The sequence below is a fragment of the Grampus griseus genome (assembly GCF_964374135.1).
Source record: "Grampus griseus genome assembly, chromosome: 9".
In the NCBI taxonomy this organism is placed as follows: domain Eukaryota; kingdom Metazoa; phylum Chordata; class Mammalia; order Artiodactyla; family Delphinidae; genus Grampus; species Grampus griseus.
In genome coordinates this window covers 53,725,802-53,869,321 of record NC_139003.1, presented here as the reverse complement: position 1 = coordinate 53,869,321, position 143,520 = coordinate 53,725,802, and the positions used below count along the sequence as shown (strand labels likewise).

Genomic DNA, 143,520 nt, shown 5'->3' with positions numbered 1-143,520 from the left:
GCATTTAACTTGAGTTACATCTTTTCCCCTCTCTCAGCTATTGCTGGATTTAGTTGCCAGCTTGCTAACCTTGGCTTTAGACCTTTCCAGGTTTGGTTGGAGCATGAAAGGGAGAAAGAAAAAGATAATAAGAAAATCCTTACTTGAACTTTGTTTGGTGGGCTAGGTATGAGGTCCTGGGATCAAGAAATATTTAGGGTTGACTCTCTCATAGGTGCTTTTGTGGGTACTTGGAAGAGTCCCATCACTGGAGCCTCTCACCTCTGGTTTCCTAATGGATAGATCTCTATTTGAGTGGTAGATTTAGACTCTCCTTGCCCTTGCTACCTCCAGAAATCGGGGTCCACATAAATCTTATCCTTGTGGATCACGCCCCTTGATCCCTTTCTGTAGCCCTGTTCGACTGAATCCAAGGTGAGCTCTTCCTCATATACTACCCACCTCCAGGCCATGGGAAACCCTCATGTAGACTTTACCTGGGCAAATTCGATAGTGCAGGCCAATCCCCAAACAAAAGAAACTCTCCGCCATTACCATCAAAGCAGTTGGTAAGCCAAGCTCTTGGCTGCTTGACTTCTCTGGACAGGAGTCAAGACTACAGTCATTTTGCCTCACCACTGCAGAGGCAAGGCAGTAAGTTCTCTCGGTAGGCTTCTCGGAGGCACATCCAAATGAGTATGAGGAAAGGGAACAGGCACGCTCTAATCCCTGCCCATCGGGGATGGAGGACCTGAGAGGTCCAGGAATTTTGTGAACGTTTCCTTTAAAAATCTGAATTTGGGTCTGTCACCTTACTTCGGTAAGAAGTATCTCCGTTCCCTTGATGTGTCAGCTGTAACTTGTCATTCAATATCCTAAGATATTCCCTTTTTGAAAAATAAGAAATTGGGGGCTGGAATTGAGTTTGACTAAAACATTAACACATTATTTTCTATTCTTTCTTGCTTCTCTGAGTGATCCAAAAGTTGTCATTTCTCTTCTTAGTTAATTAATAATTTAGTTACGGGGAGCTGGAGAAGGAATTAATATGAATTTTTCTCTTTACAACTTTTGTATTATAATAACTGATATATATTTGGGGGATGATATTTCCCACCTCTTTTATTATTTTTCCCTTTCTGATATGTAAAAGAGATAATAATAATCCTTCAAGTAAACCTCTGAGGGCTGATCTTGGACTGTGAAAACTGCTCTCTTGTGTGCCATTCATTTCAAATTTGGACTTCTCTTTAGCTACTGTGTAAATTGTCTTTCCAACAGATAGGAATGATTGCATAACTTCATTAAGGAAATCATCTCACATGAAATGTCATCTTAGAAAATAATGTTAATATTATCAATCTTGCCATATAATATTTTTGACAGAAAATTCTCTCACAGATGAAAGGTAGTATTTTTTAATCAAAGGAAAATGGTGTCTTATTAGCTGATAAATACTCTTTTTGTTAAAAGAAGATGAGATCTATGATGTATAGAAATTACAGTTCACAGAGTAGAAAAACCAATAACTACATCAATTTTGTATTACTTCCTCCTAAGATATTAAAGTGTTGGGACAAGAAAGCAAACAAAGATTACTTATAAAACATTACTGTGAGGCTAGATATAATAGGCTGTAGCAGAATTAGGTAGGATATAAAATTGAGTAATCTTGACCCATTTTATTTATATAGGCACATAGGAATTACCACTGTGGTCCATCCAGCCCTGCATTTTGCTAACAACTGTAGCCCAAGTTCATAAAAACTGCTATCTTAGTGCTAGTCATAATGTCTGAGAACTTCAGATGGAATTGTTGGGTTGTTGGAACCAGAAAGTTGAGTTCATTGAGTTATTTTGTCCCATCACACTCCATATACTTAAATACATCCAACCTCATTTCATGTCTTTTTTTTTTTTTTTTTTTGCGGTACTCAAGCCTGTCACTGTTGTGGCCTCTCCCATTGCAGAACACAGGCTCCGGACGCGCAGGCTCAGTGACCATGGCTCACGGGCCCAGCTGCTCCGCGGCATGTGGGATCTTCCCAGACCGGGGCACGAACCCGCGTCCCCTGCATCGGCAGGTGGACTCTCAACCACTGTACCACCAGGGAAGACACTTCATGTCTTTTTAAGTAGGGCCATAATTGGGGTCAAAGTGAATCACTGCCTTCTTTCTCATGGTATGTTTGGTGAAGAACATGACTGTGGTAATTTAGTACTGTGTCAATTCATCAGGAACTATGGCTCCCAGAATTCCCTTCCCTTTAGTAGTTTCAGTTTAGAGTTGGCCATTAGAGAAATTTGCATGAGATTTGGAAGGGAGAAGCAGCAGTCGTTACTCAGGAGGTTACTGCAGGGTCCCAGGCATTGCTCAACACATGCTTGCATATGTGCACACACACCTGAGTGTGTGTGTGTATGTGTGGTTCCTGATGTTCTGGCTCACCTTGTTCACATGGAGCAGCACCCAGGCCCATAGCTTCTCTTATTCCTATGAGATCTCCTCCTTCAGCTTTTCCAGTTCCTGGGCAAGTAGCATGTGTAGCAAGGCCGTCAAAAGCACCAACTTTTTCTGCAGGTGGCCTGCATCCTTGGAGTTTGACATAATGAGTGACCAGTGTAGGTTCCAGTTTGTCCTTGTGGAAGAAAAATGTGCCCGTGCTCTACCCAACTGTCTGTCCAACTTTTCTTCCTGACTCTCTGACTTACTAACTTATGGTGACTTCAGGCCCACTGCCAGATGCAGGGGCAACAGCCTTCCACAGCTCTCTTTATGGGCCCTTGTTATTGGCTTTTCTCTAATCCTCCAGGTATTCACATTCACACCTGTATTTCCTCAGCTTCTCACACAATCGTGTAAGTTCTAATACCCATATTAGTCCCTTACTCCATTCTATTCATAGTGTTGTTTCCTTGGCTGAACCTCATCTGATAAAATGCCTATTTATAGAAAGGAGTGCAAGAGTTACCCTTAGCTGTACCTCAGTGGGAGAGCTCAAAACACCCAAGGTATAAGATGTCCCTTGGACATGGCAAAGAAGGAGAAGATATGTGTTTGGCCTAGTAGGAGAGCCCAGGAATGCTACAGACTAGCCTACACCTAGGACTGCCAACGGATCTTAAATGTAGCAAGGAAATTAAAATGGAATCCAGAAATCTTTTCAAGTCTACCCTGTATATGTACTTATATTCTCAATGAAGTAAAATTAAAAAGAGAGCTAACTTTCAAAATGTGTCCTTTTCTTTACATATATTTTTCTTTACTAACAATTCAGTCTCTACTCTCTTTTCTGCTTTTATATAATTATAAACAGAAAAGAAAGGAAGAAGAAAAAGAAAATCCAGAGGGTAATATGTTAGGAATTGCCTAACTTTGCTTTCTGGAGATGACTTTTCAAATTCTCTTAAGAATTTGATGAAACTTGTGTATGCTCCCAACCTGAAGTCCCTGTGAATGTATACCAAAAATTTTCATTCCACTTAAGGGCATTCAAGGCTCCTGCAAAACTCATCCATGTAAGCATAGGTAGTTTATGGACCCCAACTCCCACCACTTCCATAACATCATCTTTCCCCAGTTATCCCCATCTTAGTTATTAGAATCATCATAACTAATTGATGAAGCCCAAACCCTCAGAATCAACCTCAGTTCCACTCTTCCTGATTTCTCATATCCAATCCTGATTTCTCATATCCAATCCATCAAGAATCTAGTTGGCCAAACCTCCTAAATATTGCCCAGTTCCAATACCCTCTTACCATCTTCACTCTTACCTTTATTTATCCTCTGCCTGGACTGTAGTAAAAACCTCTCAATTGATTCCTGCTTACACCCTTGACCTCTTTGGTTCATACTCCACAGAGTAGCCTGTGGGATCCTTTGAAAACATAAATCAGATTATTTTCTTTTGTAGCTTAAAATTCACCAATATCTACTCCTTGCTATTAGAGTAAAATCCAGAGCTATAAAGCCTCACATGACTTGGTCCCTGAAAATTTTTTCATGACGTTCTCTTGACACACTAAACATGTACCGAATTTAAGGCCTTTCTGCTAGCTGTTCCCTCTGCCTGACATCTTCTTATCTTCTTGGCCAACTCTTTCATATCGTTTTAGTCCCTGCTGAAATGTCATCTCTTCAGAGGTGTCTTCCGGACCACTACGTCTAAGATAGTAGCCACCTCTTGGTCATCTTCTATTTTATTATTTTCATAACACTTGCCACTATCTGAAACAATCCCTTTTCTTTATGTATCTGTTTACTTATTTACTGTCTGTCTCCCACCTCTAGGGCCTTGTCTACTTGTTTTCCACTGCAACTCCAAACCTAGCTCAGCACCTGGCAAGCAGTGAGTGCTCAACAGATACTTGTTGAATGAAGCATGTGATGGCTTTATTTTGTAAAAACATTATGAAATTAGTTGATGTCACAATTATACTCCTAGTTTTTATAACATATACTTATAGAAACATTTACTGTGAAGACGTATATTGCATGCCTGAATTGTACATGAATCTGGATTACTTGGATCGCAGTGATTATAAATAACAATAATCCATAATGCCCTTTTCCAACTGCTCTCTCAATGCCTGCCATACCAGCATACCATTCTTTCTGTAACTGTCCCCTTCAGGAAGCTGGTCCCTCATTATGGTAAATATCTAACCCCCTGAGCCCTAAAACTTTCCTTTGGCTTCTCTACCCTTAAATTCTCCATGGTGTTGCCTGGCCCACAGTAATCCCCAATTAGTCATATGTTATTTTTATTGGCTGTGTTTTTGATGATGTCCAGTTTACCTCGGGTCTTCTAAATGGTGTAAATAACACCCCCCAAGCTAGATGTAGGAGGCCAAATGTGCTGTGATTCTAGCTAAAAATTAACAATAAGATACAGATTTAAAAACATATTTCCTCTAATCTCAAAAGGACTAAGCATCAAATTGTCCTATATCTCTGTAGAATTTAGAGGAATAATAGTCTACAAAGCAGTTCCAGAAAGCTTCTCTATATCTATTATTTCAGAATTCACAGGTGGATCTACACCACAGTTACCCCTAGGAAAATCCTCCACATCTAATAGGGAAACTCCAATATAAAGCACACTATTCTTATTAATGTAACAGAGATAAAATTATTAACTAATTGTGTAAGGAAGTCATAATTACTAATTTACAGACATTCATAGCCTCCCTCTTCTCCTTGACAGTCCACCTACACTTAAAAGAAAGGATTCTGTCTTTTTGGCCTCTTGGGGCTATTGTTTGCTATCCAAAATTCAATTATAAGTCTAAACAAATAAACAAAATAAATGAAACCAGAAAGGCTACATGCAGCTACATAATAATAAGCTACAGAAGAAGGAAAGAGAGAAGATAGAGAGGAAAGGCATATGGGGAAGCTGTCAGAGAAGTTTTGGAGGGCAGGGAACTCTGAAAAGTTAGAGCTTCTGGGAATAGCTATGGTGCTGGAGAATATTAAGAGGAATGATTATGGTCTGAGAAGATTTTAAAGATGTGCTGTTTATTAAGAATGCACCAAGACCCCGAATAGACAAAGCAATCTTGAGAAAGAAAAATGGAGCTGGAGGAATCAGGCTCCCTGACTTCAAACTATACTACAAAGCTACAGTAATCAACACAGTATGGTACTGGCACAAAAACAGAAATACAGATCAATGGAACAAGATAGAAAGCCCAGAGATAAACCCACCCACATATGGTCACCTAATTTATGACAAAGGAGGCAAGAACATACAATGGAGAAAAGGCAGCCTCTTCAACAAGTGGTGCTGGGAAAACTGGACAACTACATGTAAAAGAATGAAATTTGAACACTACCTAACACCATATACAAAAATAAACTCAAAATGGATTAAAGACCTAAACATAAGTCCAGACACTATAAAACTCTTAGAGGAAAACATAGGAAAAACACTCTTTGACATAAACCACAGCAAGATCTTTTTTGATCCACCTCCTAGAGTAATGGAAACAAAAACAAAAATAAACAAATGGGACCTAATGAAACTTCAAAGCTTTTGCACAGCAAAGGAAACCATAAACAAGACGAAAAGACAGCCCTCAGGATGAGAGAAAATATTTGCAAATGAAACAACGGACAAAGGATTAATCTCCAAAATATACAAACAGCACATGGAGCTCAATATCAAAAAAACAAACAATTCAATTAAAAAATGGGCAGAAAACCTAAATAGACATTTCACCTAAGAAGACATCCAGATGGCCAAGAAGCACATGAAAAGATGCTCAACATGACTAATTATTAGAGAAATGCAAATCAAAACTACAATGAGGTATCACCTCACACTGGTCAGAATGGCCATTATCAAAAAAATCTAGAAACAATAAATGCTGGAAAAGGTGTGGTGAAAAAGGAACCCTCCTGCACTGTTGGTGGGAATGTAAATTGATACAGCCACTATGGAGAACAGTATGGAGGTTCCTTAAAAACTAAAAATAGAACTACCATATTACCCAGCAATCCCACTACTGGGCATATACACTGAGAAAACCATAATTCAAAAAGAGTCATGTACCACAGTGTTCATTGCAGCTGTTTTTACGATAGTCAGGTCATGAAGCAACCTAAGAGTCCATTGACAGATGAATGGTTAAAGAAGATGTGGTACATATATACAATGGAATATTACTCAGCCATAAAAAGAAACAAAATTGAGTTATTTGTAGTGAGGTGGATGTACCTAGAGTCTGTCATACAGAGTGCAGTGAGTCAGAAAGAGAAAAACAAATACCGTATGCTAACACATATATATGGAATCTAAAAAAAAACAAAAAATGGTACTGATGAACCTAGGGGCAGGGCAGGAATAAAGACGTAGACGTAGAGAAAAGACTTGAGGACATAGCGGGGCAGGGAAGCTGGGGTGAAATGAGAGTAGCATCGACATATATACATTACCAAATGTAAAATAGTTGGCTGGTGGGAAACAGCAGCATAGCACAGGGAGATAGGCTTGGTGCTTTGCCATGTCCTAGAGGGGTGGGATAGGGAGGGTGAGTGGGAGGGAGGCTCAAGAGGGAGGGGATATGGAGATACATGTATGCATATGGCTGATTCACTTTGTTGTACAACACAAACTAACACAGTATTGTGAAGCAATTATACTCCAATGAAGATTTATTAAAAAAAAAAAAGAATGCACCCTCCCCTCTCCCTTTGACATTCCTGTCAGAAGACCTATAATACTTCTAATTATTTTTTGGTTACTGAATGTGTATCTGTTCTGAGTCATGTGGAGTACCGATGACCTAATCCAACCAAAATAAAGGTGGTCTTCATGTTGTTAGTTTGCCTTTTGATTTTGCAGAATAGGTCTTTGTGCCTGGCATATTTTTCTGTTGCTGGACCTTGTTCTTTAGTATTTTGCACTGTTTTTCATTCTCTCTATGGTTCCTGCTGTACAGCATTCTCTTGCTCCTGCACCATGGGCTTACTCAGAGGGTGTATGAAGGGAGCTGCATCCCTCAGGGTATAGAGGCTTCCCTCTCCAGAGTACTGGTTGGTACATTCTATTTTCAATCCTTATAGTTCTAAACAGATTTAGCAGCAAAGGAAGGTTCTAGGAGATTATTTTATTCTTATACAATATTTGCAGTTTTTTAGACATTTCCCCAGAAAATACCATCTACTTCTCATTAGTTCTCTCCCGTTTAATTCAAATAATTATGTTTTAACTACCTTTTATAAATGGGTCATTTACTGCCCTGAATTCTCTACCTCATCATGCTGGAAAATAATCCAGATCTCCAATGTTTATTAAATATGGACATAAAGATTTACTTGTTTCAATAAAATGAGAAAAGAGGCACAAATAAAGGCCCCTGGAACCAATATTCATCTTTGTATCTCTCCGGTTCAGTGTGTGGCTGAACTCAGAGCAGGTGCTGGATACCAGTTTGAAGGAGAGAGAATTGGAAGGAAAGCTAGATGGAAGGAAACGTAGAAAGAAAGACAAAAGGGAAGGAGAAAATCGAGGAGGCTGTGAGGGGCACCTGGTGGGTGTACTTTTAAAAATGTGAAGAGTGTCTGAAAATGGAGTGAAAAGGCTGTCACACCTGGGAAATGTGGCCTGACTGACATTCGCCTGAGTACTGGCTTCTGCAGGCCCACAATTGAGTGAGTGTTATTTGTAAATTTCACCTTGCCCACCTTGCCACAACATGGGATTCTCTTGGTCATACCCATTTATAGGACATAGTTATTAATTATTGTGCAGGACAAAGTGAGGTATAATGTTATGTCTTTATATTTGTATTTAATAATAATTAAAATAAAATCAATAAAATATGTATATATTTGTATTAAAAAAAGATTTGTTTCTTACTGAACATTGAATTGAGTTGGATTTTCCAGTAGAAAGGAAAGTTCGATTGTGGTAAATATGGAGATGTAACACCAAGATCCCCCTTCAAGGAAAGACTTAGCTCACCTGCTGGAATTGATGTTAACAAGCAGCTTTTAGCAGTAGGCTCCTTCAAGAATTGTCTCAGCTGCAAGAAGCCGCACCCTTCTGGGGGTGGTCCTCCATTGACTAACAGAGGAGAGAATACAGGGCCGACCAGCTTGACACAATGTGAACAAATCTGACAGACCTTTCCAGCTTCAGCACTCCCTGTGGGGTTCTCTGAGGACTTCACTGGAAATTCATCACAGCTCAGCTTCTCTCTCTGCTTAATCCTGCTTCCTTCCCCTCCCTTCTGCAGGTATGGATCCCAGATTCTTATTTCTCTAAGAAATATCGTGCCCCCTAAATGCTATCACAGAACCTGCTTCCTGGAGAAGCCAGCCTATGGTAATGATCCTTAAAGCTTAAAAAATATTCTACTAGTTGGAAAGAAATGTAAAGCCTGAAGTTTTCTTCAAAATCTAGAAGTTATTGTTAACTTTTGAGTACAACTAGAAGGTTAAAAGGTTAATAATAGAGATCTTTGCTTTCAGAACATCTGCTTATTTACTTTTACATTATTCTCCATATTTTTCTTACATATAACATTTTTCCTATAAAAACTAAGCATCTTAATCCTTTCACTGTTTAAAGATTTTATGGTATAAGGACATAATTAACTGCAAATAGCTCAGATGTTTGCTTTTATTTTAGTAGTATTTTCAAAACCCATAGTAATTTAGAATTTCTAGTGATTTGGATGGAGCATTAAATGCACAACCTATGAGAAAAGCAGGATAAAATTTTTAAATGCTTTAACGGGAATAAAATTTTTTATGATTTATTTTATTTTTAAATCACTCTTTTCCTTATTGCAAAGCAATACAGGCTGAAAGTTGCAAACAAAGGGAAAAAAAAACACCCTAAATTCTATCATCCAAAGAAGTAATTATTGTTTGTTTTTGTGTGTATTATTTTAGCGTTTTTTTTAAACATCTTTATTGGAGTATAATTGCTTTACAATGGTGTGTTAGTTTCTGCTTTATAACAAAGTGAATCAGCTATACATATACATATATCCCCATATCTCCTCCCTCTTGGGTCTCCCTTCCACCCTCCCTATCCCACCCCTCTAGGTGGTCACAAAGCACCAAGCTGATCTCCCTGTGCTATGCGGCTGCTTCCCATTAGCTATCTATTTTACACTTGGTAGTGTATATATGTCCATGCCACTCTCTCACTTCATCCCAGCTTTCCCTTCCCCCTCCCCGTGTCCTCAAGTCCATTATTCATGTCTGTGTCTTTATTCCTGTCCTGCCCCTAGGTTCTTCAGAAGCATTTTTTTCTCTTTTTTTAGATTCCATATATATGTGTTGGCATACGGTATTTGTTTTTCTCTTTCTGACTTACTTCACTCTGTATGACAGACTCTAGGTCCATCCCCCTCACTACAAATAACTCAATTTCATTTCTTTTTATGGCTGAGTAATATTCCCTTGTATGTATGTGCCACATGTTCTTTCTCCATTCATCTGTCGATGGAAACTTAGGTTGCTTCCATGTCCTGGCTATTGTAAATAGTGCTGCAATGAACATTGTGCTACATGACTCGTTTTGAATTATGGCTTTCTCAGGGTATATGCTCAGTTCTGGGATTGCTGGGTCATATACTAGTGCTCTTTTTAGTTTTTTAAGGGACTTCCATACTGTTCTCCATAGTGGTTGTATCAATTTACATTCCCACCAACAGTGCAAGAGGGTTCCTTCTTCTCAACACCCTCTCCAGCATTTACAGTTTGTAGATTTTTTGATGATGTCCATTTTGCCTGGTGTGAGGTGATACCTCATTGTAGTTTTGATTTGCATTTCTCTAATTATTAGTGATGTGGAGCGTTCTTTCATGTGTTTGTTGGCAATCTGTATATATTCTTTGGAGAAATGTCTATTTAGGTCTTCTGCCCATTTCTGTATTGGGTTGGGGTTTTTTTGATATTTAGTTGCGTGAGCTGCTTGTAAATTTTGAAGCTTAATCCTTTGTCAGTTGCTTCACTTGCAAATGTTTTCTCCCATACTGAGGGTTGTCTTTTCATCTTGTTTATGGTTTCCTTTGCTGTGCAAAAGCTTTTAAGTTTCGTTACGTCCCATTTGTTTATTTTTGTTTTTATTTCCATTTCTCTAGGAGGTGGGTCAAAAAGGACCTTGCTGAGATTTATGTCATAGAGTGTTGGGCTTATGTTTTCCTCTAAGAGTTTTAGAGTGTCTAGCCTTACATTTAGGTCTTGAATCCATTTTGAGTTTTTTTTTTTTTCTTTTGTGGTACGCGGGCCGTTCACTGTTGTGGCCACTCCCATTGCGGAGCACAGGCTCCGGACGCACAGGCTCAGCAGCCATGGCTCACGGGTCCAGCTGCTCCGTGGCATGTGGGATCTTCCCAGACCGGGGCACGAACACATGTCCCCTGCATTGGCATGCAGACTCTCAACCACTGCGCCACCAGGGAAGCCCTTGAGTTTATTTTTGTATATGGTGTTAGGTAGTGTTCAAATTTCATTCTTTTACATATAGCTGTCCAGTTTTCCCAGCACCACTTATTAAAGAGGCTGTCTTTTCTCCATTGTATATTCTTGCCTCCTTTATCAAAGATAAGGTAACCATATGTGCGTGGGTTTATCTCTGGGCTTTCTATGCTGTTCCATTGATCTGTATTTCTGTTTTTGTGCCAGTACCATATTGTGTTAATTATTGTAGCTTTGTAGTAGTCTGAAGTCCAGGAGCCTGATTCCTCCAGCTCTGTTTTTCTTTTTCAAGGTTGCTTTGGCTATTCAGGATTTTTTGTGTTTCCATACAAATTGTGAAATTTTTTCTTCTAGTTTTGTGAAAAATGCCAGTGGTAGTTTGACAGGGATTTCACTGAATCTGTAGATTGCTTTGGGTAGTAGAGTCATTTTCACAATGTTGCTTCTTCCAATCCAAGAACATGGTATATCTCTCCATCTGTTTGTATCCTCTTTAATTTCTTTCATCTGTGTCTTATAGTTTTCTGCATACAGGTCTTTTTTCTCCTTAGGTAGGTTTATTCCTAGGTGCTTTATTCTTTTTGTTGCAGTGGTAAATGGGAGTGTTTCCTGAATTACTCTTTCAGATTTCTCATTATTAGTGTATAGGAATGCAAGAGATTTCTGTGAATTAATTTTGTACCCTGCTACTTTACCAAATTCATTGATTAGCTCTAGTAGTTTTCTAGTAGCATCTTTAGGATTCTCTGTGTATAGTATCATGTCATCTGCAAACAGTGACAGCTTTACTTCTTCTTTTCCAATTTGGATTCCTTTTCTTTCTTTTTCTTCTCTGATTGCTGTGGCTAAAACTTCCAAAACTATGTTGAATAATAGTGGTGAGAGTGGACAACCTTGTCATGTTCCTGATCTTAGTGGAAATGGTTTCAGTTTTTCACCATTGAGAACGATGTTGCTGTGGTTTTGTCATATATGGCCTTTATTATGTTGAGGTAAGTTCCTCTATGCCTACTTTCTGGATGGTTTTTATCATAAATGGGTGTTGAACTTTGTCAAAAGCTTTTTCTGCATCTATTGAGATGATCATATGGTTTTTCTCCTTCAATTTGTTAATATGGTGTATCACATTGATTGATTTGCATATATTGAAGAATCCTTGCATTCCTGGGATAAACCCCACTTGATCATGGTGTATGATCCTTTTAATGTGCTGTTGGATTCTGTTTGCTAGTATTCTGTTGAGGATATTTGCATCTATATTCATCAGTGATATTGGCCTGTAGTTTTCTTTCTTTGTGACATCTGTGTCTGGTTTTGGTATCAGTGTGATAGTGGCCTCGTAGAATGAGTTTGGGAGTGTTCCTACCTCTGCTGTATTTTGGAAGAGTCTGAGAAGGATAGGTGTTAGCTCTTCTCTAAATGTTTGATACAATTTGCCTGTGAAGCCGTCTGGTCCTGGGCTTTTGTTTGTTGGAAGATTTTTAATCACAGTCTCAAATTCAGTGCTTATGATTGGTCTGTTTATATTTTTTATTTCTTCTTGGTTCAGTCTTAGAAGGTTGTGCTTTTCTAAGAATTTGTCCATTTCTTCCGGGTTGTCCTTTTTATTGGCATATAGTTGCTTGTAGTAATCTCTCATGAACCTTTGTATTTCTGCAGAGTCAGGTGTTACTCCTTTTTCATTTCTAATTCTATTGATTTGAGTCTTCTCCCTTTTTTTCTTGATGAGTCTGGCTAATGGTTTATCAATTTTGTTTATCTTTTCAAAGAACCAGCTTTTAGTTTTATTGATCTTTGCTATTGTTTCCTTCATTTCTTTTTCATTTATTTCTGATCTGATCTTTATGATTTCTTTCCTTCTGCTAACTTTGGGGGGATTTTTTTTTGTTCTCCTTTCTCTAATTGCTTTAGTTGTAAGGTTATGTTGTTTATTTGAGATGTTTCTTGTTTCTTGAGGTGGGAATATATTGCTATAAACTCCCCTCTTAGAACTCTGCTTTTGCTGCATCCCATAGGTTTTGGGTTGTCGTGTTTTCATTGTAATTTGTTTCTATGTATTTTATTATTTCCTCTTTGATTTCTTCAGTGATCTCTTGTTTATTAAGTAGCATATTGTTTAGCCTCCATGTATTTGTATTTCTTACAGATTATCTCCTGTAATTGATATGTAGTCTCATAGTGTTGTGGTTGGAAAGATACTTGATACGATTTCAATTTTCTTAAATTTACCAAGGCTTGATTTGTGACCCAAGATATGATCTATCCTGGAGAATGTACCATGAACACTTGAGAAGAAAGTGTATTCTGTTGTTTTTGGATGGAATGTTCTATAAATATCAATTAAGTCCATCTTGTTTAACATATCATTTAAAGCTTGTGTTTCCTTATTTATTTTCATTTTAGATGATCTGTCCATTTGTGAAAGTGGGGTGTTAAAGTGCCCTACTATGAATGTGTTACTGTCAGTTTCCCCTTTTATGGCTGTTAGCATTTGCCTTATGTATTGAGGTGCTCCTATTTTGGGTGCATATATATTTACAATTGTTATATCTTCTTGGATCGATCCCTTGATCATTATGTAGTGTCCTTCTTTGTCTCTTGTAATAGTCTTTATTTTAAAGTCTATTTTGTCTGATATGAGAATTGCTACTCCAGCTTTCTTTTGATTGCCATTTGTATGGAATATCTTTTTCCATCCCCTCACTTTCAGTCTGTATGTGTCCCTAGGTCTGAAGTAGGTCTTTTGTAGACAGCATATATATGAGTCTTGTTTTTGTATCCATTCAGGCAGTCTGTGTCTTTTGGTGGGACATTTAATCCATTTACATTTAAGGTAATTATCAATATGTATGTTCCTATTACCATTTTCTTAATTGTTTTGGTTTTGTTATTGTAGGTCTTTTCCTTCTCTTGTTTCCTGCGTAGAGAAGTTCCTTTAGCATTTGTTGTAAAGCTGGTTTGATGGTGCTGAATTCTCTTAGCTTTTGCTTGTCTGTAAAGGTTTTAATTTCTCCATCAAATCTGAATGAGATCCTTGCTGGGTAGAGTAATCTTGGGTGTAGGTTTTTCCCTTTCAGGACCTTAAGTATGTCCCGTCTGGCTTGCAGAGTTTCTGCTGAAAGATCAGCTGTTAACCTTATGGGGATTCCCTTGTGTGTTATTTGTTGTTTTTCCCTTGCTGGTTTTAATATTTTTTCTTTGTATTTAATTTTTGATAGTTTGATTAATATGTGTCTTGGCGTGTTTCTCCTTGGATTTATCTTGTATGGGACTCTCTGCTCTTCCTTGACTTGATTGACTATTTCCTTTCACATATTTTCTCAGTCCCTTTCTTTTTCTCCTCTTCTTCTGGGACCCCTAGAATTCGACTGTTGGTGCATTTAATGTTGTCCCAGAGGTCTCTGAGACTGTCCTCAATTGTTTTCCTTCTTTATTCTGCTCTGCGGTAGTTATTTCCACTATTTTATCTTCCAGGTCACTTATCCATTCTACTGCCTCAGTTATTCTGCTATTGATTCCTCTAGAGAAGTTTTAATATCATTTATTGTGTTGTCCATCATTGTTTGTTTGCTCTTTAGTTCTTCTAGGTCCTTGTTAAATGTTTCTTGTATTTTCTCCATTCTATTTCCCAGATTTTGGATCATCTTTACTATCATTACTCTGAATTCTTTTTCAGGTAGACTGCCTATTTCCTCTTCATTTGTTTGGTCTGGTGGGTTTTTACCTTGCTCCATCATCTGCTGTGTGTTTCTTTGTCTTCTCATTTTGCTTCACTTACTGTGTTTGGTGTCTCCTTTTCACAGGCTGCAGGTTCATAGTTCCCGTTGTTTTTGGTGTCTGCCCCCAGTGGCTAAGGTTGGTTCAGTGTGTTGTGTAGGCTTCCTGGTGGAGGCCACTAGTGCCTGTGTTCTGGTGGGTGAGGCTGGATCTTGTCTTTCTGGTGGGCAGGACCACATCCGGTGGTGTGTTTTGTGGTGTCTGTGACCTTATTATGATTTTAGGTAGCCTCTCTGCTAATGGGTAGGGCTGTGTTCCTGTCTTGCTAGTTGTTTGGCATAGGGTGTCCAGCACTGTAGCTTGCTGGTCATTGAGTGGAGCTGGGTCTTTGCGTTGAGATGGAGATCTCTGGGAGAGTTTTTGCCGTTTCATATTACATGGAGCCAGGAGATCTCTGGTAGACCAATATCCTGGACTCGGCTCTCCCACCTCAGAGGCACAGGCCTGACACCCAGCCACAGCACCAAGACCCTGTCAGCCATACGGCTCAGAAGAAAAGGGAGAAATAAAGAAAGAAGAGAGCAGCCAAACCAAAAAATAAATCCATCAATGATAACAAGTGCTAAAAACTATACTGAAAAAACAAGAAAAAAAAAAAAAAAAAACAGACAGAACCCTAGGACAAATGGTAAAAGCAAAGCTATACAGACAAAATCACACAAAGAAGCATACGCATACACACTCACAAAAAGAGAAAAAGGAAATATATATATATATATATATTTTAAAAAAAAAGGAGGAAGAGAGCAACCAAATCAATAAACAAATCTACCAATGATAATAAACTCTAAATACTAAACCAAGATAAACATAAAGCCAGGGATAAATTAGATGCAGAAAGCAAACCCCAAGTCTACAGTTACTCCTAAAGTCCACCACCTTAGTTTTGGGATGATTCGTTGTCTATTCAGGTATTCCACAGATGCAGGGTACATCAAGTTGATTGTGGAGGTTTAATCCGCTCCTCCTGAGGCTGCTGGGATAGATTTCCCTTTCTCTTTGTTCGCACAGCTCCTGGGATTCAGCTTTGGATTTGGCCCCGCCTCTGCGTGTAGGTCACCTGAGGGCATCTGTTCTTCGCTCAGACAGGATGGGGTTAAGTAGTAGCTGATTCGGGGGCTCTGGCTCACTTAGGCCTGGGGGGAGGGAGAGGGCAGGGTAAGGAATGCGGGCTGAGCCTGTGATGTTGCAACAGCCTGAGGCACACCGTGTGTTCTTCCGGGGGAGTTGTCCCTGGATCACGGGACCCTGGCAGTGGCGGGCTGCACAGACTCCCGGGAGGGGAGGTGTGGATAGTGACCTGTGCTTGCACACAGGCTTCTTGGTAGCAACAGCAGCAGCCTTAGCGTTTCATGCTCGTCTCTGGGGTCCACACTGATAGCCGCGGCTCGCACCCGTCTCTGGACCTCGTTTAGGCAGTGCTCTGTATCCCCTCTCCTCGCGCACCGCACAGTGGTCTCTTGCCTCTTTGGCAGCTCCAGACCTTTTCCTGGACTCCCTCTCTGCTAGCTGTGGTGCACTCGCCCCCTTCCAGCTGTGTTCACGCAGCCAACCCCAGTCCTCTCCCTGAGATCTGACCTCTGAAGCCCAAGCCTCAGCTCCCAGCCCTCACCTGTCCCGGCGGGTGAGCAGACAAGCCTCTCGGGCTGGTGATTGCTGGTCAGCACCAATCCTCTGTGCGGGAATCTCTCCGCTTTGCCCTCCGCACCCCTGTTGCTGCGCTCTCCTCCACGGCTGCGAAGCTCCCCGCCTCCGCCAGCCGCAGTCTCCACCTGCGAAGGGGCTTCTAGTATGTGGAAACCTTTCCTCCTTCACGGCTCCCTCCCACTGGTGCAGGTCCTGTCCCTATTCTTTTGTCTCTGTTTATTCTTTTTTCTTTTACCCTACCCAGGTACGTGGGGAGTTTCTTGCCTTTTGGGAGTTCTGAGGTCTTCTGCCAGCTTTCAGTAGGTGTTCTGTAGGAGTTGTTCCACACGTAGATGTATTTCTGATGTATCTGTGGGGAGGAAAGCATTCTCTGTGTCTTACTCCTCCTCCACCTTGAAGGTCTCCTTTTATTTTAGCTTTTGAAATAAACATTTATGTTAGATTTTTTTGTTTGCATAGGTGTATATACTAGTTTCAAACAGTTTTTAGATCCTCAATAAAACATATCTTTTAGGAACTTTTACTTTTAGCACTTTGCTAGCCAAGTCCTTTAAAAATAATAAAAAGTTATAACATTTCTTTTATAATATTTTAAAATATAGAATTTTGATTAACATTGACTGGGTGTAATGCCAATGAATTCAAACTAGTGATGTTTATTAAAATTAAGGAAATTGCCCGATAACATCTATCTTACTACAACAACTCAGCTCTCATGGTGGCAAGCCCCAATTCCAATAAATTCCTTATGAACCGGGAAACACCTCCTTAGGACTTAGTTTTCTTAACCTACAAAATGAGGGTGATGGAGGAATTCTGACATGAGTTGCTCTTGTCAGATGATCCTTCTACATATAACAATGATAAACTGTAAGTTTATCCTTAGAATGACCAAAAGTAAGCAGATTCTGGAGGGCAGTTGGCTGTTTGTAAGAAGGGAGATACTCAGATCCCTGTTTTCACAGTTTCTAGCCTAAGAACTGGCCTCAGTCTGCTCCCTGCAGGTTGGCTAAAATTCTGCTGCAAAACGCTGGGTATTTTGGCTTGAAGAATGAGAGGTATGAGTTTGGGATAAGTATAGTTGCTGGAAAGTAAGTGGAAGATCCAAGGTAGGAGGGATCCAGAGAAGGGAATTCTAAAATCTTTTTAATAAATCTTCTGCTGATGCCTGAACCATGCCTGCTCAGGACAAACTTTAAGCAACCAAGCCCAAAAGATATAGTCCAATTAAGTCAATTGCATGCTAAACCAAACCAACCAAACATACAAAAAAGCTAACTTTCTTTGGGAAAGTATTACAGACTCCAAGATGTCTGGAAAATAACATTTACAATGTTAAGGATACAACCTAAAATTACTTAATAAATCAAGAAATACGGGAATGTGACTCATTTTTGAGACAAAAGACAATCAACAAAGCTCAACCCGGGGATGCCCCAGATGTTGAAGCTAGCAGACAAAGATTTAAAGCAGTTACTATAAAACAGCAGTCTCCAACCTTTTTGGCAACAGGGACCGGTTTCATGGAAGACAGTTTTTCCTCAGGGGGGTGGGGGTGGATGGTTCCGGGATGATTCAAGCACATTACATTTATTGTGCACTTTATTTCTGTTATTATTACACTGTAATATATAATGAAATAATTATACAACTCACTATAATGCAGAATCAATGGGAGCCCTCAGCTTGTTTTTCTGCAACTAGATGGTCCCATCTGGGGGTGATGGGAGACAGTGACACCCGAAGTGTGTTGCTTATATCCAGTCTACTCTGTAATCTTGTTTTGGTGGCTGTTACTGCAGAAAACCCTGCTTCACAAAGATAAGATGTTGGAAATGGAAGCACACTTTTCAGTGCTTTTGTGGCAGTCTCAGGATATTCCATCTTGACTTTAATCCAGAACATATGGAGATTTGAAGTTGTCTCAAACATACTTTTAAGGCCACCATCATTTGCAATCTCAAGCAGTTGATTCTCTTCTAGCACGGACAAAGTCGATTCACCTGGCTTATTTACAAATGGGTTGCGGATCCATTCCTTCCCAGTTCGGGGGTCTTTGTAGTTGGGAAGTAATGCTCAAACTCTTTTGAAAGCTGAGATAGGTGATCATGCACCAGCTGGGAGAAAGAAGGCCCTGGTTGAGTCCCTTTCAAAATCTCTGCTAATGTTTGAAACATGTCAAAAATCCCAGTGTTCACTCGTCACCCACATAATTTCAGTTTGGCTTTGAATGGAGCCACTTTATCTGCAGACTTGAACACAGTTGTTGTTCTCCCTTGAAGTGACAGATTGAGTTCCTTCAGCAGGTTGAATATGTCACACAAATAAGCAAGTTTTGCAACCCATTCAGTATCACTGAAATGTGTTGCCAGTGGTGACTGTTTTTCTAAAAGAAATCTCTGGAGTGGCTCTTATAACTCAGATACTCTGGCCAGTGATCTACCTTTAGAAAGCCACCTCACTTCTGTGTATAAGAGAAGATGTGTGCGCTCTGCGTCCATCTCCTCACAGAATTGCGTGAACAGATGTGAGTTAAGGGCATGTAGTTTAATGTGGTTGATAATTTTAATCACCTCCTGCAAAACGTTGTTAAGTTCAGGTGACATTTTTCAGCTGGCCAGCATTTCTCTATGGATGACACAGTGCATAGACTCACGTTCAGAAGCAACCTCTTTGATCCAAGTAGTGAAACCAGAAAACCGTCCAGTCATGGCAGCCGCTCCATCCGTGCATATACCAACACAAAATGACCAATTCAGTTTTCCTGATATGTAATCATTCAAAGACTTGAATAGTTCTGCAGCTGTGGTGTTGCTTGGCAACAAAAGTGCACATAACATATCCTCCTGCACATCCTCCTGAAAAATATATCACACAAATACAAGCATTGTTGCCTTGTTGTCAACATTGGTAGACTCGTCAACCTGGACTTCATACCACGGTGACTCATTAATCCTCTCTAACAATTGTGCCTCAATATCCTCTGCTATTTCATCAATTCGTCTAGTTATGGTGCTAGCTGAAAGAGGAACATGTGCCACCTTTTGAACTGCAGCCTCTCCTAAAAGTTGTCCTTAGCAGCAGGCAGGATCAACTCTTCACCAGTAGTGAAGGGCTTCTTAGCTTTAGCAATGCAGTTAGCCACTAAGAATGATGCTCTCAGGGCAGACACATTTGAAGAAGTGGTGGCCTTCAATAATTGCTTCTGTTCTTTGTGTGCACGTTTTTTTCTTTTGAAAAACTCCAAAGGCTTGTCTTTTAATGCAAGGTGCTTGGTCTCCATGTGGCAAAGCAGTTTTGAAGGTTTCATGTCTTCGTTGGATAGCTGGTTGCCACATATTATACAAAGCAGGCTTGGAGAATGTGAATCACCTGTTGCAATGAACCCATAATTGAAGTAGGACTCTTGGTATTTTCTTTCAAATTCAGCTTTCTTTTTGTTGGCAGTCTTAGAGTCTTCTGTCTCATCACTGGGTCTTTCCCCCTTTCAAAGAAGCTCTCCAGAGATGTTTGTTTTTTACTCATTTTGGCTAGGGTTAACTTATGGGCTTACCAAAACTGTGAGTGAGACAAGTGCACAGTGTGGGGAAAGAGGCACAGATGGAAGTGATAAATAAAATAATGGGCGGGCCCTGCATGGACTAAAATAAGTGTCAGATTCTGACTTAAAGACTGCCTCCAGATGTAGCTTAATTGTCATTTGCCACTCACTGATAGGGTTTTGATATGAGTCTGCAAGCAATTGATTTATTATGGTCTCTCTGCAGTCAAACCTCTCTGCTAATGATAATGTGTATTTGTAGCCACTCCTCAGCACTAGCTAGCCTCACCACCTCAGTTCCACTTCAGATCATCAGGCATTAGATTCTCATAAGGATTGCACAACCTAGATCTCTCACATGCACAGTTCACAGTAGGATCGCACTCCTATGAGAATCTAATGCAGCTGCTGATCTGACAGGAGGTGGAGCTCAAGTGGTAATGCGAGTGATGGGGAGCGGCTATAAATACAGATGAAGCTTCACTCACTCACCCACCGCTCACCTCCTGCTGTGCAACCCGGTTCCTAACAGGCCACGGACCAGTAGCAGTCTATGGCCTGGGGGTTGGGGACCCCTGCTATAAAACATATCCAAGGATGTAAAAGAAAATATGTGCATTATGAATGAAATATAGGATATTTAACAGAGAAAGAGAAACTATAAAAAAGAAACAAATGGAAATTCCAGAACTAAAAAATGTACTATCTGAAATAAAAACTTACCAGATGTATTTAACAGGAGAATGCAAACGAAGAAAGAGTCAGCAAAGCTGAAGATATATTAATAGAAATTATTGGGACTTCCCTGGCAGTCCAGTGGTTAGGACTCCACGCTTCCAATGCAGGGGACAAGAGTTCGATCCCTGGTCAGGGAACTAAGATCCCGTATGCTGCACAGTGAGGCCAAAAAAAGGAAAAATTAATTAATTAATAGAAATTATCTAACCTGAAGAACACAAAGAAAAAATATTGAAGTAAAAATGAACAAGCCTCAGGGACCATATTGAAAGCTCTAAGAATGTGTAATTAGAGTCCCAGAAGGAGATGAGAGAAAGGAATAATGGGCAGAAATAATATCTAAGGAAAACATGGCTGAATATTTTCCATATTTGGTGAAAGATGTAACTGTATATTTTCAAGAAGCTTAACAAACCTTAAATGAGATAAAAACAAAGAAAACCACACTGTTGTGTAATAAAGAATTTGACTGGTCTTTGTCCCTAGTTCCTGGGAAATAACCTCTAAATCTCTGGAATTTCTTGGAGTGATAGAAATGTCTTTGTTACTAATGGTGAGCCTCTAGACCCACACCTGAGTTTATGCTAATGAGATGACTCAAAATGGGGGCTAGCCACACCAGAAAGACCAACCAGGTAATTACAGGGTTGGGGCTTTTTAGTCATGTGATATGAGCCCAGCCTCTGAAGAGGGCAGAATTGGCTGGAGATTGAGCTCAAGCACATGGCCAATGATTCAATCAACAAAGTCTATGTAATGAAACTCCAGTAAAAACTCTGGGCACTGAGATGAGAGAGGCTGATTGGTATTTATACCTTAATGTGCCTGGAAGTTGAGGCATTCTGAGGACACAAAAGCTTTGTGTGTGGGACCCCCAGACCTCACTCTATGGGTCTTTTCACTTGGCTGCTCCTGATTTACATTCTTTATAATAAAACTATAATTATAAATGTAGTACTTTCCTGAGTTCTGTGAGTCATACTAGTGAATTATAATACTTCAGGGAGTACTTGGAACCCCTGAGTATGTAGCCAGTTGATCAGAAGAATGGTGACCTGAGAACTCTGGAATTTACATCTGGCTTCTGAAGTGAGGATAGAATTATGCTCCTAACTTCTGAAATTTGACCTAATTCTAGCTGGTTAACATCAGAATTGCATTGCACACACCTAGGCACATTATCATCAAATTTGAGAAAACTAAAGGTGTTTTGAAAGCTGTCGGAGAAAAATGACACATTGCATACGAGGGAACTATGATTTGAATTATTGACGACCAGAACACAGTGGAACAACATCTTTAAAGTGCTGGAGGGGAAGGGAGAACAAGCCCACATCAAATCAGAATTCTACATCCAGTGAAAATGATCTTCCAAGAATGAAATGCATTTTCAGAAAAAGAAAGCTAAAAGGATATATTGACAGTGGGCATGTACTATAAGAAATACTAAGGGGCTTCCCTGGTGGTGCAGTGGTTGAGAGTCCGCCTGCTGATGCAGGGGACATGGGTTCGTGCCCCAGTCTGGGAAGATCCCACATGCCGCGGAGCGGCTGGGCCCGTGAGCCATGGCTGCTGAGCCTGTGCATCCGGAGCCTGTGCTCCGCAATGGGAGAGGCCACAACAGAGAGAGGCCCGCGTACCGCAAAAAAAAAAAAAGAAATACTAAGGAAGTTCTACACACTAAAGAGAAATAAAAACAGATGAAAATTCAGATCTTGACTGTGGGGGGGATGAGAACACTGGAAATTATAACATTGTATCATAGAGTTTTAATGTATGTAGATGTTATACATTTGACAACTTTAGCAAAAACAGGCAAGGGTGAGTAAATGAACTCCTACCTTGCAAGATTTCTGTATTTGACATGAATTGATTCAATATTAACCCTAAGTAGGCTGTTAAAAGTATATATATTGTGATCCTTAAAGCAACCACTAAAAAATAATGCAAAGAGGTAAGGTAAGGATCCTGGAATACATAATGTTTATACATATGCTATGTTTCAGCTAAACTAAAGGTAAACAAACCTAAGCTAAACTTTTTATTTCTTGTTCTTCTTAAATGATGACAACAAACTATTTCTATTAATGGTCTTTTTTGTCAGGGGTAAGGATTATATGATATTTTTTCGACTTCTCTCTTGAACACTTTTTCTCCTGTCTCAGAGTCACTATTTTGTTCTTCTTTGTCTCCTATGTTCCTGAAAAATATAATGTCTACTTTCCCTTCAATTACTCAGCAGTCAACTAGTGCTTGTTTTCTCTGCAGGGTACTTGTTTGTTTCAACTTCATTTCCTGCCCTCTTTCTCCCCAAGGTCATTGAATCACACTTTGATAAATACATTGTTATTAAGGATTACTAGAGGCAATTGCAATCATAGATTTTTTAAATTAATGTCTTTCATTATAATGAGTCAGAAAGTCAGTGAATTGAAAAATTATTCTTTTTGTGGGTATTCAGCATTAGTCAACATGTCCTTGCTGTCTGTGGAGTGCTCTTCTGAATTCTCTGGGGGTGTGATTATGGCAGTATTTCCTGGAGAAACAAGAAGAAATGGGATAAATAGATAGCTAGTGGGAAGCAGCCGCATAGCACAGGGAAATCAGCTCTGTGCTTTGTGACCACCTAGAGGGGTGGGTTAGGGAGGGTGGGAAGGAGATGGAAGAGGGAGGAGATAAGGGGATATATGTATATGTATAGCTGATTCACTTTGTTATACAGCAGAAACTAACACACCATTGTAAAGCAATTATACTCCAATAAAGATGTTAAAAAATAAAAAAAATAGAAAAGAAACGGGGTAAACAAAAGTGTGACAGAACTTCAGCTAAGTGACTGGAAGGTAGGAAGAATGGGGGCAAATGAATAGGCCACTGGCCTGACTAACCCAGGAAGTCTTCACAGGGAGCACTAGAGTTCTGAAAGACTTGGGTTTGCCTTGTGTAAAGCTGACAAAACTCCCTAAGTGGAGGGAATATCATGGATATGAAGTAGAAATCAGCTAAAGATATTTATTGAGTGCCGATTGTGTCATATGCCAGTCACTAGAAGAACAGGAAGTAAAGATAGTAATATTATAAACTAGTAGGGAAGATTACATGTTCTCATAGAAAGAAAAAAAAAGACAACCAATGTAGTAATAGATGCCAAATATTGTAGTGAAAACGAATACCTAATTGCAGAAGAAAGGCTGAATTAAATAGAAGGGACTTAGAAGTGGGATGAGTGCCTAAATCGACAGAGAAAAAAGGAGAGATATGATATAACTCAGAGATGAAATCTGGGGACAATGGGAATATTCTGGGAACAGAAGGATCATGATAGGGTGGTGATGAATATGTTGCTGCTGGTGAAGATTATTTTATTTATTTATTTTTAAAAATACTTATTGGTCATCCATTTTATACACATCAGTGTATACATGTCAATCCCAATCTCCCAAATCATCACACCACCACCCACAGCCCCGCCACTTTCCCCCCTTGGTGTCCAGACGTTTGTTCTCTACATCTGTGTCTCAATTTCTGCCCTGCAAACCAGTTCATCTGTACCATTTTTCTAGGTTCCACATATATACATTAAGATACGATACTTGTTTTTCTCTTTCTGACTTACTTCACTCTGTATGACAATCTCTAGATCCATCCACATCTCTACAAATGACCCAATTTTGTTCCTTTTTATGGAGCCTTTTATGGCTGCGTAATATTCCATTGTCTATATGTACCACATTTCTTTATCCATTCGTCTGTTGATGGGCATTTAGGTTGCTTCCATAACCTGACTACTGGAAATAATGCTGCAATAAACATTAGGGTGCATGTGTCTTTTTGAATAATGATTTTCTCTGGGTATGTGGCATTGCTGGGTCATATGGTGATTCTATTGGAAATAATGCTGCAATAAACATTAGGGTGCATGTGTCTTTTTGAATAATGATTTTCTCTGGGTAGTGGCATTGCTGGGTCATATGGTAATTCTATTTTTAATTTTTTAAGGAACCTCCATACTGTTCTCCATAGTGGCTCTATCAATTTACATTCCCACCAGCAGTGCAGGAGGGTTACCTTTTCACCACACCCTCTGCAGCATTTGTTGTTTATAGATTTTCTGATGATGCCCATTCTAACTGGTGTGAGGTGATACCTCATTTTAGTTTTGATTTGCATTTCTCTAATAATTAGTGATGTTGAGCAGCTTTTCATGTGCCTCTTGGCCATCTGTATGTCTTCTTTGGAGAAATGTCTATTTAGGTCTTCTGCCCGTTTTTGGATTGGGTTCTTTGTTTTTTTAATATTGAGCTGCATGAGCTGTTTATATATTTTGGAGACTAATCCTTTCTTCATTGATTCATTTACAAATATTTTCTCCCATTCTGAGAAGTGTCTTTTCATCTTGGTTTATGGTTTCCTTTGCTGTGCAAAAGCTTTGAAGTTTCATTAGGTCGCATTTGTTTATTTTTGTTTTTATTTCCATTACTCTAGGAGGTGGATCAAAAAATATCTTGCTGTGATTTATGTCAAAGAGTGTTCTTCCTATGTTTTCCCCTAAGGATTTTATAGTGTCCGGTCTTACATTTAGGTCTCGAATCCATTTTGAGTTTATTTTTGTGTATGGTGTTAGGGAGTGTTCTAATTTCATTCTTTTACATGTAGCTGTCCAGTTTTCCCAGCACCACTTATTGAAGAGACTGTCTTTTCTGCATTTTATATCCTTGCCTCCTTTGTCATAGATTAGTTGACCATAGGTGCGTGGGTTTATCTCTGAGCTTTCTGTCTTTTTCCATTGATCTATGTGTCTGTTTTTGTGCCAGTACCATATTGTCTTGGTTACTGTAGCTTTGTAGTACAGTCTGAAGTCAGGGACTCTGATTCCTCCAGCTCCGTTGTTTTCTCTCAAGACTGCTTTGGCTATTCGGGGTCTTTTGTGTCTCCATATAAATTTTAAGATTTTTTGTTCTGGTTCTGTAAAAAATGCCATTGGTAATTTGATAGGGATTGCATTGAATCTGTAGATTGCTTTGGGGAGTATAGTCATTTTCACAGTATTGATTCTTCCAATCCAAGAACATGGTATATCTCTCCATCTGTTTGTATCATCTTTAATTTCTTTCATCAGTGTCTTATAGTTTTCTGTATACAGGTCTTTTGTCTCCCTAGGTAGGTTTATTTCTAGGTATTTTATTCTTTTTGTTGCAATGGTAAATGGGAGTGTTTCCTTAATTTCTCTTTCAGATTTTTCATCATTAGTATATAGGAATGCAAGAGATTTCTGTGAATTAATTTTGTGTCCTGCAACTTTACCAAATACATTGATTAGCTCTAGTAGTTTTCTGGTGGCATCTTTAGTATTCTCTATGTATAGTATCATGTCATCTGCAAACAGTGACAGTTTTACTTCTTCTTTTCCAATTTGGATTCCTTTTCTTTCTTTTTCTTCTCTGTTTGCTGTGGTTAGGACTTCCAAAACTATGTTGAATAATAGTGGTGAGAGTGGACATCCTTGTCTTGTTCCTGATCTTAGAGGAAAAGCTTTCAGTTTTTCACCACTGAGAATGATGTTTGCTATGGGTTTGTTGTATATGGCCTTTATTGTGTTGAGGTGGGTTCCCTCTATGCCCACTTTCTGGAGAGTTTTTATCATAAAAGGGTGTTGAATATTGTCAAAAGCTTTTTCTGCATCTATTGAGATGATCATATGGTTTCTATTCTTCAATTTGTTAATATGGTGTATCACATTGATGGATTTGCGTATATTGAAGAATTCTTGCATCCCTGGGATAAATCCCACTTGATCATGGTGTATGATCCTTTTAATGCGTTGTTCGATTCTGTTTGCTAGTATTTTGTTGAGGAGTTTTGCATCTATATTCATCAGTGATATTGGTCTGTAATTTTCTTTATTGTAGTATCTTTGTCTGGTTTTGGTATCAGGGTGATGGTGGCCTCATACTGTGAGTTTGGGAGTGTTCCTTCCTCTGCAATTTTTTGTAAGAGTTTGAGAAGGATGGGTGTTAGCTATTCTCTAAATGTTTGATAGACTTCACCTGTGAAGCCATCTGGTCCTGGACTTCTAATCTAATCCTGGATTTCTAATCTCATAGCATTGTGGTCAGAAAAGATGCTTGATATGATTTCAATTTTCTTAAATTTACTGAGGCTTGATTGGTGACCCAGAATGTGGTTTATCCTCTAGAATGTTCCATGCACACTTGAGAAGAAAGTGTAATCTGCTATTTTAGGACGGGATGTCCTATAAATATCAATTAAATCTATCTGGTCTATTGTGTCATTTATAGCTTCTGTTTCCTTATGAATTTTCTGTGTGGATGATCTGTTGATTGGTGTATGTTAGGTGTTAACGTCCCCCACTATTATTGTGTTACTGTCGATTTCCTCTTTTATAGCTGTTAGCAGTTGCCTTATGTATTGAGGTGCTCCTATGTTGGGTGAATATATATTTATAATTGTTTTATCTTCTTCTTGGATTGATCCCTTGATCATTATGTAGTATTCTTCCTTGTGTCTTGTAACATTCTTTATTTTAAAGTCTATTTTATCTTATATGAGTATCGCTACTCCAACTTTCTTTTGATTTCCATTTACATGGAATATCTTTTTCCATCCTCTCACTTTCAGTCTGTATGTGTCCCTAGGTCTGAAGTGGGTCTCTTGTAGACAGCATATATATGAGTCTTGTTTTTGTATCCATTCAGCAAGCCTTTCCATTTTGGTTGAAACATTTAATCCATTCACGTTTTAGGTAACTATTGAGATGTATGTTCCTATTACCATTTTCTTAATTGTTTTGGGTTTGTTTTTGTAGATCCTTTTCTTCTCTTGTGTTTCCCACTTAGAAAAGTTCCTATAGCATTTGTTGTAGAGCTGGTTTGGTGGTGCTGAATTCTCTTATCTTTTGCTTGTCTGTAAGGCTTTTGACTTCTCCATCGAATCTGAATGAGATCCTTGCTCCGTAGAGTAATCTTGATTGTAGGTTCTTTCCTTTCATCACTTTAAGTATATCATTGCCACTCCCTTGTGGCTTGTACAGTTTCTGCTGAGAAATCAGCTGTTCACCTTATGGGAGTTCCCTTGTATGTTATTTGTCGTTTTTCCCTTGCTGCTTTCGATAATTTTTCTGTATCTTTAATTTTTGCTAATTTGATTACTGTGTGTCTCCGCATGTTTCTCCTTTGGTTTATCCTGTATGGGACTGTCTGTACTCCCTGGACTTGGGTGTCTGTTTCCTTTCCCATGTTAGGGAAGTTTTCGACTATAATCTCTTCAAATATTTTCTCAGGTCCTTTCTCTCTCTCTTCTCCTTCTGGGACCCCGATAATGCGAATGTTGTTGTGTTTAATGTTGTCCCAGAGATCTCTTAGGCTGTCTTCATTTCTTTGCATTCTTTTTTCTTTATTCTGTTCTGCAGCAGTGAATTCCACCATTCTGTCTTCCAGGTCACTTATCTGTTCTTTTACCTCAGTTATTTTGCTATTGATTCCTTCTAGTATAGTTTTCATTTCAGTTATTGTATTGTTCATCTCTGTTTGTTTGTTCTTTAATTCTTCTAGGTCTTTGTTGTACATTTCTTGCATCTTCTCGATCTTTGTCTGCATTCTTTTCCCAAGGTCCTGGATCATCTTCACTATCATTATTCTGAATTCTTTTTCTGGATGATTGCCTATCTCCACTTCATTTAGTTGTTTTTCTGGGGTTTTATCTTGTTCCTTCATCTGGTACATAGCCCTCTGCCTTTTCATCTTGTCTATCTATCTGTGAATGTGGTTTTTGTTCCACAGGCTGCAGGATTGTAGTTCTTGCTTCTGCTGTCTGCCCTCTGGTGGATGAGGCTATCTAAGAGGCTTGTACAAGTTTCCTGATGGAAGGGACTGGTGGTGGGTAGAGGTGATTGTTGCTCTGGTGGGCAGAGCTCAGTAAAACTTTAATCCGCTTGACTGCAGATGGGTGGGCTGGGTTCCCTCCCTGTTGGTTGTTTGTCCTAAGGCGATCCAACACTGGAGCCTATGCAGGCTCTTTGTGGGACTAATGGCAGACTCTGGGAGAGGTCACGCCAAGGAGTACTTCCCAGAACTTCTGCTGCCAGTGTCCTTGTCCTCATGGTGAGACAGAGCCACCCCCCACCTTTGTAGGAGACCCTCCAACACTAGCAGGTCAGTCTGGTTCAGTGTTCCCTGGGGTCACTGCTCCTTCCCCTGGGTCCCGATGCACACGCTACTTTGTGTGTGCCCTCCAAAGAGTGGAGTCTCTGTTTCCCCCAGTCCTGTCAAAGTCCTGCAATCAAATCCCAGTAACCTTCAAAGTCTGTTTCTCTCGGAATTCCTCCTCCCATTTCCGGACCCCCAGGTTTCAAAGCTTGACGTGGGGCTCAGAACCTTCACTCCAGTGGGTGAATTTTTGTGGTATAAGTGTTCTCCAGTTTGTGAGTCACCCACACAGCAGTTATGGGATTTGATTTTATTGTGATTGCACCCCTTGTACTGTCTCATTGTGGCCTCTCCTTTGTCTTTGGATGTGGGGTGTCTTTTCTGGTGAATTCCAGTGTCTTCCTGTCAATGATTATTCAACAGTTAGTTGTGATTCTGGTGTTCTCGCAAGAGGGAGTGAGAGCATGTCCTTCTACTCCACCATCTTCGAAGATGATTTTAATAAAAATGGTACATAGCGTGGAAAACATAGTTGCTTATTACTTAGGGATTGTTTTAGATATAATGATAATTAGATGGATTAGTTAACTTGACCTTAACCACCTGTTAAATCTAAGCTTCCACATGAATTTATCATGGCTATTTTTAAAGGTACTATGTACTTTTGAGTTTCACCACTACACCTTCTTTTTGCCAAATGAAAAATATTATTTCAAGGCCAATTCTCCAAGTGTTTGACCTATAGCAGTCTTCGGATTCTTCAGCTGTATCTTCTGTCTTAGTCTATTCAGGATAACATAACAAAATACCAGAGACTGGGTAGCTTATAAACAAGAGAAATTTATTTTTCACTGTTCTAAAGTCTAGAAGTCCAAGATCAGGGTGCCTGCATGGCTGGGTTTTAGTGAAGGCCCTTTTCTGGATTGCAGACTACCTACTTCTTGCTGTGTCCTCACCTGGTAAAAGGGTCTGGGGATCCCTCTGGAACCTCTTTTATAAAGCACTGATTGCATTCAGGAGGGTTCCACCTGCATGACTTAAACACTTCCCACAGGCTCTACCTCCTAATACCATCACCTTTGGGGATTAGAATTTCAACATATAAATTTTTTGGAGGACACAAACATTCAGACCATAGCATCCTCCCTTTAGTTCTGTGACATCATACCACCCTGGAGCTTGTATAGGCTGATTGTTCTATCTCTTCTTCCTTCACTGATTCTATCTACAGTTCATGGACCCCTAAATTTGGACATAGTCTTCCATCTTCATCTCAACTTTCTTTGATCAATGTATACTCTCATAGCAAAAGTAATTTTCTATTAAAACAGAGACCTTTCAACTTAAATTTCTAGCTAAATTTTAGATACTTCAGAAGATCCAGAATCAAATCTAATGCAACACATCCTGAATCAAATTTATCCTCCCTACTAATCTTCCTTTCCGTTTTTCATATTGTCACTGTCACCCCCATAAGGATGCATGCCAGAAATGTTAGTTCTCTTTTCTTTCCATCTCATATCAATATGACCAGTCACCAAGCTTTGTCTTTATGTATTTGAAATATGTCTTGCCACTATCCTAGAAGTTTTGACATGCATTATTTGACAGTAGAAAAGAATATACCTAACACATATTTGTTGGCAACTGTAATCATAAAGACTAGTAAATTTCCCATCCATAGAAGCTCTCTGCGCATTCTTCTACATCTCATTCCCTCAAACGTAACCACTCTCCTGAATTCTGTGTTAATCACTTCCTTACCATTAAAATTACATTATCATATATATGTATTTATAGAGAACATGTGGTTTCATTTTGCTTGTCTTTGAAATTTATAAAAATGGTATCTTCTGCAATTTGCTTTTTCCATCTATAATGCATATTGCTGCAGTCTATTCATTTTCACTGCTGAATTACATCCCATTTTGTGAATGTACCATGGTTAATTTATCTATTCTCCTGTTAACCATTAGGTCATTATGATTGTTTCCATGTTTCTGGCTTTTATGAAGAGTGCTACTATGAACATTCCATTATAGTGTATGTCTCTTGGTGCCCATATACAAGAGTTTCTTCAAGATCTTTCCTGGGAGTAAAAAGATTTATTGCAGATTGTGTGCTTGTTCAGACTCACAAGATAGTGCCAATTTGTGCTCTAGACTAATTGAACTAATTTACACTCCTCCTAGCACTGTGTAAGAAGAGTCCCTGTTGTTTCATGTGATGGTTAAGTATATATGTCACCTTGACTGGGCCATGGAGTGCCCAAATATTTGGTTAAATAGTATTTCTGGGTATGTCTGTGATGGTACTTTTGGATGAGATTAGCATTTGAATTAGCAGACCGAACGAAGATGGCCCTCCCTTGCTCTCTCTGCCTGACTGTTGATCTGGGACGTTGGTCTTCTCTTTAACTTGGACTATGATTTACATCATTGGCTCTCCTGGTTCTCAGGCCTTGGACTTAGACTGGAACTACACCACCAGATTTCCTGGGTCACGCGCTTGCAGACAGCTGATCATGGGACTTCCCAGCCTCCATAATCATGTGAGCTAATTCCTTATACTAAATCAGTCTCTCTCTGTCTCTCTCTGTTTATTTCGCCCATGTTTCTCTAGATAACCCTGACTAATACCCTTCATATGCTCACCAACACTTGATTTTGCTAGACTTCTTAATTTTTGACGACCTGATGGGTGTGAGTTCATATCTTATTATGGTCTTTCACTATTTGAACTTCCTTGCTTGCAATGAGGTTATGAATATACTTATTCAATCATTCATTATTTATGTTTCCTTATTTATGAAATGGCCCTCTAAGCCTTTTGCCTAGTTTTCTGTTGTGGTATTTGTCTTTTTCTTGTTGATTCCTTGGAAGATTCTTATATCTTGGATCCTAATTCTAATCCATTTGTGGTTATATGTGCTGTAAATGTCTTCTCCCAGATTATACTTATCTTTTATCTTTATTTATGGTGTCTTGTGATTAACAGATTTAATTTTAATGTAGTCAAATGTATTAATTTTTCTTTTATGCTTAGCACTACTTGTATTTTGTGTAATGCTTGCCAACCTCAAGATCAGAAAGATATTCTGAATTTCTTCTTAAAGTTGTATGCTTTGCTTTTCACATTGAAATTCTTAATCTACTTGGGATTGATTTTTGCGATTGTATGAGGTAGGAATCTACTTTTTTTTGGCCACACTGCAGGACTTGCAGGATCATCGTTCCCCAACCAGGGATCGAATCTGAGCCCTTGGCAGTGAAAGCAGAGTCCTAACCACTGGACCTCCAGGGGATTCCCAGGAATCCACTTTTTTTTTTTTTCTCTGTATGGATAACCAATCGTCTTAGCCTCAGTTAGTGAAAAAGACACTGCTGCCTTACAGATCTGCAATGCTGGTTCTGTCACATGTAAGTCTATAAATGTATATGTCTGTTTTTAGGCTCTCTAATCTACTCAGTTGGTTAATTTCTCTTTTCCTGAGCCAATGACATCTTGTTTAATCACCAGTGAGTCCCCTTTCCTTATTGTTGTTCTTTAGGAAAAGCTTAGCTATTTTGGATCTTTTCTCTACCATATACCTTTTAGAATAACTTTTCATTAACCCTGGTATGATTTTGGTTGAAAATTTGTGTATTATTTTGGGAAGATAGATATCTTTAGACCACATATTAGCATTCTTTTTGTTGAAATTTTTTTTAATGCCTTTCAAGAAAAAAAATTCTCCATAAAGGAGTTAATGTCCTTGTTGCATTTATTTCTAGATATCTTATATTTTTTTCTTATTATAAATAACATCTCTTTTCTAATTTATATTGTTCGTTTCTCAGGTATAGAGATGCAGTGGATATTTTAGATTGAGCTTATATTCAGACACCTTACAAAACCTTACAAAACTCTTGTAAAATAGTTTGTGGATATAATTTATTATTTAAAAAAACAAACACATACATAGCATTCTTACTATGTGTAGGCACTATTCCATACACTTCACAAATATTTATTTAATTATCTCAACATCCCTATGAAACAGGTTTATTTATTATTTATTTATTTATTTCTTTTGCGGTATGCGGGCCTCTCACTGTTGTGGCCTCTCCCATTGCGGAGCACAAGCTCCAGACGCGCAGGCTCAGTGGCCATGGCTCACGGACCTAGCCGCTCCGCAGCATGTGGGATCTTCCCAGACTAGGGCACGAACCTGTGTCCCCTGCATCGGCAGGCGGACTCTCAACCACTGTGCCACCAGGGAAGCCCCAGGTTTATTTTTTAATCCCCATTTTACCGATAAGGAAACTAAGTCACAAAGAGATTAAGTAACTGCCCAAAGTCACAAAGTTTCATTTGAACCTAGAAGGTGGGATTTAAATCCAGGCAGTTGATCTCTAAGCTCCATGCTAAACCAATAGCTTTGCTGCCTCCCCACTAGACTGAAAAGTTCTGTTTCTTCCTTTCTAATCCTTATTTTCCCTCCTTTTTCTTTTTTAACCTTTCTTTGAGGCTATTGTTTTGAATGTTAACAAAGATAATCCTTGTCTTGTTATTAATTTAAAAGAGAATACTTTTATTTACTTATTTATTTTTAACATCTTTATTGGAGTATAATTGCTTTTACAATGGTGTGTTAGTTTCTGCTTTACAACAAAGTGAATCAGTTATACATATACATATGTCCCCATATCTCTTCCCTCTTGCATCTCCCTCCCTCCCACCCTCCCTATCCCACCACTCCAGGTGGTCACAAAGCACAGAGCTGATCTCCCTGTGCTATGTGGCTGCTTCCCACTAGCTCTCTATTTTATGTTTGGTAGTGTATATATGTCCATGCCACTCTCTCACTTTGTCACAGCTTACCCTTCCCCCTCCCCATATCCTCAAGTCCATTCTTTGGTAGGTCTGTGTCTTTATTCCCGTCTTGCCCCTAGGTTCTTCAGCACCTTTTTTTTTTTTTTTTTAGATTCCATATATATGTGTTGGCATACGGTATTTGTTTTTCTCTTTCTGACTTACTTCACTCTGTATGACAGACTCTAGGTCCATCCACCTCACTACAAGTAACTCAGCTTTCGTTTCTTTTTATGGCTGAGTAATATTCCATTGTATATATGTGCCGCATCTTCTTTATCCATTCATCTGTTGATGGACACTTAGGTTGCTTCCATGTCCTGGCTATTCTAAATAGAGCTGCAATGAACATTTTGGTACCTGACTCTAAAAGAGAATACTTTTAATGATTTACCATAGAAAGATGCTTGCTGTAGGGTTTTGGTGGATAACATTTGAGAGGTTAAGGAAATTCACTTCTATTCTTAGTTTACTAAGAGGTTTTTTATTGTTTTTTATCTTGAATGGGTGTTGCATTTAATCAAGTGGTTTCTCTCTTCAATTTGTTTTTGTGGTGAATCCACTAATTGATTTTCATATGTTGATCTTTGCATCCCTGGGATAATCCCAGCTTGATACTGATGTGTATTTTCCTAAATCCTGCTGAATTTGGTTTGATAATATTTTGTTTAGGATCTTTCATCTATCATCATTAGTGAGATACTCTTGTGACTTTACTCTTTTTCACACTGTCCTTGTTCCTGGGTCTCGGGACTGGGGAGGTGGGCAAGGTGAGGGCGGGGCCTTGAGAGCAGCCACACACTCTGCCCCCTCACTCAGTCTCTGGAAGGGGAGCGTGGTTCGGGCTGCAGGGCTGACTTCGAGCCCCCAGCGGCTGCAGCAGATTCCTCAGCGGCGGCAGCACATTCCGCAGCGCCGCTCCCGGGGAGCCTGAGCCGCTTGGCTCCGGAGCGCGGTGCGGCCGAGACGGTTCCCTAGGTCGAGTTCAGGGCGCCCGGGGTGCGCTGGCGGCAGGTCGCAGAGCACCGCTTCCACCTGTCACCAGCCTGTAGGGGTGGGTTCGGCTGGGCAGGGGGTGGGAGTCCGCTCAGAGACCTCTTGTCCCTTCCAGTCAAGAGCCGCCCTCATCCCTCGAGGGAGCGCAGCGCACGCACGACATTGCACCCGGACGCTCGCCTCCGCCGCCTAAGAGAGGTACCATTCCCCGCGGGCTCCCTGTCTGCGTCCAGGTGACCCGACCCGGCAGGAGAGCACTGATCCGGAGGGTAACCTGAAATTCTTGAGGAATAAAATTCTCTGGTCCCACTCAGTCCTTTGTATTATAAACTGGCCACTGTCAGCTCTGTTTGGGAAACCTGCACAATTTTCCACAACGTGAAACGACCCGACTAACCTAAGTTTAAATTTGTTTCGTTGAATTTGTCTCTTTAACCTAACTTCCTTTTTTGTGGGGGGGGGTGGTGGTTAGGGGGGAGTGGAGGACGGCGGTTTACGGGGAAGAAGGTGAGTACTGTCTTCCGGATCTGTCCTCGCCGCTCCACTCCTCCGACCTGGCTGTCAAGGTTGTGTCAGGGACATTTCCAATGCCAGCCTGGAATGGTAGGGCCATTCAAAGCGAATTTAGACCTTGACTTCACCTATAGGCTTCAGGCCGATTTACTGAGCAATCAGTTTTCAGGGAAACTTGTGCAAAGAATCGTGAGAAAATACCTAGATTTTGCTGAATGTTATTGGTGCTGCACCATGTCATATTGGCTTGTATCACTTTTCTTGTCTTCGTGCTCCTTTGTGTATGTATGTTAATCTTCTCTAACCAGCTCCTGAACAACCTGAGAAAAGTCAGGGATCCACCAGATATCAGTGCATAACAAATATTTTTTCAATGAATAAATTTCATCAGTAACTTTGAAACCTAAAATGGTGCTTGAGCATCCAACACTTGATAGATTGGAAAGCGTCAATTTAAAGAAAACCACACACACCATTTTTTATGGTTACCTGTAGAAAGGGCTGCATTTTGATCTTCTTGGTTGAAATGTATTGTGGTAGGAGTCTTGGATAGAGAGACAGGAGACCTGAGAACTTGCTGAATCATATCACTGAGAATTTTTCTGATCTGTAAAAGTAGAAGGTTGGAACACATGCTTTTTAGAGTTTCTTTCAGCTCCAAAGGTCTTTGATGAAATGAATGTATCACAACTTCATAAACATGTGTTGGATTTCAGTGGCTCCTGAAGACTGTTTATCAGAATGTTGGTAAAGCTGTTGTTATATCCTTTCGAAGGAAAGTCTGAGAGTCAGCAACTTAGAGGAAAACCAATAAATACATAGTAGGCAAATTTGACTTGATCAAAACCAAATACATAAGTATTTATAATTTTTTAGGTTTGATAAAAACCAAATACATAAGTAGTTATAACTTTTTAGGTTTAAACAGATCATCAAGTAATTGAATAATTTTAAGTTAAAAATATATCTTCATTTTTTTTTCTGTATAGAATATGAATTTTGCCACAAGAAGATGGTTCTACCTACCTCTGGGCTGCATGATGCTGATGAATCTGATTAACGCGGGTTTTGAATTTCAAAAGGGGGTGCTTGCCAGCAACAGCCCAGGGATCATGGAAGACATTGATCTCCAGTGCTGGAATGCTTGCTCCTTGACACTGATAGATCTCAAGGAAATCAAGATAGAGCACACTGTGGATTCTTTCTGGAATTTCATGTTGTTCCTGCAAAAATCCCAGCAGCCTAGACATTATAATGTCTTCTTAAGCATAGCTCAGGATTTCTGGGACATGTATGTAGACTGCTTGCTTTCAAGATCCCATGGAATGGGCAGAAGACAGGTGATGCCTCCCAAGTATAATTTTCCACAGAAGATAACAGGAGGTAATTTAAATGTGTACTTAAGAGAATAGCAGTTTAGTTTTCTTAAAAATTCAATATTTAATCTTTCTGATTTTTAAAGTTTATCTAATAAGCTAACAAATTTGCCATATTTTTTCCTAATATGATCAGCTTTGATTTTCATTTTTACTGATTTTATATTATTTAGAAACCAGAGGAGCTCTGATGTGCAAATACTAGATTCTAAATGATCTTGGAATGATATATTTTTGTAGATCATTAGATTATCATCTTATTTTTTCCCCATGAGTAGTTCATAAGAAAGCCATTTAGCCATGTAATTATTCATATTACATTTGTTGAAAAAAATTTTAAACATCCACATGTATTTAGGCTTTTGAAATTAATTGTTTCAATAGGGTTGTTTAAAGGGAGGGAATCTTAAGAGTTCATATTAGAACAAATGTTAACAATTTTTCTTCTCTAACCTTATAGGACTGGATTTTACAAAACATGAGTTTTACATTTAAGAGAACACAGAAAATACCTCAAGCAAGATGACACCAACTTGAAAATTTAACCCTGTGTCAGTATTTATGAGCTCGAATATTTCCTGTCGCATTTATCAAAATTATTTCTAATTCTTTAATATTGATGAAGATTGTATTTTTGTTGATATGTAATTGTTTTATGGCTATTGAATTATCATTTCCATATTTTGGGGTATTTTGTCAATAATTTTTAATTTAGAAGGCATCTTTGTAAAGCCTTTTTTTTTTTTAAAGAAAAAACCACTTAAAATGCAAATACAACATATTTTTTAATACAACAATCAGTGCAGTAAAATTGTAACCAGTTTTATCAGGTATCTTCTACATAATTTTGACTTCAAAACTGTGCCAAAACTAATGCCAGTATTATCCTAAAAAGTAATATTTAATCTTGATGTAGTGTACTGTGTGGCTTCTGATATATGTATCCCATCACCAAGCTATATATTATTTTTCTATGCATTAAGGCCTAAAATTTTGTTTTATGTTCTCATTTTTATAGTCCTCATTTAAAAAAAGGAATAGCAAGCAGAAAAGCAGTTAATTTTATTTATTTATAAATTTATTTATTTATTTATTTTTGGCTGTGTTGGGTCTTCGTTGCCGCATGCGTGCTTTCTCTAGTTGCAGCGAGCAGGGGCTACTCTTTGTTGCAGTGCGAGGGCTTCTCATTGTGGTGGCTTCTCTTGTTGCGGAGCTCAGGCTCTAGGCACGCGGGCTTCAGTAGTGGTGGCACGAGGGCTCTAGAGTGCAGGCTCAGTAGTTGTGGCGCACGGGATCAGTTGCTCCGTGGCATGTGGGATCTTCGCAGACCGGGCTCGAACCCACGTCCCCTGCATAGGCAGGTGGATTCTTAACCACTGCGCCACCAGGGAAGTCCCCATCTTAAACCTTTTTGATGGTACTTAGATATAATGTTCTGTTAAATCCCCCCAGTTTTGGGCACAAATCATGTCATTTGTATATAGAAAATTTTATTCTTTTTTCATCATTTATTCATTCAAAAAAATTCATTGAGCTTGGAGGTACACTGCTGAGCAATCCACACACAATCCTTGACTCCCAGAGTTGTCATTGCTGTGGGACAAAGATGCAGCAGGAAATAATATAATTCAAAAGCACTTTTATGATGTCAAAATATGTTTTTTTTCCAAGAAAGAGGAATTGTAGCCAACATAGGGTTGAGTGGGGAACAATATGTATTTCTCTTTTGCCCTATTCAAAATCATCAGACTAGATCAGACAGATCATCCAAAAAAAATAAAACCCCCAAACCCACCAATTCTTGCAGTGCTATTATGGTAAAGACTCAGTCAGTTTCTCAGTTTGGGGTTTATGCTGAACTCATATAGCTTAACTCATAACCAGTTATTTTCCAGAGCACTGAAAGCTGAAAAAAGACAGCAAATCATCTAATATTGCTCCCAAAATATTTCTTCATGAGGTGATAAAATGGATAAAAATTGAGCATCTGTGCTTAAAGTTCCTCTGCTCTTCCTATAGAATTTTTTTTTCTTTAAATAAAATTTTTACTTTAGAATAGTTTTAAGTTTGCAGAAAAGTTGCAAGGCTAGTGCAAAGACTTCTTGTATATGCCTCACCCATTTTTTCTTATTGTTCACATCTTACGTTAGTCATATGTTTGTCATAACTAATGAACCAATACTAATACATTTTAAATTAAACTTCATATTTTATTTGAATTTCACTAGTTTTCCCCTAATGTCCTTTTTCTGTTCCAGGATCCTATCCAGGACACCACTTACAATGAGTTAGGCTCTAAGAAGATGTTTTTGATGACCTTGACACTTCCCGATGCTGGTCAGTTGTATTGCAGAACGTCCCTCAATTTGGGTTTGCCTAATGTTTTTCTCATGGTTAGACTGGGGTCATAGGATTTTTGGGGAAAACTACAGGAGTAAAGCACTGTTCTCAGCACTTCCTATCAAGGGTACATGCTGTCAACATGACATAACACAGATGGCGTTTAACCCTGGCTGAGGTAGTATCTGCCAGGTTTATTGGCTGTAAAGTTACTTTCCCTTCTCTTTCTATGTTGTATTCTTTGGAAGCGAGGCGCTAAGCATTACCCACACTTTAGGGAATGGGGAGTTATGTTCCACCTCCTTGAAAAGGAAATATCTACATAAATTAAAATAAATACAAGCGATTATGAAACATGGTTGCCAATGAAACTAATGTAAGCCCAGGCTATGTTGGCAGGTGTGTAAAAATGAGAGGGACTAGTTTCATTATACCCTCCATGTGTCCTGTTACACCTGTAAATTGTTGCTCGGTTCTGTTGGTCTCAGTATAGAGGAATAATCACAAACTGTAGCACTTCAGAAAGGGCTGGCCAGGTTCATAGTCTGGAATGACTAAATAAACTGGATATTTGACCCAGAAAGACTGAGGGTGAACATTATAGTTTTTTCCTGTGATATGAAATGTACCCTGTGTTTCAGAAGGCAGACTGAGGACCAGATGAACAAAAGTTGTTCACCTAATTATTCACTGGTTTTCATCCAATATGAGCAAGCACTGGCTAACAGGGTCTAATCATGGAATGAACTCCTCCCTCATGTGTTAAAAATCTCATTACCGAAGAGTGTTGAAGCCACTTTCATCTGTGCTCACTCAACTCCGTTTTTATTTTCTTGACTTTCTTTTCATTTAGTTTATTAGCAGAAGTCTGGGAGCTGAAATTTTGTTATCAGTTGACTCATGGAAGGAAATATACTGTCCACCTTTCAGCCAGGCTGGATGGGAGAGGCACAAATCCCCTAGGGCTTAGAAGTGGTATGGTGGGAGCACAGGATGTGAGGAGAGATGGAGACGTGTTAGAATTAGTGACCCTGTCAGACAGAGGGACTGATTTCACTGGCTCGCTGCCAGGTGGCTGGAATTGTAATATGCGAACTTGGGTATCGTCTGTCTACCAAGTGCAAGTGTCTGGATGAAGCAACCTTACTACCCTCCATCTGTGTACATTTCTTCCTCTGTTAAATGGCTGCTAGGTAATAACCTGCCCTATTTTACCTTTCCTCTTCCTGATGGGTAAGATCTACAACAGGGAGAAGTTCTACAGAACTCACAGATTATTTTGACTGCAGTCAGTCCTAATCAATCTGGAGATATCAAGTTGTACTACATACAAAAAATAATGTTCAGCCAAGAAATATCAATTCTGTTTCTACCCACTGGTTATATTAATGTAATAGTATTTATGCCTCATTTTAGAGAAAGTCTATCACTGTTACGAAGCACATACATTTGAACTACTTTAACATGTCCATGTTTAGCATTCCCGGTATAGTATTTTGTTGGCTGAACCTTCCCTTTGAGCTCAGGACTTTGCTGCCTTTGCAGAAGTTGAGGGGAAGGTTGCCAGGAGCTGAGGCCACCATCACACTTATTCAATAATTTATTTACTGAGGTGTTGGTTACAATAATGAATGAGATGTGGTTTCTATCTTGTCTTTAGGGAGCTTAGAATCTGAGGAAGGAACTTATAGTCTACAAATTGGAGTAAACATTCATTGCTTTTAGCCATGGACACTTCATCTCGATTCTATGTGTATCTCAGATGTAACTGAACGTGTATCTGGTGCTTTTTGTGTGGGCATCTCATCGTTGCATGTTCCTACCCACATCCATTCTTGTGTCTCAGTAACTCCCCTTTACATGGAACCTTTGTGCTTAGGGCTGCCTGTGAAGAAGAGGAACAAATTATGCTGTCTACTATCTTCTTGGGGGTGGTGGTAATAGAGAAAGGGATTCAAGAGAGCACAAAGCTCACTGATAAGCTGATGCACATTATGTACTCCTGTGAGCCACAAGGAGAATGGGCAGCTGGGCCAGGGTGAGAGGCCGCTGGTAACTCATTCTAATTAGAACAATAACAACAATTGCAATTTCTCCTCTCATGGCAGATGCTACTATCCTCACAGACAGAATAATGAAAAATTCCTGGAGGAATGTGAATTGGGGGAGGAGGGGTGAGGGGAAGAGGGAGGAGAAAGTAAGAGAAGGTGGGCCCAGTGGGGTGTTGGAGCCGTCTTTTATCTGATAATGAAAGTGGATTCTATGCATGTCTTCCCAACTCTGCATTCAGTAGCACCATGTTGGTAGCTTGAAATTGGTCATAGTGGGATTGGCAAACACTACAAATAAGGTTTTTTTCCCCTTGCAGAGCTGGTTGTTATACATTTAACCAGTACACTGCTGTGTGCACACTATGGGCCTAGAGTCTAGACTCAAATTCCAGTATATTTTCCTTTCTGAGAAAACAGATTCTTGTCTCTCCCAGCCCTGGACGTGAACTCAATTTTGCAGCTTCCTGAGTGGAGAAGGGGGTTGACGGAAATGGATACAGGCTGTGGAAACCGCATAATGCCATACAGGGACACAGACACTTTGCTCTACATCTAGCATTAAGGCATCTACCTCCTATTTGGCAAGATACCTCCACCACCAAAAGAGTTTCTCCCTACTCCCCCTTTTCCTTCCCCATTAAGGAAGAGAAGTAGCATTAGAATTTATTTATATATTAAGAGTTAAAACATGTTTATTTTAGTTTTATTGTTTAGCTTATGAATAACATTTGCTTTTTATAGGAGAGAGAACTTATTTTACTTTGACCAACACATTTGTTGCAAATGTTTTTGCTGCCCAGTATTTGTATATACTTATAATAACATATATTAATAATATCCTGATTCCCTACTCCATCCATATGCTTTGGATGGGATTGGCTTCCTTCTGTCTCTGAGTGTAGGCAGTTCTCAGATCTGGCCAAAGTCATGATGAATGGTTCAGGAGTGGGCATATGGCCAATCAGGGGTCCCAAGATGCAGAGACAGTTGCAGAGATTGTTGAGAGATAGGCATGCACTCTTTTCTACTGGATATCAACCTGGGAGAATATAATTCAGGAGCTGCTAGGGAAGGAGAAGAGCCTACTCACAGAGTTTCAGTTCCTAGATCCAACAATGCCTGTAGTTTTAATCAGTCCTAGATTTGATAGCCCCAGAGCCTGTAAAAGTTGGTTTTTTTTGTTTTTGTTTTGTTTTGTTTTTTGGCTTAAACCAGTTGGAGTAGTTCACATCAACTGAAAGAGTCAACTGATACAACATGTTTTACAATTTTCAGTTAAGAGAATTGTAATCTTTAGAAAGAAATTGATGATAACTCTTCTCACAGTATGTGTTGATATTTTCAATAAAAATACATTATATGTGCTTTTATTTTAATAGTATTTTACTAAAATATTTATTCTAAAACATTTGCTTTACATTCATATATACAGATATTTAACTAAAAAATTATAAGCAGAATTTATTTCAAAAAGTCTCCAGAGTATTTTATGCGGGAACGCTCTTCTCTGGCTCATTCACAGTTTTTACTGCTTTTACTCTCTGTAAGGCTCCTCCTCGAATAGGAAGTTTTTTAAGAGCAATATCTGTATCAGCCAGAGGTCCTCCCACTAATCGGGCAGGAGTGCTTTCCACTGTTACTACACCACCAGAGGGCACCTAAAAAAAGCAAAAGTAAATATTTACGAGTCCATTTACAAAATTTTTCACTAAGAGGAAAACCCACTCATCCTTCAGCTAACTTTGGAAGAGACACAAAATGTACATAGTAACTAGGAGACAGCATGGACTAATGGAAAAATAAGGGCTTTGGAGCCTTTGCAATCAGGGCCGAATTATGTCCAGAATAGGACACCAGGAACACTGGAATATGGCCTGGATCTATTTGCCAGGCAAAGGAGGCACTGCACACTTTCTGTCAAAGAGATGTAGAGATATATTTTGACTAGTGTTTATAGCAGTTTCTTTGGAATCCTGGAGGGCTGGGTCTGGTCTAAACCAGAACTAGGCAAGGGTAGAGATAAATATGCCTTAACTATTTGATATTTGAACAGCAAAAAGAAAAAATATGAGACAAAACCCCATAGAAATAACACTCTTTGGGGATTAAATTTAATATCTACTAAGAAAAGTTATGGAGAAAAAAAATCTTACTGTTGTGTGAAGGCCTTTAATATCTGTCGGGTGAAATACTGCATTTGGTGGATGCTCACTGTATCTAGAGGACTCTATACCTTTCTCCTGAAGTCTTTTTGCTTTCTGAAGATTTTTAAATTAGAAAGAAATTAATTGCTATTAAAGCATTAACTATGGTACTTACAATGAAGTATACAAAATATATTTAATTGTGTCTGTTTTATGCTTTATTAGTTAGCACTAGCATTTACTCATTTAGGCTAAGAAAATAGTTATTAACAAGTTATATCCTTTGTACATTGCAGAAAACACCTGAAAATGTTACTGAGATTTCCATAGGTACTGGTAATATATGACCAAGGGATAAAGCAGGTCCTAAGGAAATCAGGTTCAATTTTTTGTACATAATTGAATAAGCTACTAAATTTACAATAGATGATACATGTTTTCAAATTATTTTGCATAAATTAAATACTAATTCAGTACACTTAAATGTTTCAAGCATTCAGAATAATGCAAACTATATAATTTGCTGCAGTTACAGTCAAGCTCAATAGTTGAGGCACTAGAACAGGCTAAATTCGAGGTAACAAATTATCTGCATGGTGGGGGCTGATTTTAAAGTTGGGAAGAACTTTTAGTGACAAAGGGGAGACATGGTACCTTGAATAAGCTTGTTCTTAATTTTGTTTTTGCTATTTTAATGATTCCACTATTTTCGTGTGCTAATATAACATTTAACAATTTCACATCTAGAGGAAGAATTGTAACATTATATAAAAGTGTATCCCAAGTATTAATGAAAAAGTTGGGAAAAAAGTAATGAGATTTTGGAAATCTATGCTGCTTCTTACATATTTCAAGTGAACAATTAGCATTATAAACTGTTTAGATTAGTTTCCAGTTTATTGCTGAAGCAGGTTATCACATTTTCCCAAAGGGGTGTTTATCCCAAATTCCCACGTAAGCTTTAATACAATGTTTCTTTTGGTGGTCACAGAGGGGAAGCATCCTTGAAGGAGAGAGTAGTATGGACAGTTGTTTTTTGTGTCCTTCACTCTGCTTCTTACAGAAAGGATCAGTAAATAAGAAGGCTCAGAATGGAAAGTAGGAGCACATTTCTCCTGCTTATTCCTGGCTAACTCTCATCTCTTTTATGGAAACCAGGAACACCATCCTTGCTTCACTCCCTCCCACTGCTAAGCCAAATGAAACTCAGAGTGGTATCTTCTGTAACTGTGAAAAATGCAGTTTCAGTTAACGCCCTAAACTGGAAATGAGGATCAATAGTGTTGGTATTACACGGAAAGATCAACAGAAAAAGGTGAATGAATAGTTATCCCTGAAAAAGTCTGTCAGAGTTGACTGTTTGTTGTGGATATTGTAATATTTTAAAAATCCTACCTTTAAAGTTTTAACATTTGATGTTCTAGCCAAGAAATTTTCCCATGATTTATTAGCCAATTCTCTTTGCTTGTGTGTGGCTTGTACCTGAAATAAGAAAGATAATTAAGAGTTCCAGTTTCTATGAAAGGATACCAAAGCGCTTGAATACTTGTATTTTGAAGGAAGACCTAGTTTTTGCCAACGTAAATTTTAAGGTCAACTAGCAAAAGGGTTAGAGTTTAACAACTTAAAAAACCAAAGTCTTAAAATGGAAAAAAACTCCTTCCCTCACTATGTGGCCAAGGTTTGAACTGCTTCCCATGAAACGTAATGCAAAACTGTTGCTATAAAAATACAAAATATGAAAATAACAATAATCCTTCTGAGCAAGACTGATTGTTTCATGTGATTATCACTTGTGAAGACAGATTATAACCCAGAACAAGCTACATAAATGACCCAAGAGCAAATTCACAGGAGAAAATAAAGAGTTTTCTGCTGCCACTGATAATAGTTTAGGCAAGATTATATTGGTAAAAGTGCTTCTAATTTACACCTTCAGCAAGACAGCAATTTTGTGAGTGCTGAGTTTGTTGTCGTGATGCAGTCTAGGGAGGTAACTACTGACAAAGGACAAAGACTATGGTTCCCAACAGGCTCTCCACTAAATATATATATAATCCGAGGACACATGCCCTTGGTTGGTATATAATAGACTATTAAGTTTAAATTATGAACCTAAGAGTATTTAATTAAACAACTGCTAAAAAATAAACTGGGTCAGAGCCATGATAACAAATCAACGATAACCAACAAATCAGCAATAGCTAGCCCACACAGCAGAATCCTGCCAATTCAATAGAACTAATGAGGAGCAAGAACTTCTAACGGGGTACTCCACTTAAAAGCAAATGAATGGGTTAAACGGCAGCATCCTTGCAATAAAAACTCTTCACAAACAAAACTTTTAAGCAGGGAGTTATCTAAGAATTTATAGGTGGATGCTAAGTTCCACTGAAGATGTAGACATTTAATAGTAGATATAAAAAGATCAGGCAATAGAAAACACTTTGGAAATCACCTTAAAGTGTTTTAAATACTTAAGTTTAATCATAAAAGATCACCAAGCAGAAGTGGAGAATCTACATCATCTTTGTATCTGTGGACAAGTTCACTTAAATAGTCACTTAACCTATTTGCTCAAAAACTTCTGATGTGTTGTTTCTTACCTGTGTAAAGCTTTGGGAAAATGGCTTATATTTTCCTGACAGGCTTTTTCTGATTAGCTAAAGTCAGAGACCAGATTTGTAGAGTGCTCACAGTATATGTTTTGGCACTGACGTGAGGAGAGGCTTGTCGGTGTGCCTATGATTGGCATGCTAGTAAGGGCCTATCACAGAGTGAGGGACGAGGGCCAACTTTCTCAATGAGGTTATACATACAGTCACAGAGAAACACCATTTGTCAGAATTTGCTAAGTGTATACATTTAAATAGACCACAATTTTTGGAACTCTGTTTGACCTTTCAAAAAATGGAAATGTCTCAGGTGTCTCTACCTTTTAAAATGTAAGCCTGTAGAAATCAAATTATAATGCCATAAAGCAGCACTGAGTATAGTAATTGAATTTCAAGCTATTAACTCCATGTTTTCTTTAAAAACTATACAAAGACACTGAAAGTAACTATAAAAGAAAATTACAAGGTAACTAAGAGCTGAAGCATTCACAAGTAAGGCAAATACAACTTATGGATAACTTCAACTAGTTTATACATTGAAATTATTTTCTTGTGCCTCAATGGCATCTGTGGCTTACTTTTGTATATACTTTTTGTTCATTTTGCACATCTTGGCATGCTTGGCTTTCAATCATCTCGCTTTGCAGAGAAGCAACCATCTTTCCAATATTTTCTGATGCTGTTATAATAGATTCCAAAATTTTTTTGTCTGTAGTGACTGGTCTTAACTTTTCTAATTTTATTTCTTCATATATTTCATTCCATATTTCTCCAATCTGTTATAGCAAAGTTTAAAAGAGTTTTAAAAAGTTAAATTAACCAAAAATAAATAATATAATTTTACGTAACCTAAAATTTATTTGGGTGATCATTCCAAAGTTAACACTTAACTGAACCAGCTTCTCCTAACTTACTCCTTGGGAATAAGTTAAATGCATTGAGAATGATTTGGGGCAGTTACATTTGAGTATTCAGAAGTAATTTACCTAGTGTTTTTCAATGATAGGTACTCACGGGTAAGGTTCCACTACCTAAGTGTAGTTTATTGCTATCATCACTGCCCTCTCCTTTATAGACACTGTTTTCACAGCTGCACAAGTTGTTGCTTTAGTCTCATCCTCCTGAAGTACAGATGCTTTCCTTCTTAAAGCCCTGTTTGAAGGCTAGGTCAAGCTGAATTTGTAGAACAATGAACATGGGGATTCCCGGGACTCTAGTACCCAGCCACCCTGAGAAATAGGGCCTTGTCCCTCACTTTCCAGCTAAGGTAATACTTGAATCTAAAACTCTTAACATGTTGGTTTCATCATGCTGTAGCTCCATCTCATATTCTGGGTTATCTGGAAATTACTGTGCTTGAGTATGTTTAAATTTAGAGAAAAAACATACATCCAGAATACGGATAAAATTCAGCCTTGTTTTCCTTTTTTATAGAGGTTTATTCATTTACAGCATTCAAATACATAGTACTAATACTAGTAGAAGAGAATGTTTACTTGGAAAGACTTTCCTAAAATTTCAAAGGCATTTATTTACCAAAAAGTATATAACCAGCAAAGTAAGCAACTCCTTAACTGATATTTGATCATCATACAATGTAATGATAAAATAATACTTTAATAAGTATAAATCATTTATTTTAATAAGTAATAATTCATTCAATTCTAGCTCTTAATACCCTAGCTCTTAATACCCTCTAAAGAGAAGAAATTATATTTTAAAGATTCTGTTAGGCTTCTATGGTAAGTAACTTCCATCTTCTTTTATAAACTAATAGTTGGATGAAATCTTATCCCATGGAAAATACCCAATCAGTTAATTGTATGTTCTTTGAATAGTATCAGATGTAAAATGAGAAAAACTACACAGTTCATGGATGATTGCTCACAAATAAAAATAGATCTTTCCCAACTGATGTCTTGCCATACTAGATTTTAATAACAAGGTTAAGAAGGTACTCACTTTAAAATCAAGGTATCTATGTATGATACAGAGGGTAACAAAATCTTCAGCAGATAAGCCAGGTAAATTTTCAAAATCTAAACGAAGTTTATAAAGAGAGATTTACTTTAACAGAGCAAGTGATTCCAAAAGGCATATATTTATCATAAAAACAAATGCAAATGATTGCTTTTGATTTCATCCTGATTTATGAAAAAGTTACTCCTGTGAGCTTCTGGCTTCCTCCTATAACAAACAGCTGCCAGGTCATCCTTATCTAGTCATTAGAAGAGGAATACTTTCTGTGCTGTGGTCAGACCATGATATTGTACTTTCACAATCTGAAGAGTGAGGACTTTTTCTTTAATAAGAAGCAAGGTCAAGTCTTCAGGTGATTCAGAATTCTAGTGTTTAAGCCTAACCATCTAAAACTAACTGCCTTTAATCCTGGCTGCACTCTGGAATTACCTGGGGAGCTTAAAAAATACTGATGCCTGGCCCCAAACCCAGAGCTTAAGGGTGTAGCCTGCGTATTGGGATAACAATAGAATATGCATTTATCTGTATAAACGGACTTTTGTTCATCATATATGAAAAATGGACTCCAAAGTGAAATCAATTTACAACACTCAGCAAAAAAGAGAGGCTCTTGTGCATTTGACGAGTAACTTCTTACCTAGTTTGCCCAACACAGCATAAATTTTTGCTCTGATATTCTCAGCAACATCCATAACTGCAATGGTTGGGCAGTTAGCAGGCAGTGGTGTGATTTTTTGCTCTTCTTGAAAACTAGTAAATAGAGGTTTCTTTGTATCTAATCATTGGATATCATGAAAATATAGAAAGGACAGATAAAAACTGTAGTAAATTAATACTTAATTTTAAGATTTTAGTCTAGACATCATAAAATATATAAAAATATTGTAAGAGTACAATACTGCCTGATACATGGTTACTCCTTTAAAAGCATAAATAATCAATAATTTCTTCCCCATTCTGTTGCAAAACTTAAAGCTTTCATTTTTAACTATTTATGTAAAATATAAAAATTTCACAAAATTACTTTTTTAAAAGTGAAACTTTCACATAAAAAACTTTTCTAATTTTGAGATCCAGAAATTGAACACTGTCAGTTTAACAATGATGTAATTTGCTTTTGGTTTCTATATATTATGCTATAAATATAAAAACTATTTTATGATGTTATAGATCAAAAGTTAGAAACAATAAAAATGGTTTGAAGATAGAAATCATCAGAAGTTAAAGGGGAAAGTATTTTCACTTAAAAATAAACAATACTAACAGATGAAACTATAATAAGAATTGTAAGAGGTTTAGAAAATATAATGTAGCATTATAAAATAGATAAATGAAATATAAATTCTGGTACTATTAACTTCATTAATTTAGAGTCTAGTAATTAAAATTTATGACCATTGGATTTATTTTTATTTAAAAGTTTCTTCTTTCATATAAAAAGTAAACTGTATAAATATGAATCAACAGAAATGTACAAAATACAATAAAAATTGTTCTCACTCAACTTATGTCCCAAATTTTATTGGTAAATGAAATATTACTGAATATACTTACAAAAGCAGGTAACTCAAAGAAAGTTCTTTAAGAAGTATTGTTAAGTTTTTTATTTTCAATTTAAAAAATATAATCAAATACCATTTCCTGAAAATATTCTATAAAAATATGAACCTGCTACTAATTTACTTAGTATGGTGTAAGGCCCCATACTTTCCTAAGATTGCTTTTTAAAAATACGGATCTAATTGCTTTTACAAACAATTATAAATACACTTACCAACGATCTTCCCATGTTTATCACGTTTTACTCCTAGTTCTTTCTCTTCCTTTCTCCACAATTTAATTAAAAGACTAGCAGCTGTTTGATCCTTCTTCCCTCGCCAAGCATTGACATAAGCTACAGTTTTGGGATTATCACAAAATTCAACCATTATTCCAAGTATTAGATTACAGAATTTTTTTTGGTTCAACTTTTGCAAGGAAACAGAAAAAGAAAAATGTTGCAATTAATATTTAGAATTATTGTCTTAAAAAAGAAAGGAGAAACTTTTGTATTAATCAGTTGGATTCTTCTAAATGACTGCCTTATAAAATTAAGACTCTAAGTATGATTTGTGACCATCTCCTATTAAAATAAATACCATTGTAATGAGTCCATTTTCAAACATTAGGGATTCTTAAAAAATAGAAAGAAAAAGATTCCATATAATTCTGATGTAGTCATAAACATATGTCATGAACAAAAATGTAATTGATTTAGCTGAGTAGGAAAGAGAGAGATTGTCAAAATAAGTGAAAATGTTCATTTTAAGTGGAGCAAGGTAAATGGTGCTATGCATAGGACTCTGTAATTACAGAATCTTTCCAGTTTACCTGCGTAATTAAAGTTTGTAAAGTTGTCTCATCCTAGCTGTAACCTCATTGTTACTAAGATACCAACTGATGGTAACTCCAAGTGGCAGTCACATGTGAAAATAAATCAAAATGAGGTATAATTTTGTATTTTGAAACTCAGCATCCATAAAAGAGTATTTAAGCACTTAAGAAAAATTATCGTATTAAGCATATTTCCTCTGTTTTCCTGCAAACAGTTTTCAGCAAACCAAAATTTAGGTATAGAGAAGTCCAACCAGAGCAATGGCCTCCACACAGTAATGGTTTCTGTGTGAAATATTTTTGGTTGATTAACTCCTACAGTATACTGCTAATAGAATATAGCAAAGGAAACATGTAACCTGTTGTCTGAATTGCAAACATTATCAGTTTCCTCTTTCATTAAATTAAGGGTAATAATATTACCTGCTTTAGAGAGTTATTATGATGAGTTATATGAGACTGCCTGTCACATAGTAAACGCTCAATGATATTTAACCTTTACTAGCAATTACCATTTCACACTGAATAAATATTTTAGCAGACTGTATTAAGCAGAATCCTCAATCAAATGAGTTTTTTACTCCGATACTTCACATTCAGGAGAAAGAGGCAAATGTCAAGGGTTGAAGTTTATACAGGAACTTCAGTAAAGAAGATTTGTAATTTGTAGTTAACTTGGTTGGTTTAATCCATGTTAAATGCAATCTAATAATTACATTCATAACTATAGAAAACACAACAAAAATATGTCAGGAACTATTCTAACTAATGCATGTATATGTGTACACACACACACATAATCACTCACATAATCCTTCCACCAATGCATAAGGTAGATAAATGTTATCTCTGTTTTATAGATGAAGAAATTGGTAGCAGAGATGTTAAATAATTTTTCAAAGTTACACAGCTAACAACTATTAGAGGCTTCAGTCAGACTGATTCCAACCTGTGCTCACAACCACTGTGTTATATGGCCTCTCCTACCAGCCTTCATGCCTTTCCATCCAAGAAACGCTGATGGTGAAGGAGAGTGGACACAAGTAAGAAATGTCTTTTATGTCTTCTATATAATATTAAAATAAAATATAATTGTTTAATATGTACATGCATAATATCATTCCTTGCTTCCAAATCTTAAGTATAAGCTAGATTCCAGAACGATATGCCAAATTAATGTTGTAGCTTTGAGAATCCCTGACACTGACCATGTGCCTCTGGGCATACTTGTACGCTAGTCAGAGAAACACGGTGAGCTGTATGTCATTTAGGACTACATAGGTCCTTCTGTATTATGTTCAATTTTCTGAACTTTCAAAGGGTTTCTGGTTATGACTCATTCAAGGTGGGTTATTTTTATTATTATCATTATTATTTACTTGTTTTTTGTTTGTAGTGTTTTATATCTAATGAGTTCACTCTCATCTCTAGTGTAAACTAATTTTCTTTCAGAGTTAAAAGGACACAGATAACTTTAGTATCTTTGCTAAGTCAAAGTAGGTTTGTTATTCTGTTAATAAAATCAAGAATGGTGGCAATCATAGGCAGTGACATAGCTAGAACTCTGCATGAGAATATCTCCCAAAGTTTTACTGAAACAAAAGTATACTTTCTCTTTCATATCATCTTAACTATGGACCCACTTAGAATTGAGGCTAGTAGGGGATTGCTGTAAGGATCTTTGCCATTCTTCTCAGCTGCCTTCCTGGAAGGCTTAATATGCTCACTTCTGCTCATTCTGTAAAACAGTATATGACACACTAGATTCTTCACATTACCTACAAACTATACACAGTTTTTTAAAAATGCTGGTCTTTACTCCTTTGTCTAAGGTGACCCTTTTAATACTAAGAGAAGAAGCTAGAAGTTATTAATAAATGATTATTGATTTTTAAATAATCTAGCTGTTACTTTAAAGTTTCATGGGGAAAAACAAAACAAGACAGAACAAATTCTCGGCTGTCATGTGTTTGGGAACACTGACCTAAGTAAACTGGTTTCTTCACTGGAGGAATTTTCAGACTCTACTATGCCAATGCATACTATGAAACTCCAGGAGGGATTTTTGTTTAAAACAAATATTTGAACACTATTTGAGGGCACATTTAATCACAGAGTAGTGTTCTGTGATACTCAGTTTGGAAAGTTAATAAAGACATTTATTTTTTGTTTCACAATTGTTATAATCATACTTACTGCCATTAAATCCAAAAGGAGAAAAATGCCTTCCTTTTCAAGAAAGTAATCCTCTGAGGGGTAACATCCCAAAATGCAGCACCTTAAGTAAAGAAAGTTATTCACTTAACAAGGCTTTATTGTTCAATTCAATTTGTGAGTCTATTTCTATTAAAAAATCTTCTCAAAGAATATTTTTTCTTCATTTCCTTAAATCAAGTAGTTAATTTCTTTGCTTAAAAAATTGAACTTTGGGGCTTCCCTGGTGGCACAGTGGTTGAGAGTCCGCCTGCCGATGCAGGGGACACGCGTTCGTGCCCTGGTCCGGGAAGATCCCACATGCCGCAGAGTGGCTGGGCCCATGAGCCATGGTCGCTGAGCCTGCGCGTCCAGAGCCTGTGTTCCACAACGGGAGGGGCCATGGCAGTGAGAGGCCCACGTACCGCAAAAAAAAAAGAAAAAAAAAATTGAACTTTAAAGAGACTTTGTCAGTGTAGTTTAATTTCAACTATTTAAACACTAATATTGTTTAATTATTTTTCATAACTGCCTATTTCTTTTCTGTAGATGCAATATTCTCCTCTGCTTTCCTGATATTAATTATTCTTAAAGGTCTCCTCTGTTGCTCTATTAACTTTTTCTTCAAGATTTCTTCACTTACTGTCTATCTTTTACAGTGCTAGCATGCCTGAAACATTTGTTGTTTTTAATTACATCCCTTCTTTGCGTATGATATTATTTGCTGAAGTGCCTGCTGCTTAGGCCTGTGCAGCTCATATGGAGTGAGGGACTGAAGTTGCTGTCAGGGGTACTTTCACTGTTTTCCTGGGTGGGGGCTGGATATGGGCTGAATAGGCTGGTGCTGGTGGTGGTGTTGGTAAACAGAGCCTAATCTCCCTCTAGCCCTCCCAGGCCTTGCAAGCCTGCTGGGGTCAAACTGTATTGTATACCCTTCCTATTTAACATAGTATCTATCTATCTATCATTCAATAATAATGTGATAATTATTTAACATGGATCCCTCTTCAAAAAAAAAAAGAGACCCAGGCTTCCCTGGTGGCGCAGTGGTTGAGAGTCTGCCTGCCGATGCAGGGGACACGAGTTCGTGCCCTGGTCCGGGAAGATCCCACATGCCGCAGAGCGGCTGGGCCCGTGAGCCATGGCCGCTGAGCCTGCGTGTCCGGAGCCTGTGCTCCGCAACGGGAGAGGCCACAACAATGAGAGGCCCACGTACCGCAAAAAAAAAAAAAAAAAAGAGACGCTGTTTCTGCTGGCTGTTTTGTGACGGTGGTTGTGTGAGGGTCCGTGCATAAAGGCCATCAGCTTGGCCCCTCTCACTCAGGTGCTTCCAGGTTTTACAATCTATGGCTATGAATCACACTTCTTTTTTTCCCACTTTTGAAGTGGTACTCTCTGATGCCTATCATGGGCTGCCTTTAGACTCTTTAATTCATAACAATTACAAAAAGAGAAAAAAATAGAACATGCTTCTCTGTTCAGAAATTAAATAATATACTTCTAAAATTCACATAGATTGAAAAGAAAATCACACTGAAAATAGTTTGAACATAATGATAATACAAATAGAACATATGGAAACTCGGCTTACAGGAGATTTTACAGCCTTAGATGGATATATTAGAAAAGAAGAAAGGTTGAAACCCAATGATCCTGGCATCTATCTCAAGAAATAGAAAAGGTTGAGATTGGTTCAAGATGGTGGAGAGGAAGGACGTGCTCTCACTCCCTCTTGCAAGAACACTGGAATAGAAACTAACTGCTGAACAGTCATCGACAGGAAGACACTGGAACTCACCAAAAAAGATACCCCACATCCAAAGACAAAGGAGAAGCCACAATGAGATGGTAGGAGGGGCGCAATCACAATAAAATCAAATCTCACAACTGCTGGGTGGGTGACCCACAAAGTGGAGAACACATTCCACAGAAGTCCACCCACTGGAGTGAAGGTTTTGAGCCCCATGTCAGCCTTCTGAAACTGGGGGTTGGGCAACAGGAGGAAGAATTCCTAGAGAATCAGAATTTGAAGGCTAGCAGGATTTGACTGCAGGACTTTGACAGGACTGGGGGAAAAAGACTCCACTCTTGGAGGGCACACACAAAGTAGTGTGTGCATCGGGACCCAGGGGAAGGAGCAGTGACCCCACAGAGACTGAACCAGACCTACTGCTACTGCTGGGGGGTCTCCTGCAGAGATGGGGGCGGGTCTGTCTCACCGTGAGGACAAGGACACTGGCAGCAGAAGTTCTGGGAAGTACTCCTTGGCCTGAGCCCTCCCAGAGTCCGCCATTAGCCCCACAAAAGAGCCTGGGTAGGCTCCAGTGTTGGGTTGCCTCAGGGCAAACAACCAACAGGGAGGGGACCCAGCCCCACCCATCAGCAGGCAAGCAGATTAAAGTTTTACTGAGCTCTGCCCACCAGAGCAAAAGCCAGCTCTACCCACCACCAGTCCCTCCCATCGGAAAACTTGCACAAGCCTCTTAGATAGCCTCATCCACCAGAGGGCAGACAGCAGAAGCAAGAACTACAATCCTGCAGCCTGTGAAACAAAAACCACATTCATAGAAAGACAGACAAGATGAAAAGGCAGAAGGCTATGTACCAGATGAAGGAACAAGATAAAACCCCAGAAAAACAACTAAATGAAGTGGTGATAGGCAACCTTCCAGAAAAAGAATTCAGAATAATGATAGTGAAGATGATCCAGGACCTTGGAAAAAGAATGCCAGCAGAGATCGAAAAGATGCAAGAAATGTATAACAAAGACCTAGAAAAATTAAAGAACAAACAGAGATGAACAATATAATAAATGAAGTGAAGACTACATGAGAAGGAATCAATAGCAGAATAACTGAGACAGAAGAACGGATAAGTGACCTGGAAGACAGAATGGTGGAATTCACTGCTGCAGAACAGAATAAAGAGAAAAGAATGAAAAGAAATGAAGACAGCCTAAGAGACCTCTGGGACAACAATAAATGCAACTACATTTGCATTATAGGGGTCCCAGAAGGAGAATAGAGACAGAAATGACCTGAGAAAATATGTGAAGAGATTATAGTCCAAAACTTCCCTAACATGGGAAAGGAAATAGCCACCCAAGTCCAGGAAGCGCAGAGAGTCCCATACAGGATAAACCCAAAGAGAAACACGCTGAGACACATAGTAATCAAATTGGCAAAAATTAAGGACAAAGTAAAAATATTGAAAGCAGCAAGGGAAAAATGACAAATAACATACAAGGGAACTCCCATAAGGTTAACAGCTGATTTCTCAGCAGAAACTCTACAAGCCACAAGGGAGTGGCATGACATACTTAAAGTGATGAAAGGGAAAACGTACAACCAAGATTACTCTACCAAGCAAGAATCTCATTCAGATTGAATGGAGAAATCAAAAGCTTTACAGACAAGCAAAAGCCAAGAGAATTCAGCACCACCAAACCAGCTCTACAACAAATGCTAAAGGAACTTCTCTAAGTGTGAAACACAAGAGAAGAAAAGGACCTACAAAAACAAACCCAAAATGATTAAGAAAATGGTAATAGGAACATACATATCGATAATAACCTTAAACGTGAATGGATTAAATGCTCCAACCAAAAGACACAGGCTTGCTGAATGGATACAAAAACAAGACCCATATATACGCTGTCTAAAAGAGACCCAGTTCAGACCTAGGGACACGTACAGACTGAAAGTGAGAGGATGGAAAAAGATATTCCATGCAAACAGAAATCAAAAGACAGCTGGAGTGGCAATACTCATATCAGATAAAATACACTTTAAAATAAAGAATGTTACAAGAGACAAGTAAGGACACTACATTATGGGGAAGGGATCAATCCAAAAAGAAGATATAACAATTATAAATATATATGCACACAACATAGGAGCATCTCAATACATAAGGCAACTGCTAACAGCTATAAAAGAGGAAATCGACAGTAACACAATAACAGTGGGGGATTTTAACACCTCACTTACACCAATGGACAGATCATTCAAAATGAAAATAAATAAGGAAACAGAAGCTTTAAATGACACAACAAACCAGATAGATTTAATTGATATTTATAGGACATCCCATCCTAAAATAGCAGATTACACTTTCTTCTCAAGTGTGCATGGAACATTCTAGAGGATAAACCACATCTTGGGTCACAAATCAAGCCTCAGTAAATTTAAGGAAATAGAAATCATATCAAGCATCTTTTCTGACCACAACACTATGTGATTAGAAATCAATTACAGGGAAAAAAACGTAAAAAACACAAACACATAGAAGCTAAACAATACGTTACTGAATAACCAAAAGACCACTGAAGAAATCAAAGAGGACATCAAAAAATACCTAGAGACAAATGAAAATGAAAACATGATGATCCAAAACCTATGGGATGCAGCAAAAGCAGTTCAAAGAGGGAAGTTTTTAGCTATACAAGCCTACCTCAAGAAACAAGAAAAATCTCAAATAAACAATCTAACCTTACATGTAAAGGAACTAGAGAAAGAAGAACAAACAAAACCCAAAGTTAGCAGAAGGAAATAAATCATAAAGATGAGAGCAGAAATAAATGATATAGAAACAAAGAAAACAATAGCAAAGATCAATAAAACTAAAAGCTGGTTCTTTGAGAAGATAAACAAAATTGATAAACCATTAGCCAGACTCATCAAGAAAAACAGGTAGAGGACTCAAATCAATAAAATTAGAAATGAAAAAGGAGAAGTTACAACAGACACCGTAGAAATACAAAGCATCCTAAGAGACTACTACAAGCAACTCTATGCCAATAAAATGGAAAACCTGGAAAAAATGGACAAATTCTTAGAAAGGTATAACCTTCCAAGACTGAACCAGGAAGAAGTAGAAAATATGAATAGACTAATCACAAATAATGAAATTGAAACTGTGATTAAAAATCTTCCAACAAACAAAAGTCCAGGACCAGATGGCTTCACAGGTGAATTCTACCAAACATTTAGAGAAGAGCTAACAGCCATCCTTCTCAAACTCTTACAAAAAATTGCAGAGGAAGGAACACTCCCAAACTCATTTTATGAGGCCACCATCACCTGATACCAAAACCAGACAGATACTACAAAAAAAGAAAATTACAGACGAATATCACTGATGAATATAGATGCAAATATCCTCAACAAAATACTAGCAAACAGAATCCAACAACACATTAAGAGGATCATACACCATGATCAAGTGGGACTTATCCCAGGGATGCAAGAATTCTTCAATATATGAAAATCAATCAATATGATACACCATATTAACAAACTGAATAAAAACCATATGATCATCTCAATAGATGCAGAAAAAGCTTTTGACAAAATTCAACAACCATTTATGATTAAAACTCTCCAGAGAGTGGGCATAGAGGGAACCTACCTCAAAATAATAAAGGCCATATACGACAAACCCATAGCAAACATCATTCTCAATGGTGAAAAACTGAAAGCATTTCCTTTAAGATCAGGAACGACACAAGGATGTCCACTCTCACCACTATTATTCAACATAGTTTTGGAAGTCCTAACCACAGCAATCAGAGAAGAAAAAGAAAGAAAAGGAATCCAAATTGCAAAAGAAGAAGTAAAACTGTCACTGTTTCCCAATGACATGATACTATACATAGAGAATACTAAAGATGCCACCAGAAAACTACTAGAGCTAATCAATGTATTTGGTAAAGTTGCAGGACACAAAATTAATGCACAGAAATCTCTTGCATTCCTATATACTAATGACGAAAAATCTGAAAGAGAAATTAAGGAAACAGTCCCATTTACCATTGCAACAAAAAGAATAAAATACCTAGGAATAAACCTACCTAGGGAGACAAAAGACCTGTATGCAGAAAGCTATAAGACACTGATGAAAGAAATTAAAGAGGATACAAACAGATGGAGAGATATACCATGTTCTTGGATTGGAAGAATCAATATTGTGAAAATGACTATACTCCCCAAAGCAATCTACCAATTCAATGCAATCCCTATCAAATTACCAATGGCATTTTTTACAGAACTAGAATAAAAAATTTAAAATTAGTATGGAGACAAAAAAGACCCCGAATAGCCAAAGCAGTCTTGAGGGAAAAAAACGGAGCTGGAGGATTCAGACTCCCTGACTTCAGACTGTACTACAAAGCTACAGTAATCAACACAGTATGGTACTGGCACAAAAACAGATACATAGATCAATGGAACAAGATAGAAAGCCCAGAGATAAACCCACACACCTATGGTCAACTAATCTATGACAAAGGAGGCAAGGATATAAAATGCAGAAAAGACAGTCTCTTCAATAAGTGGTGCTAGGAAAACTGCACAGCTACATGTAAAAGAATGAAATTACAACACTCCCTAACACCATACACAAAAATAAAGTCAAAATGGATTAGAGACCTAAATGTAAGGCCAGACACTATAAAACTCTTAGAGGAAAACATAGGAAGAACACTCTTTGACATAAACCACAGCAAGATCTTTTTTGATCCACCTCCTAGAGTAATGGAAATAAAAACAAAAATAAACAAATGCGACCTAATGAAACTTCAAAGCTTTTGCACAGCAAAGGAAACCATAAACAAGATGAAACGACAACCCTCAGAATGGGAGAAAATATTTCCAAATGAATCAACAGACAAAGGATGAATCTCCAATGTATATAAACAGCTCATGCAACTCAATATTAAAGAAACAAACAACCCAATCCAAAAATGGGAAGAAGACCTAAATAGACATTTCTCCAAAGAAGACATACAGATGGTCAAGAAGCACATGAAAAGCTGCTCAACATCACTAATTATTAGAGAAATGCAAATCAATACTACAGTGAGGTATCACCTCACACCAGTTAGAATGGGCATCATCAGAAAATCTGCAATCAACAAATGCTGGAGAGGGTGTGGTGAAAAGCGGACCCTCTTGCACTGTTAGTGGGAAGGTAAATTGATACAGCCACTATGGAGAACAGTATGGAGGTTCCTTAAAAACCTAAAAGTAGAATTAACATATGATCCAGCAATCCCACTACTGAGAAAACCATAATTCAAAAAGACACATTCACCCCAATATTCATTGCAGCACTATTTACAATAGCCAGGTCATGGAAGGAACCTAAATGCCCATCGACAGACAAATGGATAAAGAAGCTGTGGTAAATATTGACAATGGAATATTACTCAGCCATAAAAAGGAACGAAGTTGAGTCATTTGTAGAGACATGGATGGATCTAGAGACTGTCATACAGAGTGCAGTAAGTCAGAAAGAGAAAAACAAATATGATTTATTAACACATATATGTTGAACCTAGAAAAATGGTACAGATGAACCAGTTTGCAGGACAGAAATGGAAACACAGATGTAGAGAACAAACGTATGGATACTAAGGGGGGACAGCGGCAGGGGCATGGGGGTGGTGGTGTGATGAATTGGGAGATTGGGATTGACATGTATACACTGAGGTGTATAAAACGGATGACTAATAAGAACTGCTGTATAAAAAAATAAATAAAATTAAATTCCAGAAAAACAAAAGAAATAGAAAAGGTGAAATTGAATGAAAGAAAAAAACCTACAGAAATTAATTAAATATAAAACAAAATAAAATAGAAATAATAATGCACACAAATTGATTCTTTAAAAAGACTAATAGGGCTTCCCTGGCGGTGCAGTGGTTGAGAGTCCGCCTGCCGATGCAGGGCACATGGGTTCGTGCCCTGGTCCGGGAAGATCCCACATGCCGCGGAGCAGCTAGGCCCGTGAGCCATGGCCGCTGAGCCTGCGCGTCTGGAGCCTGTGCTCCGCAACGGGAGAGGCCACAGCAGTGAGAGGCCCGCGTACCAAAAAAAAAAGACTAATAATATTGATCAACTCCTGGTGAAACCCATCAAGAAAAAAGCCAGAAGGAGAAGGCAGAAATGATTAATACCAAGAAAGGAAAAGAAAGCATCACTTGGTATCCTACAGACATTAAAAATCCTAAGAGGATATTACAAATAGCCTTATGAGAGTAAATATGAAATTTCAGACAAAATAAATGAGTGCCTAGGAAAAGACATCAGAGCCTATGCTAGAAAACCTTAATAGACACACACATATTAAAGAAATGAAATCTATACTTCAGAATCTTTCTACAAAGAGAACTCCAGGCACAGATGACTTAATTGGTGAATTCCACAAATTATTTAAGAAAGATATGAAAACAATCTTACACAAACTCTTTCTAGAAAAAATATTTCCTGTTTTCAGAGGTCAAAATAAACTAAATACCAAAACCATCCATGGAACATCAATAAAAAGGAAAATTAAACTCACATTACATGGTACCAAAAAAAAAAATCTAAAAACATTAGCTAATTGAATCCAACAACATAGAAAAAGAAATAATACACCATAACCAGATCAGACTTACTCAAGGCATACAATGTGATGGACCACATTAACAGAATAAAGGAGAAATACTATATGATATCTCAATAGAAGTAAAAGTGTTCGATAAAATGTAAAGTCCTTTCATGATGCAGATGAATAGACAAGAACTCCTCAGTTAAGTTCCTAAGAAAAGGAAAAAGATCCGATGCCCAGTGTTACTAATTAAACATTGGACTTATTACTTATCTCTTAGCCAAAGGGATTTGAGTTGTGCTGTAATAAAAGACACAGATAAATAAAATTATTTATCTTTATCTTAGTATAACTGTGAGGTATTAAATAAAAAAGGGATAAAACATCAAGTCATTTTCTGCAGTAACCACTGAATCCCAATGTACTGGTAGATAGTAAGGATGGTACTCATTAATATTCATCTCTAAATTTTTTACTATGCTTAATACAGCACTTTGGTCAATAAGACTTTGCTATTGAAACCTAAGATCAGGTTATCATTTTATCACTATATCCCTCTCTTCTCTGCAGTAAAAAAGAAACTAGATATTTGATTAGCCCCATTGTTTATGTGTATCTGGAAGAGAGCTGAGTATTCTAGCTCTCTAAATAAACAGAGAATTTGCAGGGGATAAATCTAGTTACTTCATCTTATGGAAAGTAATATTCATCAGAGTTTCCCCCCACCCCATGTTTACTGAAGTATAACTGGAATTTTTTAATCTGCATATAATTATTATATATAATTTGGTGAGTTTGCACATATGTATATACTTGTGTTACTATCACCACAATCCAGGTAATAAAAATATTCATCACCTCTAAAAGTTTCCTTGTATCCCTTTGTGGTATTTTTTTTTTTTTTTTTTTTAGTAGTAAGACCACTGAACATACTAGATCCATGCACTTAACAAATGTTTAAGTACACACAATACCTTACCTTAATTATAGCCGCTATATTATAGAGCAGATCTATGGGCAGTGTTGTACTGCAGATCTCTGGTATTTACTAATCTTGTATGACTATAACATTATACCTGGTGAACGATAACACCTCATGCCTCCCTCACTCCATCATTCCACTGTCTACATACTGTTATCTACTTCTACAATTTTGACTATTTTAGATGCTTTTTTTTTTTTTTTGGCGGTACGCGGGCCTCTCACTGTTGTGGCCTCTCCTGTTGCAGAGCACAGGCTCCGGACGCGCAGGCTCAGTGGCCATGGCTCACGGGCCCAGCTGCTCCGTGGCATGTGGGATCTTCCTGGACGGGGCACGAACCCGTGTCCCCTGCATCAGCAGGCGGACTCTCAACCACTGCACCACCAAGGAAGCCCTTAGATGCCTTTTATAAGAGAAATTATGTATAAGAGATATCCTTCTGTGAATGACTTATTTCACTTAGCATAATGTCTTCTAGGTCCATCCATGTTCTTGCAAATGGTAGGATTTCCTTCTCTTTTAAAGCTGAGTAATATTCCATTGTATGCATATACCACATTTTCTTTATTCATTCATCTGTTGATGGACATTTGGGTGGTTTCTGTATCTTTGCTATTGTGAATAATGCTGCAGTGAACATAAGATCTCTTCAAGATCCTGATTTTAATTCTTCTGGATATATACCCAGAAATGAGATTACTGGATCATATGGTAGTTCTATCTTTCATTTTCTGAGGAACCTCCATACTGTTTTCCACAGTGGCTGTACCACTATGTCTTTCACCCCTTGGTTATGTTTATTTTTAAGTATTTTATTCTTAGAAGTTGCAAATGTGATTATTTTCCTAATTTCCTTTTTTTGGAGTAGTTCATTATTGGTGTATAGAAATGCAACTGATTTTTATATGTTAATTTTGTATCCTACAAATTTACTGAATTCATTTATTAGTTCTAACAGTTTTTTGGTGGAGTCTTTAGTGTTTTTTACGTATAAGATCATGTCATCTGCAGAGATAATTTTACATTTTTCTTTCTGATTTGGATGCCTTTTATTTACTTATTTTTTCTTGCCTAACTGCTCTGGGTAGGACTTATAGTACTATATTGAGTAGAAGTGGTGAGAGTGGGCATCCTTGCCTTATACAGATCTTAGAGAAAAAGCTTTCAGCTTTTCACCATTCAGTGTGATATTAGCTGTGGCCTTTTCACATACAGCCTTTATTGTGTTGAGGTAAATTCCTTCTCCACCTAATTTATTGAGAGTTTTTATCATGAAAGGGTGTTGAATTCTGTCAAATGCTTTTTCTATATACATTGAGATAATTATGTGATTTTTGTCCTTTTGTGATATACCACATTAATGTGGTATATCACATTGACTAATATGCATATATAGAACTATTCTTGCTTTCCAGGGATAAATTCCACTTGGTCATGGTGTGTAATCCTTTTAATGTGCTGTTGAATTCAGTTTACTAATATTTTCTAGAGGATTTTTGCTTCCATGTTCATCAGGGATATTGGTCTGTAGTTCTCTCTCTTTTTTTTGGCCACACTGCATGGCTTGCAGGATCTTAGTTCCCTGACCAGGGATCGAACCCAGGCCCATGGCAGTGAAAGTGCCGAGTCCTAACCTCTGGACTACCAAGGAACTCCCAGTTCTTTTTTACGATGTCTTTGTCTGGCTTTGGTATTATGGTGATGCTGGCCTCATAAAATGAGTTCAGAAGTGTTCCCTATTCTCCTACCTTTCAGAATAATTCTTCTTAAAATTTTTGGTAAAAATCACATGAGAAGCTCTCTGGACATGGGCTTTTTTGGCTGGGAGGTTCTTGATTACTGATTCAATCTCCTTATTGTTATTGATCTGTTCAGGCTTTTTATTTCCTCTTGATTCAGTGTCAGTACATTGTATATTTCTAGGAATTTATCCATTTCTTCTATGTTCTCCAATTTGTTGGCAGATGGTTTATAACGGTCCCTTATGATCTTTTTTACTTCTGTGTTATCTGTTGTGATGTCTTCTCTTTCATTTATAATTTTATTTCAGTCTTCTCTCTTTTTCTCTTAGTTTAGCTAAAGTTTTGTCAATTTTCAAAACAGTTTTATCTCTTCAGAGAAGCACCTCTTGGTTTTGTTGAGTTTTTCTATTCTCTATTTCATTTATTTCTGCTGTAATTGTTATCATTTCCTTTGTTCTGATAACTTTGGGCTTGGTTTGTTCTGTTTTATAGTTCATTAAGGTGTAAAGTTAGGATGTTTGACTCTTTTTAAACATAGGGATTTTTCACTATAAACTTCCCTCTTAGTGCTGCTTTTGCTGTATCACGTAAGTTTAGGTATGCTGTGTTTTCATTTTAGTTTTTCTTGAGAAATTTTCTAATTTCCCTTTTATTTTTGTCTTTGACCCAATGGTTGTTCAAGACTGTGTTGTTTGATTTCCATGCATTTGTGAGTTTTTCTGGTTTCCGTTTGTTATTGATTTCTAGTTGTATTCAGTTGTGGTCAGAAAGGAATGATTTCAGTCTTCTTAAATTTCTCAAGACTTGTTTTATGACCTTACATGTGAGTTACCCTAGAGAATGCTCCATTTGTGTTTGTAAAAAAAAAGAAAAAAAACTCTGTGTCTCCTCTCAAAACTACTCAATACTTCACTTAGGGCCACCAAATGTGTAGGTTTTTCCTACACAAACCAATTCTTCAATTCTCAGTGGACATTAACTGGGTGTCCTAACAATTCAGTTCAATTCAGAAACTATCTACCTAGGTTAGCATCAGATCTCACAGGTTAAGGGTTCAGTCCCACAAGACTGTGCTGCTTTCCTTCCCCAACCTTAAATTCCAGTCCAGGTTGTCACCTGTGCTTCTGATAAAACAGCTATAGAGTAGCTCAGATCTCAGGAAAATAGTTTACTTACTAGATTACTAGTTTATTATAAAATGATCCAACTTGGGAACAGCCCGATGGAAGAGATGATCAGGGCAAGGTATATGGGGAAGGGGCATGGAGCTTCCATGCCCTCTCTCAGCACCTCCAAGTGTTCACCAACCTGGAAGCTCTCTCAATCACATAGTTTAGGATTTTTATGGAGGCTTCATTATGTAGGTGTAATTGATGAAATCAGTGGCCATTGATGGTTAAACTCAATTTTCAGCCTCTCTCCCCTCCCTGGAGGTTGAGGGTGGAGCTGAAAGTTACAACCCTTTAATTAACCATATAGTTAGCTCCCCTGGCAACCAGGCTCCCATCCTGTGGTTATCTAGGGGCTTTCCAAAAATCACCTCATTAACATAAACTCAGATGCAGTTGAAAGGGGCTTGTTATGAATAACAAAAGATACTACTTTCATCTTTATTACTCTGAAACTATTATAGGAACTGGGGATAAAAGAGCAAATATTGTAACAAAAGATGTTCCCATTGCTCTTATTAATTAAGAAATTAGAAGAATTTTAGGAGCTCTGTCCTAGAAATGAACCAAATACATATTTTAAAATTATAAATCACAATATCACAGTGATTAAAAAAATGTGTTTTCTGCTGTTATTGGTAGAATGTTCTACATACATCTGTTAGGCCCATTTGGTCTATAGTCATGAGGGGTTTTTTTTTTGTTTTTAAACTAATGTGTTGTAGTGTGGCTCTCATGAATTCTACCCAAACAGAAGAAATGTGTTAAGTGTTAATGATGTAGGAAACTCAACTAATTTTCCCAAAGACAAAATTTCATAAATTAATGTTAAGAAAAGTAGTATATATATATATATTTGCCCTTTGGAATGCTAAAATGTTTGGGAAACAATATTGATTAGGAAATACCTAATCAACTGGTTTTCAACTTTTTAAGATAAGATGAGTGAGGAATTCAGCAGTCTTCAAGAATAAGAATAGTGTATGAGTAATAGTAGATGCTTGTGTTTTCCCAGGCCAGGGCAAAATGGAACACATTCAAATCACAAAAAACAAAGATTTAAGTTTAGATACAAGAATGGTTTTATATTTGAGTGATGGACAAGACTACTTTCCAAAGGATAGTGTCATTTCTGGACTACTGAAAAGAAAAAGGCTTATCTTTCTGCTGTAGTTTTGAGGGAAGAAAATTGGCATACATAGCTACCAAAAGAGGTAATTTTCTTTTACTGTGATTCTATCTAACATGGGTACAGTAATACTCACCAAATGCTGTCCAATGTACTAAAAAGAAGTACATTATAGCCTAATCCACTCTGTAACTTCTTGGGGTCTGTTTTCATTACATGAAGAATTATATCCACTCCTTCAGTTCCAAAAATTTCCTAAGAGATTTATTTAAAAGTATTTCTTGAAATAAATAAATAATCCTTTCCTTTCCCATTGCATCCTGTCCCCTAAAAGTTTTTCTACCAGAAAAATACAACAACATTTTTAGGAAAGTAGTACTGTAATACAATTTTTCTTTTTTAAATTTGTACTCACTTGTTCTCAGGAATTTAAGACAAATTACTGTAAAGCTAGTCATTTTAGAGAGGATATCAGTCAACATGCCAGCTTAATGCCCCTTTATATTTTTTTCCCTTTCTCTTTCTTTAAAAAAAAAGTAAACCATAAGACTTATCCCATGGTTTTCTTCCACATTGTAATGAATGTAATCTAACATCATGTCAGATGAGTACTAGATAGCAACAACTAATTTAAGGGGTTAAAATTCTATCATGGAAGATTTTCCAATGTTCCCAAGAGAGAAATAAATTTATAAATAGCAGTTAAAACCTTTAATAATTTATGTGATGCTTTCACCAATTAATATTTGTCTGTTACCAAGTACCTTTCCTATTGTCTTGTCGTTCAGTTCTGGTTCCCAGTAAGCAAGACTATGAGTATTTTCCAGAAGAACACAGGCACAGGGTGATAGAATATAAGAAGTTCTACGAAAGCTTGGAGCTAAGTATGTGTTTACTGTTCTTTTTGCCTCTCCCTCAAATTGCTCTATTGAAACCTTCATAATTTTTAATTTTTATCTTTCCAAATCTATGTCTTGCTATTTAAATTATTAATCTCTGAGACTTAGAGTTTGCTATGGCATTAAAAAGATCAAAGGGAATTAAGCTCTTTTTCTAACTTTTAATTTTAGGTATGAACCGAATTCAAACCCAAAACATCATTTATAATGGTACAGCCTCTCTGGAAAACTATTTGCCAGTTTCTTCAAAACATACACCTACCTTATGATCCATTAGTTGCACTCCTAGGTATTTATCCAAGAGAAATGAAAGCATTATGTCCACAAAAAGACTAGTACAAGAATGTTAATTAAAGTTTTAAACATAGTAGTCCCAAATGGAATCAACCTAAGTGTTTATCAATAAGGGAATAGAGAAACAAATTTTGTTGTATTCATACAATACTATTCAGCAATAAAAAGGAATGAATTATTGATACATGCAACAACATGGATATATTTCAGAAATATGGTGCTGGCTGATAGAAACCAGAACTAATAGAGTAAATAATTATGTGATTCCATTCATATAAAGTTAAAAAAATAGGCAAAACTAATTTATGGGAATAGAAATCAGAAAAGTGGTTGCCTGTAGGCAAGTGGGGGCATGGCTGCTAAGCGGCATGAAAGAATTTTACAGGGAGATAAAAATATTCTATATTTAGGGCTTCCCTGGTGGCGCAGTGGTTGAGAGTCCGCCTGCCGATGCAGGGGACACAGGTTCGTGCCCCGGTCCAGGAAGATCCCACATGCCGCAGAGTGGCTAGGCCCATGAGCCATGGCCCCTGAGCCTGTGCGTCTGGAGCCTGTGCTCCACAACGGGAGAGGCCACAACAGTGAGAGGCCCGCGTACCGAAAAAAAAAAAAAAAAAATTCTATATTTTAATTGTGATATTGGTTAAATGGATGTATATATTTGTCAAAACCTATCAAACTATATACTTAAGATCTATATACTTTACTGTATGTAATTATACTCTTAAAAAAGAATATTAAATCTTCGTAAGATTAAAAAAACACCAATATTTATGGACATTTACTAAGGAAAAGTTCATAGTGTTATGTGATTGAGAGATCTAAACAAAACTTTGATTCACAGGCATACATACCTTCCTAGGAATATGATGTTCACAAAGACCAGATAAAATAAGTAAAATATCAGATTGAATTTCCAAAAGAATGGCCTCTTCCTTATCATTATACTTGCTTATTATATTTTTAAAGATTCCTGATTTGAAAAATGTTAAAGAATGTAAAGTTATTGAACATTGTATTTTTATTTTGATCAATTACTGTTCTGAAATTCTTTCTTATAAAATTTCAACTAGAAAAACTACTTTTAAAAGGGCTATTTTCATTGTATGGTTTCCTAGAAGCTGTAGACAGAAGATGATAAATGGATTCGTTGGGGTCTCAGTACAATCAGTAGCCCCATATATATAGAATTTCTAGTACATAATTAATGGCATGTCATTAAAAGAAGCCCTTAACAACCTGATACTTCACCAAGCAAACAAAACTGTTTGAAAATATGCAGTTTCATGAGGCAAAGATGTGTGCCTTTGCAAATATATGACCAAAATGCCTGATCATAGCTTGCCTCATCTCTTCTTGCCCTTGTGGTTAACAGGGTCAATCTTAGGCAAAGGTGGAAGACATCCCTAAGTACGTTTTCTATTCCTGTTACTTCTTTCTGCATCGTCTCCTTATGTCCACTCGAAGGCATCTTCAACAACTTAGGTAGCAATATTCCCATGTTCTTTAAAAGCTCTCCTTCCAATCAAAATTTTAAAAGACTTGAAAATAGCCATTTACACTGATGGAATGTCATTCACAATAAAATTTTGCCTCAAAAAAGGACTTTTCCTTTAAGCTGTGCATAATGAACAAAAGTCATTTTTCCTCAGTTACTAAGGGATCACTGGCATTAGCAGGAAGGTGTGGAGCTATGTTTCAAAGTAAAAGGGCCATGGAAATCACAGCCTATTTCCACTGTTGGCTCTGAAGGGACAATTCTTGGTCCTGTTAGGATGAATTACAGCAGGTGAAGGATCAGAGGCTAGGAAGGCTAGGTGAGCATGCTGGAGACCAGGGCAGAGGCATGCCATGGACAGAGGGCATATGCTCCCTTATTAGGACACCTTCTAGGAATCCAACCTGGCTGGCCTTGCATCTGCTTCTCCTTTCTAGATTATCTCCTCTTCTTCCTACCTGTGTACAGGGATGTCACTTTCCCTGTTGTCTGTAATAAATGTTATGTTAATACTGAATTATTTTCTTAATATTTCGGTATCCTTTAACTCCCTACATTTACCTTCTCCTTGCTCTATTCTAACCATTGGATATATTTTTCAGATTTCCTCTTTCTAAAATAGCATTGCACATATAACTTTCCTAATCCAAACCACTAATAGCTCCCCATGCTTAAAGCGAATGAAGTTCAAACTCTATTATGGTATGCCATTCAAAACTCTTTCTAGCTTGGCCTCTGACTAGACAATTAACTTTATCTCATATTATTTGTCTTCATAAAACTTTGACTCCACTTAAGCTAGCTCTGAACACATCATCATGTATATTTTGGCTTCATGTCTCTGTTTATGCTGTCCCCTTGCTTGAAAGACCATCTCTCTCTCTCTCTCTCTCTCTCTCTTTCCTCTTGAAACCAGCCTTACCCTCACACCCTAACTCATAAAGATTCTTGTTAAGATTGCCCAGCATTGAAAACTACCCTGTGGCATTTACTCGCTGTATTACTCACTAGGTGCCTTACTAACAGTGCAGGGTAATGCATGCTATCTTTCTATGACATACATCTTTCCTTTTGTTTTCATTAAGGCAAGGTCCTGAGAGTTCTGTTCTATACATGTTTATGACACCAGTGCCTACACAACAGGTGTATAAACATTTACATTTACAGTGCAATTACTATTTGTTGAGCTTATTTCTACTATAGAGCCTCTGTTAGACTCTGTAAGAGAAGGTTCCTGCCCCTAGGAACTCACATAATAAAGATCAGCTTCTTTCAAGTTAAAGGGAAAGGTCCTGAGAAGAAAAGAACCCTTGCTATTTGCTTTCCCTTCCCCACTTGCTACCCAGGTAAGATTAAGACTTCTTCTTGGATATATGGAAAATTGTATTCATCCATTTAGGCCGGGGCCTTCACACTGAGTTCTGTATCATGAAATGTGCACAGAAGTGATAAAATCTACTTTCAGGTTTGGTCATCCCCCAGTAAACTCATCAAGAAAGTGAATGTTTTTGCCTAGCCCCCTTTTCAGTATCCTCATTTTGCTTACTAGTATTATTATTAGAGGGCACCACCCCAATCCACTAATGATGGAAGAGCAGGCACTGAACAGGTAGAAGAGTTTTTGAGTAAGCATTTGTAATTAATTGAAATCCAGCAAATGATATCACCTTCTCATAAGGCAGTCACTGAACATGGATATGACAAATATAGCTCTTACTTCTCAAAGTCAGGAAAGATTAGGGCCAGAGAACTATTTATTTTTTAAATAACAAAAGGTAGAAAGCTTTTGCTTAGGGGTTCTGAATTTTACACTGAGCTCGCATGTATGTATGTTGGAGATAAAGTGACTTAGCACAGTCAACTCTTTAAGCTGAAAATTAAGGATATCCTGATATCAGAAAACCTATGTACATTTCTGTATACACCAGTGTACCAGTGTTCTGGTAATGTCAAATGCACTGGAAAATGTAATGTTATCCTCTTTTAAAATGACTCCAAAAGGCCTGGCCAAAAAGTGGTGATCTTACTCCTAGAATAGTGAAATATAACACTAGCCCATTAAAAAAAAAAAAGATAAAGATAATCCTAAATGAAACAGTATCTGAATTAAGTAAACAAATGTTTAAAGGATAAGTGATCATGATGTTTCAGTAAAGACAAACTAATTTATAGCAACAGTATGAAACAAAAATCAAGAAAATATTCAGGAGTTTGTCAGATATAGGACAAAATAAATGTGTAGAAAAACATTTCAAACAAAAGTTCTAATTTATAAACATTCTACTTTCATCAGGACACAAACATGTTACGTTTTTACCTATCAGTTGCTGAATTGCTCTCTTTTCACAAAGATCCTTGTGTATGGTCTCATGCTCAAGGTAGACCATGGCTCTCAAGAGTCTTAAACTGTAACGCATCTGGGCAAACTTGTTTCCACGGCCACCTGTACCATGAAAACTGTTCCCATGACTAAAGAAGGAATCTGTAGAGAAATATTAATAGTTACTTTACATCAAGAAATTTAGATTAGACATCTTTTATATCTATATAAGTTTAAAGAGATGTTAAAATTTTGTCATACTTTAGGGTTTTTTTTTTAGAGAAGTAAATATGATTCCATCCCCCTCCTCTTTCTATTTCCAGTACAGAAATATGTTTTTAAATTTTACTCAAATGTATCATTATTGTATGTATCTTCTGTAAGTTGTTTCTGTTACTCAACGTTGTTTTTTTTTTTTTTTTTTTTTTGCTGTACGCGGGCCTCTCACTGTTGCGGCCTCTCCCGCTACGGAGCACAGGCTCCGGACGCGCAGGCTCAGCGGCCATGGCTCACGGGCCTAGCCGCTCTGCGGCATGTGGGATCTTCCTGGACCAGGGCACGAACCCGTGTCTCCTGTATCGACAGGCGGACTCTCAACCACTGCGCCACCAGGGAAGCCCTCAACGTTGTATTTTTGAAATTATTCACATTGTTACAAGTAGATCTAGGTCACTCAGTTTTAACTGCTTTCTACATCCAGTTTATAAATAAGTTTATCCATTCACTAGTACAAATTGCTACAATGAACATTCTAGTTCATGTCCTCTTGTTCCCACTGAGAAGTGTTTCACCTGTGACACCAGAATCACATACCCACATGGAATTTTATTAAAGTTGCCAAATTGTTCCCCAAAGTGGTTATATGGATACAATGTATAAGAAATAGATTTTTTCCCAATCTATTAAATGTGAAATGGTAGTTCATTGTTATCTTAATTTGCAGAGTGATTACATTTCTCTGATTACCAGTGGGGTTGAGTGTCTTTTAATTTTTTTTGAAAATTTGAAATTTTCTCCAAAAATTTTGAAGAATTTTCTTGGCAATCTCTATTGTTTGCCTACTTCTCTACTGAGTTATTTTCTTTTTGATATGTAGGAGTTCTTTATGAACCTGAATTCTAATCGTTTATCAGTCAGAGTGGTGAGTAAATGTCTTCCCTCAATTTATAGATTATCTTATTCAGATTTTGTAATACAGATATTTCTGTTTTACAGTACTTAATACATTTAATAATCTTTAATAATCTTTTTTATAGTTAAGCTCTTCTGTATTTAAAAAGTCTGTTTCTACCCTGTTATCATAAAGATAATTTCCCATGTTTTCTTCTAAGATTTTTACAGTTTAACTTTTTGCATTTAGGGCTTTAATTCATTTTGCAATTGACTTTTTTAAACAAGTTGAAAGGATCTAATTTTTATTTTTTCACACGGAGGGCCAACTGCCCGAGAACCAACCTTCTCTCATTGATTGGCAATATCATCTCTGATGATGCCAACCTCCCATATATTCCATTCCACTGGTCTATGCCTGGTCAAGTACCATACAATTTTAATTACTATAGCTTTATGGTCAGTCTTGATAAATAACAAGGCAAGTTCTCTTTCTTCGTTATAATATGCTTTCTTTGAAAGGTTCTTTTAGAAGTAGCTTTTTGTTTAATGCTAAAAAAAAAAGTTCAAAATACTGTTCTCAGTAGTATGTATAGGTTTAGAAATGTGGATTCTGGAGCTAGACTGCCTGCATTAAATCACTTACTATGTGGCAAGGAACAAGTTATTTAACTTCTCTGAGTTCTACCCACTGACCAACAGGGCTAATAATAGAACCTATAACTCCTAGATTTGTTGTGAGGCCTAAATGGTTTAATACTGCTGAGGGGGTTAAGGCCTATCACATAGTAGGTACTCAATAACTGTTAGCTATCAGACTTCTTGTTAGGCAGCATTTCCTTTTTTTTGCCTTATAGACTTCTGTAAACATAAATAATATAAAGGAGAGACAGGAAAATTGTTTTATTTAATGCACAGTAATTTAACATGACTAAATTTAGTAATTCAGCATATTAAAAACTAGAGAATAAAAATAAGCTATAATTTTTTCTTCCTCATGGATGAGTGCTATTCTTGATCTAATGAAAATGTACCATACAAAATTATTTCCAGAGCAAAGTTACTACCAGAGAAGAATACAGTATCTTACTTATAATTTTTTTTAAAAAAAGAATGTATTTCTTATTTCCCTTCTAAGAATTATGAGAATTGAAATGAAATATTCATACAAATTGGGGCTCTGCTAACTTGGCAGACTACATGTGGTTAGAGATCTAAATCTGAAGCTCCATGAAGGTATGGACTTCATTTATTTTGAACATAAATGTTTCGTTAGTAGCTAAAACAATATATGGTTACTAGTAGGCATTCAATAAATATTTGTTGAATGATTAATTAAAATATTACAGGACAGTATAATTATTGGATGGGCCTAATAATATAAAAATTTAAATCAGTTTATATGAATGATTAATTTTACTGAAAGGTATGCATCAACTATGCTAACATTTACTAATGTCTGACTATAAATGAAATCTCAGGCTTTTTTCCTTAAAACACCATTTAAATACATTAAGATCACAGAAGGCCAGATCGACTAGTTCTCCTTTTAATTGTATTTCTTTTTCTACACCACCATTCAGTTGAAATATGTAGATTAGAATTTTGACAGGAATCTGAAAGGCCACTTACCTTCACTGTCACACCATTCTAAAAATGCAAGGACGTGAGCATTTCCCTGATACAACATGTACTCGTCTATTAAAAAAGGAGCCACTGATGACAAAGTGGCAATTGCGTGCAGTTGTAATTCTTCATACTGTGCTGCAGACCATTCAACTATTTTATGTTTCTCAGGCTTTTTAACATAGGTAAACAAAGCCAAAATAACTTTGCCATCAATTAATAGCTATGAGAAAGGGCAAAAAGTACTATGTTAGAAACATAATTAAAACAATTTTATTTAATATAAGAAAATTTAATAAAAGATTTCCAATTTGATGTGTTATTGATGATCATTTCAAAATACTTTCTTCCTAAAGATTCCAAGCTATGTTAAGTACCAGAAATTAAAAAAACCCAAAACCAAACTCACTAATAACAACAGTTCACTATGATCCCCCTTTCTGGGATATACACTCTATGGCTGACAATAATATAAAATAAGTATTAGTTTTTTTAATCTATGCTGCTTATATATGCAGTTTACCTCCCGCTTACGATAAAACCACAGGAGTCGAAAATTTAGAGCAAATAAACTGGTGGTTATTTCTGTCTTCCTTACTTTTGTTTCTTAAAGGAAACATTTCAGAGACTCAATTGTATATATACTTTAAGAAGTCAATTTTGTCTGAAGTTATGATAATAGACTATGGCTATTTTTAAGCATAGGCAACAGAACTTATACAAATACTCTATCCAGTGAATACCAGTCAGGTCACAAGCCATAGTTAATTACACGCCAAGAATTTTAAAACTGTACTGAATCCATGATGTCAATAAAAATAAAACAAAAATGCAAAGCTATTATAATATGACAATCAAGTTAATATTATAGCTGATTCTGATTGATATATATTTATGGTTCACAAGATAGTAACACACCATGTGCTATATTCTATTCAATTTTCTTTTCATCTGGCATTATTCTACAAAGATTTTTTCACAATAAATCTATGAATTTTTCTAAATTTTCTACTATTCCACATGGAAAGAGCACAAGATTTAGAACTGAGAAAACAAGAATAACAATTAGTTCTAGCACTGCTGTAAGTAGTAAGTGGATAATTTTTTTGAAATACTCTGTGAACTGCATATAACAGTACACGTATTCATTATCACTACCATTACTGAGCCACAAACACAAACATATGACAGAAAAAAAATTAGTTGATTCCATTGCTCACATAGTGCTTTAAGAAGCTTATCAGTCTTTGTGCCATTTGACTTTGTTGTCAAATAAAATTGGTTTATAAACTATAGTGTAACTTTTCTTATCTTTGTATCTGTCATTTTAATAGTTATATAGTACGCCACTATAATAATAAACCATATTCTATTGAATGATTTTCTATATTGCATTTCAGAAAATACATTTAGCTTCTATGGAGTGTACATTTTTGATATGAATAATAAAGTTATAACTGTAAAGAGTTTTTTTCTGAGCATTTTTTAGTATATGCTTCAAAGTGGCATTACCAAAAAAAATTGTTTTTAGCTCTTTTAATCCTCATAATAATTCCATAAGATAGGTGTTTTCCCCACTTTGAAGTTGAGATAACTGGAATTTAGAGACTCTAAACTATGTATTTAAGATCACATTGCTAGAAAGCGACAGCACTGGATTCCACCTGACTAAAGCCTTAACCACCATATTATACCACATTTATATTATCACTAATGAAATTGATAGAATGAATCCTCCCTTGGAACTTGAAAGAGTTTTAAGACTAAAATGAAATTTCAATTAATGCAGTAATAACTAAACTAATGGAATTGTTAGTAAGTAGTATATTTGTTTCTGTTGCTTTATAGTTTACAAAGCCTTTATCTCAGTCTCACAACAGAAGGAGGAACTGAGCCTCAGAAAGTTTAGGTGACTTTGCCAAGGCCATACAGCTAGTAGGCGATAAGACGGAAGTGAAATTCATTTCCAGTGCTCTTCAAATTACACCATGCTTTATGTAGGATATAAAGTATTAAGATAATTCATGGGTAATAAAAATATGTACATAAGGAGGTTGATTTGTGTGGAGAAAAAGCAGGTTCATACAGTTTTAGATGGGCAGCACAGAGATGAGCAATTTCCTCCAGCATTAAAATCATCCCTCATTACTATGATCAAAGATAGACTATTAGGCTGGGTGGGCCTATATGGATTTTCTTTCAGTTTATGTTCTCTTATTCAGGAGCTCTAAATATATAAATAAATCTCCACGGTTTTCCTGCTTTTCCTTGGTTTATGTGGTTTAAATTTAGGTAAATTCACTGTTCATTAATAGATAAGAATTTTGAAAAAGTGAAATTCCAGTGAATACGAGTTTGTTACCTTCTATGGTAAATATATGGGCTGATGAAAGATTTGCAGCCGTGGCTTTTAAAAAGTGATACTACAAAGTGAGATAATTTTAATTTTAATTTTGATTACTTTTTACCTGTATAGTAGATAAATCTTTACAAAAGGTCACAATTATATTGAATAGCAATTTCTTCAACTCAAAATCTTCATAGGAATTAGAAAACTTAAGACCTTTCACCAAAGGATTTTGGCTTTTAACTGTGAGAGGGGAAAAAAAAGGCAGAGTAAAATAAAAGCTGAAATGATGTATGACTCATTAAGATGATTATAAGTTGAAAGTGTTATGGTTTTTACCTTCATTAAATGTTGCAAATAATATCAAATCCCTGGTAAAGCCACACTCCTAATATAAATACACAAAATAAACAGAAGGATGAATTAATTATATGGAAATTAAGTTACAGATGCCCATATTTACTTAATATATAGGTATTTTTTTATCAGACTCTCCTTGTCATTCATCTGAGTTCATAAAGCACTAATAATAAGGGATGAAAGAAAATAAAAGCATATAGCCAGATAAACTTGTAATTTATTTAATATTAAACTTACTTCTGTAGGTTCTAAAAAATATATTACATTATTCTTTGAATATTTTACAAGATACTGTTTAAAATTTGGTAAGAACCCAAAATGTACTGCTAGAAGTAACTTATGTAATTCATTATCTATACCTTCAAGGGACGAAAGAAGGGAAGAAAACAGTTATTTTCAACAGCTTTTCTTCTTAAACACCCCCTGGCTCCCCACCCTGACCCCAACCACTCTCAAATATGTCAAAGGTTTGGTCAAGAGACAACAAACAATTCCTACTTAACATGAAAAGCCCTGAAGAATGACCAGAAAACATTTCAGCGTGAGGGAACTCATTCCTGACAGAGATATCCTAGTTGGACTTCGGACATTAGGGAGAATTTATAGGGACAAACCTTGGGCTTTTGAGTTGGCAACTATATATTCCTACTACCTTAAGATCCATATGGTTTCTTTAAAATGAGAAGATGTTATTCCTATTGACTCACATTCATGGAATTCACCTGAATGTTTGCAAGGATGCTAATGAGAATTTATTGACTGACCAGGGGCTTCCACAGAAACATAGGCCCATCTACACATTACAACCTTGACTAGGAAGCTATGTAGGACGTTTTCCCCATTTGCACAGTATAAATTCCTTGACTGTTTGGTGTTTTAAAAAATTTTATTGAAGTCTAGTTGATTTACAATGTTGTGTTAATTTCTGCTGTACAGCAAAGTGATTCAGTTATACATATATTCTTTTTCATATTCTTTTCCATTATGGTTTATCATAAGATACTGAATATAGTTCCCTGTGCTATACAGTAGGACCTTGCTGTTTATCCATCCTAGATATAATAGTTTGCATCTGCTCATCCCAAACTCCCAATCCTTCCCTCCCCCACCCCCTCCCCCTTGGCAACCACAAGTCTGTTCTCTATATCTGTGAGTCTGTTTCTGTTTCATAGATATGTTCATTTGTGTTGTTTTTAGATTCCACATATAAGTGATATCATATGGTATTTGTCTTTCTCTGTGTGACTTAGTGTGATAATCTCTAGGTCCATCCATGTTGCTGCAAATGGCATTATTTCATTCTTTTTATGGCTGAGTAGTATTCCATTGTATATATATACCACATCTTCTTTATCCATTCATCTGTTGATGTCTTGGCTATTGTAAATAGTGCTGCTATGAACACAGGGGTGCATGTATCTTTTCAAATTATAGCTTCGTCTGATATGTGCCCAGAAGTGGGATTGCTGGAGCATATGGCAACTCTATTTTTAGTTTTTTGAGGAACCTCCATACTGTTTTCCATAGTGGCTGCACCAATTTACATTCCCACCAACAGTGTAGGAGGGTTCCCTTTTCTCCACACGCCCTCCAGCATTTGTTTTTTGTAGACTTTTTTTTTTAATATTTATTTATTTTGGCTGCTCCGGGTCTTAATTGCAGCACGTGGGATCTTCACCGGGGCATGCTGGATCTTTAGTTGCGGCATGTGGGATCTTTTTAGTTGTGACATGCAGACCTCTTAGTTGTGGCATGCGAACTCTCCATCATGGCATGTATGCAGGATCTAGTTCCCCTACCCCCGACCAGGAATTGAACCTGGGCCCCCTGTATTGGAAGCACAGAGCCTTACCCACTGGACCACCAGGGAAGTCCCTGTTTTTCTGTAGACTTTTTAATGATGGCCATTCTGACCAGTGTGAGGTGGTACCTCACTGTAGTTTTGATTTGCATTTCTCTAATAATTAGCAATGAGGAGGATGTTTTCATGTGCCTGTTGGCCGTTTGTTTGTCTTCTTTGGAGAAATGTCTATTTAGGTCTTATGCCCAGCTGAATAAATTATATTTGTGAGCAAATTATAATACATGAGGAGGATCTCAACCTTCCAAAGGGATGCAAAGAATAACTGGCAGAGTGCAAGTATACTGGTGACCATAATGACATTACAATATAACTTGGCATTACAACAAAGTACATAAATGTTACAACATAGTTCAGGACTCCCTCCTCCCCCCACATCCACCACTTCCACAATTAGAATTAAAATGCAATTTGATTCATACTTACAATCATTGGTGCTCCAGGATTTTGAGATATAATTGTTGTGATCACTAATATGTCATTTCTAAGCTGACGATCATAATGACTAAGACCTCTTGTAAACAGATTTTTAAATACTTTCTTCAAAGCCCTAAAAAGTGAAGTCATATCTTTAAAGCCATATTTCTATGGAAATACCACCTAAGTGTCTACCAACAAAATCTCCCTTTTTACATTTTACTACTCATTTCAAAATATTTCTAATCTTTTCTATACAAATCTGCCTCTAGTTCTCTGAGGGACTAGATAAGAATCCCTCAGTCCAATCTATACCTGGTGGTCAAAGTGACTGCTCTAAAATAAAGATTCAATCACGTCATTTTCCTTTTTAAAATTACTGATACTTAAAGGCTTTTCTTTGTTCTTAGGATAAAGTCCTACCTCCCTACCAAGGCTTATCAGGCCTTTCATGTTACAGTCCCTGCTAACATTGTTAGCTTCATCTCTCACTATTCTACCCTGTACTTTTTGCTCTCACTATATTGAATTTCTTTCAATTTTTTTGATTTTGCTAAATTCTTCTTTCACTTCTGTTCCCCTGTCTAGGATGCTCTCTGCATGCAGAACTCTTGTGTTGCTAAATCACATTTATCATTCAGATACCAGATTAGGGTTTATTAGGAAGTGCTGATTAACTCTCCAAGTCTGGGTCAGTTTCCCTGTACAATGGACATTTGTTGCTTTATCTTCTAGGAGCCACTTGCCCTTCTTGTGATAATAGTACCCTTATGTTTATTTAGGCATTCACTCTTTACCCACTTTTGGTCTTGTAAAGCTGCCTTCAACTAAAAGGAAGCGAGTTAGAGCATTCCTTCTTTCTGTCACTGTAACTCACTCTGAAATGGGCATATGGCCAACACCAGACCACTAAGGGTCAACAGGGACTCAATTATAAGGATTTTATGAGCTTTTGGAATAGCAAGTCTTATCTTCTGCTTGGTTTGGGGTTGTGATTATGTGAAGCTAGACCTCGTAGGTCTTACCATATGGATCTTGAGACTAAAGCCAACACAGTGGAAAATAGTGCAGAGGGATGAAGAGGGCCCAAGTCCTGATATTTGCTGAGCCTTGAATACAGCTGCACATGAAACCAGTTTTATCCTTGACTTTGTAGTTACATGAGCCCATAAAATTTCCTATTCGGTTTATACCAGTTGGGTTGGGGGTTCAGTTGCTTGCAAACAAAACTGTGCTGATCCACCATCTTCAGGAGAACATGAAGGACCTTGCAGTAATCTCTTTCGTAACATTTAGTATGCTCTCTTTTAGTTGCCTATTTACTTGTCTCTCTCTCTTAACATAATGCAAGTGCTGTGAAAGCAGAGACCATTTCTGTATTGTTTTCAGTTGTATTTCCACAGCCTAGTACTGAACTTGGCACAGAGCAGACAATAATTATTTGATGAATATATGAATAAGTAACTCAAAGGCTCACTCATATTTTATTGCTAATGCTTACTGTAGTATCTGGAAGACAGTAAGTACTCAAAAATAGGTTTACTAAATGAACAAATGAAATAGTTCTTTTAAATATCTAATTTTACTTTATACATACTCAAGAACATAATTTAGTTTTGTTAACAAGCTATTTTAAAAGCCTTCCACATAGAAAAAAAAAAAGACTTGTTATTGTGCAGATGCATTTATACCATGGTACAAAAAAAATGTCCTGAAACATAGCCATTACATGAATCAAAAACCTAATTGAACATAAATTAAAAAAAAAATTTAGTTATGTCACTGGCTATCGTTTTAAGGTTAAAAATTCCTATCTAACCACATATACTTACAGCAAACATTCCAAGTTACTAAGCTGTTGTATGATTTCTTCTTTTGAAGATTTTTCCAATAAGTTCCAAAGTATTTCGGATGAACGAAATAGAAGCTGTCCAGAGGGATCTGGGTCATTGAGGTGAGCACAGATTCCACTGGCTGCTTGTGCTTTCACCATTAAAGTACAATTAACTTCTGAAAATAAATTTTAAAATTATTTATGCTGTACAGCCTTGACATTACTAGATAAAAACAAAAATAGCTGAGAATGAAGTGTTCAAATATGTACAATAATATACAAACCAGAAGCTGAGAGATGTTGTAGAGTTTTAAGTACCCAAAGTTTCTCAACAAGTTGATTTTCAAACAACACCAATGACTGGACCATTGTTTTTGCCAATCCTCCAACTTCAGCCATTTTAATCTTATATGATGAACTAGCCTGCTGGTAACCTAACAACAATTAGTGAAGAAATATGTACAGTTATTTCACATAGTAATCATCTACATTAAACAAAAGAATGAGTAAACATTAAACAACAGCAATAACAGAAACTTTAAAAAAGTTTATGGCATGTTAAAATGGTATAGCACAGGGATTGGCAAACTTCTATAAAAGGCCAGGTATCAGTATTTTAGGCTTTGCAGGTTATAAGATTTCTCTCTCAAATACTCAACTCTGCTACCATAGCATGAAAGCAGGCATAAACCATACAAAAATAAGTGGGCATGGCCGTGTTCCAATAAAAGTTTATTTACAGAGGGCCAATTTTGGCCTGGGGTCCATAGTTTGCTGATCCCTGGTGTAGCATTTGAAATAGGACTGCAGAGTTGGAGGCGTATCTTAAATTCTAAAAAAGAACAATATTTCTTTTCTCTAGATATACCTTTCCATGAAGGAAAGTGGCATGATTACAAATACTAAATGTTTTCACTATTCAAGTCAATACATTACTTTAGTGCTTTCAAGGGACCATAATTACGTAATTTGGTGATGAAATAAGAGGTGAAAATATAATGCTGTTCTGATAAATGCTAGTGAAAATGGTATCTTAGGGAAGTTTGATTCTTGGCGACATGTCTTATAATAATTTCCTTCTGCTGTAGCGCCTGTGAGAAACACCACCTCTCCTTTGATACAGCTGCACAGGTACCTGACCAACTACACTCAACTAGAGAGATTAAATACACAGCAGAGGGTACCTGCTCACGTGAGACGCAGCTATTTTCTCTCTTAGTGATATACTTATCTACCTCCCTGACTTCTTGACTTTTGAGACCAACTAGATTCTTTAACTTTGCCATAGTTCTGAGATGTCTGTCAGTTTGTCTTGTCTTTCTGAATTTGATCTTTAGCCCTGGACAAGGCCCTGTCCACTCCTGTGATGGGTTCTCTATGGTAAGGCCCTAGCTACTCACTTTAGGCATTTAAAAAATATAAAGAGAAAACCACAAGTTGCAGAATTTCACCATCCAGAGAGAACAACCTTAACATTCTGGTATATTTCTTTTGTTTTTTTTGATCTATTAAGCAGCTACTATGTTACAGATTATTGTAAATCTGGTATATTTCTTACTGATATTTTTAATGTATGCATATAACTTTAACAATATACTATATGCAGAATTTTACATTCAACTGCAGCCACTAAAGATTTTATTGTAAGCCTTTTCTCATTCTATATTTTCCCAAATCATAATTTTATTTGCATAATAGCCTGTCATATGCATGGACCAACCAAAATGTACTTTATACTTACCGTATCTTTATATATTGAGTTTACATTTCTACAGAAGGATATAGTAATATTAAGGCTCATGGACCTGATTCCTGTCTCCAGGGCTACATCTCTTACTATTGCTCTACTGAGGACTTTTCAGCTGTGGTCCCAGCTATCCTGCCATGCCCATCACCTGAAACCAACTGTGTGACAGCTAGTGAGAGCATTGCCTAAGATTCCCAATTTTCAGAGCCTGGTCAAATTAAGATCAACCTCACTTCTCTGCACCTTAACTCCTCTGTCATATCTTATATATCATTTGTCTCCCTTTCTTTCTATTTTAAAAAGACTGTGTATATATTGCCTAGGTTAACCCTAAACTTGTGCTCTTAATTCCATCCTCTCATGCCTTCTTTGGGAATTCCACCCTCCAATTTTCCACGTACTAGCTTCTTATTCCTCTGCCTATAGGGGAAAACTTCATTTTTCCCTATCCTAAAAATTATAAATAATAACAAAACCAAATATCTTTGATTTTGCTACCAGTTGAATTGTTCTCCATCTTCCTTCTTTTTCTTCTCCATCTGATTTTAATATATAAGTCTGCATTCACCGCCTCTGTTCTCACAATCCTCTCATTCTTTAGTCCTGTATCTGCCCTGACCACTTTATGGCAATAGATCTGCCAAAAATGAACTACAACTTTTCAGATATCACATCAGTTGGCGTTTTCATTCCTCAATTACAGAAGCCTCTACAGTATTTGACACTGAGACCACTACTTCCTTCATCAAACATTTCATTCACTGGCACACAAGACATGGCAGTCTTTAGCTTTTCCTCCTCCTCTCTGAACCTTCCTTCATTGCCAGTTTCTTTGGATTGCTTTTTGTTTTGTTTTGTTTTTCCCCAGATCTCAATATGGGCACTCTCCATGTTGCTGTTCTTGGTCCCTTGCTGCTTACATGCTTTATCTCCTGGAAAACTCAAGCACCCTGATGGTTTCAATTTTCACCTCTATTTGGGTGAATTTCAAACCTGTATTTCTGGTCTGTGCTTTTAGTATCCAATGTCTACTATCTACCAAACACTTTCTCCTGTTTATCTCAATAGCTCAGATCTGACAGTTAATAATTTCTTTACTCACTTCTCTACTTCATATGTCCTCCCATTTTTCCCTATTCATAAGTTAGCTTTCTTTTCTACCAGTCTTATTGCCACCCATTTAAAGGAACATATAACTTAAAAATGTATTTTATATCTTCTCTCCTTTCCTAGATTGATTATGAATTACAGAAACTATGAAGGTAGGAAGTATGTCCTAAGTAACATTATATCCTCTACATTGCAAGTGCCCTCTATCTTGATACCACCCATTTCAGTGTGACTCATTTTATCATTAAATATTATGATCTCTTAGCTGTAACATGCAGAACTCTTTTTCCAAACATGGTAGAGAATGTTATTAGCATTAGGAATTTAACATCTAGGTGGGTGGGACAGAGATTATGAATAATTATAAATATTAGAAAATAATAATATTAACAACAGTATTAAATAACATTAATAGTAATAATTATAATTAAACTAACTTGGGTATGACTTTAAAAATTCTGTTATATTTAGCATCAGAAAAATCTAAAGTTGAAAAAAATACATAAATTTTTTTGTTTAAAATGACTGAAGAGTTTTGAGACTACCAAAAGAACTGTTTTGATGTGTTGCATTTATTTATTTTTTAAAAATTAATTAATTTTTATTTTTGGCTGCGTCGGGTCTTCACTGCTGCACGTGGGCTTTCTCTAGTTGTGGTGAGCGGGGGCTACTCTTCGTTGCAGTGCGTGGGCTTCTCATTGTCCTGGCTTCTCTTGTTGAAGAGCATGAGCGCTAGAGCTCAGGCTCAGTAGTTGTGGCCTAGATCTGGGATCTTTCCAGATCAGGGCTCGAACCCATATCCCCTGTATTGGCAGGTGGATTCTTAACCACTGCATCACCAGGGAAGCCCGATGTGTTGCATTTATGATCCCACTCTGTCTTTCCAAGTTCAAAGAGAAATGAGAAAGACTGTTCTATTTTATAAAGACATAAGTTATTACTGAAAGACTATTGAAAACTTTACCTGTAATATGCTGCTTTGGTGGTTCTGCATGATAAAAGTCAATAATACACTTACAAATTTGTATCCTCAATTCAGAACTTGGTATTATCATTAAGTCACCTGCCAGAAAGATAAACAAATGCTATTCAATAACAGTGCCATAAGTTTATTTGCAGTTTTAAGCATACAGTGTTAGTAACATGATTAAAAATATCATCAGAGATTCAAACTGGATCATGTAATTTTATACACACACACACACATGTGCGTGCGCATGCATGCACAAAACACCCTGAATATCTATCGTTGTAACACTTGGCCCCTCAATCAACTCATTCTCTCCTTCCCAGGAAGAAAAGAATGGTAATTAGCAGCATAAATGCTAGAACTAGATTGTCTAAGATTAAATCCTGGCTCTGCCACTTACTACCTGTATAAACTTGTGTCTTTTAGTTTTCTCATCTATAAAATGGTATAACAATAGTTACCACTTTAAAGATTGCTGTGAGAATTAAATGCGTTAGTATGAGAAAAGGGCTGAGACTTTTCCTCCCTAACTAGAGAGTCAGTAATCTGTTGCCTCTAATAATGCATCCTTTGCTTAGAGAAGTTCCAAGTGAGCTTTGCTCCCTCAGTTTATTGACAGACTGGAAGGCAGTGAGTTTCTAGGCAGTCTTTGCCCTGCAGGTTTTATGTTCAGGTTATTGTGGTGGGGATGGAGGATAGGGAATATTCCTTTTCAGTCATATTTAAACTACTTCTGAATTGGCTTCAGTCTATATTTCAAACTGGATTGTATCTGCTCTGTTGAAGTCCTACAAGTATGATCCCTAAGAGAATCTGAAAATGATCAGTAGGATTCTGGAAATGATCCAGAATGTCCTCTGGGAGCCTGAGGACAACTGGAGTCAGGAATATCAGCTTCAGGACTGAAGCAGATCTGCTTGGATTCTCTGAGGGAAAGAGATAATTAGGTGTGCCTTGAAGACTTGAGTTTTGCATTAGGCTTTGCATAATGTTTATCTCTGGGGGTAGCCAGTGGGTGGGGAAACAAGCAGACAGAAGGAGGGAGCACGTAGGAAAGGCTCACCCTAGCTTGAGAAGAATCTATCAGCAAAAGCTAGCACTTAAAAAAACAGATAGGTTCAAGATTATTCTCTTAATTTTTTTGGACCCATCCTTTGAAGTTGAAAACTCACTATGTTTTGAAAAAAATTAGGCAACAGGAACAACAAAACTTTTCTAATAGAACTATCCAAATGTTCAAGTTTATGGGAAATTCTAAGGTTTCTTGTCTGCTTCACCACCCTTTTAGTTCCTGTAGGTTTAGATCATCTCTCATAGTTTCCTGTTTATAATCTCAGGGCAGAGTACCAACTTTTTCCTTCATATGTTTCCAGAATCCTGTTCTTAATTCAGAAATATCTATCATTTAGAAGAAAAAGTAATATAATTTACTAGTACATAGTAGAAACTGGAAGTTACTAAAAATGAATAGCCTTTGTTCAAAACTTTGTACTACAATTATTTTAGTTTAAACTCATGGTTCCAGCAATTAAAAAAATGAGGGACAGAGCAGCAGTACTTACGGTAAGTAATCAGTGAAAGGAGTTCATTTTAAGCTAAGAGTTCATACTGCCCTCAAATGAGACAGTAATATGTTCTGTAGGCAGGCATTCAGCAAAGAGTAGACTGACACAGTAAAAAAGCTCCATGTATTTATTATACAAATGCATATTTACAAATAATAAGGGCAACAGAGATTTTTTAAATGTTATCAACCAAACCTACACTTTTTATCTGTTAATACTATCATATCCTCTTCTAGGTTGGCTTCTCACTGTAAATTTCCACTGATGAGAGATTCACAGAATTAAAGTTTCCCATTAGTTTCTAGTCTTCCTGCTCCTTAAGGTCATCTTACTGAACTCCCCATGTTTATTCTAATTTCCTTGATACCTTCACCCACTTTAGGCCATAATAATTCCTCCCAAAGTATCTACAGTTGAAGATTATGAAATTTATTTAGACATAAAAGTGTTAGTGTCTATGTTAAAAATTTTAAATGCCTTTTACTTATATTAGTTTCTATCATCTTTCAGTATGGAGTATAATGCTGGGAACATAACTATTCAGTAAATATTTATTTTTAATTTGTTAGGCCATTTGTGTATCTTTTATTTCTCCTGTACAAAGACCTAAATTAATAAGCATAAATTTAATGTGGGATTTGTTTTGGGAACATGCTGTTATGTCTCAGGGGCTGATTCAAGGAGCTATAGTGTTTGATCTCATTTCTAAAAAATTATTATTTTCTTTCTCTAGAAAACTGAGCAATAACCCAAATATGAAACCTGCTTACAATATTTTTCATATTTTTGTATACAAAAACACAGGCATCGTTATGTATATTATACTAAAGCTCCCAATATCCCACCATTTTATGATTTTATTTAAGACTTTAAATTATTTAATGAACAATTTGGCCCTTGCTAAATTGTTAGAATTGCTAACAATTCCAGCAATCAGTTAGGTTCAAGCAATGATTAGAGTTCAAAGATGAAAATATTTTTGTGATTACTGAAAGAGAGGAACACATACTTCTGATTTACAAAAAAAAATGTCACCAAACATTTCATCAAACTAAATATATAACATCAAGACAAATAAGTGCAAATAAGTATCTGCCAGTCCTTAAAATTAAGGAACAAAAAATCCTGTTGGTATAATGAAACACCTGAGTAGAAGATAATACAAACAACGTCACCAAGCACACTGTGATTAATTCCCAACAAGAAAAGAGCCTAGATTTGGAGAAGAAGTATCCTTAGTGAAACTTTGTGCAAGAGCTATTTCCTTCTTGTCAGTAGGGCCTATCATCTCAACTCACCCAGAAGTGCAATTGAATTAGCAGTATCTTCAGCATATGTTATTTCATCCGATACTTTCTTTTTCAAAAATGGCAAGCTTCAATAAGAATGAAGAATATATGAGTTATGTTTAATGAAGTCCTTAATTGAAGCATTATTTGCAAAGTAGAAGAAAATTTCTTTTCTAAAGATTAAAACGAGGATAAATATCCTGTTTCTTTAGCCCTGGAGAATTAACAACTACCAAAAATATTTCTGTGTTTCTAACCAGTTGACCAAAATAAAATAAAATAAAACAAAATAAAATAGGTTTATAAAAATGAAGAGACATGGACATACAAGGCAAGGGTTAAGAAAGCCATCTTGCAACAGTACATAAATAAAAAACTTAAGAATCTTCTTTCTCTCTGAGGGCAAAATAATACTAGATTATACCTGTACTATTAAAATTAGGAAGACATTGGAAAATCTGATACAAATCACAGATCTAGTCTCACCTATAAATTAAAGGCTGTTCAAGGGCTTTTTCTGAAGTTTTTGAAACTCCAGTTAATAGATCAATGGTCTATTTGTTCTTAAAAGTCAGTGACTTTTTCCTTATTAATTGGATCAGTTACCATCCATGAAATAACAAATATACTTTTTGAGACACTAAAGAATTTAACAAATATTAATTATATTAGAATTACATTTCACAGCTAATATAACCAAAGTTATCTGAAAATAATTTATTCACAAATCATAAAAGATAGGGCACTCAAGCCTAGGTCATTAGTCTAAGTGTCAGAGGAGAGAGAAAAGTCACTTCCTAAACAAAAAATATAAACTATTTCAGCATTTCAGGAGTTCAAAATTTGAACTTTGTATCCTATTTAAAGATATTTAATATATCTTATATATAGGACTTTAAATTCATGTTTTTTCAAGAAAAATTAACCAAATAGTTGAAAAAGAGCACTTGGAACTATCACATGTGGATGTATATAGGTCAACTGGAATTAAAAGATATTTCAACGGCAAATTATGAAAAGGAATATTTTATAAATACCATAGCGGTTCATTTCTGGTGTTTGTTAGAATTTTTCATTTGAAATAAATAACTTAATTACTTGATATCCAGCTCATTGTTGAATCTCTAAAGTGAAGAACTATAAAACGAATTGTTCTTGTCCTCAAATTTTTTCCTTTTTTACCAAAGGAAACAACCTAAAAGATAAAGCATCAGAATAGTTTTCCACCAAAAAGGTTATGAAAAAAAATAAGCATTATACTTCTGATGCACTGAGAGAAACATACTACTTAGAGGCCAAAACAGAAGGGTTTGATTTTATTTTTTAATTTTCTATGTTTTTATCTCCCAAAAATGTCCTGAAAAGAGAATCAAGTGAGGGTGTGGTGTGGAAAAATGCACGATGAAAGTAGAAATTAGGAAAGTAAAAAAAAAAAAAATGATGTAATTATGAAATATGAAGGAAAGTGAAGAGTGCATTTCAAACGATTTCTCATATTATGCAATGAAACATTCAGTCACGGCTTTCATAGAGAACCAATTCTTGGTGGAGCTCTGTAGGAGTACTGATGTTGAAAGTAATGCTTGCAAATCTGGTGTTCTAAGACTTGCATAGCCTCAAAATCTGAAAGTGTTTTACATAATATTATCTCACATCAATATAACAATAATTTCCAGTTAGTACATTACAGTTCCTTGAGAGCATCAGAGCAATAATTTGTTTCTTTATTTTTCATGGTCTCTATTAAAAAGTAAGGTGTGGTAAGGGCATTCAATAAATTTTTTTTTGAACATCTATTCAGATAACAAAATCTTAAATGTAATTAGTTACAAAATTGCAAATATTATTGCTACTAAATCTAAAAGTGAGAGATAAACCTACCACATATACATAGTCCTACTAATACTATTATTTATATATTAAAAGAAACTCACTATTTAAAAAGTAAATTGGTAGAAAAGTTTAGAAGGTTAAATTGTCAGAAAAGTTTATTCCTTGTTTAAGAAATTTCCTCTACCATATTATATTGAAAACCAAAAACATACATTTTAATATACATCTTGATTAGCCACTATGTGGCTAGTTCCCCCAAATGGTTGAAGAAAAAATAGTACAGAGGATGGAATATATAAATTTTATAATTCTGATCTCTAATTTACATTTTGAAAAAAATGTGCCAAAAATAATTTGGTGATAAATCATTCTTTATTCAAATTTGGAAGATCAAATAAAACATTTTGACTCTCATGTCTTTGAGAGTCAAATTTCTTAGAGAGATAGAAAAAAACTAGGCAGAAACTATTAAGTATTGTCCATAAATTTTCTCAAGGATTCTCTAAAAATATTATTTCTTTGTTCTATCTCATATTTATCATTCACTTGAGAGCAATTTATTATGAGAAAACATTCGAATATACTTACAGTTTAATCTCTTGTGGTCAGCAATCTCAGACTACAATAAAATAAAATGTACTACCTTTGAGATACCAGCTGCTGGAATCAAGTGATCAAGTGAAGTGTCCTGAGTTCTGTATCACTTTGCTATACCATAATGCATAATATTTTTGTAAGACAAAATAAAACAGAAAATACTGCATGCTAATATAAAACAAAGTTAAAAAAAAAACTTACCCACATAATTTTAGGATATTACATGCAGGTTCTATAAAATGGGGCTGTGTTTTAATTTTTCCTGCACACAGATTCAGAATTTTAAATATCTGTGCTAAATCCCTTAGGGGCTTTAATATTTTTAGTTAAGAAATAAAATTAAGATTTTTATTAAAATATCCTTTACAGCACTTCTGTCAAGAAAAGTCTATAGAATTCCATCTATTTTGTTAAATGTGGTTTAATTATACCAATTTTGAAATCTAAAGAGGAAAACAGAACCATGTTTTTTTAAGGAATATTATTTAATTTTTGTATCAGTAACCTCTTATTCAAAATATTTTTTTCTCTTCTCACCACATCTTTAGAATTTGACTACCAACTACTACACCACATATTCAGTTGAACAATAACTTATTATTGGCAATGAGTAATAACACTTTGAAAACAAAACTAACTTAATGGCTCAATTATATCCTTAATCTCCACCCACATACAAAACATATATTGCTCGGGAATAAGCAACCCAAACCTACCTTACTTTTATGTGTTATTTTATTAACATTACTCAGGTGTGTGCTCTTGTTTTTAAGGTTTAAATTGGTTGAAAATTTTATTTAAGACTAGTTTATGAAAGCAAAATGTACCCTCTCTAGATCTTCAGGTAAAAGCACCTTTTATTTTACCTATTTAAAAAACCCAGTTGGTACATAAACAAATTTCACATTTTTTGTTTTGTTTTGTTTTTTAATACAGTTAAGGGGACATGGTAGCTGTGACTTGCACTTCTTGATTGAATCTGATCACTTCTAGTCTCTAGGAGCTTCTTAGAAAAAGATAGGAGAGCTGGATGTATTAGAAATACAAACCTCTGTTAACTTCCTAGAGAAATGATCCCTCTCTAACTTATGTTTGCTTTATGTGATTATAACCTCTAAACCCAGCCTACTAAAGGCATTCAGAAACAGTCATTTGCCACCAACTCTCTAGCCTGAAGAAGAAAAAAAAGGGAGGTGTTGAGTTATTGGGTTAAGATAAGAAATCACTTGCTAGTAGACTTTCTTGGCTACCAGTAAACAATGCTTGATATCGACAAGCCCTCAGGTAACTGACTGAACAAATCCATATAAAACAAGGCTAAAATAAGGTGAGAAAAGAGATAAAATTATAAGGCACCACTTCCCTGAATCGGAGGCTTAAGACGTTTTGAAATCTTGGAACAAGATAATATTAGAGATTGCTGTCTTCTTGGGACCAGACTGGACAACTGTTAGAGATTAGTTAGATCAATACTACTGTTAAGTGTGGTCTGTGGACCATGCCAGTTCTGGAATTGTATGTTACCAGTCTGTGGAAAAATAACTGCAGAAAGTGAATTTCCTGTGACAATTTCATTGCATTTTTACAATAGCATATATATGCAAAGGATAAAAAAAAAGAAACAACCCCCAACAGCAAACTGGTTCATAATCACAGATAGTTTTGAGACATACTGGTTTCTACATATTCTGATCAGGGTGGTATCTTCATTGAGGATAACATATTTATAGAATGTTTTACAGATTATCAAGAAGTTGCTCATATATTATCTCATCTAGTCTTCCTAGCAACCTTATGAGGGGCTGTTATCCCTATTTTATAAGGGTGGAAAAGTTAAGAAGCTTATCAACAGTGCAAATACTCAGGTAAATTGGTAGAAACAAGACTTTGACTTGGCCCTGCTAACTACATAAACTGTCTCTCTGAGTCTATAGAAACTGACACTATCTGCACAGTTAATATTGCATTATACTGTTTCTTCAAATTTATATTCTCTGATAAAAATATAATTTTGTAAAAAGCACAAAATGTTAGATATTTTCTGTGGTAAACAGAATAATGGCCTGTCCTAATCCCTAGAACTTGTGACTGTTACCTTCCTTACATGGCAAAGGGACTTTTCAGATGTGATTAAGTTAAAAGCGTTGACATAGGAAAGTTATCCGAGGTTATACAAGTAGGCCCAATGTAATCACAGAGTCCTTATAAGGAAAGGAGAGGCAGGAGAGGGTCAGAGAAGGAGATATGATGACAGAAGTAGAGGTGAGAGTGATGCTACTTCAAGGAAGGGCCCAGGAAGCCTAGGAATGCAGGCTGCCTCTAGAAGCTGGCAAAGGCAAGGAAATGGATTCTCCCCTAGAGCCTTCAGAAAGAACCAGCCCTGCCAACAACACCTTGCCTTTAGCCCAGAAGTGAGACCTCCAGAACTATAAAACAAAAAATTTATGTGGTTTTAAGGCACTAAGTTTTTGGTAATTTGTTACAGCAACAATAGGAAGCTAATGCGTTTTCTAATAAAAATTCTCCCATTTCAGGATAACCAAAAAAACATACACATATAAGTAAAGGATACAAGTCCATTCTGATAACACTGCACCATTTTCTTGACAGATTTAAGTTGTTTTTCTTCTAAATCATCCTAAAACAAATTATCTATTTTAGTTCTTTTGTGTTATTAATTCTGTTGAGATTTTAAAATTTTTCCTTAGTGTAAAAAGAGAGTAGACATGTTATCAAGTAATTCTTAAATTACTATATTATAATGTAAGCAATAAAAATGTTTCATAAAACAGTGAAGGTAAAAATAAACTACCATTTATATTTGAATAAGAAATTGCGAATCAAAACTAGGTTAATATAAAAGCATTAATTGTTTCCAGAAATAATATTAATAATACTGAAGTATGTTGAGCATTTTTCTATGCCATGTACCATTTAGGCAAGGTATATACATATCATTTCATTAATCTTCAAAATAACCCTATTAGGAGGTACTTTTATTATCCTTCTTTTTCGGAATATGAAACTCAAGCTGAAACACTACGTAATTACCCAAATCACACAGCTAATAAATGGTGATGTAAGAAGTCAAATTTGACAATCTGACTCCAGAAATTGTATTTTTAACCTCTAAAATATACCCAATGTAATGGCTCAAACTAAACATCTTCAGCCAATTAAAACAAAACAAAACAAAGCAAAGCAAAACTCTGTATACTGATGCATTTTCATGACTGAATCACTTTTTTGTGTGTGTGTGGTACGCGGGCCTCGACTCTTACTGTTGTGGCCTCTCCCGTTGCAGAGCGCAGGCTCCAGACGCACAGGCTCAGCGGCCATGGCTCACGGGCCCAGCCGCTCCACGGCATGTGGGATCTTCCCGGACCAGGGCACGAACCCACGTCCCCTGCATCGGCAGTCGGACTCTCAACCACTGTGCCACCAGGGAAGCCCCCATTTCTGTTCTTTTAACCTTCTTGTTTGTGAGAAACTGTGGCGTATATGTGTGTGTGTGTGTGTGTGTGTGTGTGTGTATATATCTGTGTATATAGACATATGTATGAACATATACATACACACACACACATACATATTTTGTCTACCCTTATTTAACAGCTAGTAGGAGCTCTACATAGTTGGGTTTCCTTTTTTAAAAACTGCAGATATATTCACAATTAAAAATAACTTTCACAATAATCATAGCCAACAAAAGATAAATTATTCTTATAAAGTCATTATTCTTAATGTGTTTTTTTCTTCTTTCTATGTAAAAATGTAGAGACTAAAAAATGTTAAAACAATGACTAAATTTTTGCACCTGCTAATCACAGGACATTGTTTTGATCTGCTATACCATGGTCAGCCCATTTCCCACTTACTGAAAGTATGCAATCTTCATCCTGTAGTAATTTTATAGTGTATACTGGCTTTTTAGGCATTCAGTCAATTCTTGGGTAACATCAGGAGAGTGTCATATAAACATGTATGCATATGCATTTATTATCCTTTCTCCTAATGCCTAAACTTCAATTTTGAGTCTTGTATCTTTATTTCCATTACATTCTGTATAAGAGTTCTCTCAAAATAAATTACTTATGACTGGATATGAGTATGTACATATCCTAATTTCTTATCAGGAAATTTTTAAGTACTACATCACGATACACTTTTTCTACCCTTATGCCCATATCCTACTTGGTAATAAGCTATGAACAGAGGCTAGATCAGTCTTTCTTTACTCTTATGATTTCTTCTGTTTATATCCACCATGGATTTGTCCATCCCATGTATTCAAATCTATTCTTTTCCAGCCTCCCTACCAGGTTAAATATATTCATACTAAATTTAAATAGTTCTTCAAGATGAGACATATACTATTTGAAATGTTTTCAACAAAAGGAGAGAAATGAGACATATTTAGGGGAATACATGTTACCTTTCAGGGAAATCACAGTTTCTAAGTGAAATAGAGAAATTTTCTCTCAAAGCTTACTTTACCAGTCTCTTCGAGGAGTTTGATGACACAATTTAGGTCCACAGGCTTGAAAACACCCTAAAAAACATAAAACTCATAGTATTCTATGTCATGAGAAACAAGAAATCACATCAAACACACTATTTTTATATGGCATTATCTCTTAGCAACTTAAAAATATCTTATGCAAAAAAGATAGTAAGGGATAATGAAAAGCAGATGAGACTTATAGGAGTAAATAAATTTTGGAGTGAACCCCCCCCAAACCTCTTGAATTCTAGTACTACCTTACAATCTTTTTTTTTTTCATTTTATTTTTCTTTATTATTATTATTTTAACATCTTTATTGGAGTATAATTGCTTTACAATGGTGTGTTAGTTGCTGCTTTATAACAAAGTGAATCAGCTATACATTACATATACATATATCCCCATATCTCCTCCCTCTTGCATCTACCTCCCACCTTCATATCTTACAATCTTAATGTCTTTAAATTTATTAGTCCCGAAAGGCCCAAGAGAGCATCTGGAATAATAGCACTTCCATGCTTTGGAAAATAAAACGATCTCATTCATACATATTACATATCTCATGCATACACATTACACTGAGTTTGCCTACGCAGATATACATAAGACTAGCTTCTAAACTATAGGTAGGCAATCGCCTTCTTGAACCAGGTATCCCCTCTCCCAGCAGTCTTACATCATCTGTAGTAGAAAACAGGAACTGCCAAGTTCTACAGAGTTTACATCTTAAATATTTCTTGAGCCCACTCCATCTTTTTTTTTTTAATTATTATTGGAATATAGTTGCTTTACAATGTTGTGTTAGTTTCTGCTGTACAACAAAGTGAATCAGTTATACATATACATATATCCACTCTTTTTTAGATTTCCTTCCCATTTAGGTCACCACAGAGCACTGAGTAGAGTTCCCTGTGCTATACAGTAGGTTCTCATTAGTTATTTATTTTATATATAGTCATGTATATATGTCAATCCCAATCTCCCAATTCATCCCACCCTCCCCCTTCCCCCTTTGGTAACCTTAAGTTTGTTTTTTACATCTGCGACTCTATTTTTGCTTTGCAAATAAGTTCATCTGCACCATTTTTCTAGATTCCACATACAGTATAAGTGATATTATATGATATTCATCTTTCTCTTTCTGACTTACTTCACCCTGTATGACAATCTCTAGGTCCATCCATGTCTCTACAAATGGCATTATTTCATTCCTTTCATGGCTGAGTAATATTCCATTGTACATATATATGTACCACAACTTCTTTATCCATTCCTCTGTCAATGGAAATTTAGGTTGCTTCCATGTCCTGGCTATTGTAAATAGTGCTGCAATGAACATCGGGGTGCATGCATCCTTTCAAATTATGATTTTCTCCAGATATATGCCCAGGAGTGGGATTGCTGGATCGTATGGTAGCTCTCCTTTTAGTTTTTTAAGGAACCTCCATAGTGGCTGTACCAATTTACATTCCTACCAACAGTGTGGGAGGGTTCCCTTTTCTCCACACCCTCTCCAGCATTTATTGTTTGTAGATTTTTTTGATGATGGCCATTCTGACTGGTGTGAGGCGATACCTCATTGTAGTTTTGATTTGCATTTCTCTAATAATTACTGATGTTGAGCACCTTTTCATATGTTTTCTGGCCATTTGTATGTATTCTTTGGAGAAACGTCTATTTAGGTCTTCTGCCCACTTTATGATGGGGTTGTTTGTTTTTTTGATATTGAGCTGCATGTGTTGTTTGTATATTTTGGAGATTAATCCCTTGTCAGTTGCTTTGTTTGAAAATATTTTCTCCCATTCTAAGGGTTGTTTTTTCATTTTGTTTATCATTTCCTTTGCTGTGCAAAAGCTTTTAAGTTTAATTAGGTCCTATTTGTTTATTGTTCTTTTTATTTTCATTACTCTAGGCAGTGGATTGAGAAAATCTTGCTGTGATTTATGTCAAAGAGTGTTCTGCCTATGTTTTCCTCTAAGAGTTTTATAGTATCTGGCCCACTCCATCTTAATGATTTATTCAGTTCTCATTTCTCACTCAGTTTTGAAGGTTTCCTGCTGTTTGTTCTCCCCGCCTCTAGTCTTGCACCCTTACGGTTCTACCCTCTGATCAGAACAATAAAACCCAAATCTGAACACAACACATCTAAATCATTCAATGACTCTCCACTAATGCCTTTCACCCCCTCCTCTGTTTTCATTATGTTGTTACAATCCTATCTGTCTCCTTAGTTAACCTCCCCAGGTCCTTCAAGACATAGTTCAGGTGTCACCTCCCCAAGGGAGGAAAAAGGATACAACAAATGTCCCTCCTGGGTACTCCCATAGCACTTTGAATGTATATCCATCACAGTTCCCGTCACCTTATTCTAAAATGGTTTACATCCTTATCCCCTATCCCAAAGTTTACTGTGAGGGAAGACTTTTGTTTTCTGGCATCCCCAGCACCAAACACTGGGTGTAACATATATAAGTTATTTGTAGGTAAATGGGGAAGGAAATAGAAGGTGTTATCCAAAGTTTAAGTACTTATGATAGTATACAAATGTCAAAATTCTAAATGCAGTTTTGGCTATATTTATCTTGGGGATTAATGCTTTGCTGCATGGCGTTTTCTTTCATTCAAATGTTATATCAATACTGCTCACTCCTATTAGAAGGGTTAAGCTATCCCAGTCTCTTTTGTTTCCTTCTTCCCATCTCTCCTGCTTTCATACTTATTTCTACTTTAAAATAACTGTTTGAAAAGATGACGTAATAAAAAATATTCAAAAAGAAAAAGATCTTATTATCATCAAAATACATTTTTATTATTTTCTGCTTTATATATGTATTTTAATATTTTATTTTCTGTTTTTGTTTACATGTATAAATACATTACATAATTTCATTTAGTGTTAACACTATTGTATATTCTGATTTTTAAATCTATAATACATACCGTTCCATATTTCTACATAGTCACCTTTCTACGCAGTCATTATTCCATTGCCTCTTAGGGCTAGAATTTCCTTTCCTTTCACAATTACAAACTCACATGTTCTGATCTCAAGAAATCTCTTTCAAAACCAATTTTCAGTTAAGCATTCTAACATTAAGTCTGCAGAATAAGTATCTGAGTGAGTTTATTTACTCAATATGATTTTTACTTCAAAAATTAACAATCAAAAAGGATTTACTCCCATAATTGCTGGGTGGGTGACTCGCAGACTGGAGAACACTTATACGACAGAAGTCCACCCACTGGAGTGAAGGTTCTGAGCCCCCACGTCAGGCTTCCCAAGCTGGGGGTCTGGCAATGGGAGGAGGAATTCCTAGAGAATCAGACTTTGAAGCCGAGTGGGAATTGACTGCAGGACTTCAACAGGACTGGAGGAAAAATAGACTCCACTCTTGGAGGGCACAGACAAAGTATTGTGCGCATCGGGACCCAGGGGAAGGAGCAGTGACCCCAGGGGAGACTGAACCAGACCTACCTGCTAGTGTCGGAGGGTCTCCTGCAGAGGCAGGGGGTGGCTGTGACTCACCGTGGGGACAAGGACACTTGCAGCAGAAGTTCTGGGAAGTACTCCTTGGCCTGAGCCCTCCCAGAGTCTGTCATTAGCCCCACAAAAGAGCCCAGGTAGGCTCCAGTGTTGGGTTACCTCAGGCCAAACAATGAACAGGGAGGGAACCCAGCCCCACCCATCAACAGGCAAGTGGATTAAAGTTTTACTGAGCTCTGGCCACCAGAGCAACAGTCAGCTCTACCCACCACCAGTCCCTCCCATCAGGAAACTTACACAAGCCTCTTAGATAGCCTCATCCACCAGAGGGCAGACAGCAGAAGCAAGAAGAACTACAATCCTGCAGCCTGCGGAACAAAAACCACATTCACAGAAAGGTAGACAATATGAAAAGGCTGAGAGCTATGTACCAGATGAAGGAACAAGATAAAACCCCAGAAAAACAACTACATGAAGTAGAGATAGGCAACATTCCAGAAAAAGAATTCAGAATAATGATAGTGAAGATGATCCAGGACCTCGGAAAAAGAGTGGAGGCAAAGATCGAGAAGATGCAAGAAATGTTTAACAAAGACCTAGAAGAATTAAAGAACAAACAAACAGAGATGAACAATACAATAACTGAAATGAAAACTACACTAGAAGGAACCAATAGCAGAATAACTGAGGCAGAAGAACAGATAAGTGACCTGGAAGACAGAATGGTGGAATTCACTGCTGCAGAACAGAATAAAGAAAAAAGAATGCAAAGAAATGAAGACAGCCTAAGAGACCTCTGGGACAACATTAAACACAACAACATCCACATTATAGGGGTCCCAGAAGGAGAAGAGAGAGAGAAAGGACCTGAGAAAATATTTGAAGAGATTATAGTCGAAAACTTCCCTAACATGGGAAAGGAAATAGCCACCCAAGTCTAGGAAGCGCAGTGAGTCCCATACAGGATAAACCCAAGGAGAAACATGCTGAGACACATAGTAATCAAACTGGCAAAAATTAAAGATAAAGAAAAATTATTGAAAGCAGCAAGGGAAAAACGACAAATAACATACAAGAGAACTCCCATAAGGTGAACAGCTGATTTCTCAGCAGAAACTGTACAAGCCACAAGGGAGTGGCATGATATACTTAAAGTGATGAAAGGGAAGAAACTACAACCAAGATTACTCTACCCGGCAAGGATCTCATTCAGATTCATTGGAGAAATCAAAAGGTTTACAGAAAAGCAAAAGCTAAGAGAATTCAGCATCACCAAACCAGCTCTACAACAAATGCTAAAGGAACTTCTCTAAGTGGGAAACACAAGAAAAGAAAATGACCTACAAAAACAAACCCAAAACAATTAAGAAAATGGTCATAGGAACATACATATTGATAATTACCTTAAACGTGAATGAATTAAATGCCCTAACCAAAAGACACAGGCTTGCTGAATGGATACAAAAACAAGACCCATTGCAGGGCAGAAGTTGAGACACAGATGTAGAGAACAGACATATGGACAACAAGGGGGGAAAACTGTGGTGGAGTGGGGATGGTGGTGTGCTGAATTGGGTGATTGGGATTGACATGTGTATAAAACTGATGTGTATAAAACTGATGACTAATAAGAACCTGCAGTATAAACAAACAAACAAAACAACTAATACTAAACTTTCATTGGGTTATTTGCATGGAAATATGTTAATATAAATGTTTCAGACATTACATGAATTTTTTAAAAATCTTATATGTTCTGGTATAATGTTATAAGTCATTCTAATTATTACTTTAAAATGTATATCTCAGAAATAACTAAATTTCCTTGTCAATTGCATTATTATGAACTTTCATCAAATCTTTAACTGTGGTCATTTTTAAGTCTTTTGTCATTTACAGACAGTTCTGGGTGTACTCTGATGCTTTTGCAAATACGTTCCTATAAAAGGGTTTCATCTTCAAGGAATTCATGGAAAAGACTGACAAGTACAGGTTTCTGGTAACTGACTGTACTGCTGAACTGAATGAATAAGCATTTTCAGAACTCTAATGGAAAACTGATGAACTCATAAAAGTGCTAACAAAAGATAAAGATGAAAAAAAATTACATGGGACTGAGTGAACTGATGAGGATGATTATAATTTTTGTGACTTTCTGTTTGAATAAAATAAAAATCCCACAAGGAATCAGAGGCAAAAAATATACAAATCAATTTTCACTGCAAAGTAAAGGAGCTGTTACAGTGGAGTATTACTGGACTGAATGTCAATATTATGACATAGTATGAGTGTGTTTTGTGTTTGGTAATTGCAATCACTGTTGCTTTTGTTGTGGTCATCCATTTACAATGCTTGGTGTCAGTCTATTTACCTCTTGTAAAAATAAAATACAGTGTGTGTGTGAAAAAATAAATAAATAAATAAATAATTAATTAACCCTACCAAAAAAAAACAAGACCCATATATATGCTGTCTAAAAGAGACCCAGTTCAGACCTAGGGACACGTACAGACTGAAAGTGAGGGGATGGAAAAAGATATTCCATGCAAATGGAAATCAAAAAAAGCTGGAGTAGCTATATTCATATCAGATAAAATAGACTTTAAAATAAAGATTGTTGCAAGAGACAAGGAAGAACACTACATAATGATCAAGGGATCATTCCAAGAAGATATAACAATTATAAATATATATGCACCCAACATAGGAGCATCTCAATACATAAGGCAACTGTTAACAGCTGTAAAAGAGGAAATAGACAGTAACACAATAATAGTAGGGGATTTTAACACCTCACTTACAACAATGGACAGATCACCAAAATGAAAATAAATAAGGAAACACAAGCTTTAAATGACACAATAGACCAGATAGATTTAATTGATATTTATAGGACACTCCATCCGAAAACAGCAGATTACACTTTCTTCTCAAGTGCGCACGGAACATACTAGAGGATAGATCACATCTTGGGTCACAAATCAAGCCTCAGTAAATTTAAGAAAATTGAAATCATATCAAGCATCTTTTCTGACCACAACGCTATGAAATTAGAAATGAATTACAGGGAAAAAAACAAAAAAAACACAAACACATGGAGGCTAAACAATACGTTACTAAATAATCAAGAGATCACTGAAGAAATCAAAGAGGAAATCAAAAAATACCTAGAGACAAATGACAATGAAAACACGACGATCCAAAACCTATGGGATGCAGCAAAAGCAGTTCTAAGAGGGAAGTTTATAGCTATACAAGCCTACCTCAAGAAACAAGAAAAATCTCAAATAAACAATTTAACCTTACATGTAAAGGAACTAGAGAAAGAAGAACAAACAAAACCCAAAGTTAGCAGAAGGAAATAAATCATAAAGATGAGAGCAGAAATAAATGAAACAGAGACAAAGAAAATAATAGCAAAGATCAATAAAACTAAAAGCTGGTTCTTTGAGAAGATAAACAAAATTGATAAACCATTAGCCAGACTCATCAAGAAAAAGAGGGAGAGGACTCAAATCAATAAAATTAGAAATGAAAAAGGAGAAGTTACAACAGACACTGCAGAAATACAAAGCATCCTAAGAGACTACTACAAGCAACTCTATGCCAATAAAATGGACAACCTGGAAGAAATGAACAAATTCTTAGAAAGGTATAACCTTCCAAGACTGAACCAGGAAGAAATAGAAAATATGAACAGACCAATCACAAGTAATGAAATTGAAACTGTGATTAAAAATCTTCCAACAAACAAAAGTCCAGGACCAGATGGCTTCACAGGTGAATTCTATCAAACATTTGGAGAAGAGCTAACACCCATCCTTCTCAAACTCTTCCAAAAAATTGCAGAGGAAGGAACACCTTCAAACTCATTCTATGAGGCCACCATCACCCTGATACCAAAACCAGACAAAGATACTACAAAAAAAGAAAATTACAGACCAATATCACTGATGAATATAGATGCAAATATCCTCAACAAAATACTAGCAAACAGAATCCAACAACACATCAAAAGGATCATACACCATGATCAAGTGGGATTTATCCCAGGGATGCAAGGATTCTTCAATATACGCAAACCAATCAATGTGATACACCATATTAATAAACTGAAGGAGAAAAAATGTATGATCATCTCAATAGATGCAGAAAAAGCTTTTGACAAAATTAAACACCCGTTTATGATAAAAACTCTCCAGAAAGTGGGCATAGAGGGAACCTACCTCAACATGATAAAGGCCATATACGACAAATCCACAGCAAACATCATTCTCAATGGTGAAAAACTGAAAGCATTTCCTCTAAGATCAAGAGCGAGACAAGGATGTCCACTCTCACCACTATTATTCAACAAAGTTTTGGAAGTCCTAGCCATGGCAATCAGAAAAGAGAAAGAAAAGGAATCCACAGAAGAATTAAAACTGTCACTGTTTGCAGATGACATGATACTATACATAGAGAATCCTAAAGATGCCACCCGAAAACTACTAGAGCTAATCAATGTATTTGGTAAAGTTGCAGGATACAAAATTAATGCACAGAAATCTCTTACATATACACTAATGATGAAAAATCTGAAAGAGAAATTAAGGAAACACTCCCATTTACCATTACAACAAAAAGAATAAAATACCTACGAATAAACCTACCTAGGGAGACAAAAGACCTGTATGCAGAAAGCTATAAGACACTGATGAAAGAAGTTAAAGAGGATACCAACAGATGGAGAGATATACCATGTTCTTGGATTGGAAGAATCAATATTGTGAAAATGACTATACTACCCAAAGCAATCTACAGATTCAGTGCAATCCCTATCAAACTACCAATGGCATTTTTTACGGAACTAGAACAAATAACCTTAAAATTTGTATAGAGACACAAAAGACCCCGAATAGCCAAAGCAATCTTGAGGGGAAAAAACGGAGCTGAGGAATCAGACTCCGTGACTTCAGACTATATAGATAGCTACAGTAATCAGGACAAAATGGTAGTGGCACAAAAATAGAAACACAGATCAATGGAACAAGATAGAAAGCCCAGAGAGAAACCCACACATCTATGGTCAACTAATCTATGACAAAGGAGGCAAAGATATACAATGGAGAAAAGACAGTCTCTTCAATAAGTGGTGCTGGATAAACTGGACAGCTACATGTAAAAGAATGAAATTAGAACACTCCCTAACACCATACACAAAAATAAACTTAAAATGGATTCAAGACCTAAATGTAAGACTGGACACTATAAAACTCTTAGAGGAAAACGTAGGAAGAACACTCTTTGACATAAACCACAGCAAGATCTTTTTTGATCCACCTCTTAGAGTAATGGAAATAAAAACAAAAATAAACAAATGGGACCTAATGAAACTTCAAAGCTTTTGCACAGCAAAGGAAACCATAAACAAGACAAAAAGACAACCCTCAGAATGGGAGAAAATATTTGCAAATGAATCAACGGACAAAGGATTAATCTCCAAAATATATAAACAGCTCATGCAGCTCAATATTAAAAAAACAACAACCCAGGGCTTCGCTGGTGGCGCAGTGGTTGAGAGTCTGCCTGCCGATGCAGGGGACATGGGTTCATGTCCGGGTCCAGGAAGATCCCACATGCTGCGGAGCGGCTGGGCCCGTGAGCCATGGCCGCTGAGCCTGCGCGACCGGAGCCTGTGCTCCGCAACGGGAGAGGCCACAACAGTGAGAGGCCCACGTACCGAAAAACAAAACAAAACAAAAAAAACAGCCCAATCCAAAAATGGGCAGAAAACCTACATAGACATTTCTCCAAAGAAGACATACAGATGGCCAAGAAGCACATGAAAAGCTGCTCAACATCAATAATTATTAGAGAGATGCAAATCAAAACTACAATGAGGTATCACCTCATACCAGTTAGAATGGGCATCATCAGAAAATCTAAAAACAATAAATGCTGGAGAGGGTGTGGAGAAAAGGGAACCCTCTTGCACTGTTGGTGGGAATGTAAATTGATACAGCCACTATGGAGAATAGTATGGAGGTTCCTTAAAAAAATAAAATTAGAATTACCATATGACCCAGCAATCCCACTACTGGGCATATACCCAGAGAAAACCATAATTCAAAAAGACACATGCACGTCAATGTTCATTGCAGCACTATTTACAATAGCCAGGTCATGGAAGCAACCTAAATGCCCATCGACAGACGAATGAATAAAGAAGTTGTGGTACATATACACAATGGAATATTACTCAGCCATAAAAAGGAACGAAGTTGAGTCAGTTGTTGAGATGTGGATGGATCTAGAGACTGTCATACAGAGTGAAGTAAGCCAGAAAGAGAAAAACAAATATCGTACATTAACACATGCATGTGGAACCTAAAAAAATGGTACAGATAAACCGGTTTGCAGGGCAGAAGTTGAGACACAGATGTAGAGAACAAATGTATGGACACCAAGTGGGGAAAACCGTGGGGGGGTGGGGATGGTGGTGTGCTGAACTGGGTGATTGGAATTGACATGTATACACTGATGTGTATAAAATTGATGACTAATAAGAACCTGCTGTATAAAAAAAAGGGATTTACTATATACTTATTTATCCTTGGTATTATGATTACCATTAAAATTGTTACATCTTACTATTAAATTGTTTAAATTATTAAATTTACTGTTACAAAGTTTTTTGATAAATAGAGTTTTGCCTTTTAAGGTTTTGGGATTTAACAGTGCCATCTGCCACTACCTCAGTTGTCCTTTTTCTTCCTGTGTTCTCAGAGAAATAAATATATATAGTGAGTTTTTATTTTCCGATTTTCTGCAACATTGGCTTTGAGGGTTGTAAAAGATATTGAAATGTCAGAGCAAAAATTTTTTTAATACCTGTATGTATTTTCAGAATTTTTTCCCCCAAATGAGCAGGTATAACTTTTCCAAGAAAGAGTGTATAAAGATTAAAACATAGATTTATCTTGTATTATCTCTAAATTTATCTTATATTACTACTTCTTGTTACCCTGTGTTTTACTTGCATGGCACATATTATATTTTTAAGGTTTCTCCCTCTCTCCCTCCCTCCCTTAGCCTTTTCCTCCGTCTATACATAGTTATAAGCAGCTTCGACATTTCAGAAACTGTGCTAGGTGTGGGGAACGCATTGCCCTGACTTCAAGTACCTATCAATCTGGCTGAGAGGTGTGCTCTGGAACTATATAGATGGGGACAGAATGGTATGGGGAGGAGGGATGGGAATGGGAATGGGATGGGAATCTGGGACAGCTTCTGGAAGAAGTAATCTTCAAGCAGAGGTGAGACTGAGTAGGATTTGTGAGATGAACTGAAGGTTTGAGAAATGGAGCAAAGGAAGTAGCATGTGTGAAGGCCTGGGGATGAGAGAAAACATGGCATTTACAGGACTGGTGAGACATTCAGTAGGTTGGAGAAGATAGTTCAGAGGATAGTAGCTACAGATGATGCTGATAAGGTAAGTAGAGGTCAAATCATGAATAATAATGATGATAATAACAATAATAGTGATAGGTAAAACTTATTAGACAAAGTCTATTTCTAGGTACAGCTGTAAGCACTAAATGAATTTACTAACTGAATTCTATGAGGTAGATACTATTATTAACCCCATTTTACAGAGGGCCTTGTATACTATGCTAATGATCATCAGAAGCTATTGAATGGTTTGAGAGACTGGATATAAAAACAGACAAAGGCCAGACTATATCTAGCAACAGAACTCTGTCCTACAACCTCTGTAGCAACCAACCTGGGGAGTCAAACCACAACTTCTGCAGCAACTGGCTCAGAAAAGTCAGTATCTGGTCAATGATTGTCAGATTCCCTATTTTTTACCCCAATTTGTCTCTCAGGGCCAACCAGAAAAAGACAAGTATGCTTCCCAAATCAATCACACAGGTTGCCTTGCTTCTAGCTAGCTCACTTCCAGCTTCCCCAAGGCAACAGCCTCCAACCAGAGCAATACAGAAGGCTCCCTTTTATTCACTGTAAAGCTCCCCTGCCTGTCTTGGGAGTCTCTGCTAAATGTAAGCAATGCTGGCAGATTCTCTTTCTATAGCAAGCTCTGAACAGCAAGCCCCTGTTCGTTCTCACTAGGGTGGTCTTCATTGATTTCCACAGGTTTTAACCAGAGGAATGTAACAATAAAAAAGATAATTCTGTCTGCTGAGACTGAGCTGGAAAGATCTAGACTGGAGGTGGGAGACCAGTCTGTGACTTCAGGCCTTGACTAAGGCAGTGGCAATCGGGATACACAACAATGAATGGAATGAAAAGCATCAAGGAGGCAGAATCAGCAGGACCTTATGAGTGATTTGATTTGGTGGGAAAGAGAAGGAAAAGGTAAGGAGGACGTACAGGCTTGAGGAATTACATAAGTGGTTGGCACCATTTGCTGAGACAGGGATGCTGGAGGGAGAAGCTTGTGTTGAGGCTGGAAATGAGTTAAATTTGGGGCAGAGATTTCTAAGTCACAGGCTTAAAGTAATAATTGGAACAGTCTGGGTAAATGAGATCACACAGGCAGGGTATAGAAGAGAGAACATATGGATGTAAAAATAAAAATAATTGCTGTTATTATCATCATAAGATGTTTATGGAGAAATTGTAAAAACATTTAACAAAACCTTTTAAGATCAAAAGCTTAATAAACTGCTTTGAAGAAAACTAGACCTCCACTTACGTCAAGTTATAGAATGAACTTATTTTCCCACTTTACCAAGGAACATTTCAAAGGCGGAAAGTCCTGCTCCTTTGATACTTAGTTATAGGGAAAGGATCTAACATTTATTATGGTCCATTAATGTGTCTGGTACGTTATATCTTAATTAATCCTCAAATATACCATATGAAGATAGATTATCCCTGTTGTTGAAACTGAGGCCCTGATATCTAACTTGTTAAGGTCACATAGCTAGTATATGGGCTAGCAGGGCTGTCTGATGCAGAAACACTGGTTCTTTGCACCTTCATTCTCTGCCTGACTTCTCAGCTGACCACAGAGGCTACTTCTAGCAATTACTCCAAAGCAGGGGTAGGCAATTTAAGGACACAGTCCATGGCAGTATTACAGATAGTGGCAGGATATGACATCAACTAGCAGATTGTGCAGGTTCTCAGACGGAAAGCAAATTTGGGCAAGGAAGCTCAGCCATGATACTATGCAAGTGAAAACAAAAAACTAAGCGCAATCATATTTATTCTACAAATATTACTGTGTGCCTCCATTGTGCCATTGTTCTAAGTGCTGAAGATATGGTATTGAATAAACACAAAAAATCTCCTGCTTTTATAAAGAATTGATATGCTTTGGGGGAGACAATAAGTTATACAGTGTATTGCAAGATAATGCTCTGGAGAAACAGGAGTAGAAAGTGCTAGGATGCTTAAGCAGTGGTCGGCAAAAGACTCACAGAGTGGGTAAAATTTCAGCAGTCTTGAAGGAGGTAAGGGGACAAGCCATGGATAGGAAGGGGAAAACTTCCAGGCAGTGGGCATAGCAAGTGCAGAGGCCCTTAGGCAGGGTATACCTGGCATGGTTGAGGAGATGCTAGGAGGCCAGGGTGGCTGGAACACAGAAGGCTTTATCAGCTACTAATGAGGACTTAAATTTCTACTCTGAACTCAGAGTTGAGAGGGGAGGGACACGCAAGTATTAAGATATATGTTCTACACTTAAGGAGAGGAAGAGACAAAACAAGACACATGAAATAGTAACAAACGTAAAACAACTGATAATTAGGTGAGAAACTCAGACCAAGGACTACACCCATTTATGAGAAGAAGGTCTGTGAGAGTGAAAATGAATGGGAAGTATGTCCTATTGGGGGTTACTTTATGGTGGAGAGGTAGGATCTAAAGGTAGGGTAAGATTTAAATTCAGAAAAGAGGGGAGGGCATTCATTCAATACATATTTAATATCCCCTCCTGTGTACCATGTGTTGTGCTGGATGCTACTGGGAGATAATAGGGGACACTACAGAAAAAAACAACAGAGAAGGTTTCTGCCCTCATGAAGGTGGCACTAAGCAGAGTACATGGTACAGATAAAGTACAGACTATACATTGGGAAACCTCGCAAACAGGACAAGAAGTGGACCTGAGGCACTCTGAGGATGGCAGACCCCTTAGATAACATATAGTTCAGTGGTTCTGAGGCTAAAAATCACTTAAAGGATTATGATTAAGTAAATCTAGGGAAGGACCCAGCTATGTACAGGTTTTTTTAAGAAAAGCTCCTCAGATGACTGTGATGGTCACCCAAGTTTGGGGAACACTCATCTAGTACAGGCTTGTTTTACAGAAAAGGGAACAGGTTTAGAGAGTTGAGTGATCTGGTCAATGTAATGATATTAAGCGAGGGAAGCAATAAGGAGCTACTGCAGAAGCCTGAAAGAAAGAACAGGTGGGACTCAGAGGTAGCAAGGAGGATGGTAAAGTGGTGTGAATGGAGTGGGAAGCGAGGAAGAGGTGAGACCCAAAGGATGTGACATTAATCCAGGATTGACTGAGGCATTGTGGTGACAGGAAAGGAGAGCAAGTAGTTCTTTTTTTTTTTTTTTTAAAGAGTTTTAATTTTGTTTTACTCCTTTCTTTCCCTCTCTGCCCTCCTTTGGTTTTTTTTGTTTGTTTGTTTTTCTTCTGTATGCGGGCCTCTCACTGTTGTGGCCTGTCCCGTTGTGGAGCACAGGCTCCGGACGCGCAGGCTCAGCGGCCATGGCTCACGGGTCCAGCCGCTCCGCGGCATGTGGGATCTTCCCGGACCGGGGCATGAACCCGTGTCCCCTGCATGGGCAGGCGGACTCTCAACCACTGCGCCACCAGGGAAGCCGCAAGTAGTTCTTTTAAAGCCCCATTTGGTACCATATCGTCTGACCTGGCAGGGGGAGGGTTGGAATTTTTATTGTTGTTGTTTACTTTGTTTTATAATCTGAGTCCATGTAAAACCATCTCCTATGGCTTTCCAGGAGTTAGCTGCTGTGAAACTGTCACACTGTACATACCATACTGCAGCTATGATACACTAAGTGTTGCTACTCTGAGTGGAAAATGGAGTCCTTCAACCAGTAGCAATGGCATCACCTGAAAACCTGTTAGAAAAGCAGAATCCAGGGCTCCACCCAGACCTACAGAATTAGAATCTATATCGTTTAATAAGTTCCCCAGGTGCTCCAAATGCACATTAAATTTTGAATAATCACTGCTCCAAAGGGCTTCTGATCCTTTATAATAAGAGGAACAACATTTAAATAAATAGGAAATAGATAAAGGGTGAACAATTTGTGATTTCTCAAGCATATGATGAAGCTGGCTTAATGGATTGAGGTAGACTCCACATTCTCACTTTAAGCTACTAGGATATACTGTACTGTCACTAGGAAGAGGAGGAGGCTGCAAATATGGAAAGGTTTGAAAAGATTGGAAACATTTAGAGTTCCAAGGCAGAGGTGTATAAAGGTTATCACTTTAAGTGGCAAAGAGCACTAGACTCCACTGCCGGTAAAGAAACTGAGTAACTCTCAGTTAACTTCTCGTGGCCTTAGGGTCCTCATTTGTAAAAACAACCACAAACAAAACCCAGGAAGGCTTAGAGACCATTTCTCCCAGCTCTAAGATGTCTTTATTCGATTTCCTTTCTTTTGGTAGAAACTGCCTTTTTCTTCAGTACTATAAAAAATGTTAATATCCCTAGAAGCAGTTATTAACAGGGTAGGAACTTTAATTAATACAAACTGATTTCTTCCCGGAGGAGAAACCTAGGCCCTGTAAGAAGAGGCAGTAATGAAAGAGGAAAAGAAAGGGAAAGGGAAGGGAGAAAATAAACACACATATACACAGGTATACTTGTTCTGCATTATTTGATACATTGTGGACTATTTTGGCAACAGCCTGTTAAAAGTATTTCCCCTTTTTTCTTCTTTTTAACCCACTCTTGCCTGCCTCCTATAACCTTGAGACCCTATCCCTTCTTTTTTTTTTTAATACCAAGTAAAGGAAGAATGACAGCCATCAGATACCAAATTCACCTACTCGTCAGTTTTGCCCCATGCCTGGCAGAACAGCAGTAGTGTTGAGCCCCCTTGCAGCCTTGGGAGTGAAGGGACAGCTGTTGTTCCTCAAAATCATCTGCACCTGGATTGGAATACTTCCACAAACCCGATTAGGTAAATTCCCCTAACACCTGCTCCTCCTCATGCAGAAGTGTTGTTTCTCTGTGGGTTGAATGTCTGGCCATCTTCAGAGAGTGCAACCCTACTCCCACCATAGAAGAGGTCCCCAGTCAACTAGCCTCTCCTAAGGAACTCTCCAGGATCCTCCAGGATGTGGACGCAGGAGACAAGGTTCCTGACGCAGCCTGAGACTTGTGAAGCCTCAGCAGGAATTCCCATAGTAGCCCCACACCATCAGCGTGAGGAGGTAGGGCAAATTTCCTCCATAGAATTCACGTTAATTTAAGGCTTGATCATGGATCTCTGGGGAAGAGCAATGGAACCCTAGTATGAAACAAACGCCTTGGAGTTTCTAAACACCCTCGCTACGAGTGGAGATCCAAGCCAGGGTTCTGAAGTGAAATTTCTCAACAGAAATTCGAAAGAACTAGTTTTGTAAGACAAAGAGTAAACTAAAAACCAAATACAAGCACAATAAATCAATTCTATTCGATCCCAATTCTCTCCGACGCACTTCTAACCAGCTTCCAAATTCATATAAAAATGTTGCTAAATTTCTAATTTTAATAGTATTTCCCTCCCCTCCAGGTGCAGGTTTTGGTAGCAGCAAATTTAAACACGGGAGGATTTACCCCTATATCAAGAACATCACACGATAACAGCGATCTACATATAAAAGCCCAGTGCAAACAAAGGGGTCGTCAAATCCAAATTTTCGCTAAGAATGTTTCCCTCCCTCTCAGGTCCTTGGTGGGGTCACACTTTTCGAAGAAAAGCCGCCAAACCTTTCCTACTCAGTTTACTGGGACGCTCCGGGAGGACCTCGAGACACAAGTCCCCAGACAGGTTGGTCGACGACAGCCAACTCCCCTCGCAGGCGGCGCAGTTCTCAAAGGGATCAGCTTTGAGCTTGGAACCACAGTCCCCCGGGCTCCCCTGGTTTCCCCTCAGGCCCCCGTTTCCTCCCTTGCTGCCCCCAGGCATCATCTCCGCCCCCAGATCTCAACCCCCGCCCCCGCCTTCACACCCTCCAAAGCACAGACACCTGGCCATACCTGCGCTTCCTCGTCCTCCGTCACCACCCCGACTACCGGGATTTGGCGAGGGCTGCTGAACTTGATCGTGCTGCCGGGTGCCCGGGCCTGGGCCGTCGCCGCAGCCTCCGCTGTAGACATGGCTGTGCGGCGGAGTGAGGGGTGGGGGGTGTCCTCCTGTCCTACATTGTGCCCGCAGCCGCGAGACTGCAAGAGGCCCCGCCACCGAGAAGTGAAAGCCGCCTGAGAGCCACTAGAGTCGCGAAAGGTCCCGGGGTTCCGGCCGTGGACTCGGCCACCGCGACGCCACCCGCATCCCGCGGAGGCAGCCCACCGGCGTACCTAGGCAGCCTGCTTGCTGGCAGGTTGTTAACAAGCCAATGCGTTGCTAGGGGCGGGGCCAGAGGCTGCTGGAGCGCCAGTACCTACGGAAGCCCGAGGATCCAAACTACCCCAAACTCTTATCTGAACCTCTAAACTTGGAGGGGCTGGGTTTGCTTGCGTACCAGCAAAAGCGGGGGAAGACCTCGGTATGTAACAGTGGAGTGTTACCTTGGCGACATGTGCGTCTCAGTCTTTGTAGTTTGCGCTGGGCCTCCTTGAAACAAGCATGGGCGGGTAGAGGGATGAGGGATGGATGTGGGATGCAGGAATGATGGATGATGAACCGATAATGTTGGAAGCTGAAGCAGTTTATCTCACCCAGGAGAAGTGACTAGTGTCACCTACATTCCCCAGCCTTTTACCTCTTCTGTACTTCAGTGGCTCTCCCAGACAATTAAATAACCACCAAGGCATTGTACACAATGTTAGAAGGCTTTCGAGTCAAATTATTGAATCTAGAGCAAGTAAACCCCTGAAAGCCCCATTTTCTCATAAATTTTTCACTTTTCTCATCAATAGGATTGCCGTGAGAGGACAGAATGAAATGATAGTTTTGTAAAGTGGTACTTGGCACATAATAAGCAAGATGATCTGAATGACATTTCTGGCCCTACAAATAAAAAGAAATGGAAAACCTAGATTGGGCTTGCAGCACTTGATGTGAATCACAGCCAAAGAAACCAAGTTTCTTTGAAAGAGTACTGAGCACTTCCAATCCCTATTTACTCAATTCTATTCATTCTTCAGCTTTCCTCAACTGCCCTAACCGAGGTCACAACACTTGTGGTAAAATTTTGTGGACACTTTCTTGTCCTCATTTTGGTGTACTTGTCTGTAGTATTTTACACTGTTGACCACTCACGCTTTCTTGAAACTCCCTAGCTCGGACTTCAGCATTCTTTTTGTTTTTGTTTTTTTATCTTTACAACTACTCATTGGTGCTTTTAGAGTTCCTCTCAGGCCTTACACCTAGAAGTGGTTCAGTAGGTCTAAGGTTGCTATTAACCCGAGAAAGTGCAAAGGTGTGTCAAGTGTATTATTAACATAACCTTAATTGTTGTTGTACATTCCAAGTATACTACATCAAGAGGAGACTGAAACCACTTGGGTAAACACAGTGGAATCCTGTGAGAACAGCACCCAAGCCTAAGATGGTGGTGGGAAAGCTGATACTCTGATGATTTGCTATACTTTGTGCGCTCATCTGGCATCTCAAGATGAGGAAGGACAAAGAGGAGGGATTGCCAAGGAAAATTTCCCACTTAAAGTGGAGCTTGCCTAGGAGATATCAACTGACTTTTGTGATTCAGCACAGTAGACTGAAGCTGATAAGGGTCCATAAATCTCAATGGCCCTGAGAAGTCAGACTCTCCTCACTGGACGTGACTGAAGACATTTCCCTAACGAATGAACAACAGGATTTTTGTTTTATTTTAACCAACTGTGTACCGACCTATAGATTCATTCTGTCCCATATCCAGAGCACGAGTTTCCCATCCTTAATTAGCACTACTCCCATGAACTCCCCCTTTCTAGCACTTAAAAACTTTTGACTTTTCCCCATCAGTGAAATTCTTCATAGAATGGGTTCCCTTACCAGGAAGTTAATAGATCTAACTTTGTAATTTTTATCAGCTCTAATGGTTTTTGTTTTATCTTTTGACAGGTGAAAAGCAGCCAGAATGGAAGTCCTCAAACACCCCACACTCAAGCCATCTGGACTGAATTACTTGCAGTTTTTCACAGGTGCCAAACTTCCTCCTGCATTACCTTTGCATATGTTGTACATGTGACTGTCTTCTGATGTCTAACTCCTTATAAGACTCAGCTCCTGTGACCTTTTCTAGGAAACCTTCTGCTCTGCTATGTTAGGTGCCACTTTGTCTGTCATTCTGGCTTTGTACTGACTGCATATTTGACCGGTATTTACTGGCTCAGCAGACTTCCTACTAGACTGAGATTTTTTTAAAGCAAGAAGAGTCACATACCCAGGTTTGCATCCCAAGCCCTCAGCATAGTGTCTAGAGTAGTGTTTCTCAAAACTTAGTATGCACCAGAATCATCTGGAAAGCTAATTAAAAGACTCCTGAGCCCCACCTTCAGAGTCTGCCTCAGTAAGTCCGGGTGGGGTCCATGGGTTTGCATTTACAGTTGACCCTGGAAGAGTACAGGTTTGAACTGCAGGGGTCCACTTATACGCAGATTTTTTTTCAATAAATACAGACTACAGTCCCACACAATCTGGTGGGCTTAATCCATGGATATGGAACCTTGGATACAGAGGGCCAACTGTAATGTTACACCTGGATTTTTGACCGAGCCAGGGTCGACACCCCAACCCCACGTTGTTCATGGGTCAGCGTATAACGAGTTCCTGAGTGATGTTGGTGCTTCTGGTCTGGCAACCTGGGACCTCCTGGTCTAGATCATTCTAGGTACTCAATAAACATTCATGAAAGATTTCAAGGATTACTTTTTTATTTGATTTGAAACCAAATTAAAGCATTTCATAAGTTTACCCAGAGTAAGGTACACACTAAGTCCTTGCTACTCAGAGTGAGGTCCTTGAACTACCTACACAGCTATTACATAGGGACTTGTTAGGAACACGAAGTTCTGGCCCTGTGCTGGACCTACTAAATCAGAATCTCCATTTTAACAAGATTCCCAGGTAATTAGTATACATGTTAAAAGTTGAGAAGCACTGCTCTGGTGTGGGTTGTATATTTTCATTAGTATTGTTTTGGCAGTCGCTGTAAAACTGGCTTTTTTTTTTAACATCTTTATTGGAGTATAATTGCTTTACAATGGTGTGTTAGTTTCCGCTTTACAACAAAATGAATCAGCTATATATATACATATGTTCCCATATCTCTTCCCTCTTGCATCTCCCTCCCTCCCACCCTCCCTATCCCACCCCTCCGGGCAGTCACAAAGCACCAAGCTGATCTCCCTGCACTATGCGGCTGCTTCCCACCAGCTATTTACCTTACTTTTCCATTTGTGAATTTTCCATGTCCTTTGTTTTCTTACTGATGATAATGTTGAGTGTATTTGTTTTTCTTCTTGTTAAATGCACCAAGCTTAAGCTTTTAAAAAGCTTTACCTGTTTAAATTAGCTAATGAATTTAGGTTTAATCATTATTCATTGATCCTTCTTTGCTATCGATTTTTGAAGGCTATAAGTTAAGAGCACAAGAGACAGTATGACACCAGAACACAGAAGGAGGTAGGGGTAAAATGGCTAACTATTGAATTGGTAAATTATTTCAGCAAAAATATAAATTAATAGTAGAGAAATGTATGAGAGATGAATTATACACAGAGAATAGAAATGCTTCAATCTGGTAACAGTTCAGCAGAATTTAACATTTCTGTTAAATTACAAATTACAATTTCTTAAAAGCTGTTGTAGACTTAAAGATTAACTACAAGTTTTAGTAATTTATTGACCTGTGTACCACTTTGTTACTTCTAAAAGTAACAAAGAAAACTAAATATATTTTTAACATAAATATGTTAAGAAATAATATTCTTCTTCTGATTTTTTTCCTGATACTTGTTTGCACCCTGCCTAATTAGCAATATTTAGTAAAATTATAATTATTCATTAGCATGAATTAAGAATGTTTCTAATTACTATTTTAGATTATATATGAATTTGGTAGTTGCTAACCTAATGCCAGGTGTCCTAAATGTTCAAGCAAATGTTATTCCTTTCTGAGTCAGAGTAATTTGTTTTGAACAGAAAAAGTTTATAGCACATGTGAATGTAATTATAGTCTTACTAGGTGGGATGTAGGGGAATTATGTAACAGAAGAAATACATAAAAGCTGGAATTTAATCTACTTTAGTGTTTTAAAATATCTTTGAGGTTGATTGTTGCAGAAACAATGCACAAAAAAGAAACAAAAGTAATTACCTCTTACTAACAGAATCATTAATGTTAAATTTGATAATAAGTACCTGGAACAGAAAACAAAAGAACAGCCACCCCTGAAGTCAACCATTCTACTAAAAAAGTGTACTAATAATCCAAGTTGCAAGTTATTATTTTTTTTTTAACATCTTTATTGGGGTATAATTGCTTTACAATGGTGTGTTAGTTTCTGCTTTATAACAAAGTGAATCAGTTATACATATACATATGTCCCCATATGTCTTCCCTCTTGCATCTCCCTCCCTCCCACCCTCCCTATCCCACCCCTCTAGGTGGTCACAAAGCACTGAGCTGATCTCCCTGTGCTATGTGGCTGCTTCCCACTAGCTATCTATTTTACGTTTGGTAGTGTATATATGTCCATGCCACTCTGTCACTTTCTGCAAGTGATTTTGAAATAGGAAGCTGCAGGAGCTATTCATGTTTAGTGGAGCAACTAAATAAATGGTAATAAATAAGCTTAATTTAAAAAGAGCGACTTTTATCTGATCAAAGCTTCAGTTTCATAACATAATTCCAGTTCATAGTTCCATGAACTGAAAATGTTCTTGAGCTTTTAGAACTAAAAACTATTTATTGTGTTTACATGGTGGGTTGCTATAGTGAAGTACCCCCAGGAGAGAACTGTCTTTATTGTGGAGCAGGACTAATCAGACAAGCTTATTCCAGTGACATTAATTATTCAAGTTCTGTAATTAACTTGACTTGTTTTGAGTCCATGAACCGTGTTTTAGTTTTTGAAGGCTGTGGGAACAAATACCACAAACTGGGTGGCTTATGTAACAGAAATTTTATTTCCTCACAGTTTGGAAGCTAGAAGTCCAAGATCAAGGTCGTCCAAGATTGGTTTCATTCTGAGACCTCTCTCCTTGGCTTCTCCCTTTGTCATCACATGGTCTTCCCTCTGTGTCTTAATCTCCTCTTCTTATAAGGATACCAGTCATGTTGGATTAGGGCCCACCTCTATGACCCCATTTTACCTTAATTACCTCTTTAAAGGCCCTTTCTCAAAGCTCTCAGCCAGTCTGGGTTTTGAGTCTGCAGGGCCCTGTGCCTGACTTTGTGAAAACCATCATTTATTTCATGTTTTATTTTCCAGTTGAAGAATCCACTACCAAAATTACTATGCTAGCCTAGGTTTCCTAGAGCCTGCCACAAACAACAAGAAACATTTACCTGCTGCCAGTTCATTGGGGGATACTATTTCTGGGAAGCAGAGGGGAGGAAAAGATGGAAGTGAGGCAGGCAGTGGAGGAGGGTGTACAAATATAGGTGTTACTGAGCTGCCATAGCTTTTCAACAAGAGTGGTTAATTGCTCAGTCTTTTAGGATATTTTCATGGATTATTGCACTTTGGAACAGCCTATCTTGGGGAGATGAAGGGAGAAGAATTTATCTACCAGCTCCCTCTTGTGCTGCATCTCTTTGGTCAAAATTCACCCTCCAGGGCTTCCCTGGTGGCACAGTGGTTGAGAGTCCGCCTGCCGATGCAGGGGACACGGGTTCGTGCCCTGGTCCGGGAAGATCCCACATGCCGCAGAGCGGCTAGGCCCGTGAGCCATGGCCGCTGAGCCTACGCGTCTGGAGCCTGTGCTCTGCAACGCGAGAGGCCACAACAGTGAGAGGCCCGCGTACCGCAAAAAAAAAAAAAAAAAAAAATTCACCCTCCAAGTAGGGTTGCCAGATTTAGAGGGGGAAAAAAAGGTCCCATGCAATATTTGTAACAGAATTATACTAAAAATGTTATTTGCTGTTTCTCTGCAATTCAAATTTGATTGAGTATCCTGTATTTTACCTGAACCCTACTCTCAGGACATTAACACCCATGCACTTCCAGGCAGCTGCAGGGGGAGCCATAGCCTCCACAGATCCCGTGCTCAGGCACAAAGGTCAGTTTCTTTTCCTCAGTACAGCAATGTGGCAGGGGTGATGGTGGCGGCAGTGGCAGCAACAGCAGCGGCTGCACATGGGACCACAGGGCAGCTCCAGGCCACTGGCCAGGAGGAAAAGCAAGAAGTTGAGACAGTGATGGGGAGGGGCATGTGCAGGAGGATGCAGGTATGGCTGCATGGATGTGGGATGATAAATAACATAATTTTCTGTAAAAATGAGGCAACATTCATTAAACTATCTCGTTAGTGTCGGTAGGACCATGTTGCACAAGACACTAGGAATATAGTCGTAAGACAGAGTTCCTGCTATCAGGAACTTACAGAATATAGCTTGAATATTGTGTTCAGTCCTGGTTTAAAGATACTTAATAGGGCTTCCCTGGTGGCGCAGTGGTTAAGAATCCACCTGCCAGAATGGCCATCATCAAAAAATCTAGAAACAATAAATGCTGGAGAGGGTGTGGAGAAAAGGGAACCCTCTTGCACTGCTGGTGGGAATGTAAATTGGTACAGCCACTATGAAGAACAGTATGGAGGTTCCTTAAAAAACTACAAATAGAACTACCATATGACCCAGCAATCCCACTACTGGGCATATACCCTGAGAAAACCATAATTCAAAAAGAGTCATGTACCAAAATGTTCATTGCAGTTCTATGTACAATAGTCTGGAGACAGAAACAACCTAAGTGTCCATCATCGGATGAATGGATAAAGAAGATGTGGCACATATATACAATGGAATATTACTCGGCCATAAAAAGAAACGAAATTGAGCTATTTGTAATGAGGTGGATGGACCTAGAGTCTGTCATACAGAGTAAAGTAAGTCAGAAAGAGAAAGACAAATACCATATGCTAACACATATATATGGAATTAAAAAAAAATGTCATGAAGAACCTAGGGGTAAGACAGGAATAAAGACACAGACCTACTAGAGAATGGACTTGAGGATATGGGGAGGGGGAAGGGTGAGCTGTGACAAAGCAAGAGAGTGGCATGGACATATATACACTACCAAACGTAAAATAGATAGCTAGTGGGAAGCAGCTGCATAGCACAGGGAGATCAGCTCGGTGCTCTGTGACCACCTAGAGGGGTGGGTTAGGGAGGGTGGGAGGGAGGGAGACACAAGAGGGAAGAGATATGGGAACATATGTATATGTATAATTGATTCACTTTGTTATAAAGCAGAAACTAACACACCATTGTAAAGCAATTATACTCCAATAAAGATGTAAAAAAATAAAATAAAATAAAACGTATTAAATCTGTAAAAAAAAAAAAGAATCCACCTGCCAATGCAGGGGACACGGGTTCCAGCCCTGGTCTGGGAAGATCCCACATGCTGCAGAGAAACGAAGCCTGGCGCCACAACTACTGAGCCTGAACTTTACAGCCTGCGAGCCACAACTACTGAGCCCATGTGCCACAACTACTGAAGCCTGCGTGCCTAGAGCCCATGCCCCACAACAAAAGAAGCCACCACGATGAGAAGCCTGCACACCGCAACAAAGAGTAGCCCCCGCTCGCCGCAATCAGAGAAAGCCCGCACACAGCGATGAAGACCCAACACAGCCAAAATTAAAATAAAATAATTAAAACAAAAGATACCTAATAAATGCTAGTGAAATGAAATACTTTTAAGAATACCATCTCATTAGATGGATGTTTTTCTAAATGTCTACTTTGGCAAAAACAAACAAAATTCCCCCCAAACCCAAAACTGTTACATGCAATTGCTTTCTGGATACTTCTGAAAAGAAACAGTCAGAAAAGTATTAGATGGCTTCCACCAAATATTGGAATTATTATTCAGTAAGAAAGAAAAATCCATTTGTACCTAACATTTCAAAAAAGAAGTTAAATCACATTAAACAGTACTTTTTTATTTAGATGTTTATAAGGCAGATCTATGAGAATGATATAAAAACATGGCATAAAATTTGATAACGATATTTTACAGATTACAGAGTTTTAGCAAATATCTATTACACAGTTATAAAGAAGACAGTATTTTCCAAGCAGATATAAAATACCTAATGAAAGGTCAAGGCAGGAAAATGAGTATAATTAATTAACAATGGAAAATCAATTCTAATGTGAATTGCACATTATCCTTTAAAAACTTTTAAAGGTAAGAATTATTGCAATCTAGTTGATTCAAACAGTGTTAAACGGCATCGTGATAAAGAACTGAAGGTCGGAATGGATTAGTTTTGATTTCATAAAAAGAAACCCAAATTTACAATGGCTTAAATACAGGAAAAGGCAGTTGAAGTAGTGAAGTAGTCAAGATCTTTTTAGTTTCTAACATGTCGTCCTTAGGCCTTGGTCTACTTGGATATTTGCAAGGGCTCCTGTTATATCACATTTCGGCAGGAAGATGGAGGAATAAGATAAAGGAACACATGCTGCTTTTCTTTGAAGAGACTTCCAAGAAGTCACTCATTTGTACCCCTACATCTCGCTGGCCAACACTCAGTCACACAGGAACACCTAATGGCAAGGGCAGTTGAGGAATGTAATGGGCAACAGCTTTTAAAGTAGGGTAACTAGACATTGAGAGACAACTTCCAGTCCCCATTCAGGCTGGATATCTGTAAAGCTATGAAAGACCTTTAAAGAAAATCCTAAGAGAATCTTCCTTGGAGGTGGCAATTTGGAAATCATAAAGAAAGAACCTGCATTGTTAATTTAATTTAGCCCATCTAGCCATTAGGAGAATCCAAATAGTCTGCCCTAATTTTGGATGACTGTATGTTGTTAATCCAATGATTTGGAAAGTTAAAAAAATCTGAGTACAGTAGTCTGCACCCCCCTTATCCACAGGGGATATGTTTCAAGAACCCCCAGTGGATGCCTGAAACCAGAGATAGTACCAAACCCTATATATACATACGTATGTTTTTTCCTATACATACATATCTGTGACAAAGTTTAATTTATAAATTAGGCACAGTAAGAGACTAACAACAACTAATAATAAAATAGAAAAATTATAACAATATACTGTAGTAAAAGTTATGTGAATGTGGTCTCGCTCTCTCTCAAAATATCTTATTGTACAGATTTAATGCCTTTTCCATCTTAATTAAGCACTTGTCACACACTGTGGCTGTAACTTTTGCAGCATGAGGTCCAACGCAAAACTAGCTTGAATTTCTTTTTCCTTCTTCATAATTTCATGGATAGAAGAATCTTTCTTACCACAAATCTTAGCAACCTCAGCATACAATTTTTTTTCTTATTAAGTCAAAAACTTTCACCTTTTCATTTAGAGGAAGCACTTTACAGCTTCTCTTTGGCATATCTGAATTGCTAGCGTCACTACTCTTGTACTTTGCGACCATTATTAGGTAAAATAAGGGTTACAAGCACTGTGATACCACAACAGTCGATCTGATAACCAAGACTGCTACTAAGTGACTAAGGGAAAGGATACACTGAACAGAGGGATAATTCACCTCCCGGGTGGGTGGGATGGAGCAGGAACGCCCGAGATTTTACCAAGCTACTCAGAATGGCACACAATTTAAAAGTTATTGTTTATTTTTGGAATTTTCCATTTAATATTTTCAGACCATGGCTAATTGTGAGTAACTGAAATCACAGAAAATGAAACTATGGTAAGGGGGGGACTACTGTGTGTACATGTGTTAAGCTGAACTAAATGTTTTTTGGTATCATATAGACAGAATCTCTGAATATTAGCACTTTATAGTTTTCTTGCACTTAAAAAAAAACTGAAGAACCTATTCATCCCTATAAAATTCACTGTTCAAAGGTATGAACAAATTGTGTTTCCACTAAAATTATTACAGTGTCATTTAGAGCAATTACATATACTCATTTAGAGCAATTACATGTACTGAAGATGTATCAGAATTTGCTTTACTGACTTATGAACAGCTGAGGATGGAGCAGCTCATTTTCATGAAAACACATCACAAATATAAATCTTAACACTAGACTCAGGTTATTATACTATGTGTGCTTTAAGTCATGAATTTACAAAATAATTTCAACATGACATTTTAGGCTGTTTAAATACTTATTTCAAAACAGAGATTTTATAGACTGACACAGTTTCAGTGTTCATAATACTCCTAAAGAAATATTTATAAGTTACATTGATGGTACTTTATTTAAAACATCACATAAGAATCTTTAACTTTCACAAATGAAACTTTTTTGGAGGGGAAACCTCTCTGTAGAGAATTTATTATGAAATAGTTTAATGGCAAAAGGCAATTAAAAAGAATTAAGACTTTTACATGTTACATAAGAGATAAACAATAAAAAAAATTGGATATGATATATTCTTAAAAGCCCTTTTACACAAGTAATTTTCATAATTTGACTGTAAGGATTAATATACATTGAGTTACTATTATCAAATTAATTTTAAAAGTAAAATTCCTTAATCAACCCAAGATTATGCTAATTTTAAGAAATTAATCAGGTAGTTTAACACTGGAGCTCATTAACCAATCCCATATGTAGCAGAAAATATTCCTCTCTGATAAATACCTATAAATATAATTTATTCATACTTTAAAATATTTTAAAATTTAAATAAAAATCTCTGCATGTAGACAGTCTAGGCTAATTTCCATATATGCTTTGAAAAATATATGCTAGCATGAATATATTCTTATTTAAACATGATTTAAAATATTCTTAATAGAGGAGACATGGAATCTGCACACAAAAGCTAGGTAGCATGATTCAGTCAATGATTAATTTCCTCTTAGGAAAAAATTACTTAATTATTTTGCATAGAATTAAAACTAGGTATATTTTCTACATTCTTATAATTTTCTCAGGGGCGCTTCTCAAAATACAGTTAAGGAAACAAAAAAATCCCACTACTTTAAAGTTCCCACTACTTTCTCACATCTAGCAAGAGCAGAATTCAGTCCTACTTCTGAGGCCAGAGTAATGATTTTTAAAGAATGATTATGAGAAATAATGATTAAGAAAAATAATCAGGTAGGAAATAGTAAAATAAAGCAATTAAAGGCATTTAAGTAAAGCAGTTAAAAGTCAATATTTTTTTGCATTTTTAGAAAAGCTTTTGAACACTTAGAATTATAATGAATATATTATATTTATTCTAAAACTTCAAAACTATTTCCTCTTTGTAGTACTGAAAAGGAGATATCACCATTTCAAACAACTGTTACATCTTATATAGATTTTCATAAACTTTGTTTTTTCATATTTTCAAAGGCCCCACTTATCTGTAATAGTGATAATTTTATTTATCTTATTGGCTAATTAATATATACATGCAACAATATACTTCAGTAGTCATCTAACTTTTAAAAATATTTCATTGTATTTTCACGTTAACTGGTGCAAGTATGGGCTTAAGGGAGTGGAACTATAGGAACAAGAAAATATTAAAAATATGCTCTTAATTTCACTAGTCCACTATATAGTTTATAGGTGTTTAAGTTATCACCCAACTGAATCCCTACTGAGAACTAACAAGTAAATGATTATCAAGAGGGAAAGAATATAATTAAAATAAAGAAAAAAGAAAAGCTCAAGTAAAAAGTGCAAGCTACTAAAATTCAGCAAGAGGACATCAGAGAATCATGAGTAGTTTACGAAACTGACATGATGCGGTACTAGGGAAAGAGCCATTGGTGGGAAAGGTAGCCTCCACTAAGTAAAAGTCCATTTATCTTTGGCAGCTGGATTCAGTAGAACCTTACTGGGTAAGTTTAAAAATGTTATAATTTCAGGAAGAGGAATACATATAATTGTATCTGTCTGCAACTTCCTATTTTAATAAGGAAAGAGCAAACGGAAAAAAAACATAGGGCTTTCTAACCAAAGTATGAACAAAATGCAATTTTAATGTGGAATGTCAGCACTGAAAACTTTCATGAATAATCTGTATGATTCTATGTCTCTAGAGTACGTTTATAATTAACTGCTCATCTAAATATCCTTCATGCTTGCAAACTGCTCCCTAATTAGTGGCTGAGCAGGCAGGAGGACTTCTCAAGAAGAGAAAAAGAGATGACCAACTCTACAGGGACTTTTTAAGATTCTGTAGGACCTCAGCCATTCATTAAAACTGCTGTGGTCCTATCTGCTGTAGTCCCTCACTGCACAGGGAGGCCTATGGACTGCCATGGATCTCCCGGGTCCTGTCCCAGGCAAGATCCTCTCCTAGGGTAAGTGTGGATTATCCCACAGGCAATGATAAATTTATGATTTTACTATTTTCATATATCTTTTGACACCCACAACGCACTGTAAAGAATGTCAGTGCCTTTATATCAAAGAGGAAGCATCTAGATTGGTATGCATGGGGATGGGGCAGGGGCCATACAGCCTAGCAGCTAAAACTGCAGCCTCTGAAATATGACTGCCTGGACTTGAATGCTGGCTCTGCCACTCACTAACTGCATGACCTTGGGCAACTTTTCTATGCTCCAGTATCCTTATATGTAAAATGAGGAAAATAACTACCTCTGTCATGGGGTTGTTGTAAGTACTGAATGGGAAAATACAAGTAAAGTGCTTAGAACAGTGCCTGGCAGGTTATAATCCATCCATGAATGTCAGTAAAATCCTGTACCATTTGGAGTATGACTGGCTAAGGTGCAACAGCATAGATCAGCTGACAACTCCTTGTGTGTAAACATAACACTTTCCCTCTAACTAGAAACAATTATAAGATTCCCAAGATTGGTACTAGGTGAGAAAGACCAGTTTTGGAGGCCAGATGTTACTGTCTTCTCCCTGATCAGTATATTAATATGCAAATAAAACTGCTCTGTAACAAGATAAAGAATAAAATCTTTCATGAGGTACACATTATCAGTATATAGTTCATGTCTCCAATGCATTTTAAACATAATTTCAAGTTCAGTTTGTCTCTTTAATTTGTGTTTGTTTATAAATCACATTGGTTCATACAATTGATTACATTCTTCAAACCCGATCTTATGAAAGAAATATAGGGATTTTAACCATGCACCCTTTCCTAGATGCTAATGTAATGTGTACTTTCTTAAAAATAATGCATGGTTATGCATTTCTATTTCTTAAGCTAGATAATAATTAAAACCTTACTGAAGCTTCAGGAAAGATATATATCTATTGAATTATATTAAAACTTAAAGTTCTGGGCTTCCCTGGTGGCGCAGTGGTTGAGAGTCTGCCTGCCGACGTAGGGGACACGGGTTCGTGCCCCGGTCCGGGAAGATCCCACATGCCGTGGAGCGGCTGGGCCCGTGAGCCATGGCTGCTGAGCCTGCACGTCTGGAGCCTGTGCTCCGCAACAGGAGAGGCCACAACAGTGAGAGGCCCGCGTACCACAAAAAAAAACCAAAAAAAACCTTAAAGTTCTGCTGGTGTGCAAAGTTTTTTAACATTATGTTGTATCTATATTATTAACTACAAATATTTCTACCTGATTATGGAATAAAGTTTGTTAAAATAACAATAGCCTTACGATTGTACAAAACAAAACAAACCTACATTTCAACAATAAGTTGACTATAAAAACTCATATTGGCAAAATGTGACATTAGTGAAAATAAATTTGAAGAAAATTCTACCACTAATTCAGCTGAGATTTCACTGAAGAGGTATCAGCCCATAGCAGTTTGACACTGCACTTGCAACTGAAGATAAAGGAAGTCATAAAAATAATGGCATGAGGAGAACTTTATATGGCATCAGGGAGCACCATTCATCATCACATTACTGTAACCCTCTCTGGTGAGAGATGAGGAACTGCTCCTCCAATACCTTCTTCTAGAAATTGGCTCTTTTCCCAGCCTTTTTTAATTCTCTTTAGCTTTCGGCTTATACATGGAAGGAGTAAAATGATCTTACCCAGAATTACAATTGAGGGCAAAACAAGAGCAAGAACAAAGTTTGGTGGTGTATAAAATCTGTAGTACTCTTCTTCAAAAGCTCGTTTCCATCCATAAATTAAAACATGGAAAGTACTTATGAGCAGAGCAACATAGCCAAGTGTAGACTTGAGATAGGGGAGGAAGAAAAAGAAACAGAATAAGAAGCAAATTATTCAAACTCATAAATTAACCCATCCAGATATACCAAGTTTATATTTTGATAACACTATTTTATCTTAAATTACTGAGTTATTCTTTGTTCTCTACTGCATTAAACAATTTTAGTATTTTCATATATTTCTTATATATTTATATGCACTTTTTTTTACACAAATAAGGCTGTATTGCATATAGCCTAATATTCTGATTATTTATCACATCCAGAACCTTTGCCTCATGTCATTAAATATGAAAACATGACTTTAATGCTGTATGATATTCTATTGAATGGATGTGCTATAATTTACCTAACCATCCCTTTTTGTTGATCATTTACTCTGTTTCCTACTTTCCTCAACTATAATGTCACTTTAAGCCCTTTTCTATATTTTGGTTTATTTCCTTAGAATTGATTTCTAATAGTGGGATTACTGGTCAAAACATCTGGGTTTTCCTTAAGGATACTGATAAAAACTGGAAAACTCCTTTATAAAAGTTATCCACATTTCTACCAGTTGTGTATTTTTTTTAAATGTGTGTATGTGTGTATATAATACATGTATACATACATATATACACACGTACATAATAAAATTAAATGCTGAAGAGCATTCTCATAAGTATACACACATACATACTAGTTGAAGATAAATATGAAAAATCTTACAGTATTAATATGTAACATAAAAAGCATTTCAAATGGCTTTATCAACCATATTATATAAGATTATTAAGAGCACGTTGTTAAACAGTTCACAGGTTAAAATCAAAAAGTTCAGCATTTTGGGTTCCCTACGTTATGTTTAATTGCTTATTTAAGAAATGGTCTATGTTACATAAAATGTAGTACTACATCGGCATAATAATGTAACTTCTAACTTCACTGGGGAAGGATCAACTCTCTCGCAGAAAACTGTTCTGCTTGCAATTACTCATCTAAATTTATAATGATACTTTGCACCCGTCTAGCACCTTTTATCAGTGGGCCTTCTATTTCTTTTCAGGTGTGATTAAACTAGCAGTTGGGAAAATATTCACATTTTATTTCCCTCAAAAAGGAAAAATGAATTTAGACGAGGGATATGCCCTTAATTTGAATGAGATTTTTAGATCACTTAGAAAAAAACTCAAGCGAAGAGGCAAAAAACAAAACTAAAAACAAACAAAATTTAGTGTACCACCAAATGACACCCATCCACATATTGTGCTATAAACCATTTGGATACAACCAATACTGATTTTATGGTAATTTAGGTAGGGTCTCAGTTTGAGTTATATATTTTTAAAGTATGCAAATGTATTAAATAGCTATTACTGGAGAAAGTGAATGTTTAACTTGTCAAAGAACACAATGTTATCTTGAAACCCCTTTGTAGACACTCATATACATATGTATACAACTTATGTACCAAATACAAATACTAACAAGAATGATAAGGCTGGTTGCTTGCCATAATCCATTAACTACCACTTGTGTTTGTATGTGTATACACATTTCCTTTAAAATATTCAAACTGAGCTTCTCTCCACTTGAATTACGATGAATGAGACTTTTCTAGACAGATCAAGATGACTCAAAATATAAAGTAAGTCTTCATTCATTTGCCCAATAATAAATTGACTTTGGTATTAAACTTGATCTAAGCTCATTCCTCCCCCACTTTTTTTTTTTCTTTTTCTTTTTCAAATAACCTTTATCTGTAACATAGTAGGCAGTACTATCAAAGCTTTCCAGTAAAGTCCTGTACTGGTCTTTCACTTACTAAACCAGAATGGTCCTAAGCTGGCCTCTAGCGACACATATTCCACGAGCTAGGTGCATGAACAGCAGTCCCAGGGGCACTCTTTTATTAGCAGCATATTTAAAATCCAACTGTACTTAACTGGAATTAAAAATCTATGCCACCCAGTCCCTCACCAAACAAAGCCCACATACCTGAATGAAACTGAATTCCCTCCAGTTTAAAGCATTGCTCACTGAAGGGATGGAGGTGACCGCCAGGAGGGAAAGTAAGCCAAGGCTCATTATACCAAAGGAAATATACATTTCAACTCTCCAAACTTCTTCCTCGTTCCAAGAGTTTTCAATATTTGCATGAACCTAACAAGAAAGCAAACGTGAATTTCCTTTGTTTGGTAGAATATTAACTGATTCAGCACAGAGTTCACTCTTGGCCTAACAATATGTCATATATTGACATAGAACATTTGAGTTGCACTAATTCAATTTAACAAACTGTTATGGAGAACCTATTACTGGATGGTATTGTTCCAGGTGTGAGGGAAAGAGAAGGGAGAGTTAAACAAAAAGAGGGCTAAGATTCTCTCCTTCCTCACCCACATGTGAGAAGGGTGGGTAAATCTATCACCACATTTGTAATACATCATGGTGACAGGGACTCTGGAGTCCCAAGACCGTGAAATACTGAGTGGTTGGTTCCAGAGGGACACAAAAGAAGTACTGGCAGTTAGAGTTAGTTTTCTGGTGCTTTTATAAGTTAGTTTAAACTTGGTTGAATATTTTGGGTACACTCTGGCCTTAGTTCAATTTAGAATCCAGGCAAGGAATTTCTAAATTATGTCTGTGCCTTCCTTTCTTACTTGAAGATTATTTATATGTTGATTTACCTCTTCTTACCTTCTTTTCCCCAGGAAGCTGAGATTTCCCTGAGGATAAAGCCCTAAGGAGTGCAAATACTTACCCACTTGAATGGCCTCATTAATATACTTTCCAACTGTCCAGTTGCCTCATTCAGTACTTTCCCTTACACTGATAATGCACATATAATCAAGCCAGAGTTTAACTCTGAATATGTTGTATTCTGCATAGGGGCTACTTTTAGAATTGTCTATTTACATGCAAACAATATAATTAGAGTATAAACCAGGGCTTGGATTCCTTGGGTTAAAGCTTCGGTTTAAGTAATCTATTCATGGAAAACATTCTAACTTAACACCAGCTTAACTTTTTGTCCAATTCCAGGTAACCAAACATACTTGAAATGAAAAAAAAAAAGAGAGAGAGAAAAGCTATTTCTTAGCCATTAGTTCCCTGAAGCAATCATACCAACACCCTGAAAAGAGCCACAGAGCTTCTCTGTGGATAAAGGCTCTTATTATCTCATTTGGTGTCTATACAACAATACAGAATAACAGCATACTCCAGTATACCTGGAGATTACAACCTGAATCTATCTACAAGCCCTCCCAATTCATCCCTTTGCTCCATGAGTATGTTTTTTGAGTGTCTATAATGTGTCAGGCACAGTTCCAGGCATTAGGCATATATCAGTGAACGAAATAAAAATCCCTCCTCTTGTGAACTTACATTATGATGAGAGAAGGCAGAGAACAGTAAATAATCAAAGAACACAAAGTGTCTTAGAAGGTGGTAAATACTATTGAACAAAGAGAAAGAAGAGCAGGTAAAGTAAGAGGGGCTGAGAGTACCAGGGTTGAGTCAGAAGCAGGTGGTAGAATGTAAATTGGTGTGCAAACGAAGGCCTCGCTGAGGAGGTAAGAACTTGATGGAAGAAATTTTCACATATTGAGGTATAGGGAAGTCATTCTGGCTTATACACGATTTGGCTTGAAATTTATGCTAATCAGAACAGCCTGTCTTACGGCCTGTCAAACATACGTTGTATATCAGCTTTACCATTAAAGAGAAGAATGTTGCTCATCATCAAGTTATACAAAGGGTTCAGTCACAACCCACTGTCAGTTGACAGCGGGCCCTGAGGGGAACTCAGGAGGAAAAAAAACAGGATGAGACTTTCTGTGCTTTGAAATATTGGCCCCTAGGTCGTTAAGATGCATATCTTAGGAAGAATTTCAATGAATTCTTGCATCTTCCCATATATAGAAAAGCACTAAAATCATTAACTTGAGATATCTGTTCTTTGTGATTAGCAGTAATTCTTTATCAAAGATGTATGTTTGACTACACTTATTTCCTAGCCAAAAAATTCATATACACACTGGCTCCTTCCCTGCCTCTTCAGAATAGTCCCCTCAGAGCTACTGAGAGGTTGTCTTCAGTTGGGCGCAAATAAAACTCTCTTCTATTCTTATTATTGATTGTTTATTGATTATTTGTGTCAACAAACTGAAGACATGAAGGAGGTGAGGAAGCTGGTGGAGTAGATATCAAAGCCTTAGTATTCATTTAAGTGGTTATTTTTAGAGAGAATGGCTTAAAGAACATCAATCTAGTAATTTTTTTCAAATTATTTTAGGTTTTATTGTTGAAACAAGTGTAAGTACTGGATGCTACATACTTGGACCATGATGCCTTGGTTTCTTATAAAATGCAAAAGCTCTTACACCTTTGTTTAGTACACACACGGTCCTCTGCTTTCACTGAGAAATGCTACATCAAAGAGCTTCAGTGAAACCCCTTACATTTGCTGAATGGAAATTGAGGAAAATCATAGTCTATTCCATCATCAAGCCCCTTCTATGAAGCTCTCCCAGAGATTTTCTTGAAGAGCTAGGTGCTAGAAAAGGTTCACCTGAGGAAGCAGTATCTTTCCTGCTTTATGATAACAAAAACCTTGTGTGTCTCCTGATCTTGACTTCCTATTCTGTTTTATATTTTCACTAGTTCTAATTTTATTGTGTATGTTTACTGAGAACTGCCTTATTATTAAAATGATAATAAAATAATTAACTGATGCTGAAAGTAATCACTGCAATTGTAACATTAAAAAAAGAAAACAAAACCCAGCTCTTTCTGCAAAGAAAGGGATAGTAGCAGCTTTTATTCTAAATGATTCTGAATTAGCCACATAATTCTTGTGCAGAAACATTGTTTAAAGAACAATTCTTTCTCTTCCCTAAACATACCAAAATGTCTATTACAAGATATGTAAAGTTTTATTTTACACTGTTTTAAATCTCACGTTTTACAAATTCTAATAATCACGTATTTTACTAGCATCAGATAAATATCAAGCACGTTCCATACCTGCTGATAAGCCATGTTGAGAAACAAGTATCTTTCTGACCTTCTCATTGGTAAGCAGAGGCTGTAGGCAACATGGACTGAAGCGAAGAAAAAGCTTAGTAATCCTAGCTGTTTTCTACACTGTAACCAGGTCTCCAACCAAGGTGGAAATCTCCTATACTTGGTGCCATAATAAAGCTGATAGGCAGCTGCCAGGAGACCTGCCAGGTACACCAGGGACAGCAAAGTAATGGCAACTATGGGCAAGGTTTTATTCACAATTTCAATAGGAATCTTGTAAAAGTCACTCTGCTGGTTTCTAATATATGGATAAATCACATCTCTGACAAAAGAATAAAGAAAGAAAAACATGGCCAGGCTTATGGCTACCACCACTGGCCCTCTCCAGAGAGTAAATAGTCGCAGGGGTAAATTTTCAATCTCCCTGGCTGATGATAATGATCCCAAGTCAACGGGAATGAAATTCAACTGACGGGCAAGTTCAATAACCTGTTGTCGAGCTTGAATATTGTTGCTGCATATATAAACCTATGGAAAAAACAGAAGACTCATCATTACTATTATTGCTTATAAAAATGGTAACAATCACACGTTCCATTTAATCCACAGAGCATCACTTATGATGACCCTGCGTGATGCAAAAAAATTAAGGAGATAAAGCATTTATTAATTTATTAATCTATTTATAGGTTAAAATAGTATCATAAAAACAACAAAGTCCTTGCTACCATCAATGACATGAAAAGAAAATGCAGAAAAATCTAGCCTGAACCTGGGAATAGAAGTCCTCAGGGGAAGGGAGGCGGGAAGAGAGAAAGGTTTCTGGATCACCAGGTTCTGAGCAGACAGGGTAAGGTCTTCCCTCCAACAGTCTAGGTGGAGTTTGAGCTGCAGGCCATGCCCCTCCCCTGTCCAGCTCTCTCACTCCTGCAGGGAACCCGGTGGGGCTGGCTCTCCAGGCTTTGGTGGACAGTACTTAGTTCTAGGACTGTAGTGATTCTGCTGAGTAGAGTGATTTCAAGCATTGCCCTTTATGGCTATTCAGCAAGGGAAAACATAAGCATGGATTCTGAATGGTTGAATTTGTAATTAAAACCTCTAAATGATATCATGATGCTATACTATTTATAAAATTTAACTTTTGGCTTAGAAACCAATTCACCAAAACCATGGATAATCTCAGGTATATTATTATTTCATTGGTCAGAATTATGAAATTCTTTCATCTTTAAATGAGGATAATTTAAAGTGGGGAAAAAATACCATTAATAGGCTTAGTTAACTTAAACAGTAAAGTAACTGCCATTTTCTAAGAGCTGTTGCCTCTATAGGAACTCTAAGATGGGATTGTGATCAGTACGGGTGAGGGTGGGCTTTCAAACTACCAAAACCTCTTAGATATTGTAATGTAGTTGAGAATTCACAAATATTTGCTGAACACCAAGTTCACAAGTTCCTGGCTGGAGTGAGCCAGGATTAGAGTTAGAAAAATTTTGCTATAAAATCTCTGAGCTATGTTCAGGGAAAACAAATTCCTAAATGTATCCCTGAGGATGTTTATATAAAGGCTCTGAAACAGACCACACTTAAATGCTTGCCTACTAAACCTAGTTACATAATGGTGAGAATGTAGAGCTTTTAGGATTTTTAATTTTATCTAACGTTAACCATATAAATGACAAAGTCTATACTATTATACAAATGTTCATGAACTTCTAAAATGGAGCAGGGAAGGTGAAGAAATATATACCAAAGAAGTAAGGAAAAGCATTCCCAAATTTATTACAAGTGTGACAATGGTGGATTAAACTGTTTTTACTTCACTGGGAAAAAAACTACAAATTATAAAATTTTATAATAAACCAAAAGAATAAATCAAACATTCATAAAGCCACAAGGACTACAAAATACAAATGAAACTCTTTCTGTAGCTCACATTGAACTTAATCTCTTGTTCTACAATTTCTTTTGTTGAATAATTAAAATTATCACAAATATGGGCAAAGGATTAAATTCAGGTTTATCTCTAATTTGCTAGATTTGTATCCATTGCCAAGCCTTGGTTGATATGCAAAAGAAAAAAAGGATTCAGAAATACTCTCTAGGAAAGTAAGAAAGTATACATTCTTCCAAATTAAACACTTGAAAATGAATGGTTATCATGACTCTGATATGCAGCATATAGTGATGTAATACTTGAATTTATTTTCTAAGACATCTAATCAACTGTCTTTATGGACAAAAATAAAAGTATTTTATCATCATGCTTCATTATAATGCATAACCACACTTTTGAAAGATTTTTAAGGTGCACTATTTTATGTGTTTACTTATAAAAGCTCCCATTCCACAAAAGCATTGATGGAGCTCCCCATCTGCTTTATTCTCAAACTGAACTAAACAGAACTCATAGATTAAAGGAGAACCTGAGAAATCCAATCTGCTTCTACCTTCCCCACGCAGATTGAAATCTACCCTTAAAATAAAACAAACTGGACTATTTAAAATTCTATGAATAATCTACATAAAATAAAAGGTACTTCTAAAGCATTCTTCTTCAGGATCATACTACATAGCATTTTGCTCAGAGATGGGAAACTGTTTACCAAATAGCTTCAAGGAAGGAAGAAGGGAGGATGGAAGGATGGGTGGGAGGGAGAGAGGGAAAGAAAAAAGACATGATTGAGATTGTTTTAATATTTGAGGAAGCAAGGAGATGGACCATTATTCAACTGCCAACCTTGCCTTTTTCTTGAATTAGCTGATTATGATAGGAATGTTCTAGTTATTTTCTCAGCTTTTCACATCATTTTGGGAATAGAAATGTGCCCTTACAAGGTCAGGACACAAATCTTCAGGAGCTCATACATAGTTTTCAAAATGATAATCATTGGAGAGTGTCAAAATTCAGTTTTTAAATATATGATATTTGTTTTAACTATTTCAGTACAAAATACCATCTAACTAAGAATAAAAGTTAAAAATACATACTTGTCGGCTGGCATCCTTTGGTCCTAACTGAAGTGCCCAAGCTGAGATAACATTAAATCCTTTCACAATCAAGGAGTCCGGGAATAATGAAGCCAAATATTCTGCATTGGATTCTGGGTATTGGTTTATCCTCATGTTATTGCTCACATCAATCAGGATTTTACCCACAAGCAGATGTCTCAGGTCCCACAGGGAAGTGTAATGTTCTCTATGTATAGCAACAAATATTATATTTGTTTTTATTAGAGCATCTTCATGGTGAGTAACATCTACTACATGAGGAAAAAATTCAGAAGCAAACTTAGGATTTCTGCTTCCTATGACCACATGATAGCCACATCTAATAAGTCGAATGGTCAGGGATTTAGCAAAATCCCCACTTCCAATTACACCTACAGTGACCTTCCTTGCATCTTTGATACCATTTATGCCATTAGGCAAAAACGTTTCGCTAAGGCTCTTGGGGCTTCCCATCATAGAGATCGATTCCATGATACGGACTCTTCTAAGATCACCAGGGATATCCTAGGGGAGAGAAAATAAAATGCTCATCAATTACCTATTAGCAAACATGAATACACTTCTAGATGTTATAACAACATCCCCTGTTTCTAGAGGTAAAATAGTTTGGCAAGCTATATAACCTCGAACACTGCAAGACACAATTTGTAAGCTAAAAATGGATCTCGAAATAGAAAAATGACCTGTCACAAAGTTGATGCGCTAAAGTGGAGCTTCTCAAATTTTAATGCGTACTTAGATTACCTGAGAATCGTGTTATAATGCAGATTCTGATTCAGTAGGTCTGGAGTGAGGCCCAAGATTCTGCATTTCTAATAAGGTGATGCCAATGTTGCTGGACTACGGGCCCCTCTTTGAACAGCAAGGCTCTAGAGTGCAAAAGGAAAGAGACTGAAGTTTTCAGCAAGGGAGAACTTTTTAAAAAACACAGTTCTAACAAGTGTGATTATCCAGTTGCTCAGCAGACCAGAGGCAGCAAGTCAGAAATGCCACTAAAGGTAGAGAAGGACTATGACAGTTCATCATAGCTCACAAGACAACAGAAAACAGAAAAACAATAATAAAAACCAAGAACTTATTTATAACCCCAAACTGTCTACAGTCATTTGTTATGGGGTCTACCTCAGTAGCTAGTGAGGGACTTTATTACTAAATGAGAGTCAGCTAAATCAGCTACTAAAGAATGAAACCTTGCACTTAAATAATATTTTCAGAAAAGTAGGCATCAAAATACAACAAAGAATTAATTAAATACAATAGACTTCTATCATTCACCCTATGTCCTATTAACTTATCATAGAGAAAGATAGCTTCCCTGTGTAAAGGGGGTTAATAATGTGTTGATGGTCTTAAAGTACACAGTACTTTTGAAATCTTTTTCTTCCCGTTTTTTTTTTTTTCCCCCATTGGTTACGTACAACATGATGCAGTTATTTTTGCTGGAAAAATCTGTCAAATTGTTTTCTGAGTGACTAACACCTTATAGGCTCATATTTGTTGTAACTTGCTCGAGCACACCAATCAGATCACCATGAATCAGTGTCACTGTTGGGTCTGGATAAAAAATACTCTTCCATTTTATCCGCAATGCACCATTTCCTTTATGCTAACAGCAGATGTGGATCACTTCAGAGAACTTAATGGATTTTACAGGAACAGGTGGAATGTTTTAAAAAACATTTTTTTGGGTTTTTACTAAATGAAATTTGAAATTACTGGAACAAGGAAAATCCAACTTTTTACCCTAGAACTGGAGCATGTTCAATGACTCCAAATACATCAGTAAATTAATCTTTAAAAAGATAATAATAATATTACCTAATACTCATATAGCATACACTATGTGCCAGCTCTGTGCTTTACAAATTAACTGAGTGAATCCCCACAACTACCCTATGAGATAGGTACTAATACTGTCATGCCCATTTTGCAGATGAGGAAACTGACACATGCAGAAGATAATTTGTACAAGGTCACAAGAGAGAAACTAGAGGAACCAGGATTAGAACCCAGGCAGTCTAGCTAAGGTATGTGTCATCTGGGTGCATGTAAGGAATTTAAGGAAGATATGGGGGCGGGGGCAAGGTGGAAGAGTGATGGTTGTGTTCATATTAGTGTACTCTCCTTCTCTGGTGATGTCGTTGCTCCTTAGCATTACCTACTCATCTTAATGTCTAACTTGGATCTTGGGAAAGGAGAAAACTCACTATTTTTTAATCTATTACATGTTTCATTTCAAACTTTTCAAGATATAAGGGGTGATAATTATTTCTTGTCCCTTGGAGTGACCCCATACACCCTGAAAGGCAGGTGGGGGTCAGAGGCACCAGGTTAGTACAAAACTGTCAACATCTTGGAGATATTGTTGGCCACTTGGAGAATCAGGAGCAGTTAAAGGAATCAGAAGTAATTAAATCAATGCTCATTTCATTAAACAATTCAAGGTGAACTGACCAACCTACCCCTAGTCGTATACATTATCTAAGGGTAAAAAGAGTTAACTAGACTCACACACCAGAAACCAAGTTTCCTATATCCCAGTCCCAAGTTCTTCTGAGTAGAGACTGTAGCATCTCCCCATACATAAGAATTTCAAAATCTTTAAATATAAGAATCATGATGATCAAGACCTTTTCAAATGAAAAACAAAAACAAAACAGTATCACTTATCTGCTTATTTTACAAAGCAAGTTCAAACCCCTTCTGCACATCAGAATGTGAATAGGTTAAAATACATTAGGGCCTAATAATGTCATCTCTGGGTACCTCATTATACCCTGTATTTTATACATATTAATAAGTGACTCTGTCCTAACATGTCTGGGCCTTATTCACATTGTATTTCTAATGGCAAGTTCTAACTGAACCCTTTAATAGTATGACTGTGCCTACAAATAGAAGTTGGCCTAAAAAATGAGACTCTTTTCATCAAAGTGTTAAGGAATGTAAAAGCATTCAAGAGAGGAAAAAACAAAAGCCAACCTTTAACAATCGGAGAGGTGGATTATTTGTGTATTGCTGAAAGCATATAATAATATCATGTGCTTGTGTGCTATTTCATAGTTCACAGTATTTTCACATATATTACCTTATTTAATTCTCAGATGGCTGTGAAGTACATATTATGCCCATCTTAAAGATGAGGAAACAGAGGCTTAGAGAACCTTAGCAATTTATCAAAGACAGTACAGTTGGTAGTTAACACAAGGCTTCAAATACGAGTCTTTTGACCTCTGCTCATTCTAATATTGCAGTGCCAACATTGTATGGGGAATCTTAAAACTGTCTAGATCACCCAATGTCACCCATTAACTTTACTCTCCAAAAGAAATACTAACTCTAAATAGTTTAAGCTTAGGATAGTTTTAGGTAAATCCAAAGCTATAAGGTTAGGAATTCTAGCTCCCAGTCAATTGTTCAAATCAATCAATCAACAATAAATCCAATTTTTAGATCAAAACCAACCAAAGACCTAAATTTATTAATACTACAAAACAAAACATGATTGGTTGATGGGTATCTCTTGGAGAGCCCCCAGATAGCAACTCATTTTCTTTTGGGGGCTCTGCAAACACTGTGAAGGTGTGTACTGCTTCAAGAGGGAAGGGAAAAAGAGCCGAGAAGTATGTCCGTATCCTGTGGAACCCATCCGTACACAGACTTAAAAGCAATGCATCTCCACAAACTATGGGGGCTGAGACACTGGGGCAAAACCTCATCAATCACTTTACAATTTGCTAAGCCATCATTTTGGATCACTTGATTAACAGCTGAGTTGAAGTTTACAATCATGATATCCATTAAAAATGGGGTTATAAGAAGTGAATTATGTCAATAGCTGAAAAAGGTTTACCTATTTACAAAATAAGAGTAATAAGCACCTTACATTGTACATTTCCACTGACAAGGAGTGATGCAACTATAATCTAAAGGCAGATCTACTCTGCTGTGATCCAGCGTGAATTTATCCAGGCCACTGTGTGCTTTGCACATAAGAGATAAAGAAGAGACGCATGGTGCGTACACTTAAGGAGTTTACGTTCCAGTTAGGAAGAGACAGTATGTACTTGGAATAAAAAGCAGAAAAAAAATCCTCATATCAGCATATAATTAAGAACTAGACTGTATGATCAGAGCATAGTTATTCTAGAAAATCAAGGAGAGAAAAATATCACATGGTGTTCCCTTACCTCAAGTCATTCTATATATTTATGAATTGTACTTGGGAAATAATCTCTAAATTACACAGAATGTCTTCAAACCAGGTTCATGACAGTACACTACAGGCTCATTCTAGCTTAAAACCATAAGGATCCAAAACTAAATTTCGCTTTCTGTGACCTTACTTTAAAAGTGCTAGGGCACTGGTTCCCAAATGTGAAGCTATCACTGGTCGACAGCAATTAAAAAGTATATGGATACAATAGGGAGTTTTTCATAAAATTATTCAATTTAACAAATTGTCCTTTACTCTGAGAGTATCTCTTAACTACTGGTCAAAATGTCCTTTTTTCATAAAAGGATAGTGATAACAGCTGTTTGAGTTGGCAGTCCTATATAGATCCTCTCCCTCTCCTTTTTATTTTACTGGTCTGACATTAGGAAACTCTCTATATAAAGTACACCTTAAGCCTGTTGGAGAGAAAACATTTCTGGGGAGGGGAGAAAAGCACCTTGGAACAAACTCCCTGATGCTAGAGATGTCTGCTTAATCCTCACATGAAATATCAAATATCCCAATCTAATTTTCTGTGACTAAATTGTGATTCTTACCATCATGATCTTTGGGTTGCAAAAAGATATTCCCTACATTCTCAGCATTTAAATAAACATATAAAACCCATCTGTTTATAACAATAAAGTATTTCTTTGAGGGAAGAGGTGGGGTTTTTTTTTAGGTTTTTATTTTTTGGAAGAAATTCTTAAGTCCTTTAGACAATGCCAGAAGCAAAGCTGCAATTCTGCTTGAAAAATTAGAATGTGATTTCTTAAAGCATGGTCCCTGAACCAGCGGCATCAGAATCACCTGGGAACTTGTTAGAAATGTAAATTCTTAGGACCTACCGGAGACCTCCTAAATCAGAAACCCTGGGAGTGGAGCCCAGCAATCTGCATCATAAAAAGCCCTCAGGTGATTCTGATGCACATTAAAGTTTGAGAATAACTGTCCTAATATAATGCAGTCCAATCACTATTCGCTATTTGAATATTAAAATCCACTTAAGTCAGACTATTAAATTCTTCCCCTCAGTTGAAACTTTTGCGTAATCTGTATGCATCCTCATTTAAAAATCATTTTCCAAAAATTACAAAATAGTAATTTTATTAAAACTATGCAGATCTATTCTTTGAAATTCTGTTTATAAACTATGGTAATTACAAATGATTCATTAATATTTCATACTTGGATCTGAGTGTCTTTTTGTGTTAATGTTTTATAGAACCAAACGATTTTCAGAAAATAGCATTAAAGCGAAAGTTGGACTAACTCCAAGCCTTCCAGACTTTTCAAATAACCAGAATTTTAATGAGATATTCAAAATTACAAGTAACTTCCAAGATATTTCCTAGGCTTAGTATGTATTCAATATATACGTTTATATGGGTATGATTTTATGATGTTTCTAGGTCCTAAATCATCAAAACAAAACTTTATATGTTTATCATGTTGCAATTGCTAGGGTAAGAAAGCAGTCTAGTTCATGGTAGGAAGATTTTCAACAAAAAAGCGTTCTGGTTAAATTTAGGTTAGTCTAGAAATTCAATTTTTAAAATGTATTACTCAAGGACTTCAGTTAATAAAAAATTTTAGTATCTTCTTCAATAAATTAAAGCAACAACATCCCAAGACCTCCCCACCAACCCACTTTTCTTCTGTGTTTAGGCCAGAGAAGAAGCTACACACGTCCTTCCATCCACCTCATAGTATATATAGCCTGCTACGTCAAGCACAGCCATGTCTCCTGTGCATGCCTGGGCTTTCATAGCACTGCAATTTAACATGACCAGGGGGTATGTCTAAAATGAAGCTGGGAGTAGCAGGTCTCATAATGGCTGAAATAATTTCCCCATCTTATAACCTTGTTGCAGATGGTACTCTGAGATAAGGACACCTATATTTATTGGCTAGCAAATACAAGATTTTCTACATTGCAGTAACTTATTCATAAACAAATAATCTTCTATGATGGGCCTGCTATTCTAGCCTCTACACAAACCCCTTTCCCTAATTTCAATACCATACCATAAACAGTTTACCAATGGCACCAATGCCCACTGGGTGCTATGAACTTTAGGGGTCTCTGATGATTGACATCAATTTAGAAATCAGTCCACACCAAAGGTCATAATGATACTCACCCATCCATCCCCAACCATTCCCCCATCCAATGTCTCACTGAGCCCTATCCACCAGGCATGCAGCTAGATGTTAACACTCCACTGATACAAAACAGGCAGTGGCTTCCTGGTCATCCAAGCAACATGATTAAATTATGAATACTGAAGCATATATAACAACTAAAAAATAAGTTTTATTGAGGTGAAATATACATATCATGAAATTTACCCATTTTAAATGTATAAATTAATGATTTTCAGTATTTACAGTTATGTAACCATCTCCACAATCCAATTTTAGAATATTCCCACTAGCAGTAACTGTTATTACTCAAATTTTAATAAAACCTGCCGAGAGTATACGCCTCTTTAAAAAAAAATCCTACTTCCCACAATGTCCTGAAAGCCCCACTGGCTTTTATACACACAGCAGATTGTGACTTCAATTTTGCTGACTGTGCTGGATGCTATGGGAGTACCAGAAGGTCCCACTCACTGCTTGGGTTAAGTGGAAAGGCAGAGCCTCAGTCTCAGAGCTGCCTCTTCCCACAACAGAGAATGACCTACTAAAGCAGCGGTTCTCAGCTCCAGCTGCACCCTGGAGTGACCTGAGGAGCTTTACCACATAGTGATACCTAGTCACCACCGACCCTCCACCCAGATTTTTATTTAATTGGTCTGGAGTTCAGCCTGGGTATCAGGATTTTTTAAGAGATCCTCAGGTGTTTTAATATGCAGCCAAGATCAAAAACAACTCTACTAAAAGAGTTAGGATTCAACCTCATACTTATTTTGGTATTTGGAGATAACAGATGTGGTTTTTTGATCCTCAGTTACACTCCTTTTCACACTGTTGTTTGTAATAATGAAAAATAACCCTAGCAAGAGACTAACAGCTGCCCTTGAATGCTGGAAGCTATAGGATATGCATGCAGCCCTTTCCCCTTTCTCACGCAGGCTCCGAGCTATCTCAGAAGGTCCACTCACTATTTTGCAATTTCCTCTCTTCATTTTTTGGAAAGGGCAGTGCCATTCCTTAAAACGTGTCATCCCACCACACAGCATACTTTGTTCCTGTTAGCTCATAACATTCAAAATTCAGAATGTTCCAGTGAGGCTGTCTCTTCTTTCCACTTGACGAGGGGCTCCTCTCCTCAGTTCTCCAGGCATCAGAGGTTCTGCTGACCTGAGCAGACGAGAATTTCCGGGTGGACCGACTATCAAGCTTTAATGTGGGTATGATCATCTAGGGATCTTGCTACAATGCACATTCTAATTCTCCAGGTCTGGGGGGGCTTGAGAGTGTGCAGTTTTCCCAGGCCCCCAGGTGATACCCATGGTCCTAGTTCATGGGCCACATTTGGACTAGCAAGGCGCTAGAATTTCTGTACCTTTTGTTTTGATCTTATTCACAGGTAATACAGACTAGATAATTGAAAAGACTATGACATTTATAGAAAGTTTTGTTTATGTGGTGTCGAGGAGAAAGAATAGGCCCGGGCTTCTGAAATCACCTTGTTTTCTGAGTCTTAGTTTCCTTTGTCAAATGGAAAACAAAAAAGTTGTACTTGACTCTGCATTCCTTCCCAACACTAAAATTCTTTTGTTTCCAAGAATTATAGCTAGATAATGGTAATTGCTAGCTTTTATTTAACACTGTGACACTTCTACTTTATGAGCTCCATCTAACAGTGTGATTTAAGTAGCATAAGGGTTCCTTGAAATTTCAAGGTCACAGTTTTCTTGCGTGGACATTTGACTTGATGTATGCATTTAAATCTTAAAGTATATTATCAAGCTAAGAGAATTCCATTACACTCAGATACATGAAATCCTAAGATTTTCAATTTAGAGGAGTTTCCTTGACATTCCTCTGGCTGAATGGCAGCTGTTTTGCTATATTAATTTTATAAAACAAAACAGAATTTGTTTCACATATAAACATCTAGAGCATTAATTGTTGGATAACAGTAACTCTGAAAGGGCTGTCCTCAGAGATCTTGATGACATTCACAACCTGCTGATTTGGATGTGTTATCAAGAAAATGTAATCCTCCAGGGCCATGAGATGAAGTTAGTGTATTTTTGACTTTGAAAGCCACATCTGAACCTTTCTTCTTCTGTCCTGCAAACCCCAAGCTCCTTTGAAGCCCACGGCACCTCGTAGTATCCTCTCCCTATACTCACTGCTGTCATCTACTGACTTCTAGCTTATTCATTATCACTAGTGACTTTGGCCCCCAATACATACAAACTCTTCCTCTCTATCCCAGCAGTTGTCATCCTTGTCTACTACTTCATCATTCAAATGAATGAAGCATTCAACCTCATGGCTTCATTTCCTTCCCTTACTCATCTAAGGCAATGAATCTTTGCCTCCAGCATACCTCAGATATCTCCAAGCACTATCTCTTAGCCTTCCAATAACCTTAGTCAAATGTTCACACTGATAATTGCAGATGGTAGAAGAAATCTGATCCACTGACTATATTCTCACTCTCCCGGTTTCTTTATCCATCCTAGATTCCACAGTGTATATTTACCATTACTCACTTAAAAAGATCGACTCTTGTTACAGACTAAATGTTTATCATCCCCTATCCCCCAACAGTTCATATGTTGCAATCCTAACCCCCAATGTAATGGTATTAGGATGTGCAACCTTTGGGAGGGGATTAGGTCACAAGGGTGAAACCTTTATCAATGGGATGAAAAGAGAGCCCAGAGAGCTCTGGGCTCTCTTCTGCCATATGAGGACACAGTGAGAAGTTGGCTGCCTATGAACCAGGAAGTAGGCCCCTACCAGACTGAATCTGCCGTTGCTCTGATCTTGGACTTCCCAGCCTCCAGAACTGTGAAAAATAAATGTTTATTGTTTAAGCCACCCAGCCAATGATATTCTGTTATAGCAGCCTGAACAGATTAGGACAACTCTCTTGTTCTCCATCACATCCACTTGGCAAAACTCAAGCCCTGGAAGAACCCAGCTATCCATTTTCACTGTATCTGTATCCAAGTTGGTGAAGGCTGCTAAAGAAAAATCAGACAACGCAGCTCACCTTCAATTCACAATCATTAACCTCACCTATCAAAGGACAGTCTGTCCACTTCTGTCCTAGAGACCATCCCTTTTCTCCTCCCAAGCAGCTGTGGTTATGATCTCCTCATAGACATCTCAAACTTAACAGTTCAAAACAAAACACTTTTTCTACCCAGAACTGTTTGCATTCATCCAAATTTCCTCCTCTCAGTAAATGATATCATTACTCATCAGTTGCTCAAGCCAGAAATCTGGGAGTGATCCTCCAGTCCTTGTTTTCCCTCACCCTTGACATAAATAAAATCCAACACCAGGGCTTCCCTGGTGGCGCAGTGGTTGAGAGTCCGCCTGCCGATGCAGGGGATGAACGTTCGTGCCCCGGTCCGGGAAGATCCCACATGACGCAGAGCGGCTGGGCCCTTGAGCCATGGCCGCTGAGCCCGCGCATCCGGAGCCTGTGCTCTGCAACGGGAGAGGCCACAACGGTGAGAAGCCTGCGTATCGCAAAAAAAAAAAAAAAAAAAAAAAAAAAAAAAAAAATCCAACACCAACTTCTGTTTTCCAAAATATTTCTTAAATCCCTCTCCAATGACACCAGCTTAATCCAGGTCTCTCTCATCTCTCACCTGAACTCTGCAAACATTTTCTAATGGCCTCTCTACTTACTCCTTTGCCTCTTTCCAAACCATTCTCTAGGAAGCAGCTGAGATCACCCTAAATTGTAAATCAGATGATGTCTTTCACCTCCTTAAAAATCAGTGGCTCCCTGTTGCATTTTGAACTGCAGTCACCTTCTTGACCTAAATGAACCTGACCTGAAGGCTCTGAATGAACTAGCTAGTCTTAGCACAACTCCTTTTTAAAAATATTTTATTTATTATTTATTTATTTAGGCTGCACCAGGTCTTAGTTGCGGCACAGGAGATCTTCGTTGCAGCATATGGGATCTTTTTAGTTGCGGCTTGCGGACTCTTTAGTTGTGGCGTGCATGCGGGATCTAGTTCCCTGACCAGGGATCAAAGCCGGGCCCTGTTCATTGGGAGCACAGAGTCTTAACCACTGGACCACCAGGAAAGTCCCCCAGCACAACTCTTCAATGTCATCCTGTATGACTGTTATTCCCTATGGTCCAGCCACAGCAACCTTTTCTTGAAGTAGAAAAGACCAATCACTTTCCCATCCTGTGAACACTGCACATCCTATCATGTCTCTTCAACACGATGATTCACTCCAGTTTTGTTCTGTTTTGAGCCCCTGTTAGGTTTCCTTTCTTATGTAACTGTTCTTTACTCATTACTATTTCCCCCACCAGAAAATAAGCTCCTTGAGGGCAGAACCATGTTTGTCTTGTCCATCGTTGCCTCCACAGTGCCTGGCACATAG

At 37.3% G+C, this 143,520-nt stretch overlaps 3 protein-coding genes across 3 annotated transcripts; 1 reads left to right on the top strand and 2 right to left on the bottom strand.

Annotated features, from left to right (window-relative positions):
- Positions 1-36,147: 36,147 nt before the first annotated feature.
- On the top strand, positions 36,148-37,060 carry FAM237B (family with sequence similarity 237 member B; the record flags this gene model as incomplete). Its single annotated transcript, XM_082661999.1, has 2 exons — positions 36,148-36,538; positions 36,992-37,060. The coding sequence occupies 2 exons, from the start codon at positions 36,148-36,150 to the stop codon at positions 37,024-37,026; spliced, it is 426 nt and encodes a 141-aa protein (XP_082518125.1). The 3' UTR covers positions 37,027-37,060.
- Positions 37,061-42,344: 5,284 nt separating this feature from the next.
- CFAP69 (cilia and flagella associated protein 69) lies at positions 42,345-110,652 on the bottom strand (the record flags this gene model as incomplete). The annotated part of the gene is made up of 23 exons (XM_082661918.1): positions 42,345-42,580; positions 43,076-43,180; positions 44,462-44,548; positions 46,260-46,457; positions 47,644-47,720; positions 48,299-48,436; positions 49,436-49,628; positions 52,231-52,312; positions 65,759-65,877; positions 67,670-67,788; positions 70,631-70,795; positions 73,376-73,592; positions 75,838-75,959; positions 76,056-76,104; positions 78,364-78,487; positions 80,187-80,364; positions 80,473-80,622; positions 84,010-84,108; positions 86,879-86,955; positions 89,501-89,610; positions 91,872-91,937; positions 93,792-93,851; positions 110,533-110,652. The coding sequence occupies 23 exons, from the start codon at positions 110,650-110,652 to the stop codon at positions 42,410-42,412; spliced, it is 2,826 nt and encodes a 941-aa protein (XP_082518044.1). The 3' UTR covers positions 42,345-42,409.
- A 12,474-nt stretch (positions 110,653-123,126) lies between these two features.
- Positions 123,127-133,559, bottom strand: STEAP2 (STEAP2 metalloreductase). Its single transcript, XM_082662170.1, has 5 exons — positions 133,503-133,559; positions 132,738-133,262; positions 129,747-130,274; positions 126,714-126,878; positions 123,127-124,743 (listed from the first exon to the last, which is right to left on the bottom strand). The coding sequence occupies exons 2-5, from the start codon at positions 133,227-133,229 to the stop codon at positions 124,456-124,458; spliced, it is 1,473 nt and encodes a 490-aa protein (XP_082518296.1). The 5' UTR covers positions 133,230-133,262; positions 133,503-133,559; the 3' UTR covers positions 123,127-124,455.
- Between the last annotated feature and the right edge of the window lie 9,961 nt (positions 133,560-143,520).

What these genes read in the sequence shown, in the direction of transcription:
- STEAP2 (XM_082662170.1), bottom strand. Translation starts at nt 133,229, where the DNA reads ATGGAATCGATCTCTATGATGGGAAGCCCCAAGAGCCTTAGCGAAACG. An exon ending in CAAAGGATGCCAGCCGACAA is followed by an intron (nt 130,275 to 132,737) that starts GTATGTATTTTT and finishes TTTTTTCCATAG; the next exon opens with GTTTATATATGCAGCAACAA. An exon ending in TCAACATGGCTTATCAGCAG is followed by an intron (nt 126,879 to 129,746) that starts GTATGGAACGTG and finishes CTTTCTTGTTAG; the next exon opens with GTTCATGCAAATATTGAAAA.